Source organism: Megascapheus bottae, chromosome 13 (genome assembly GCF_031878675.1).
Source record: "Megascapheus bottae isolate mThoBot1 chromosome 13, mThoBot2.hap1, whole genome shotgun sequence".
In the NCBI taxonomy this organism is placed as follows: Eukaryota; Metazoa; Chordata; class Mammalia; order Rodentia; family Geomyidae; genus Megascapheus; species Megascapheus bottae.
This window is the reverse complement of record NC_143521.1, coordinates 18247583-18388422: the sequence shown is the minus strand read 5'-3', so window position 1 is coordinate 18388422 and position 140840 is coordinate 18247583. Positions and strand designations below refer to the sequence as shown.

At 37.7% G+C, this 140840-nt stretch overlaps 2 protein-coding genes across 6 annotated transcripts; both read left to right on the top strand.

The window, feature by feature from the left end:
- Positions 1-19476: 19476 nt before the first annotated feature.
- Positions 19477-106088, top strand: Mthfd2l (methylenetetrahydrofolate dehydrogenase (NADP+ dependent) 2 like). Its single transcript, XM_090344030.1, has 7 exons — positions 19477-19661; positions 20461-20583; positions 26315-26467; positions 27509-27616; positions 50471-50563; positions 82388-82513; positions 104856-106088. Exons 1-7 carry the CDS (start codon positions 19508-19510, stop codon positions 104966-104968), a joined length of 870 nt encoding a protein of 289 aa, XP_090200156.1. The 5' UTR covers positions 19477-19507; the 3' UTR covers positions 104969-106088.
- Positions 106089-111808: 5720 nt separating this feature from the next.
- Epgn (epithelial mitogen) lies at positions 111809-118438 on the top strand. 5 transcript variants are annotated; one of them, XM_090344029.1, is made up of 5 exons: positions 111809-111872; positions 112259-112348; positions 115527-115647; positions 116544-116696; positions 118106-118438. In XM_090344029.1, exons 1-5 carry the CDS (start codon positions 111830-111832, stop codon positions 118158-118160), a joined length of 462 nt encoding a protein of 153 aa, XP_090200155.1. In that variant the 5' UTR covers positions 111809-111829; the 3' UTR covers positions 118161-118438. The 5 variants fall into 5 exon arrangements, with proteins under 5 accessions (XP_090200155.1, XP_090200152.1, XP_090200151.1 ...); XM_090344026.1 differs by having other exon boundaries at positions 111830-111872; positions 112259-112321; positions 116544-116570; XM_090344025.1 differs by having other exon boundaries at positions 111830-111872; positions 116544-116570.
- Positions 118439-140840: the final 22402 nt, after the last annotated feature.

The window sequence follows — 140840 nt, the reverse complement described above, 5'->3', positions numbered from 1 at the left end:
TCCTTTATTTCCTCGTCAGGAACTCACCCTGGTTATACCCAGCCCCTGCGGAATGCTAACACATAAAATCACCAGAAAAAATTAAGGCCTCTGTATAGGCCTGGGTGTGGTGCATTTCTTCTCCCTAACTAATTAGCCCACTTAAACATCCTGACTGCTGTTCCCTGCCAGCTCTGTCAGCCTCTGTCACAGGAAAATCCAGTGCTGTGATCTTAATCTGGGCTGATGTCTGTTTGTTGAGCCTTCTTTTTGTTGCCAATGTTGGCATTTAAACACTATAATTTAGTTGACTCTCCCTAGAGTTCACCTGAAAAACTCTTCCTTCCTTCCTTCCTTCCTTCCTTCCTTCCTTCCTTCCTTCCTCCCTCCCTCCCTCCCTCCCTCCCTTCCTTCCTTCCTTCCTTCCTTTTGTTCCTCCCTCCCTTCCTTCCTTCCTTCCTTCCCTTCCTTCCTTCCCTCCCTCCCTCCCTCGCTTCTTCTTCTTCCTCTTTCTTTCTTTGCTTTTTGTTGTCAATACCAGGGCTTCAACTCTGGTCCTGGCTGCTGTTCTGAGCTCTTTTGCTCAAGGCTACCACTCTACAACTCAAGCCACAGCTTCACTTCCAGTTTCTTGGGATTTTCAGACTTTTCTTTGCTGGTCTGGGTTTAAGCCACAATCCTCAGACCTCAGCCTCCTGAGTAGTTAGGATAACCTTCCTTCCTTCTTCCTTAGGCAATTGCTTTGATTCTGGTTTTCAGTTGAACCACTGAGGCAACTTTATATTGAATCTCTCCACTCTCTTCTCTCTCTTCCAGTCAGTCCTCTTTACTGCAAAGTAACTGCTCTGAAACACAGATCCTACGGGTCACAAGAATGACCTGTGCAAGAGTTCTCAAGGACTCCTTAATATGGGTAGCCAATATACCATTGAGCTTTCGTGGAGTGTGAGTTAGCTTGGGGTATCATAACAAAATAACACTGAATGAATGAGCAAAGAAGAGAAATCGGTTTTCACACTAGTATAGGACTTGCAAAATCAAGGTGTTGGCTGCACTGGCATCTTCTAGAGCCTGTCGTCTCCTTTATTTGCAGATGAACATGTCATTTCCCTGTGTCTCCATATTTTCTCTCTGCTTTCAACATTTTTAGACGGCTCCTCCTATTGTTACACCACAGTGCTCTATTATAAATGGAGATTTTACTAGCATCATTTCTAATATTTTGGGAATATTTGTTGGCAGAACACTGCTTTCACCACTGTATTTGTTCTTTAATTAATTTGAGCTTTATCTTTTATTTATTCTTTAGCTAAGTTTTCACAGAATGATCAGAAGCCATCTGCCCTTTTAGAGATGGGATCCAGAGCAGAATTTCCCTACCTTCCTCAGAAAGAAGGAATTAGGCATGGGCTCCCATCCAGTGACTCCCTTCTTCAGAAGCCCCACTAGCTCAGCCTTTATGAAAGTGGGCTATCAGCTGGTGAAGTTGATTTGACTCATCTTCTCATGCTTTCTTATCACCCTTCAATTCTGCCTTTGACTTCATATGGGACTAATTTGACCTTTTCTTGTTTCAGTTTTGCTTTCTATTTTCCGTGTGGAGAGGGATTTCCTTTTTTTTGTAAAACATATTTTATTTAAAGTTCAAAAAAATCTAAAATGGATGTTTCATGTGCTTTCAGCAAAGCCTCTAGCTGATGTTATCCATTTGCCAGTGTATAAATTTAAGTCTGTAGCAAGTGCTGAGTAAATAGCTATGAAACTTAATTTAAGAAGGAGCCAAGATGTCAGAGGAGAAGCAAGCAACACGTTCCAGTCTCTGAAGTTTGAAGGATACCCTGAGTCCAATATTGGACAGGCAGAGACCCAGAGACTATAGTTACTGGAACAAAGGATGCAAAAGTACAGATTAACACTCAGTCGAAGGGCCTGTGTGGTGCAGCACAGGAAGGGTGCAGGGTAACAGAAAAGGAGAAAACTGACACAGAAGCACATGCTGAACAGAAAGATAGTATGAACTTAGCAAATGGACAGTGCCTTGAGAAGTGCTCTGTGCTTTGGTATTGTAATGGCGGCTTTCTGAGAAGGTGGTGCCTATACTTTCTTCTTTGGTAAACATCATCTCCTAGATTGTGTTCTTCCCCCTACAGCTTTCAGCAAATATTGCTAGGCTATCCCAGCCAGCATTTACTTTCTAGGCCAGTATAGTCCTAGGAGAATGCCACATAAGCAAGTGCATTAAAAACAGGCATGGCAGGATTCTGTTCAGAGACACAGAATAAAGTAGGCTCTTTCAAAGTTATACCTACTGAATAGAGGACATCCCCCCTTAATGGGACAGATTTGTAGGAGGAAGTGAATACCCATTCTTCCCTGAAGGACAGCCTACTAAAGATAAACATTCCCTTCCTTTTCTTTCTCTTCTCATGAGCATGAATCCTGTGGCTCTTGCTCCTCCCCTGCTTGTTTGGTTACACTGATGCTCTACCATCTGAGCCATGTATCCAGCCTGATCTTTTTTCTGGTTAACTAGAGATGGAGTAAGTTAAAATTTCTCTGTGCAGCTGACCAGGATCCCCAGATATCAGCCTTCTGCAAAGCCAGGACCATCGACATGTACCCCTGGCACCCAATCCTTTTTCCTCTTTATCTTCTTGTTCTGAATTTGCTTCTTTTTAATCATTTAGTTATTGTTTTTTTAAAACATTCAATTACACAAGCATTTAGAACTCCAGAAAATCTTCTGTCGCATTATAGTTAAAGTGCCAGAACAGAGAATGAATATTGAAAGCCTTAAGAGAGTAGTGACAACTCACTAATTAAGGCCAACTCATTTTTAAAACTACAGATTTTTCAGCATAAATTGTTAAGTGCCAGAAGGTAATAGAACAAAAAAAATATACTTCAATTTCTGAAATAAAATAACTGTCAGCTAGGATAACTATAGTTAGCAGTTATCCTTAAAAACTGAAAGATAAGCTGGGCGCGGTGGCTCACACCAGTAATCCTAGCTATTTAGAAGGCTGAGATCTGAAGATCTTGGTTCCAAACTAGACCTGGCACTGCAGTCCAATTAACCACCAGAAAACTGGAAGTGGCGCTTTGGCTAAAGGAATAGGGCAGTAGCTTTGAGCTGAAGAGCTCAGGGAGAGCACCCAGGCCCAGAGTTCAAGCCCCACAACCAACAAAAACAAAATTGAAAGTTAAAGAAAATTTCCAAAATATGCTAAATGAATGTATGACCACAAATTCACCATTGCAGAAAATGCTACAAGGAAACTTACCACAGAAGACAAAGATGTACAACACAGAAAAGACAAAAAGGTACAGCAGAGAAATGAGTAAAACACACTCCAAGATTAGCTAAGCAACTAAGAGTTAAGAAAGAGTCAACCATTAGGAAAATAACAGGAATTAATTCATACCTTTCCATTAAAACCTTGATTATAAGTGGTTTCATTTTTCCAAATGAAAGTCTGGCTGATTGGGATTTGCTGTTTGCAAGAAACAATACTGTCCCCCTTTCCTGGCAAAGACATACACAGACTGAAAATAAAAAGGCAGAAAATGATAAAGGAATTCAGAAGCAGATATGAATAGTTACATACACAATTAAAAGCTGACTGAAATACAGAATTATTTAGAACAGTCAAACTATGTCACTACATATTATTAAACAATACCTCAAGAACATATAACAAGTATAACTATATGTATACTAAGTGCTGATGTGCCCAACTTCATAGAACAAACATTATTGGAGATAAAGGGTCAGATAAGTCCTATACAATAATAGTGGGTGACTGAAATAACCAGCTTTCACCAATAGATAGGTCATCTTGACAAAAAAATCAGCAAAGAAACTTCAGATTTAAACTGCATTATATATTAAATAGGGTAGGCAGATATCTATACAATATTTCATCCAACAACCTCAGGAAACACATGCCCTTTTAGTAGTTCAGAGATCTTTCTCCAAAAGAGATACTCCATATTTTAGAAAACAAAGCAAGTCATCAATTAGAAAAGTAATATTTTGCATCTTATCTCATAATGAAATGAAATTATAAATCAACAAGAGAAACTAAAGAAATTATACAAACACATGTGAATTAATCTGTATACTTTTGGATGATCAGTGGGTCATTGAGAGATGGGGAGAGATTAAAAATGTCTACATTCAAATGAAAATGGAAACAAAATATATCTTCATTTGTGGAACATAGAAAAAGATTTTAAAAGAAAAATTTGTAGTGAGCATTGTCATTAAAAAAAAATCAGAGCTCTCAAATAACCTGTCAATGTCTCAGGAAAACTTGAGGCCAAATCCAAAACTAGTAGGAGATAACTCAGAGCTGGAAGTAATAAAATAAAATCTAAAACAACAATATCAATAAAATAGTGTTTTGGAAGGATTTATAAGACTGACAAGCTCTTAAATTAGTTAAAAGAAACATAGAGAAGAGCCAGTTCAAGACTTAGAGATAGAAAAGGAGAAATTGCCCCTAATTTTACAGAAATTCAGAAGAGATTAGATTTAGATATTATTTGGAATGAATGGATGAATTTCTAGACACATGATTTGGAATAAATAGATACATTTCTAGACATATATGATCTATTAAAATTGAACCAAGATGCTTGGTACCTGTGGCTCAAGCCTATAATCTTAGCTACTCAGGAGGCCAAGATCTGAGTATTGCATTTCAAAGCCAGCCTGGGCACAAAAGTCTGTGAGACTCTTATCTTCAATTAACTACCAGAAAACCAGGAATGGAGCTGTGGCTCAAAGTGGTAGAGCTGAACTGCTCAGAGACAGTGACAGGCCCAGAGTTCAAGCCCCATGATGAAAAAATATGGATCAAGAAAATATATTTATATGCAATGAAAGCTATAATAAAGAATCCACTATATATTAGCAAGTGAGATCTGGTTATTAGGTCTGCTTACTACTACTACTGAATTATTGGATTTGTTTCTTTTAGACTTTTTTTAGCTGACAGAGCTAAGAAAAATGTATGCATACTAGCTCCTGAATATTTACCCATCTCTCTCTATATATGTGTATACTTCTCTATTAACTTCTTTATGTCTCTATTATAATAACCATTCAAAACTATTGAACTGGGTCCGGGAGTTTGGCCTAGTGGTTGAGTGCTTGCCTAGCATGCACGAAGACCCGGGTTCGATTCCTCGGTACCACATATATAGAAAAAAGCCAGAAGTGGTGCTGAGGCTCAAGTGGTAGAGCTCTAGCCTTGAGAAAGTCCAAGGACAGTGCTCAGGCCCTGAGCTCAAGCCCAGGAATGGCAAAAAAACAAACAAACAACAAAAAAAAAACTATTGAACTTCATCCATATGAATACCGATCTCTCCTCTTCTCTGCAGATTTCTTGCAGATAGTTTTTATCATTCACCATACATTTAACTATTTTATTCCAGTACATATACACTATCAGAACTGTTCACTTGGACCCAACTTTATTATTAAAGATAGGAATTCAATATCGAGGTAGAGTTTCTTAGTTTTAAAGATTCCACTCAGTTTTAAGGTTTCTTAGGTCATTTCTTTGGTCCTATCCCTTTCAGTGTGGTTTGTTCACCCTGGAAAAACAGATACTCTTGTCATAGACAGTCTATATTCTTTTCTGAAAACCAGAATCCTTCTACATGAATTTAAAAAATATATACATTAAGTTTTATTCTTACTGCTCTAAGTTCTAAAGCTTTTTGCATATGTGTCAAATCAGATATTAATGATTATACTATTATACAGAATGATTTCACTCCTAAAAATCTGCTAACCTTCCTTTACCTAGGAAACCTTGGGAACCTTTTTCCTAAGACTTTGCCAACCATTTATCTTAAAAAAAATTTCTGTCTTATTTCTTTATAGAATTTGAAATAATTGGAATAATACTTTATGCTTTTATCAGGTGTGTGTGTGTGTGTGTGTGTGTGTGTGTGTGTGTGTGTGTGTGTGTGTGTATAGGTTCTGGGGACTGAATTCCAAACATGCGTATTGTCCCTGAGCTTTTTTTCTCTACTACTTCAGCCACAACTCTGCTTCCAGCCCCACCCTACCGCTTTTTTTGTTGGGGGGGATTGTTAATCAGGAATAAGAGTTCCACAGACTTTCCTGCTTGGCTGGTTTTGAACCATAACCTTCAGAACCTCTTGAGTAGCTAGGATTATTGGCATGAGCCACTGGCTTATGGCTAAGCTGCTTTTACTTATTAATATTACAGGTTTTCTTTTCTGTTGCTGTTGTTGTTTTTCAGTTCATTTAGATAGGTTACCCTGTAGTCCAAGGTAGCCAGTCTCAAAATCAACACTTTCGTGCCGATTTCTGAGTGTAGAGACTGTAAATTTGAACTTATCACACTTGGCTTAACAATCATTTAAAGCTCGTGCATACTTTTTATGGCTTGTTCCTATTGCTAATAAATGCTATCTCACTCCATTTATGTGGTTATAAAACAATCTGTTTACCCACTACTTACTTTTAAGAAAAAGGACCTAACTGAAGGAATGAGGTCATTGGGGATGTGCCCTTAAAGGAGACATTGAGACACAAGCCCCTTTCTATCTCACTTTTTACTTCCTATCTACCAGACTCAACAGTATTCCATAATGTGGTCCTTGTGGACTGTGCGACCAAAGGCCCAGAGCAACAGTGCCACCTAATAAGGGACTGGACTCGCTGAAACCTGAGCAAAAACAAACGTTTCCTCCTTTAAGTTGATTATCTCAGGTATTCTTTTTCTGATGATGGAAAACTGAATAACTCAGGGACAAATTCATTGTTTAATTCCCACCAACAATGATTAGAGTACCGGCTGCTCCATGTTGTCTACATTTGTTATTATCAGTTTGGGGGAGGCGTTAGAAGTTCTAATAGCCATGTCTGCTGTTTCATGGTTGTCTTAATTTGCATTTCATAAATGGCAACTTTTTAAAAATGCTTTGGCATTTGTATAGCTCTATTGCAAGTATCCATTAAGATAGATGTCTAATTTTGGCTTGTGTTTTTATTGGTGGTGTTTAAGGATTTGCTCATATGTTTTTGAAGCAAATTCTTGAGTAACATTTTTACACACATTTTCTCCTAGTGTTGTCTCTGGCTTGCCTTTTTTTTTTTTGCCAGTTCTGGGCTTGACTCAGGGCCTGAGCACTGTCCTTGGGCTTTCCTAAAGGCTAGTGTTCTACTCTGAGCCATCACACCACTTCTGGCTTTCTCTATGTATGTGGTACCGAGGAATCGAACCCGGGTCTTTGTGCATGCTAGGTAGGCAATCTACCTCTAGGCCAAACTCCCGGTCCCTGGCTTACTTTTTCATTCTGTTAAAACTGTCATTTTGCACAACAGCAGTTAAAACTTCCTTTTTTAAAAAAACAGATTATAATGTAGATATGTTTTTTTCTAAAACACCTGACTGATGAGATTCTCTCCCTTTGTCTCTCATGACGCTTCTGTGCATCTGTTTTCCTTATTAACAGCTAGACACAAACTGTGGTATTCCATTTCTAACAGTCTGGGTATGTTAGAAAACAAGTTTTCTCAGTCAAGAGCATCTGTGAAAGAGATTATGACTAACCTTGGAAAACATATGATTTCTTGTTAACTTGGCAGTTGATTTTGCTGGTGACTGTAGTCTCTCTTAGTTTGCACAATGAATTAACATTTTGATTTTTTTTTCAGGTTTTTTTTTTCCCCCTCACCCAGAGAACAATATTTTCCTTCCTCAATACAAGTTCATGGCACAAAGAAGAGTTCCCAGGCTAAGTCAACTTGATTAAAGACACCCCCACCTCCCCAGGGAGGTGGGGGGGGGGAGAAGCCAGCCATCTTCCAAAAAAGTGGAAGCGAACTGTGAAGTTATGGAAATCCTAGGGTCCAATCTCGTTCAGTGGCCTTCCCCTCCTCCACCCGGTGACCTCTTTGTTTCTCCCAGAGTTTCCTTCTCAAGGGCACACAAAGGGAAGGGGAAGCCGAGGCCTCTGTTGCACAGCTCTGCAACTCCAGGTGGCGCTTCCCGTAACCATGGAGATGGCCGGAGCGGGGGGTGTGGCTGCGGGAAAGTGAGGCTCCGCCGGCCTAGACCTCGTTAGGGGACCAGCACAGGGGAGGTGGCGCCGCAGGGGAGGTGCGGAGGGGCGGGGCCGGCCTCTAGCTCCGCCCTCCAGCGCGGCCCCGCCCCGCGTGGCTCTCCTGGACCGGCCGGTGGGCGGCGCCCTGAGCTCTGCCAAGCCGGCTGGGACGGAGCCGGCCTCCCGCCGATCAGCGGCGGCGGCTGCGGCTGCGGTAGAGGTCAGGCCTGCCGGCGGCGTCCGCAACCATGGCGGTGCGGGCTCACGGCCTCCTGCTGTTCCATGGTCGCCTGGGCCGCGGACTTGCTCTGAGCGGGAGCGCGGCACCGCCCGGGAGGTTCCCGGGGGCGGCAGGACGCGCGCTCCGGGGCTTTCGTCGCAGCCGAGTGAGGTACGTGCGCTGAGAGGATTGGCCCTGGGGTGCGGGCGGCTGCTGGCTGGCACGGGCGCGCGTGGGAACGGAGAGGGCGCACGGGAAGCAGGGCGCGCGGGGACGCGGAGGCCAGGTGGGAGTGAGCCAGCGATGGCCGTGAACTTGGCCTGCCCGACCCGGGAACATGGCTGTGCCAGGCTCCGGGCTGGCAGCAGGTGCGCGCGAGTGCGCCGGGAGGCCTCAGGGGCCCCTTCGAGGCCCTCGGGAAAGTCGTGGCGTCCGCGTGTTCGGACCCTGAGTTGAGTTGGTTTGGGCTCCTGTGGTGTGTGCGTTTCTGGTTCTCCCGAGGTCTTTCACACCTCTGGGCTTGGGTGCTGGCTGGTTCCGTGCGAATGCACAGTGATGCCCGGGAATGCTTCACCCTTCCTGCCCCATCTATTCTGCCTCATCTCCTCTACCAGTCGTTGTTGGGAGTCCCTTAGCCCAGAGTCCACAAGAACTTCTGTTTTTAAAACTTCCAAGGCTTCCACAGGTGAGATTTCACGGCTGCATTTTAGGTGGCTGGCGATTTTGTCTTTTAGTGTCTTTTATTCCCCAGTGCCCATTTGGAAGAAAGCAACCCAGAATGTGTCAACGTAGACACTGTTCATCTACATTCACTCCTCCTTGTACACATTTACCTGTTAGCCTTGAGACACTAAAATTATATTCATCTCTGCAAGATTTTCTTGGGACATGATTTAGAGTGACGAGGGCTCCACAAAGGGTATGTGAGAAATTTACAGGAATTCAAAATTCTGATGGTGTAAACTGTAGTAGTGTAGTGCAGATATATTTGCAGAGTGGCCATGGGGTTTGATATTAACAGCTAGCTCTATTCCCTAGTCAGAGCACATTCTGACATTCTGTAGGATTTTATTTGTCTTATAGAGATGAAGGAATTATCTATTATTGCCACTCTACGTTATGTAGATTATTGTTAGGTCAGTTTCACTTGTTTTAGCACTTCTATTCAGGGTGAAGATGATCTTTTTCAAGTTGTACAAGTTGATTCATTTCCCTTCCTCTGCTTGATGTAAACAGTTGCCAGTCTCACTGTGACCCTTGTCCACTGCATGGAAGTTACAAGCAGCAATTGCAGCTCAGACATTTGGTTACAACCACATGCTTCATACACAGCCGCTCATTGCAAAGTCATATAAGTTAGGGCTGGCGTGGTTTCTGGAGTTTAAATATAGGATGGCCTCTTTATAAGTCAAAATGTTTGACTTCAGTGATTTTGGAAATACATTTTTCAAAAAGATGATAAAAGTTACTACTTTGCATCTGGTTAATTTTCCTCCCGCTGGATACAGATTATAACTATATAAGAGAAACTGTTTCTGAGAACTTATTATTATTAATTTTTTTTGCTAGTCCTGGGCTTGAATTCAGGGCCTGAGCACTATCCTTGAGCACTTTTGCTCAAGGCTAGCCTTCTCCCACTTGAGCCACAGCACCACTTCCAGCTTTTGCTGTGTATGTGGTACTGAGGAATTGAACCCAAGGCTTCATGCATGCTAGGCAAGCGCTCTACCACTTGGTCAAACTCCTAACCCTAATAGCTTACTTTTTTTTTTTTTAAGATAGCTCTAATTAGGATAAGGTGGCATCAAATACCATATCTGCAGGTGAGGCTGGCTTCAAGGTGTGGGCCACCTAGTGGGACTGGGAGGAAACCGGACAGTGTGTTGATGCTTATTGGTGTCTCTTTTCTCTTCTAGGACCAGCAGAGAGAAGAGATTCCATCTTCCAGAGGTCGCCACTGTCTGACTCCCCTCTTGTCCCCATCCTCAGCCACCTTTTTAAAAATATACGATGACATATTAGTTGTAGTCTAGTTCCTAACTGTGAATGCTATTTAAATTAAGCATCATCTCTATTGGCAGGAAATTCAGGCCTTAGTATTATTATTTTTAATTGAAAAGTGTCCTCAAGTTTGAACAGATTTATGTCACCAATTTCTGAGCCATTAAAAATATTTTTAGTGTCTTTTTCATTTTCTGATGAATTAGACACCTGTAGAGCATATTAAATACTTTTTAAATGGCAAGTTTTTTTTAAAAAAAAGATAAGTACAGTTTCAAGAAATTTTATTTAATGGAGATCAGGAATTACAAAATTTTAAGATTTACCTTCTAATGATTATCCTTTTAAAATGTGCAGTAAATCTCCTGGTTTATCCATGGAAGTAAATACTGTAAATTGAGGAAATTAAAGTCAAGACATGAAGTCCTTCTTCAGTTTATTTCTTGAACTACTAAGCTGAAAGGCCGAGAAAATTCTTAGTGGTTAAATTTTTCCCACTTCATTGGGCTGTGTGAAGAGTTCACAAATGAGAATGGCCTTGGGTGATAAACATTCTGCAAGTCTGGCCAGTGGTTTTTAGTGTATATTCTCTTTGGGTCGAGGTGTTGCAAAACTTGTATATCAATGCTAGCCTCAGAGCAGATATCCTGCAACACGGATACTTTCCCCAACCTGCTTTAGCTCATTCTACCTGAAAAGCTCATCTTTAAAACTACATGGAATCCCATGTGTTTCCATTTTTATTCTGCAGCTCAACAATTTCTTGTCATTTGTTGGATTCTCTTTTTTTCTACATCTACAAATGCTTTATTCCTTTTAGCATCTGTACAATTTTGAGTGCTTGCCTTTGATAGACTCTCACCTTTCCTTTTTTTTTTATATATGTCATAGGGATTGAACTCTGGGCCTAGGCACTGTCTCTGAGCTCTTCAGCTCAAAGCTACTGCCCTACCCCTTGAGCCATAGCCCCTCTTAGACTCACCTTTCTTTATGTCTCATTGCCAATTGCTATATAATTTTTGCAGCTAGACTAGCTTTAAAGAAATACAAATTTGGAGCTACTAACCTATAATATTTTATTTAAATGTTCATGTCTTATAAAATGGGTAGTCTAAAATTAAAAAAAATTATCAATAATACTGCTAAATCTAAGATTCTCCCTACTAGTACTTATTCAATACCTCTCTCTCTATAGTCAAGTTATTGTTTTCATCCTCATATGAAGCTTGAAGGACCCAAGCTCCAAATGGGAACCACGTAAAACTTCATTTTTCTATAAACTGATTTTGTTCAAGTTAGAATTAGTCCTAAAGACTAGTAAAGACAGCTTTTCAAAATCATATTATTTTGTTTGGAAAAAATAGTTCTTTAAATCTAAAAATAGAAACTGTACTATTCAGCTTCTAAAAGAAGTGATATTTAATACCTAGCTGGCTAAGTAGTTATACCATTTTAAATTTAGAAACTAAAGGTGTCGCGTTTGGCATCTCATGTTTTAGTTTTATCATCTCACCCCATGAATCAATTATTCAGCTATGTTATACTTGAAACCTTTTCTGACTGACATGGATCAGAGGATACTTTTTGATTTTTCAGATTATTTGAAGTTGTTTTATTCTTTTGTGTCAATATCTTAATGGGAAGATAGAGAAAAAACAACCCACCACCAAAACAATGAACCTAGAGCCAGTGTGGTGGTACATGTAAAATCCCAACATTTATGAGGCTGTATTCAGGAGTACTTTGAGAATCAGAACATCCTGGGTGGGACCATATCTGAGAAGATCAAAACCAAGTAACCAGTCAAATTACAAGCAACAAAAACACCAAAACACCAGAGGTAATCTTTAATGGCCATGTGGTTTTACAAGAAGTCACAGGGAACTCAATGGAGGTCTTTAAAATAGTTTTAGAACTATGTTGTTGGCAAGTTTAGAACTATGTTGTTGGCAGGTATTCATAAAGATAAGAGCTTAGGTGAAATTTAAACCAAGAGGAATAAATTGAGCAACTAATGAGATTTTTCTTTATGTAGAGGAAAACTCTAGTTAGTGTGGACATATGCAAATCATTACGGAAGTGTCAAGACATGTAATTGCTCCACTCACCTTTACATTCCCTTTCTTGCATTTTCCCTTAATTTGTACATAATATTAAATCAATTGCCATGACTTACCTAACTCAGTGGCTGTTTTCTTTTATATCTTGTTATTTTGCAAACTGTAAATTAATTTTCTCTCAGACTTAGGTCCTTCTCTGATCAACATCCTAGCAATCCCTCTTGTTTACTTAATAATCAGAACTGTAAGTCAGTTTCTCTGACCATTCTTAGTAAACTGTGCCCTCACTTGAATCTCTGGGTGGCCTTGAATAAAAACACCATCCAGAGATTCAGGAGAGGTCATAGCTTAAAATAGATATTCTGTTTCCTCCCCCACTTTTTCTATTTTTAATTTTGCAGTGAATATTATTTTGCTTTTAAGTAATTCAGTTTTTATTGAAAAATAAATTCTTGGGGCTGGGAATGTGGCTTAGTGGTAAATGCTTGCCTAGAATTCATGAAGCTCTGAGTTCAATTCCTTGGTACCACATCCACAGAAAAAGCCAGAAGTGGTGATGTGGCTCAAGTGTTAGAGAACCAGCCTTGAGCAAAAGTGGACAAAGACAGTGCCCAGGCCCTGAGTTAAAGCCTCAGGACTGGCAAAACAAAAAACAAAACAAAACAAAAGGAAAAGAAAGAAAGCAAGCAAACAATAAACAAAGAAGAATTCTTAGGGTCACCTAGGAGCTCTTTCTCATTGTTAAGCACTTTGATAAGACTTTTCAAATACAGTAGGTGTTTGTTCAAATAACTTCAACAGCAATTGAAAGAAGTAGCTTTCACTGCCCTATTCATAACTAAAGGACTGGGGAATTGGGGCTTAGATAAAAGAAAAACTTTCCCCAGGTTAACACAACCAATAATAATAAAGGCAGCTCTGCATGACTCTGCTGTACAAGTAATTTATGATTGTTGACTTATCTTGCTGCTGCTTTTTTCTGACTAGGAAAATAATCCTGTAGGATATATGTGAGTAAAGAAAAATAATTTTGCTTATAACTCTTAGAAACAAAACCTTGTTATAGTCCCTGTATGTGGAGTATACTTAACCTAGGTTTCATACGTGGGCAAGAATCCATTAATGTCCTTGCATGGGAGGTCAAAGTCATTAACATCTAATCAGCACTTTTTCCCACTGTAAATGTTGGCCACAGATCATAAAAGTACCATCAGTACTTATAAAATAATCTATGAAAAGCACATACTAATTGTCAGTTAGTGCTGATTATACAAAATGGCATTTTTTCTCACAAATACTTTGATAGTATGATAGTTTCAGTTAGGTATTTGATATTAAGTAGTCATCACTAGATTCTATTCTTTGATGTTTTCAAAAATGTATTTGATTGTACCCTATTATTAGAACTGGCTTCCCTTTGAATACTGTATTTGATAATGCATATCTGTGATTTACATATTAGAATCCTTTGTCAGTCAACACAATGAATAACAATAAAATAAGGAGAAGACCTTGTTTAATTATTACTGACATGCAAATATATTTTTCTTTTGAGAAAATTACTTTAAAATATTATTCAGGTGTATAATGTAGGGTTTTTTTTTTAAGAATTTGAGTTTAATGAGCATTCAGTGGTATAGCTTAACCTATTCTCTAGCATTAGTGACAGGTTTTATTCCATGTATAACTTTTCTTGAAAATTGTTAATTCAGAACTTAAATGCTCAGAATGTGCCAGGTGACATAGAGCAGTTAAAGTACGCAGAGTAATGTTGTTGTTCTAACAATTATGTTTGGAGTTTTCTTTCTACATCCTAACTTCTGCTTGTCATCACTTGGTGAGTCCCCTGTGTTTTCACTTAGTACTATTCTTTGTGTGGCTTAGCTCTGCCTTATTCTAAAATGACTGTGGCCCTACGCTCCAGTAGTTAGATTCCCAACCTAGTCCAGTTGGATGCAGTGTTTTATCTTAATTCCATACGAAAAAAAGCCTGTTGTCAAATAAGATCCTATTTACAAGTCTGTGTTTAGGAACTGAACATATCTTCTTTTTGGGGGGCGGGGGGACACATATGAACAAGAACTCTTAAAATTCACATAGAATCATCAAAAGTTTGAGTAGCCACAGCAGTCTGGGAAATGAACAAAGATGATGGCTTTGTACCGCCTAATCTCCAAGAATAAAACTAAGCTATGGTACTCAAAGCTGTGGTACTGGTATTAATACAGACATATGGGTACGTGGAGCAAAGACTCCTGAAATGAGCCAGTTTGGTTTAGTTATACTTATATAGGTGACGAGTATGGAGAAAGGATACAATAAAGACAATCTTCAATAAGTAGCTCTGGGAAAACTAGATAGTGCACATGGGAAATGAAGGCAGGACTGAATTTGAGGCCAGCCTGTAATGGCTGGTGATAACTTGTTTCACCTACAATAACTACAAAACTCCAAAGGAAACAATAACAAAACAGGTCTAAAATGCTGCATGATCTCCATGGAGCTATCACATGCTATTGCATGGAACTTCCAGGAATGGGAGAGTAGGAACAGGAAATGGGAAATGCTGGCGGAAGGGTAAAAGGCTTGTTAGACTGCATGGAGAAAATCTGGAGCAGTGGAGCAGAGCAGTGACTAGAGTTACTCATAATGTATTGCATCCTGGAACAATTTTGTGGTTAGTAGATTAAATTTTTTTTATAGTGCTGGCAACAACAAAAAGGTTAGGGTATGACATGGTACACGTTTACTTAGCTGGAGTTATCCATTTACTTTAGAATACGTATATATGTAAAGATCATCCTGTTTGAGGCCAAAGATGTGCATAGTTTGGTCACTCAAGCTTGGAGAAAAAATTAAAAAACTGAATTACACAATAAAATTACTACTGAAATACTATTATTTACTCAATATGTCTACTACTACTAATCCAATAGGGGAAAAAATCCTAAAAGGAAGGAAGTAAACTATTAAGTATTAAGTAAACTATTAAGGATATGGCCAATAAGCACATGAAAATGTGATGAATGCCAACATTCACTAAGGGAAAACTATTATGATACCCTTATCTACATACAATAGGATGTCTGAGGCTTGAAGACTGATATTGCAAGTATATGATAGATGATAGAGTGACTAGTTTTTTTTCCTGTCAATCATCTGTTTGAACTCAGGGCCTGGGCACTGTCCCTGTGCTCTTTTTCTCAAGGCTTGTGCTCTATATCTTTGAGCATTGTCCTTGGACTTTCTCAAGGCTAGCACACTACCACTTGAGCCTCAGCACCACTTCTGGCTTTTTGCTATGTATGTGGGGTACCGAGGAATCGAACCCAGGTCTTCATGCATGCTAGGCAAGCACTCTACCACTAGTCCAAACTCCTGCCCCTAGAGATAAGAGTCTTGGGATATTTATGCCCAAGCTGGCTTCAAACCGCAATCCTCATATCTTCAAACTGCAAGCCTCCTGAGTAACAAGGAATCCAGATGTAATCCTGGGCCCCAGCCTACTATATTTATTTTATATACTGATTGTAAGAATGTAAAAAGGATATAAATACTTTGAACAGCAATTTGATAGCTTTTCACAAACATAAATATGAACAACTGGTATGTGCAACATGAGTGAATCTTATTTATGTTGAGAGAAAAATTGCTGGACAAAAGAGTATATAACATGATTCCATTTTAATAAAATGAAAATGAAAAACAAGGCATTAAAATGAAAATGGATGAGGGATATGTTACATTTTCTTGATTGTGGAGGAAGTCTCCCAGGAATACACATACATTAAAATATGAATTTTGTTATATACATATATGCTTACTAAATCTAGTGGAAAAATAGAAGGGTAGAGTAGGATCAATACATTGAAACGTCCATAACTTCCCCTGTCAAATCTCTTAATTTTAATAAGAAGTGTAGGGAAAATGAGAACCAAGTTAGTATTGACAGGTCTAGTTGCAATTATATTGTCTACACATTTATTTGCTCAGGTAATGATTATAAATTATAATTGTTTGACACACTGTTGTTTTACACCAGAGAAGTGTTTTACAAGCATTCGCAATGCCCAAGAATCTCCTGTGGAAATGGTTGGACAAGCAGATGCCTGGGTTTTATCAACTTGTGTTTCTGAATTACAGTTGTGGTTGTAGCATCTGGGAATCTGTAAGTTTAGCCAATTCCCCAGGCAATGTTCACACATATATGCACAGACGAACACTTGGGGATCCCTTCCTGACAAGACATTATATGAGCCCTGGCTAAATGCCATGGACTATGCCAGGTTGAAATGGGACACTTGATTTACATCCAACTAATACACACAATCCTTTCAGAGTGGGCAGTTAGCTGCTTTGGAAGGTAAAGCAAATGTGCATTTTGTGTGTTGGCTGATGACTATAAAGTTAGAAGTATGCAGATAGTAGAGAGACTTCATTTCTTAAGGGCCTCTTTGCCTCCTTTTCCCCCTTTCTCCACTTCCTTCTTCACAATCTTTACTGGCTTATTTTTGGTGTTTTGTGGACTTGAGTTTTATATGATAGGATTTTCAATAGTTGCAGGTAGCAGGGAAGGAGCAATATTACTTTATCAAGTACCTTTAAATAAACTCACAGCAAGAACATAAACCACCGTTTAAATCAGACATCATGGAGAAGAAAGTCATCTTACAACACTTTGTTCCTTATTTTTCTAGAGATAATTTCTGTCATCTGTCAAAATGTAACACTCCTTACCTTAAGGACTTACAAATTGCTAAGGAATAATGTTCTATAAAGCGTTTTTATATTAGACATAATTCTCTGGTACAGAACAACCAACCATCTGCTTTCTGACGAGGTACCTTGCATAATAACAAACCTGTCAAGACTCACAGTTTTGGTCAGGGAGTTGTTCTGGGGTTGTGGAACAAAATGATTCCTGAGTAAAGTTAAGAGTTTTATGAAGCTCAGGATTTCAGGATCTTTTGTGGGATATGCTAACCATGTGGGAACTGATTTAGCTTCACAAGATTGTAGGGCTAGAAATACACAATATGGAATGCATCTTGAAGCGAAATATTAGGTTGAACTATGCTGATCTTCCACTTCAGAAGAAATATCAGCATTTGCAATATATCCAGAGTTCTAGTGAAGATCTTGAAGATGGGGTTTGATTCAATATGCACACACATATATGAATGAAAACTGTTAGGGAGCTATGCTGCCTGGTGTTTTAGTCCATTTGGACTGGGTAACGGTATACTGCAGACTGATGGCCAATAGACAGCAAAATGTAGGTAACACAGCTCTGGAGGCTGAATTCCAAAATCAAGATGATGGGTCATTTAGTACGTGGTAAATGGTCACTTCTTGATCCATGGATGGTCATCTTCTTTGTCTTCAAATGGATGGCGTTCTCATGAGTGAGTTATGAGGGCCCTGTTCTCATTCCTGGGGATTCCCCAAAGCCCTACTTTAAAATCGTATTGAATTGGGCAAGGGGACAGGGGTGGAGGACATTAGTTTTTAGAAACTCAATTATAAGGCAGAACAAAATGGAGTAGGAATCCTTACAAATTTGTAGCTGTATTTGTGAATCTGAAGAATGCATGTCAAGAAAAATGGGGGGGGGGATTACGTGTTCTTTGTTTATTAGCATCCATCCATTGTATGTGGGATTTCCACTTCAACATTTGAAAATGCACATACATTGTACCGGATCAGACTCCCCTTCCATTACCCTCACACCCCCTTCTTCCCACACCTATCTACACAGTTTCATTGTTCCAGCGTGTTCATAAAATATTTGACCATCTTCACACTTCCTTACCCTGTCTGTCTGCCCTCCTTGCTCCCGTTAGTACTCTCATCCCAGGTACATGCAGATTAACTGTTGTTGGGAAGGCTTTCCCTATAGGATTTTGCACATGTTTTATAGAATGATCTCGTGTGGGGTTTTTTTTGTGAGTCTGTTGGTTCCTGGACTTTTCTTTGTTGGTAGATTATTACTGCTTTAATCTCATTTCCTATTTTTATTTCTATTTAAGTACTTAAGAACTCTTGATTCAATTTTGGTTATCTATAAATATATTCATTTCTCTTAGATGTTCTATGTTGAGTATAGATTTCCGAAGTCTGCTGTCATGCTGTCTGAATTTTAATTGTATTTGTTGTGAAAAGCCCATTTTCATTTCCAAGCTTATTTATTCAAGACATTTCACTCATCCTTTTAGTCAAATTGTGTTTTTTTATCTTTTTGTTTCCTTGATTCTTTTTAATGAATTTACTGTTATTATAAAGGTGATGTACAGAAGGATTACAATTACATGAGTCAGGTAATAAGTATAATTTCTTTCATACAGTGTCTTCTGTTACCTAATTATCTCTTAGATTGATATCCCTGGCTGTTACCCTCATCTTTGTTATTTCTTTCCATCTGCTGATTTTGAGTTTGGCTAGTTCTTTTTTTTCTAGGAGCTTGAGGTATATTACTAGGGAATTTATTTGAGATTTCTGTTTATATTTTAATGTAGGCATGTATAGCTGTACACTTCCTTCTTAGCACTGCCTTTTCTGCATCCTAAATGTTCTAGTAAGTTGTGTTTTTATTTGTTTTGAATTCTAGGAACTTTTGCATTTCCCCCCTTATTTAATTAATCACCCACTTATCATTGAACAGTGATGAGTCTCTATGGACCTGAATGTTTTCTGTAGTTTATTTTCTAGTTTAATTCCACAATGGTATGATAGAATTCAGTGGATGTTTTGTATTGTGGTGGTGCTTTTGTATAGAAATATTCCATGGTGACCAAGAAGGGTTTGTATTGTGCAGATGCTGGATGAAATACTCTACAGATATCTAACCATTGGTCCATGACACTGTTAAAGTTTGGATTTTCTTTGTTAATTTTTTGTACAGATTACTTATCTGTTGGTGAAAGTGGGGTATTGTAGTATCCTACTATCATTGTGTAGGTGATTATGTGTGTTTTTAGGTCCAGTAGTACAATTCTTGTACAAGTTGGATGCAACGTTAAATAAACTTTGTTAATGTTCATAAGGAATTCACAAAATCATTTTATTTAGTATTCAGTATTCCTTATTGTGTTTTTAGCATTGCACTGATGGTTCTGTTGTCCACAGACATGAAGCCATTATCATCTCAGGCACTGAAATGGCCAAAGGAATCCAGAAAGAAATACAACGAGAGGTGGAGTCATGGGTTGCCCTTGGGAACAGACGGCCGCACCTCAGTATTATTTTGGTGGGAGACAACCCAGCAAGTCACACATATGTGAGAAATAAGATAAGAGCTGCTACTGATATAGGTGGGTATGTGTTTCAGTTGCCATTGTTATTAAGTATGTCCAAGTAAAATAAATACAAATCATAATTACTAATTAAATTTTCTTTTAATAATGTGTCATTAGATTATTCAGTTACTAAAGTTTATGTTAATTTATTTCTGTATTTTTATGGATCTCTTATAAAATTAGTTCATGTAACTTTGTATCTTAGGGGAAATGTAAGGTAACTATTTTGTATTTAAAGGGCCTGTATTCATTATATTTGCTTTTATCAAATAATAGACTGTGATAGTTTACTCTGTCTCAGTTGGCCTCACAGTGTTGTGGTAATAGTATTTCTACTCTCCTCAGATCTAGAAAGAGTAGGTTATCATAAGTTAGTGCAAGTTGTCACTCGCCAAAGAACACATGTGAATCACAAACAATGATCTGTATCAGCTGATGGCTCACACCTGTAATCCTGGCTACTCTAGAGGCTGAGATCTGAGGATTGTTGTTCAGCAGCCTGGGAAGAGAAACAGGAGGTGGAGCTGTAGCTCAAGTAGTAGTGTGCTTCTTCTTGAGCAAAAAAGCTCAGGTACAGCACCTAGGCCCTGAGTTCTAGAACATGTGTGTGTGTGCGCACACACACACACACTCACACACACACACACAAATTATTTATATGGTTTGAGGAATCCCCCCTTGAAGTGTATGGAACATCTCATTTGCAGAGGGCCTTTGCTTCCAGTGGAGCAAGGACTGCGGAGATTAATCATGTACTCTGTAGGACACCTCTAATGAAAAGCTACAGTGAAAAAACTGTTCATTTTTCTCCCAGGAATCTGTAGCGAACTCATTCTAAAGCCAAAGGATGTGTCACAGGAAGAACTTTTGGATGTAACTGATCAGTTGAACATGGACCCAAGAGTCAGTGGAATATTAGTTCAGTTACCACTTCCAGGTATGTAATATTCTTCTATAGATCTGGGTAGAAAAGGGGCACTTGCAACATAGCTATTATACTAACAGTACATGACAATTAGTGACTATAAGGACAATTTCTGAATGATCGCTGCTTCTATTGATGGAAAACTATGAGGAAACACGCTTCTGAGCCAGCCCATGCAGGAAAGCCCATGAGACTCTTATATCCAATTTACTACCAAAAGAGCCAGAAGTAGAGCTGTGGCTCAAATGGTAGAATGCTCACCTTAAGCAAAAGAACCTCAGTGACAGTGCCCAAGCCAAGAGTTCAAACCCCAGGACTGGCAACAAAAATTAAGATACTAGCTCTAAAGATTGGATATAACAAAGGTAAAAATCATGAAATGCATGTGGGCAGCAGCTTTGAATACTGTGATACCACAAATAGCTGGTGCAAGCAGCGCAATGGCTCAAGCTCCAAGACCAACAAAAAATTAATATTATCTTTCCAAATGATCATATTTACCAATATTTGTGGCTACATTAGGTTTAACTGTTCTGGGAAAATCTAATTTTTATCTATAGAATTTTACCCCTCAAAGTGCAGACTTATTTGTGTGACTGTGCTATCAACTAAACACTAGATGGCAGTGATGGTCCACTTCTACTAGGTATTAAAGCTTGGTGCCTGTGATATTTACTAAATAAGCATGGAGGCAAAGCACCCATGCTAAATGTCTAGATGCTCAGAGAAAGGGCAGCTGCTGTGTAACTTAAAGGACTGCTTTCTATGTCTGCAAATGATAATGATTTACATTTATTATACTAAGCACTAACTGTATCAGGCACTTTATTAATTCTTTGAATGCTTCCAAAAATTCTGGAATTGGAGCTATTATTATATACATTTCTCTGAGAAGTCTTTGAGGTCCAGAGAAGTTAAGCAACTTTCTCAAGGTCACAGAGTTTCTGAGTAATTGAGCTGGGATTTGAATCCATTAAACCCCACTGCCAACATTCTTAATCCTAGTTCATCATGCTCACCAGCACATCAACATTAGTAACTAATGTGAATGAAGCGCATATGCTCATGTTAAGCCTTATTCTGCTCTGAGAAGCAGTGTAATATGATGAAGTTTAATAGGCAGACTGTGGAGTGGGAAGGTCAGGGTTTGGAATCAGCTCTGCTATTTTCTATCAGGTAATGTGGTCAATTCACTTAACCTCTTTGTATCTCAGTCTTCCTGTTTACAAAATAGAGACGGTAATTCCTACCAAGTACAAAGATTTGAGAATTAAATAAAACACCTAGTAAGCTGGGAGCTGGTGGCTCACTCCTATAATAGTACCTACTCAGGATTGAGGTTCAAAGCCAGCCTGAGCAGAAAAGACCATGAAATGTTGATCTCCAATTAACCAGCAGAAAAGATAGAAATGGAACTGTGCCAAGTGGTAGAGCACTAGCTTGAGCAAGAAAATTCAGGAATAATGTCCAGGCCTTCAGTTCAAACTCCAGGAGACACACACACACACACACACACACACACACACACACACACACACAATATATATATATATATAGTTATAGTTAAGAAATATGGAATCCAAATTACTATGTGATTAGAAATCTGAGCTTATTTTTCATAGTTTGGGCAATGTCTTGAGTAAAAAGAAATCCCAAACTTGAATTAAATTTTAGTATCTGAAGAGAGTTTACATAAAAATGAAACAATGTATTAACAATGGCTTGCACTTGATGTGAATGAGCATTGTAGCCCCTTTGATGGTTCTGGGTGTATTACTGGCAAGGCTCCTGCTCATGTGTGAAGCTATGTAACTTTGGTCAGAGTTGGAATTAGCCAGGAACTAGCCCATTCACTCGGGTTGCCCTGCACTGGTCCTAACACTTGGGAAGAATAAAAAGACCATAGGTAGCTATTTCTGATTCCTGGCTTCACTGAGCATAGATTCTATATCACTAAGCTATCATTTTGTTAAGATGAGAGAGCTCTTTGTTCATGAATGTATCTCACCAGGACACATCTTATTTGTTGTTTTTATTTAGCTATCTCCTTTAAACTGATGCAACATTCAAAGTTGATTCATTTGTGTAATATATATCTGTAATTAGAGTAAAAAATGGAAATCCAATCTTTTCAAATTGGGATCCAATGGCATCCCTTTCAAACTATGGTATTGAAAAGGAAAGTATAATTATCTCCAAGCCCAAAGAACATTGGGATTTTGCTGTACACATTTGTTGTATTTTGGGAGTTAGTGGAGGTAAATTGTGTTCAAAGCCTTTATGTATAATTGAATGCTCCACACTTACCAACAGTGTGTGTGTGTGTGTGTGTGTGTGTGTGTGTGCGTGCGTGCGTGTGTGTGTGTGTGTGTGTGCTTATTTATTTGTGGTTTACAGTTAAGGAATCTACTGAAGGCTGGACCAATCATTTCATTCTCTCCCCAGAAGAGCCAATCAGAGAATTCTTACACTCATACTTCTGGTGCCTGCTCTTCTTCATTCAAATTTTTCTAAGAAGTCTTATTCATTTGGAAACATAATTAAGTAGAATGGGAAGATTTACCTCTACCTTTTTGTAAACTGTTTTGAAATAGTTCCCTTTTGCTATCTAGTTTCAAACATTCAAGGATCAGTTCTTTCTGGTTTATGTAAGGGAATGGGAAGAGAATGAGAAGAAGCATAGAATTCAAATAATATATCTTAAGGGGGCCAGGTCAGAGAGTTTGAGTTCACCAAACAGATTCAACAAAATTAAAACATGCTTATAGTAGTGGGCAGAAAAACATGGATATTGATTTAATCTCTAAGTGTAGAGATAGGCATATAAAATAGTCTAGAATTCAGTTCTTTATTTGGAGGTAAAATCTTGCTTATAACTGTTTTTCAGTTATCATATTTATGTATATGGGACACTAGCCACACTTCATTCACTTGTTAGTCATGGGGCTTGAACTTGTGGCTCTGTCCTTTAGCAGTTTTGTTTTTGTTTTTGTTTGCTCAAGACTAGTGCTCTAGCTCTTTGAGCTACAGCTCCACTGCTGGTGGTAAATTGGAAATAAGAGTCTCATAGACTTTCCTGCTGAGGATGGCTTTGAACCCTGATCCTCACATCTCAGTTTCTTCCCTAGTTAGGATGACAGGTGTGAGCCACTATGTGAATGCTAAGCAAGCACTCTAACACTAGTCCTGTTTCAGTTTTTGATGTGACTTGATTATCTCTGATTATCTAATAGAAACAAAGTGACCCTTAAAATTTTCTCTATCCGGCTTTACAACTTAAAAACATTAAAAACAAATTATTGTAAGATATTTTTGAGGGGTAGGTTGTGGCGGGAACAGGCTTTTTGAACAAAGGAAACCGGGAAGGTAATTCTTCAAAAAGTGCCATGTAATATATCACCACAACCACATGATGGCAGCATTTAACAAGCAATCTTTTTTTAAATTAAATTTATTATTATTATTATTATTTTTTTTTTTTATGTAGGTCCTCGGACTTGAATTCAGGGCCTGGCCATTGTCCTTGAGGTGTTTTTGTTGTTGTTTGTTCTTTAACTCAAGACTAGCATTCTATCATCTGAGCCACAGCTCCACTTCTGGTTTTTTTGCTGGTTAATTGGAGATAAGAGTCTCACGGACATCCCTGTCTAGGCAGGCTTCTAACCTTGATCCTTGATCCTTGTATCTGTCTCCTGAGTAGCTAGGATTACAGACAGAGCAACTGGTACCAGGCTAAAAGTGTGTGTGTGTGTGTGTGTGTGTGTGTGTGTGTGTGTGTGTGTGTGTGTGTCTTGTGTATGCTTGTGCTGGGATTTGAACTCAGAGCCTGGGCACTATTCCTGTGCTCTTTTGCCCAACACTATCCCTCTACCACATGAGCCACAACTCCATTTCTGGCATTTAAAATTGGAGATAATTCTCTCATGGGCTTTCCTGCCAAGACTAGCTTTGAACTGGGATCCTCAGACCTCAGCCTCTTGAGTAACTGGGATTAAAGATGTGAGACATTAGTGCCTGACAGCATTTTTTAAAAATAAAGATTAACAACTGTTTATATAGTTAGCAGAGGAAATCACTGAGACACAATTTACCTATTAGTGGGATTGGTTGATCTCTGTAACCACTTGTCTCTTATTCTTCAGGTTCTGGTGGAAATCATCCTAATATTTTTTTAAAGAAATTGGTTTGTTTTTGTTTTTGCTATTGTTGTTGGCTGTACTAGAGTTTGCATTCAGGGTCTTACACTTGCCAGGTAGACACTTTGCCTCTTGAGCAAAGTCTCCTAACCCTTTTTTGCCTTTCAGATAAGATATTGCTGAAGTTAGCCTCAGACAATATTCTCCTCCTCATGCCTTCTCCAGAGCTGGGTTATACACCTTGCTTGTTGGTGGGGCTGGTGGTCACTGTCCTTGAGCAAGAGTCACTTCATCACTTTTCTGTCTCCTTACCCACCATGGTGAAGCAGCTGGTTCAGGATACTGGACATGTGGCAGACACCTGATGCAAAGTTTCTCTCTTGAAACTTTGATGTACAACACAGAGTATTACTGCTTTAAGAAGAGTGAACAGCTGGGCACTGGTGGCTCACCCCTGTAATCCTACCTACTCAGTAAGCTGAGATCTGACCATCATGGTTGAAAGCCAGCCTGGGCCGAAAAGTCCCCATGAAACTCTTATCTCCAATTAACCACTTAAAAAAAAAAAACAGAAGTGGCTAAGTGGTAGAAGGCTATCCTTGAGTAAAAGAGCCCAGGGACAGTGCCCAGGCCCTGAGTTCAGGCCCCAAGATACCTCCCCCCCACCAAAAAAGAAAGAGAGAAAGAAAAGAAAGAAAGGAAGAAAGAAAGAGAGAAAGAGTGAACAAAGCTTCCACAGTCTATCTTCCAAAAATACTATGACTAGACTATTTTCATATTTTAGTATAATTTTACATCACATTTTTGAGTACGACTCCTAGAAATTAATCAACCCATTGAGAAGGAAAAGTGTAGTAGTGGGATTAGATTCTAGTGGAAAACATTTTGTCTGTTGGCTCATGTAGCCTCCTGCTAGACAAAGAGGATCCTCCATGGGTATTTGCAAAGGGACTTGAAGAGTTAAGTTTCAAGGACCGGAAAATACATATGTTAATGAAGCAGACTTTAATTTATTTTAAAAAATGACTTTATGGGTTTTTTTTTTTAAATTTTTGAACTCCCCCTGCACCAAAATGAATCTTTCACTTATAATTTATATTGGAGGATATGACATGGTGACATGTAGATGCAGAGGTATCAGCAAATGAAGATTTGAATGAAACTATTTTATTTGCAGTCATTTTTTGTTTTGTTTTGTTTTAAGTATTCCTGGGCAATCCAGCACACAGCAAACTTGCTTTCTTCAAAGTGTTTACTACAAACCTATTAGTGGAATTGTTTTCTCTTGGAGAAAAGTGGATTTAAAGCCCTTCAACAGACAAGGTTCTTGAGGCAAAGACAACATGTGGTTGCTCTCAGATCTCAACTATTCTATCCACACATTCATCCCTTTTACTAGTCCATCTATTTCTAATTCTCCCACAGCATGTGCTCTAGCTACAGCTACATATAGCTGTCAGTCAAAAGCAATGTGGCTTCCTGTTTTGATGGTGAAAAGAGAATAATGATATTACATCTTCTTGGAGCACAATCAGAAGCGATCTTCTCCAGGTTTCTAAAAGAGCAGTCATTTTAAGATGACACCAATTTCATTTACTACTCTTCAGGCCACATGGATGAACGAACAATATGCAATGGAATTGCCCCAGAGAAAGATGTAGATGGATTTCATGTCATTAATATTGGAAGACTGTGCCTTGACCAGCATGCACTCCTACCCGCCACTGCCAGTGCTGTGTGGGAAATAATACAAAGAACAGGTGAGTTCTGAGATGAGAGCGTTTGTGCATTGCCCTGCTGAACTAGCTATTGAGGGACAGATAAGGGTAAGCCATAAAACTTCAGGCGTCTGTGGAAAGGCATGAAACTATACTAGAAATCTATGGCTGATCTAGAATAAAAGAAAAAAAGAGTACCAAGAGTCAAGGCTGAGATTAAAAGTAGTGCTTGTCTCTGCAAATTTCTCCACAGATCATGTATTTTGTTGAAAATTGTTCCAAAACATTCAATATTTTTCTTTCTAAAATAATGTGTGGATCGTATAGGACCTATTTACTGACCCAGGCTTTTTCCCAAAAGTTAATGCCATCTTCGCACATACCATAAATGTTTAATCCAAGGAACCTGAGTTTGGGTGATTTTTTTTTTCCTGCCTGACCACTGTCATGGCCATTAGTAGAAGCATCTTCTAATCAGCTGTCTCCAAGTAGAACATTTCTGAGAGAAAGCAGATAGTAAAAGTAACCATCTTGGAATGTTAGTGCCTCCATAAACTATTTAGTTCTCTTTTTTTTTCCTTTTGGGAGAAACTGAGTCCCAGGGAAGCAAAGAATCTACAGGCTTTGTCTTTCCCATGTTCCTAAGTCTCCAAGTTGTCCTGTTTCTTTCCTGTGCAGTAAAGTGCACGAGCTTTGTGAAAAATTCCCCCCTCACCATTTCATTTTATCCCAAGTTTTATCTTGCTCCAAGTTTCATTGCCAATTAAGCTTGACATTATTGCTGCACTTGGCATCTTTAATAATTTCAAGGCTCTACACTTCCAGCAATTCATGGGAATGTTAATATTTAAAAGTAATTGACTGGTAACCTAATGATATTTGTGGTTTGGGAATGAGAACATAATCAGGGAGGAGATGACAAACCCAAGAAGCATAAAAAAGAAATAATTAAAACTGGGGCGTATTAGCAGCAAGCCACAAAATCCAAATTTTCTTAGTACTTTTCAGCTGACCGTGCACATATTTCATTTGGTTGCTTAGGTTGTATATTTCAGTGGAATTCTGTGTTTTATTTTTTTGAAGGAATTGAAACTTTTGGCAAAAATGTGGTTGTGGCTGGAAGATCCAAGAATGTAGGCATGCCCATTGCCATGCTTCTGCACACGGATGGAGAGCACGAGCGGCCTGGAGGTAGGACACCTGGGGCTTTTCTTTTCCATGACTTGGTTGGTTGTGGGGCTTGAACTCTGGGCCTGGGCACTGTCCCTGAGCTCTTTAGCTCAGGTCTAGAGTTTTATCCCTGGAGTCACAGAGCCACTTCTAGTTTCCTGGTGGTTAATTCGAGATAAGAGTCTCATGGACTTTCCTTCCTGGGCTGGCTTTGAACAGTCATCCTCAGATCTCAACTTCCTGAGTAGCTAGGATTACAAGTGTGAGCCGCCAGTGCCTGGTTTCACCTGGGGCTTTCCATGGAGATGCTGCAGTCCCTTCACCCATCATGGGAAAGCTTTTGGTTATAGGACTTTGTATACTTGTGGGTTAATGCCATTAAAGGTATCTGTTATTCCTTATCTAATGGTGTGATGAACTTGAAAGTGAGTACAGAAGTTAAGGAACAATGTGACACTGTTAATTCTATTTTTGTAGATATATAGCCTTCTTTCCTTCTATTCTTTTTTCCTCTCTCCCCTCTCTCTCTCTGATTCTGTCTCTCTGTCTCTGTCTCCCTCTCTACCTCCCTCCCTCCTTCCCTGTCTTTCTTTTCTTCTTCTTTTCTTTTCTTTCTTCCTTCCTTCCTTCCTTCCTTCCTTCCTTCCTTCCTTCCTTTCTTCCTTTCTTCCTTTCTTCCTTTCTGTGCTGGCACTAGAAATAGAACTCAGGGCTTCATGCTCTTGCTTAGCTTTTTTTTCCTCAAGGCTGGCACTTTATCATGGCAGAGCAACAGTTCTACTTCTGGCTTTTATTATTGATTAATTGGAGATAACAGTCTCATAGACTTTCCTGTCGAGGCTGGTTTTGAACTTTAAGCCTCAGATCTCAGCCTCCTAAGTAGCTAGGATGTATTGCTGGGCTATACATGCTTTCTTTAAATAATTAACTATGTAAGCAGTAAGAAGGCAAAAGAAAAAAAAACCCACAAATCCATGAGATGCATGAAAATCATATGCTCAAGGAAATTCTGGAGACTGGTCAGTTAGATGTAGAACTCCAAAAACTAACAAGGTCATAGTACAAAGTAATAAGTCAGCTAGTTAGCTCACTTCACAGACAGAATGGGCTGTTAGCTTACTATAAAGAATTGGTGATGGGCTACTGAAGTACAAGGAGTCTTGAGGGATGCCCTAAGTCAGTAAGAAACCCCAGCAGCTGCAGAAGTGTTTGAGAACCCAAGCCAGGAGCCTGCCATCTCCTGGCCAGGTCCTGGGCTGGCATCGTCATCTGTCCAGTGGCTGGATCCTGAGCAGCAGCCAGTGGGCAGGGAGTAGGAATGGCAGTATTACATTGGTTTCTTTAAGTCCCAAATAAGTGAACAGAAATCTATATGAGTTTATTTTTGTTGGTTTTGGAATTTGAACTCTGGGGCTGAGTGCTGTCCCTGAGCTATTTCAGCTCAAGGCTACTGCCCTACCCTTTGAGCCACAGTCCCACTTCCAGTTTTCTGGTGATTAATTGAAGAGTCTCATGGACATTTTAGTGTCTGGCTGGCTTTGAACTATGATCCTCAGATCTTAGCCTCTTGAGTAGCTAGGATTATAGGCATGAGCCACTGCACCTAGCTGTAGGATTTTTTTTTAATATTCCTTCATTTCAGGCCTTACTTACATAATGAATGCATCTGAAGTGAATTTTGGAAAAAAATCCCTATGGAAAAATAAGCCTTCTGTGAATTTGTCTAATGATGAGTACAAAGGCTTTTAAATATTATTTTCCTGCTTATGTCTAAGGTTTTATACGTAGCCAGGAATGAACATATGTATGTGAATTGTAGCAAATGGGGCCTGTAGTAGGACATAGGTAACTTCACAAAGGTTTAGGTGTGAGGGCTTGGGAAGGCCACACTGCTGGCAGGACTGTTTATTTGTTTGTTGGTCATGGGGCTTAAACTCTGGACCTGGACACTGTCCCTGAGCTCTTCAGTTCAAGGCTAGCACTTTACCACTTTGATCCACAGTGCCATTTCTGGTTTTCTGGTGTCTAATTGGAGATAAGAGTCTCATGGACTTCGCTGCGCTGGTTGGCTTTGAACTGTGATCCTCAGATCTCAGCCTCCTAAGGTGCTAGGATAACAGGCATGAGCCACCAGCATCTGGCCAACAGGACTATTTTGGGGACATTCATCTCCACAGTAGCACTCCTGGTTTCACTGCTGTTTTTAGTTCATGGTGTGGCTATGGGTCTGTCTTTCAGGGTATCATAAAGACAGTGATTCCTATTTGCCTTTATGTGATGGGCATCTCACTCTCTCCTGACTTTTCCTTTCACAACTGGTGCCTGCTAACTTGATCCACATCTCCAGTTCTGTCTTTTTTCTTATCAGTTGTAGATAAGAATGCCTTAGCTTTATCTGTTTGGGGTGGCTTTGAACTGTGATTCTCAGTTCTCAGCCTCCTGAGTTACAATTAGAGACATGTGACACCCATGTAATAGGTTTTATGTTAAGCTGAAAAATTAAGCAGGAATTTTTACCTAGGTAGACCATGTTTTATTCATAGAAATTTCGTCCAAGAGTCACTTAGGTATTTTTTTCTTTTATGTTTGACATATTGTGATCACAGCTAAGTAAATCTTCTAAACAACATTCTGCAGTCCATACTGTGCTCAGAGCTTTCACCGAAGCTGTCCTACTTGCGCTTGATCATTCTTGTATATATTAATATTATCCTTTGCAGCGACAGGAGATGAGCATTAGAACATGGGAGAACTTGTCCAAGGCCTCATGAAGAAGTGAGGGCTCCATGTCTGGGAGCTCAAGATAACTGTGGAGTTAGTAGCCTAGACCTGAATTTAGGGGCTGGCACTACCAAGCCATGTGACCTTGCTGAGGTCATTCAACCTTCGTAGGCCTCCACTGACCTATCTGTAAAATGTAACTAAAATCCATGTCCCTCATTGGTTATTGTGAGAATTAAATAAGATGGAGGTGTGAAGCAATAATTAAAGTGTGTGGAAAGTACTGCCGTGGCTGGTATACATACTTAACATAAGTAAGAGTAAGCTGGACATTTACCTATGACTGTTGCTATTTTTTTTTGCCAGTCTTGGGGCTTGAACTCAGGGCCTATGCACTGTCCTTGGACATTCTTAAGGCTAGCGCTCTACTACTTCAACCACAGCACCACTTCCAACTTTTTCTGTATATTTGTTTCACATGAATTAAACCCAGGGCTTGGAGCATGCTAGGCAAGCATTCTACCACTAGGCTATGCTCCTGGCCTGACTATTGTTATTATTTCTATTATGAAAACTTTTCTTTGGTCAGTCCTGGTTTTTAACTAAGTGCTTTATGCTTGAAGTCTGCCTCCAGTGTGTTTTGCTTTAGTTATTTTTTGATATAGGCTCTCACTCTTTGCTGGCCTGGACTGTGCTGACAGATCTGAACCACACACCTGTTGAGATGGGGGTCTCTCAAGCATTTTGGCTGGGCCAGCCTGGAAGCCACGATCCTCATAATCCAGGAGGATTACAGATGTGAGATATCAGCAATCAGTTATTGTTTTAAATATTAAGATAGAGGTAATAACCTATCACCATGCTATCCATAAAGGATACAGGATATAATTAACTGAAGTTAATTATAATTATACACACAAATGCACACACTATAAATAGAAGGATAGATAGATACTTATAGATATACGGATAGATACTACGTTTTACCTTAATTAAAAATTATTTTTGGATTTAAAAATGTGCTTATTTTCTTCATTTTTATTTTTTTGAGAGTTTACAAGAAACTCAGGGTTTATGAAAGCTCACAGAAGCCTTCATAAGCAAAATCACATAGGACCAGGAAGGCGGCCTAATAGAAGGGTGCCTGCCTAGCATGCATGAAGCCCTGGCATACAAGTCAGAAGTGGTGCTGTGGCTCAAGTGGTATAGTGCTAGCCTTGAGAAAGCTCAGAGATAGTGCCCAGACCGAGAGTTCAAGCCCAAAGACTGGCAAAATAGTAGCATCTCATAGAAGTGTGACACTGTAAATAATACTTTATAATGTACATTTTCTTTTAATCAGCATACCATACTCTAATTTTTTGTTCTTCAAATGCAATTTTATATTAGAGAAGGCGATGTTATAAACATCCATTTCTGTAATTCATCACATATAGTTTCTTTATATATCATATGCCCTCACAGAGGCATCTTTAGTCATGAAGAAGAAAACTATGGATGCATGGGATCAGCGACTGCTGAGTAGAAAATTTTAGGGTGAAATATATTACTTGAGAAATATTTCATACTTCATATAATGAAATATTTTCACTTGAATGGATCAAACTTGCTTACATCTCTAATCCTATCAACTCAGAAGGCTGAGATGTAAGGCTCATAGTTCAAAGCCAGCCCTGACAGAAACGTCTTGAGACTCCATCTCCAATTGACCAGCAAAAAGCAAGGATGGAGGCTTGTCTCAAGTGGTGAGTTCAAATATTGCTACTGTGGGTTTAATTAATGAGATTGATTACAAGCCAACAGTCAAATTGACCTTTGTTTTGTGCTACCAAAATGCCTTTATACATACATAATCTGAAAGGTAAGAGCCTAGGCTAAAATAATACCAGAGCGTTAGTGCTGTGGGTGATGTTTCATTTGTTGCGTATTTAACAGATATATGATGACACTGTTGACAAGTGCATTGTGGAGCGCTGTGGACTGAAGGTCTGGAACACGTGGGGAAGCAAGTATGCCACACGTGGAACATGGCATGCCTGATGGCCAGTAATTGCATTCCACGCTCGCCATGCATTGTTAGCTAATGGACATAATGAAGTGGATTAAATGCACATTTGTTTCTCTTGTGCTTGTTCTAATGGCATTCACCACATTGAGTATTCAGAACCCTAGTGATTCATTTTTGTCTTAAAGCCAAAGACAATTATACACTAAGAGAAAAACCACCATCCTGCAATTTAGCCTCATTATTATGTGTTTACCCCAGCTAACTTTTAATTTGGACATAAAGGAAAAGGATTCCAGCTGTTTTGTAAGAAAAACAAATCTTTTAATTCACTGTGGGCTTTAAATCTCTCCAGAGGAGGGAGATGGTGCTGAAAAATTGAACAGTAAGGTTCTGTTCTTCTGTGACACAAGGATGGAAGTTGGGCTGCGGACAGGTCAGGCAGGCTGTGTGGAGGACTTAATATTCAGCCTCTGAGTGCTTTATGGAGAGTGGCATGGATGGTTATCTCCTGCTACAGCTGTAATCCTGGTGGTTGTGATAGTTACATTATCAACATTGAGTGGGGAAATAAAACTATTCATGAGCAAGCATTTTATTTGCTTAGGGAAGCCCATGTCTGATTTAAATAAGAAAAGAGATTGATACTGATAGTATAAAGACTCTCTCTCTCTCTCTCTCTCTCTCTCTCTCTCTCTCTCTCTCTCTCTCTCTCTCTCTCTCTCTCTCTCTCCCTCCCTCCCTCCCTCCCTCCCTCCCTCCCTCTTCTCTGTCAGTTGTGGAGCTTGAACTCAGAGACAGCCCTGTCCCTGAGCCTCTTCGTGCGGAAGACTAGCACTCTACCACTTGAGCCATGGCCCCACTTCCTGTTTTTGAGTGGTTAATTGGAGAAAAGGGACTTTTCTGCCCAGGCTGGCTTTGAACCACAGTCCTCAGATCTTGGCCTCTTGAGTAGCTAAGATGACAGGCATGAGTCTTCTTATGAGTCCTGCTAATTTTTTTTTTACATGGTTTGAGGATTATTGTCACCAGTATATTTATTTATTTATTGACAGTACTTGGATTTTGAACTCAGGCTTTGTAAACTCAGGGCCCTAAGTATACTCCACTTGAGCCACATTGGCTTTCCATTTGTTTTTCAGATTAAGATCTTGCGTTTGCATGGTTTTTTGCTCAGAGCTGGCCTCTGACAATGATCTTCCTCTCTCTAGCTCTTACCTAGCTAGGATTACAGATATGTTTTACCACACCTGGTTAGTTTCTTGAAATAAGGTCTCACTAGCTTTTACTTGATTAGGCCTCAAATCATGATTCTCCCATCTCCACCCCCTGAATAACCTTCTGTACAGCTGGGATTACAGGCATGTGTCCGTGTGCCCAACTCTTTCTAAATGTTTCTCTATGTAACCTAATTTACCTTCTTTCACAGTGAAAACTGAGTACCACTGTTTTTAGTACAGTGTTTTGGTTTTTAGCTTTACTGTGAGGGAGAACCTCTCCTGTCTCTTTAAAACTCGGTTGTTTCATTGTTTTGGTGGTGTTTATCTTTAGTGACACTGAGGTTTGGATTCAGGGCCTTGCACTTACTAAGAAACTGTCTACCGCTTATCTCCACCTCCAGCCCTTCTGCTTGATTTACATTTTAGGTCAGATCTTGTATTTTGAACTTTTTGCCTGGGTCAGCCTTGGATCTTTACCTTCTTATCTCTATGCCTCTTGTATAGTAGCTGAAATTGCAGCTGGGAATCACCATGCCTGGCTTCTGTGAGACAGAGTCTCTCTAACATTTTTGGCTATGTTTGCCACTGTGATCCTTCAGTTTTGTCTCCCAAGAAATTGTGATTACAGGTGTGAGCCACTGCACCCAATTTAAAAACCAAAGTGGATTGATGGCCAAGATATTATGGCTATTTGTTGCCAGCAGAGGAATTAAAAATGCAATTTTATTTAAAATTCTTTGAGTAGGTTCCAAAGTGGGGTGTGTGTGTGTGTGTGTGTGTGTGTGTGTGTGTACACACACGAGCGTGTGTGCACCTGCTATCACATACACATGTGTGCATTCTGGTACTGGTACCAGAACTAAGAGTCTGGATACTGTCCCTCCACTTTTTTTTTCCTTCCAGGCTGGTACTCTACCACTTGTGCCACAGCTTCATTTTCATCTTTTTGTTAGTTAATTTGAGGTAAAAATCGTACAGACTTTCCTACATAGGTTGGCTTGGAACTGTGATTCTCAGCTACTTGAGTACCTAGGATTTCAGGCACGAGCCACTGGCGCCCGGCTCCCCAGTACATATTTTCATTGTTCTGCAGGGAAACTTCTCTAACTAGGTCCCTTAGAGTGGCCGTGGCATCACAGAAGTGGTGTGACTGCTGGTGTGTTTCCGAAGGGCCAGTAGTCCTCTGATTTTGCTTCTCAGCGTGGTGGTGTTCTTGATTGCATTCACCTGGCATTCTTCCAGTCTTTCCTGTGTGTGGAAAATGAAAGACTTACTCCCCTTTTCCCATGCTGACAGTGCATGTGTTCAGGTTGCAGCTTTGGAATGTGTGGCTTCTCCAAGCTGTGACCCTGCCTGTGATTTACATTTGCATGTAGTTTTCTTCATCACAGGTATTTGATCTTCAAGAGATACCCACCCTCAGTGGAAAACCAGAGAAATGAGGACAATGGAATGCTTTTCCTTGTGAGAATTGACTCTGGATGTGTGTATGTGTGTGTATGTCTGTGTCTGTGTTTGTGTCTATGCTAGGAGCATTATCTTCCACCTACAGGAGGCAGTAGCACAGCAGTGGATGCTCGAAGCTTCTTAGCGTGATGTGATTTGAGTAGTGTGTGTGATTCGCTCTGCCCAGTGGAAGGTTGAGCCAAACTCCTTGGGGTTTCAGAGAAGTCAAATAGCAACAACATTTAGGGATGCAGGAATCATGCACTGGATCAGAGTTCCAAGGACGAAATACCTATTCTTATGGACACGGAACAGAGGGAGAGATTGATTGTCAAAGCAGAGCAGGAAGATGGCAGGTCTACAGTCTGCTGGTCCTCCAGTCCCCACCCCCCCATTAGAAGTACCCATAATAAGATGGAGAATAGTATATGTTATAGTGCTCCATGCTGAATAGTTTATCAAATTAAAGCTTACACTTTGCGACGCTGATTTTGTAGCAAAGAATATGTTTGTACTCTTATTTTATAAACTGATCAGTAAATGCATACTTTTCCTTCTCAACACTCAAGTTAGCCCCTTAGTATCAGGGAAACATTTGGAAACATAGATATTCTCATCAGACAATTAGCATTATGATACTGTTGAAAGTAACATTAAACCTTAATTTAAAATATCCAACAAGGGGGCTGGGAATGTAGCTTAGTGGTAGACTGTTTGCCTAGCATGCATGAAGCCCTGGGTTTGATTGTCAGTAACACATAAATAGAAAAATCCAAAAGTGGCACTGTGGCTCAAGTGGTAGAGAGCTGACCTTGAGCAAAAGTTGTTCAGGGACAGTGCTCAGGCCCTACGTTCAAGCCCCAGACCTGATATAAATGAATAAATGAATAAATAAATAAATTCAGCAAGTCCCAGTTTTTCTTTTCTGTGTCCATGTCCTTAGAATCCTAGCTCTTTGTTTACTTAGCAGCATGAAGCATCCTGTATCTAATGTGTAGAAGCCTCATCATTTAAGGCAGTGCTATAAGCAGGATATAACAGTCTGCTTCAGCCTGCCTCCTTAGACATTTTGCTGATTACTCTCTTTAGCTTCATCTCCCTATTAACTGTGTCTAACTCAGATATCCTGCCCTCCATGTCTCCTTGCACGCATGTGTCCTGTGCCTTTGCATGGAATCTCATCTCCCTTTCACTATGCAGCCCAACTCTGCATACTAAATAGGCAGCTGTCATAATAATTACCCATAGCAATTGGTTTCTAATTATAATTATATATGACATTTACATTCCTTGTGGGATCTACCTCTGTTGCTCATATAATGATATACTTTTATTCTCTGACTCCTGAAACTGTACTTAAAATGAAGAATCCGATATGCATAGGCAACATGCAGTGTGGAAAACACACTGCAAATGGAGTTAGTGAAGAAAGTGGGGAAAGAAGGCAAGGGACTAACACAAAGCCAAAGCTGAGTCATAAATCACTAAGTCTTCACTGTCAAGAGCACTGCTAGAGTTGAATTGGTAGCTATTGAATTTATTTAATTGAGACAAAAGTATAGTTGGTATACTGGGTCAATAATTTCATCCTGAAAGATTATAACCAAGAAAAGAAGATTAGTTACATAAGTAAGTGCCTTTACTATAAAAAATGAACACATGCTCAGAAAAGAAAGCATCTTTTGGATTTTGGAACTTAACAGTAACTCTTCCTGAGGATTCTTATGGAAAGTAAGCAGTATGATGGATTGGATAAAATTCAGATTCACAACATGCTTTTGGGGGTGGAAGGGTGGTTATTGGTCTTAGAACTTGAGTTCATGTCCTGGGTGCTGTCCTTGAGTTTTTTTGCTCAAGGTATCTCTCTACCACTTGAGGTATAGCTCCACTTCTGGCTTTTGAAATTTGGGGCTGGGGGGGGGATAATTGGAAATAAAAGTCTCAAGGACTTTCCTGCCTGCAGCCTGGGAATGAACTGCAATCCTCAGACCTCAGTGTCCTGAGTAGCTAGGATTATAGGTGTGCTTTTTAAGTTGACAAGATGGCTCCATTATATAGTACTATTTTTTTATTATTTAAGTACAGATTAATGCTACCACTATTTGAATCTGAGACATAGATATTTCTGTTCATTCTCTGCTTCTTGGTCAGTATCCTTTTTTCAGCTTCTAAAATGGTGGTTTCCACATCTACCTACTCTCTACAACTATCAGGAGACCTAAAAACAAAAATAGTTGCCTAAGTGCAGCACAAACAAAATCAAATCAAGCTCTAGAAGTTGCAACTGAGCAGTACTTTTAGAACAGGTCCTATTGTAATTCTAATACAACCAAGGGTAAGTCCTTAGGGGGACGGCCTAAAACATTTGTATGAGACCAGTACTTAACTGCAGTACTTGGAGCCCCATCACTATTAAGTACAATTTGTCTCCTACACTCTAGACCTTACATCCATCCAATAACTCCATTTGCCTGACTAATAAGAATTTCAAATTTATTACATACACAGTAACTCCTAACTTTACTCTGAAGACTTCATCTGCTACTGTTTGTGCCTGCAACGGGGCCTAAGCAGCAAAGACTTGCTTTCCTGGGAGGCTCTGCTGGAAGGTAGTACTTGAGGAAGTGAGGCCTACTGGGAGGTCTAGGTTGCTCAGAAATGCTCTAGAAGGGGAAGGTGTCATTTCAGTCTCTTCCTCTTTCTCTTTCACCTCCAGTCCATAAAGTGAGTGCTTTTGTTCAGTCCCCCAAGATTGCCATGATGCAAAAACCAAGCAAGACTGAAATCTCCAGAACTGCGAGCAATAGAAGTCTTTTATATTTGTAAGTTATCTCAAGTATGGAAAACTGAGGAGCCACTCTCTTAATACGTGACTCCATCAGGTCACTCCATTCATTCTTGCATTCCAGAGCAGTGGCTGCTATGACTTGTCAGTTCTGGTTACCCCAGAGAGAAGCTGAGGCGATAGAAAGAATGAGATGCAGCAAGCCAGAGGATTACAGGAAATTACTGGGGGATCAGACCTCAGAGAAGGAATGTCAAGAATGTTTACACTGCCAAGCCGGATGTGTTGTTACAAAGAAAGCTAGATGTTAGGAGCAAGCACAGAGGTGTTAACTTGCAATGGTCAGAGGTAGAGGCCACTGAGTTATCATTTAAGCATATTTGTTTATGGCATTTTGATTCACCATCCTTTGCCAGTCTACTGAATGGCAGGCCAAAAGCATGGCCAGGGTTATTTGATGGTATAGTTATATAATGATCATTGATCATTGTGTGACTCTGATAGATCAAGTCTAAATCGAACTGTAGTGGTCATCACTAATTTAGGCAGACTAATTCATGAACCTCGAGGTGTTGATTTAAGTATCCTTAGCTTTATTTTACAAATTCAATATTTTTGCTGGACAAGTTTGGGGACACCAACATTTCAAAGATTAGAGAAAGGATCTATATTGTTGAACAATACATTTAAGAGTGACAGATTTTTCCTTCTTTTTTCTAGAAGAAAATCTTGGCAACAGAATGCTAATTGTGGGTCTAGGGTAGGCTGTCCATTTCTGACATTTTTGTACCTTCCTGTGTGAGCCAACTACTTTCTAACCTCAGCTGTTCTTCCAGTTTAAGAACTAGCAAATATCAGCTTCTAAATCCCAAGCAAGAAATGTTAGTTGGATCAACTTTTACATACAGACTTAGCTTAAGGAGGTGAGTAATCTCAATGCACCATTTCACAGCTATGTTGTAAAGATTGTGGTTCATTCTAGCCCAGGAAGACTATTCCAAGATGTCTAAGGCCAAAAGGGCTGGGGACTGATTGAAATATTACAGCACCCGCCTGATAAGTACAGGGTCCTGGGTTTAATCCTCAATACTGGCAAAAATAAATGTCTGACCTATTTTCAGGGTTTGACATACTACATTCAAGCATATATATATATATAGATATATACACACACAAGTATGTATAAATACATAATATTTTTACATTAAAAATTCTTCATAGGTCATGAGTTGAAAACTGAATTAATTCAGCACATATATTTATAGTTGAAACTTGAATTTTTGTTTTATAAATGATATTTATTTTATTAATTACATAGTTCTTATTTTATTTTAATTTCAATCACCACTACTACCCATCTTTTTAAATTTTTTGCGACTAGAGTCTCACAATATAGACCGGTCTAGATTTCAAGTGGTGATGCTCCTGCCCCTACTTCCCCATTGCTGGCATGTGCTACTAGCACCCAGCTTACCCCTTTGCTTTTTAATGTACACCTCTTTGTCTTATTAAGGTTGAACTTATCTTTTCTGTCATTTTCCTGCTGGGTGGTTGCCCACATTCCATTTTAAACATTTCCAGACATTTCTGAATCTCAATAACTTTCTATAGATGTGTCATAAATATCAAATATAATCATCAGAGTAGATAATAAATATTATAGATATTTAATTTTTGAGGGAATTTGAAAAAATGTTCTTTAAAATAAATGACTGTGTTTTTTTCTTTTTTTCCATATGTTTTATTTTAATTAATAGAAGGGTTACATTATATTTGCCAGATAGAAGGTGCATGAATTCACATACATTGATACCCTTTCTCATGTCTTGGTCCCCATTTCCCTCCCCCAACCCTGACCCCTCATCTTGTTTTCCCCCCTTCCCTATCCAATTTCAAATAATCAAATACAAATATATCAGATAACAAAGTGATATACTATAACAATATGAGATTACCAAGGGATAGCAAAAGAGATGAGAGATAACATAGTACATTAAGGACAACAGTCACTCATTATATGGCTTTTCTTTCTATATCCTAGAGGTCCTTTCATTTAGCATCATGCTATATGGCCTTATGTATCAAGGTTTTGCTCTATTGCAAATCTCTGCTATGAGAGCCCAAGGTTTCTACTGATTATGACAAATGAGGGAAACCATTGAGCCTAAGTTCCTTTGAGTCTGGCTTACTTCACTTAATATGATTTTTTCTAAGCCTTTCCATTTCCTAACAAATGGGGCAATGTCATTCTTTCTGTCAGCAGCATAGAATTCCATTGTGTACAAATACCACATCTTGTTGATCTACTCATCAACTGAGGGACATCTGGGTTGGTTCCATATCTTTGCTATGGTAAATAGTGCTGCAATGAACATCGTTGTGCTAGTGGATTTAGTATGTCCTTGTTTCTGGACAATTGGGTAAATACCTATTAGTAGAATTGCTGGGTCATAGGGGAGCTCTTTTGAGGATCTGCCATACTGCTTTCCATAGTGGTTGAATGAGTTTGCACTCCCACCACCAGTGTAGTAGTGATCCCTCCTGGCCACATCCCCTCCAGCATCTGTTGTTATTAGATTTCTTGATCCTGGCTATTCTAACTGGAGTGAGGTGGAATCTTAGAGTTGTTTTGATTTGCATTTCTTTTATGACCAGAGATGTTGAGCATTTCTTCATGTGTCTATAGGCCATTTTTGTTTCTTCTTCAGAGAAGACTCTCTTTAAGTCTTTGGCCCATCTTTTAATGGGATGGTTGTTACTGTGGAGATTAGTTTTGGAGTGATTCAATTTTTTGAGTTGTTGATATATTTTAGATATGAGGCCTTTGTCTGTTGTTTGGTTGGTGAAGATCTTCTCCCACTCTGTAGGCTTCCTAATTAATTTACTAGCTATGTCCTTTGCCATACAAAAGCTCTGCAGTTTAATGCAGTCCCACTTATCCAGCCTTTCTCTGATTTGTTGTGATTTTTGGTCCTTATTAAGAAAGTTTCGACCTGTGTCAAGGAGGCCTAGTGTATCTCCTATTCCTTCTTGTAAACTTTTCAGTGTGTCGGCTTTTACCTGGAGGTATTTGAACCATTTGGAGTGAATTCTAGTGCAGGGTGACAGAGAAGGACCCAATTTTACTTTTCTGTAGGTGCTTAACCAGTTCTGCCAGCACCACTTGTTGAAGAGGCTGTCTTTCTTCCATTCTATTTTTTATCTCCCTTATCAAAATTAGGTGGCCATGTGTCTGTGGTTTAATATCTGGGTCCTCAGTTCTATTCCATTTGTCTTCAGGCCTGTTCTTGTGCCAGTACCAAGCTGTTTTGATAATTATAGCTCTGTAATAGAGTCTAAAGTTTGGTATTGAAATTCCTCCTACACTGTTCTTTCTGCTAAGAAGAGTTTTTGCTATATGGGGTCTTTTATTATTCCATATGAAATTTTGGATAACCTCTTCTATTTCTTTAAAGAATGACATTGGGATATTGATATTGATATTGAATCTGTAGATAGCCCTTGGCAAGATTGTCATTTTCACGATGTTGATTCTTCCCATCTAGGAGCATGGGAGGTTTTTCCATTTCCTTAGTACTGCTTTAATTTCCTTTTTCAGGGTTTTAAAGTTTTCATCAAAAAGGTCCTTTACATTCTTAGTGAAAATAATTCCTAGGGTCTTTATTTCTTTGAGGCTATTGCAAAAGGAGTTGCTTTCCTGATTGTTGCCACATTCCTCTCACTGTTGGCATAGAGGAAGGCAGTTGATTTTTGAGGATTAATTTTATACCCTGCTACTCTTCCAAAGTTTTGAATCAGCTCAAGCTGCTTGGGAGTGGAGTCTATAGGATTCTTTAAATACAGAATCATGTCATCTTCAAAGAGGGAAAGTTTTACTTCCTCTTTCCTATTTGGGTCCTCTTTATGCTTGCTTCTTGCCTTATTGCACTGGCTAGAAATTCTAATACTATGTTAAAGAGGAGTGGAGAGAGTGGGCATCCTTGTCTTGTTCCTGATTTTAGAGGGAATGGCTTTAGCTTTTTGCCATTAAGTATAATACTAGCTGTGGGTTTGTGATACACAGCCTTTATTATACTGAGGAATGTTCCATGGATTCCTAGTTTCTCCAGAGCTTTTAACAAAAAGGGTGTTGGATCTTGTCAAATACCTTTTCTGCATGTATTGAGACTATCATGTGATTTTTGTCCTTGCTCCTGTTGATGTGTTGAATTATATTAATTGATTTGCGTATGTTGTACCAGCTTTGCCTCCCTGTGATGAGTCCAGTTTGATCATACTGTATAATTTTTTTGATGGGTTGTTGTAGACGGTTGGCCAGTATTTTGTTGAGAAGTTTTGCATCGATGTTCATCAAAGAAATAGGTCTATAGTTCTCTTTCTTTGATGAGTCTCTGTCTGGTTTGGGGATGAGGGTGATACTGGCTTCATAGAATGAGTTTGGTAAAAAGCCTTCGTTTTCAATTTCATTGAAGAGCTTGAGGAGTATTGGTGTGAGCACTGCTTTGAAGACCTTATAGAATTCAGCTGTGAATCCATCTGGCCCTGGGCTTTTCTTGGATGGAAGGTCTCTTATTGCCATTTCTATTTCAGTGCTTGAAATAGGCCTGTGTAGTTGGGTTAGTTGTTCTTCATTCAGTGTGGGTATGTTAATATTGGCAAGGAATTCATCCATTTCTTCTAGATTCTCAAATTTTTTGGCATAAAGGTTTGAGAAGTATTCCCTCATGATATTCTGGATCTTGGTAATTTCTGTTGTGATATTACCATTTTCGTCTGTGATTTTGTTTATTTCGATATGCTCTCTTCTTTTTTTTGGTAAGATTTGCTAAGGGTCTATCAATTTTGTTAATTTTTTCAAAGAACCAACTCCTTGTTTTGTTGATTCTTTCTATAGTTTTTTTGGACTCCAATTCATTTAATTCTGCTTTGATATTAATAATTTGCTTCCTTCTACTGGGATTAGGGTTGGTTTGTTGCTCTTTTTCCAGGAGCATAAGGTGAAACATTAAAATATTGGTTTGCCATATTTCCAATTTGTTATTGTAGGCACTCAGAGCCATAAATTTTCCTCTGAATAGTGCCTTTGCCATGTGCCAAAGGAGCTGGTATTTTGTGTGCTCCTTTTTGTTAAATTTCATAAACTGTTGGATTTCTGTTGTCATCTCTTCGATGACCCATTGGCGATTCAACAATGTGTTGTTCAATATCTATGAGTTACAGGGTTTTCGTTGGTGGAGATGGGTGTTCAGTTCCAATTTGATGCCCTTGTGATCTGAAAGAGTGCAAGGAATAATTTCAGTGTTTCTGAATCTGTCCAGGTTTTTTTGATGCCCTAAAATGTGATCTATTTTGGAAAATGTTCTATGTGCTCCTGAACAAAAATGTATATTGTGTTGTTGCTGGGTGGAATAATCTGCAGATGTCTGTTAGATCTAGGTGGTCTATACAGTTGTTCAATTCTAAGGTTTCTCTGTTGAGTTTTTGCCTTGTTGATCTGTCCATAGGTGAGAGTGGTGTGTTAAAGTCACCAACAATTACTGTGTTTCGATGTATGTATGGTTTCAGTGAAAGTAAAGTTTGCTTGATGAATTTCGAAGCTCCGGGATTAGGTGTGTAGATATTTAGGATGGTTATGTCCTCCTGGAGGAAAGATCCCTTTAGTAGTATGTAGTAACCTTCTTTGTCTTTCCTCACTAATTTTAGTTTGAAGGTCTATTTTATCTGATATGAGGATGCCAACTCCAGCCTGTTTATGGGGGCTGTTAGCTTGATAAAGTTTATTCCAACCTCTCACTTTCAAAAAATGTTTTTTGGAGTAAGATGTGTCTCTTAAAGACAGCAGAATGATGGATCTTGCTTTGTGATCCAACTAGATAGTCTGTGTCATTTATTTGAAGAGTTAAGTCCATTGATATTGAGAGTCAGGATTGAGAAATATTTATTAGTTCCTACCATTTTTACATGCTTTAATTAGGGTCTGTGTCTTAATAGTTCTTGTGGTACTTAGATGGTATGAGTTTTAGGTACCATTTCTTTCTCTGTATTACATTTGTGTTGGTTTTCTATGTGTAGAACATCTTTGAGAATTTTCTGTAATGTGGATTTGGTTGCTATATACTGTTGAAGTTTTTCCCTGGAATGGAATGTTTTTATTGTTTCCTCAGTTATGAATGAGAGCTTAGCTGGGTACAGTATTCTTGGTTGGTAGTTATTTGACTTCAGGGTATGACATATATCCTTCCAATCTCTTCTTGCTTGCGTGGTCTCTGCTGAGAAATCTGGGGTTATTCTGATTGGTTTGCCTTTATAAGTGATTGTTCTTTTCTCCCTGGCTGCTTTTAGGATCCTTTCTTTGGTCTTTATTGATCCAGTTCGGATTATAATGTGGCGGTAGGATGTCCTTTTCTGGTCAGGTCTGTTTGGGGTTCTAAAAGCTTCTTGTATGTGGATGGGCCTGCCCTTTTGGCTATTTGGGAAGTTCTCTGAGATGATTCCCTGAAGTATATTTCCAATACCATTGACCTCTTTCTCCAGACCCTGCTCAATACCAATTAGCCTTAAATTAGGCTTCCTAATTGTATCTTGGACCTCCTGTAGCGTTTTCTCATATTTCCTAGATTTGAATTGACTCATTTTCTGTTCTTTCTCTATAACAACTAAATTATCTTCAACCCCAGAAATTCTTCTGCATTGTCTAACCTGCTATCAAAGCTTTCTACTTTATTCTTCATCTCTCTTGCTTCTAATTGCTTATTTTTGGTGCCTTGATTCCCTTGATTTCCATTTGAGTAGTTAGCTCAGCAGCTTTATTCTCTTTGGACATTTGTTGGAGTTTGGTCACTTTTTGTTTGTGGATTCTATGAATTCGTCCATTTTTCTTTGAAAAACCTTTATTATGGCCTCCTTTATGGCTTCCCCTTTTTCACATATCACCTTGTTTATGGTTTCCTCTTGTTTAACTATGGCTTCCTCCTTTATCTCTTTCTTTATGTTTCCACACTTTTTGTTAATGGCGTTTATCAATTGCATTTATATAGCATTTGGAAGACTCTCCTCTAGATTTGCCACTGACTGCTCCATTCCCTGTTTATGTTGGGTGGGAGATGCTATTCCTTGATTTGACATTTTTCTTGAGTTTCTTGTTCTGCCCATTTGAAAATGGGAGCAAGGTTAATACTAAACAAGATTATAATTTTTCAGATATAACCAACCATCTATTGGCTGACAATAGATGTTTGCTTTTTTAGATTGGTAATATCACTCTCTCTTTCTTTTTGTGCACTTAAATACAAATCTAATACAACCACAGATCACCGATTTATGCCCAAAACAATAAGCCCCTCAATCCAATCTGTATTGTATTTAAGTCCTTCTGGACCTAGAGTATAATTGAACACCTAGATACACAGCATTGCTCAATAACCATCAAATGTAGATCCATGCATTATAAGAGTTGAAGGATGAACAGAGGACCAGAGATAGAGAAATAGTATGAAAGATGATAAAGGAGGTAGGAAAAGAATAATGCAGGAGTGTAAGATTATTATAGTAATGAAGAAAAGGTATCGTGTAAGGATAACTGACCTAAGGTAACAGACAGGTGGATTATTTGAGTAGAAAGTTTAGATGAACTTAGATAAAACTTATGAACATAAGAAGAGTAATAAGAAGAATATATAGAGAAAAGTGTGAGGTAGATATAGAAAAAAGAAACAAAGCAACAAAAAAATAAAACTGAATACACACACACATACACACACACAAACACAAAAGAAAAGGTGGGGGAGATTCCTCACTATTGTGAGTTCTTACTCAAGAGATACTAGGGTTGAGAAACAGCATTGTAAAAAGCAGGTGGCTGTATCAATATGGATATCATTTTTATTCAGACTGTACCCAGAGCTGTCACTGTGTTTCTAGGAATGACCACAGTGACAGAAGGAATGCGGGAAAAAAGAGGGAAAAAAAAAAGGAATGAATCATAACATTAGAAAAAAAGGTGTAGGTAAAATGGCAAAGAGAAAAATAAGAACACCTAAAAATGTAAATGAAAATGGGTAGAAGAACAAAAAAAAGTTTTTTTGGGGGGAGGGGAGGATAGGAAACTTGTGTCTCCATTAAATTCGGGATCTAAACACTTCACAAAGTCTTTTTCTCTTGTGATTTGGCTTTGCGGTTTTTCGGATCAGATTGCTTGAATGATAAAACAAAGCTGAAAGATCAGCGGGTGGCTTTGTTTACCAGGCCTGTCTCCAGCGGAGGGGATGGACTTCAGCAGAGCTGGGGCCAGATTTCTGTCTAAGGGATCTCTGGGAAATCCTTTGCCAGTTAGAACGATGGTGCTATTAGCAACACCTCTCAGGCTCCAATTGCTTTGGCCGGGTCTTTGCCAGCAGTCAAGATGGCGCTGTGCTCAGCTTGTGGGGGAGGGGCTCCCTCCCACGTCTGTTCCACGAGCAGAAGTGGAGACTTCTCCTCGGAGGTACTCACAAATTGTTGGATTCTCAGGTTCCATGAAGCTGGCAGGTCCGTGTACAGCCTGGTGTCGGCTCTGGGCGGGCCTCCACACTGTCTTCTCGCTTTTTTCCTCTCTGACTGAGATCTCTGTGGTGCTAAAGCTTCCTTAGGATGAATTTTTTATAAAGAACTGACCTCTATGCTGCCAGAATTTGAATCTTGGCTCAGTACGGCTCACACTGAACCGCTGCCATCTTCCATCGATCTCCTCTGTATTTGTGTGTTTTTCTTTCAATCATATACATGGTCAGTTACATTCTGTTTTGTTCCTTTAATATTTAGATATATTTTTTTCAATAATTGTGACATCATGTAATATTCTAAACTCTCTATTTCTTTTTATGGTGCAAATATTTTTTGTATGGTTCTAAATTCTCCATTCCTTTGATACCAGACTTGAATAAAACCATTGATAACATGATTTGATTTCTTCCAGACCACATTAATTTTTTTTAGTTAATATTTGTCCATAAATGATCTTTTAGAGTGATTTTTTTAGGTCAAACAAAGCTTTATTCCATGCCTAACATTGAGAATTATACTGGCCAGCCAGGGCTGTCTCTAGAATGTGTGAGAGAGAGAGAGCCACCCACCTAATCTCACAGGCTAGTTTTATAGGTCACCGGCCATGTGATTGGGTTTGGCCATATTCAGGTGGCCAATAGAATCTCAACATACTTGAGTGATCACCAATATGACCACTGATACTTTAGTTACTTCATGGTTGCTGTTTGAACTGACCTTTATGCCTTTAAATTATTATTATTAATTAATTAATTAATTAATTTATTTGTTTACCATGGGGCCTGAACTTGGCCTGGGCACTATCCTTGAGCTCTTCAGCAGAAGGCTACCCCTGGCCCAGGGCGTTTTCTCTGAGCCTTTCGCCTCCAGGCTACCTCCCTACCCTTGAGCCAAGACCCACTTCCCGTTTTCTAGAGGTTAATTGGGGGTAAGAGTCCCAGGTCCTTTTGTACCTGAGCTGGCTTTGAACCTTGATCCTCAGATCTCAGCCTCCTAACTAGATGGGATTATAAGCATGAGCCACTGCGCCTGGCTCCTTTAAATTATTATTATTATTATTATTATTATTGTTATTATTGTTATTTTTTGCCAGTCTTGGGCTTGAGCTCAGGGCCTGAGCACTGTCCTTGGACTTTCTCAAGGCTAGAGCTCCAACAGTTGAGCCACAGCACCACTTCTGGCTTTTTTCTATGTATGCGTACCAAGGAATCGAACCCAGGTCTTTGTGCATGCTAGGCAAGCACTCTACCATTAGGCCAAACTCCCCAACCTCCTTTAAATTATTTCAATATTCATACTACTGTTTATTCAGCTTTGAAATTATATTTTTATTTCCATTATTATATATTGGTAAATTTTCTCTTCCCTTTCCATTTTAATTTTCTAGATGTATTGTTTCTATGTAGGCAATGCAAAATAGCATTTGCATTTATTAATCTGTTTCCAGATGGACTTTCCTAGGATTGGCCTTATATGGAACCTTTCATTTATGCTTCCTAAAATTATTTTTTTTCAACTACTGTCATTGTTTTTATTGGATCTGCTATTTGTAGGATAGTTCTATGATTAGGAAGGAGGTGCAGGCAGCCTTCTCAACCACTTGGCCTCTCTCTCCCTGTTTATTGGACTGACTCTGTCATTCTGCATTGCCTCATATGTGCCTAAGAGTGCATCTCTGTCATTGTACCCATACTTCTGCTACAGTGAAGAAGTTACGCTTGTCACATTTTGGATGTAATTTCTTCACCCTCAACAATTACCACTCTCACCTGTCATTTTAACAAGTCTACAGTTGCTGACCATCGTGTTATTTTTGGATGCTTTTTGCTTCTTTCAGCTCTGTGTGATATCTGCTAATGGCCATTTTTGGCAACCCTTGTTTGAAGTCTTCGGAGAAAATATGTTCTAATTGTACTAACGATGAGATTGTGCAGATCTTGTTGCTGTTATTCTTCATCTTTCCCACCCTCTCCCTTTGTTAGTCTTGGGGCTTAGACTCAGGGTCTTGGGCACTGTCCTCAAGCTTTTTCAAGGAGCCACAGCACTACTTCTGGCTTTTTCTGTGTATGTGGTACTGAGGAATCAAACCCAGGGAATCATGAATGTTAAGCAAGCACTCTACCAGTAGGCCACGCTCCTAGCCCTTTGTTGTTATTAAATGGGCAGCACCTGAATATTCTCCCTGAGAACAGTGTCTCATCCAGACCCGCTGTCACTGGAAGCCCTTCCTCTTTACTCTTCCTTCTTTCCTTGACTCATGTTTTAACCATTGGGATACCCCACACTGCTTATATGTCTATTTATCCCAAACTAAGCTCCATAGCTGAACTTTTCTTTATTTAATTAATAATGTTTTTTATTGTAAAGGTGGTATACAGAGGGGTTACAGTTACATAAGTCAGTAATTGAGTACATTGTATTGTACAATACATTAAGTACATTTATTTTGAACAATGTCACTTCTCTCATTTTCTCCCAGTTTTCCCTCCTGACTCACTCCAAACAGTTCATTTTCAGTATAGTGTCTAGTGAATATCATGGCTGCATTTATTTTCCCTTTGTCCCACCATTTCTGTGCTCTTCCTTACTTTACCCAAATCAGATAACCTTACATGCAAGACAAATGGTGCAGGAAAAAAAAAAAACAGTGACAAAGTGTCACACTAAAGTAAAATAAAACACAAAAAGTAAAATAAAAGAAAAACCACTTTTCCATTTGTTGGAGTTCATTTCAGTAAGCATCATTTTATATGATTATATGCACATAGTTATTGAACTATTGTTGATTCTGTCCTAAGAATATACTCCTTTGGTGTCACTTTCTAATTTATCATGTCCAAGTGTTAATTATTGTCTTTTACTATCCATTGTATTCTATTGTAGATTTATAGGAAACTCATCTGACCTGTTTTTGTGTCCGGCTTACTTTGCTTAATATGATTTTTTTCCATGTCTTTCCAATTCCTTGTAAATAGACCAATGTCGTTCTTTCTGATGGAAGCATAGCATTCCATTGTGTATATAATACCACATTTTCTTGATCCATTCATCCATCAAGGGGCATTTGGGTTAATTCCATATCTTGACTCTAATAATTAATACTGCAATGAACATGATTGTGCTGGTTACTTTAGTGTGGGCTGGTTGGTGGTCAATTGGATAAATGCCTAGGAGTTTAGCTAGTCATAAGGAAGCTTTATATTTAGTCTTTTGAGGAACCTCCATACTGCTTTCCAGTTTAAACTCCCACCAACAGTATTGTAGCACATAAATGAACTTTTCATACAAAAAATTCCTCTTACATGGTGGTCCTTTTCACTATTTCCCAAATTGTTTATTTTAAAGTTGTTTTCCCATCGTCCTTTTCTTTTAGCTTTCCATGTCCCTTCCTTCCTTTCCTGGTTAATATATTCATGCTCATGCTGGAAGTCCTAAACAATATTTTACATTCTCTATAAGCCTTTCTTTATCACCTCACTGTGATGAAACTAATAGCTTATCTGTGCACCCATAATTTCTGCCCAATACTTATTTTGTTACAGTATTTGTCTTTAGCAAGTCAACATATTATTCTCAGACAGATGTATTAATCAATTAATACATTTTCAAATATTAAATTTTAAAAGATTTATACTCCTCCTTTAACTATCAGAATGTATACTCATTGGACCGCCTTTGCTTTTTCCATGCATCTAATTGAAATGCAAAATATTTTGTTTCATCTAGATTTAGTGACTTGGTGACATTAAGGAAATTTTTCTTTTTTGTTGTTTTCTTTCCTTTCCTTTCCTTTCCTTTTCTTTTCTTTTCTTTTTTGCTGGTCCTGGGTCTTAGGCTCAGGGCTTGGATGCTGTCTCTGAATGTCTACATGCTCAAGGCTAGCACTCTACCCCTTTACCCACACCATCACTTCTGACTTTTTTTCTGAGTAGTTTATTGATGATAAGAATCTTAAGAACTTTCTTCCCCAGGCTGGCTTTGAACCATTATCTTCAGATCTCAACCTCCTGAGTAGCTGGGGTTACAAGAGCGAGCCACCAGTCCCTGGCAACACTTTTCCTATTCTTAAGCAGTAACCCAAATTTCTCTGACTTTAGAACATTCATAAAAATTGGAAACAGACAGTAGACACTGATGGGAATTATTCTTTGTTACAGGTGATGCAACTGTGACAATTGCCCACAGATACACACCCAGAGAACAGCTAAAAGTCCATACCAAGCTAGCAGATATTATCGTAGTAGCAGCAGGTAAGTCCTTATGACTGTTATTTGATGGAATGTCACCAGAAGAGCGACTCCCACCCTAATTGCTAACACAACAGAAAGGACCATGTAGGGGATAGAAATATAGGTATGTGTATGACTAACTTCTGTGGAATGGAGTCTGTCTTCTTGCAGCCATCAATCACATTTGTCCACAATGCTTATGTTAGAATTGGCCACTTCCTTGTAGAAAACACAGTCTGTGGGATGATAGGTGAAACACGAGAGCAAGTGTGCACTTTACCAGTGGCTTTGACAAATATGATCAAGTAAAATTCATAGGAAAAGTCATAAGGGATTATGGATATGGGCAATAAAGAAAGAAATATGTACTTCCAAGGTGTTTGTGAAGATAGAAAGTCTATGGGAGAAGGGATGGGAAAACATTCTGCTATACTGGCCACACATTACAGCACAAGATAACTTGTGTTTTGGAGCCAGACTTTAAGGAGAAAGTAGATGGACTAGGCCATGTCCAAAGTAGGGCATCTTGGAAAATACTTTCATATTAGGTGATATATAAAGTATGATCTTGTAAACTAAAGGTATTTGGTATGGAAGGAAGAATGGATGACATATTTGGGTAATGGGGTAGTGCTATGTTTCTTTTTTTTTTTTTTGAGGAACCACCATACTACTTCCTAAAGTGATTGAAAAGCCTACAGTCCCACCCACAGTGCAATAGATTCCCTTTTGACCTTATCCTCAACAGAATTTGTTATTGGTAGTTTTCTGGAGAGTGGCCATTCTAACTAGGGTGAGTTAGAATCTTGTTTTGATTTCCATTTCCTTTATGGCCATGTGTCTGTTGCATGTGTCTATTGGCCATTTTTGTTTCTTCTTCTGAGGAGTCTCTAAGTCTTTAACCCATTTATTAATTGAGTTGTTGTTTCTTTAATGGTTTATTTTTTGTACCTTATAGAATTTTTCTTTATTTGGAAACCAAAGCATAATATTAGATGCTAATTTTCCATTGCTTACACCATAACCCTCAGCACTGTCTTTTTTCCTTATAGATTCTCCCTTCTGTATTGTGCTTCAGAGCTTCTTTTCATTTTTTTACATGGATAGATTTTTTTAAAAATAATTTCTTATTGTGATTAATAGAAGGGTTACATTATAATCACCTGATAGAAGGTGCATAACTTCACAAACATTGATACCCTTTCTCATGACATGGTATTGTAGGGATGATGTATCAAGGGGTTACAGTTACATTCACCAAGTAGTGGTTACATTACTTCTTGAACATTGCTACCCATTCCCATGTTTTTCTCTAACTTTCCCTCTCACTCCTCCTAATCATCTTGTTTTCCCCTTCCCTTCCAATTTCAAATAAAGAAAAAAAATGTATATACTATATACCAAGTACCAAAGTGAGATACAATAACAACATGAGTTAATCCAAAAGGGGGAAAAAGAAAGGAAATAACTCCACATAGTACAATTAAAAAAATAATCACATAGATAAAATTCTTGTTTCCATATTCTGGAGTTCATTTCACTTAGCCTCATCCTATATGGCCATATGTACATAGCTTTTGAGCTATTGTGATCCTCTACTAGGAGAGTACTAGATGTGCTCTAATTATTACAAATGAGGGAGACCATTGAGCCTGTGTTTCTTTGGGTCTGGCTTACTTCACTTAATATGATTTTTTTCAAGTCTTTTCACTTCATTACAAATGGGTGACATCATTCATTCTAATAGCAGCATAGAATTCCCTTGTGTATAAATGTCACATATTCTTGATTCATTCATCTACTGACGGGCATCTGAATTAGTTCCATATCTTATCTATGGTAAATAATGCTGCAATAAACATCGTTGAGCTAGTGGATTTAGTATGTCCTTGTTTCTGGACATTTGGGTAAATGCCCAGGAGTGGGATTGCTGGGTCATCGGGAGCTCTAAGTTTAGTCTTTTGAGGAATGACCATACTGCTTTCCAGAGTGGTTGAACAAGTTTATACTCCCACCAATAGCATTGCAGCATTCTCTTCTGGCCACATCCCTCCAAGAATCTGTTGTTATTAGATTTCTTGATAATAGCCATTCTAGCTGGAGTGAGGTAGAATCTCAAAGTTGTTTTGATTTGCATTTCTTTTATGGCCAGAGATGTCAAGCATTTCTTCATGTGTCTATTGATTATTCTTTCCTCTTCAGAGAGGTCTCTGTTTAAGTCTTTAGCCCACCTTTTAATGGGATGGTTTCTTGAGGATTTGCTTTTGAGATTCAATTTTTGAGCTGTAGGTATATTTTAGATATGAGGCCCTTGTCTGTTGTATGGCTAGTAAAGATCTTTTCCCACTCCACTGGCTATTTAACTTGTTAGCTATGTCCTTTGCCCTACAGAAGCTCAACAGTTTAATGCAGTCCCATTGGTCTAAACTTTCTTTAATTTGTTGTGTTTCTGGGCCTTTATCAGGAAAGTTTCTGCCTATGCCAGGAAGCTCTAGTATATCTCCTATTCCTTCCTGTAAAGTTTTGAGGGTATCTGCTTTTACCTCAAGGTCTTTGATCCATTTAGAATTAATTCTGGTGCAGGGTGACACATAAGGATCTAACTTTAGTTTTCTACAGATGTTTAACCAATTCTGCCAGCAACATTTGTTGAATAGGCTGTCTTTCTTCTATCCTACTTTTTGGCTCCCTTATTGAAGAGTAGGTAGCCATATGTCTGGGGGCTAATTTCTGGGTATTCAGTTCTATTCCATTGGTCCTCAGGCCTGTTCTTATGTTACTACCACACTGTTTTTATTACTATAGCACTGTAATAGTGTTTGGTATTGATATTTCTCCAGCACTGTTCTTTCTGCTAAGGATTTTTTTTTGCTATATGGGTTCTTTTATTATTCTATATGGATTTTTGGACTGATTCCTCTATTTCATTATAGTATGACATTGGGATATTGATGGCTATTGCATTGAATTTGGACATAGCCTTTGGCAGGATTGCCATTTTCACAGTATTAATCCTCCCAATCCAGGAGCATGAGAGGTTTTTACACTTCCTTATTTCTGATAAAATTTTCTTTTTCAGAGTTTTTAAAGTTTTCATCATAAAGGTCCTTTTCTTCCTTGGTTAATTCCTAAGTATTTTAATTTTTTGAGGCTATTGCAAAAGGATTTGCTTACTTGGTTTCAGCTTCACTCCTTCATTTCTGGCATATAGGAAAGCCATTGATTTTTGAGGGTTAATTTTATACCCTACTACTTTGCCAAAGTTTCTGATCAGCTCAAGTAACTAGAAGTGCAGTCTTACTTTGAGTTCTTTAAAAACAGAATCATGTCCTCTGCAAAGAGGTTTAATTCCTTTTTCTCTATTTGGATCCTTTTCAAGGTTGCTTCTTGCCTTATTGTTCTAGATAGGAGTTCCAATACTATATTAAAGAGGAGGGGAGAGAGCAGACATCCTTGTTTTGTTTCTGATTTTAGAGGAAATGGCTGTAGTTTTTTGCCATTAAGTATAATGCTAGCTGTAGGTTTGTTATACACAGCCTTTATTATACTGAGGAATGTTTCATGGATTCCTAATTTCTCTAGACATTTTAGCATAAAGGGGTGTTAGGTGTTATATCTTATGCGTTCTCTGCAGCTAATGAAATAATCATGTGGTTCTTGTCCTTGCTTCTGTTAATGTGTTGAATTTATATTGACTTGTATTTATATGGAACCAGCTTTCCATCCCTGTGATGAATCCTGTTTAATCATAGTGTATAATTTTTGATGAGTTGTTGAAGTTGATTGGCTTATTGAGAAGTTTTGCACCGATGTTCATCAAACAATGAGTCTATAGTTCTCTTTTATTGATGGGTCACTGTCTGGTTTTGAGATGAAGATTATGCTGGCTTCATAGGATAAGTTTGATAAAGAAATTCCGTTTTCAATTTCATTGAAGAGTTTGAGGAGTATTGATCTGAGTTCTGTTTTGAAGCATTTATAGAATTCAGCTGTGAATCTATTAGATTCTGGGCTTTTCTTGGATGGGAGACTTCTTATTGCCATTTCAATTTCATTACGTGAAATGGGTCTGTTCTATTGGTTTAGATCTTCTTGGTTTAGTTTGGATATATCAATATTTGCTAGAAATTCGATCATTTTTTCCAGATTCTCAAATTTGTTGGCATAAAAGTTTGAAAAGTATTCCCTTACAATATTCTGAGTATTGGTAATTTGTGTCATCATATTTTGATTCTTGCTCCTGATTTTGTTTATTTGGGTAAGATTTGCTAAGGGTCTGTTAATTTTGTTAAGTTTTTCAAAGAACCAACTCCTTATTTTGTTGATTCTTTCTATTTTTTGAACTCTAAATTATTTAATTCTAATAATTCTTTGTTTCCTTCTACTGGATTTAGGATTAGGTTTTTTTTCTCTTTTTCCAGGAGCTTAAGGTACATCATTAAATTGTTGGTTTGAGAATTCTCCAATTTGTTAATGTAGGCTCTCAGAGCTATACATTTTCCTCTGAGTACTGCCTTTGCTGTATCCCAAAGGATCTGCTATTTTGTGTGCTCCTTTTTGTTAAATACCATAAACTGTTGAATTTCTGTTCCGATCTCTTCAGTGACCCGCTGGTGATTAAACAATGCATTGTTTAATCTACATGACTTACAGGGTTTTCTTGGTGGAGATTGGTGTGGAGTTCTCATTTTATGTCATTGTGGTCTGAGAGAATGCAGTGAATAATTTCAGTATTTCTGAATTTGCACAGATTTACTTTGTGTCCTAAAATGTGATCTGTTTTGGAAAATGTCCCATGTGCCACTGAAAAGGACATATATTCCAGTGTTGGTTGGTGGAATAATCTGCAAATGTCTGTTAGGCCTAATTGGTCTATGCAATTGTTCAGTTCTGTGGTTTATCTGTTGAGCTTTGGCCTTGTTGATCTATCCAGAGGTGACAATGGTGTGTTACAGTCACCAACAATCACTGTGTTTCGATCTATGTATGGTTTAATGAAACTAAAGTTTGCTTGATAAAGTTCGGTGCTCCAGGATTAGGAGTGTAGATATTCAGGATGGTTATATTCTCCTGAAGGACAGATCCCTGTATTAGTATGTAATAACCTTCTTTGTCTCTTCTCACTAATTTTAATTTGAAGTCTATTTTTATCTGACATAAGGATGGCAACTCTGGCCTGTTTATGGGGGCCCTTTGCTTAATATACTTTATTAGAGCCTCTCACTTTTAGAGTGTTTGTTTTGGGGGGCAAGATGTGTCTCTTGAAGAGAGCAGAAAGATGAACTTTGCTTTCTTATCCAACTAAGTAAGTCTGTGTTCTTTAATTGAAGAGTGAAGTCCATTGATATTGAAAATTAGGATTGAAAGGTGTTTGTTAGTTCCTGCCATTTCATCTATTTCTTTCTTTATTTCTTTTTTGCCAGTCCTGGGGCTTAAACTCAGGACCTGAGCACTGTCTTTGGGCTTTCTCAAGGCTAGTTCTCTACCACTTGAGCCACAGCCCCACTTTGGGGTTTTTCTATGTATGTAGTACCAAATAGAATGCGGGTCTTTGTGCTAGGTGAGCACTCTTACCACTAGGCCAAACTCCTGGCCCCATTTCATCTACTTTAAGGACTGTGTCTTGTCAATTCACACTATAATTACCTGGTATTCTGTTTAGGTGCTGTTTCTTTGTCAATATCATGTCTGTGGTGATTTTTGATGTGTAAAATATCCCTGAGAATTTTCAGTAATGTTGATTTGGTCAATATATACTGTTTTAATTTTTCCTTATTGTGGAAGGTTTTTATTTTTCCCTCAGCTGTAAATCAAAGCTTAGCTAGGTACAGTATTCTTGGTTGGTAGTTATTTGTCTTCAGGGCATGACATACATCATTCCAGGGTCTTCTTGCTTGCTTGGTCTCTGGTGAGAAATCTGTGCTTATTCTGATTGATTTTCCTTTGTAGGTGAGTGTTCTCTTCTCCGTGGCTGCTTTAAGGATCCTTTCCTTGGTCTCTGTTGATCCTGTAATAGACTATAATGTGGTGGTAGAATGTCCTGTTCTTGTCTGGTATGCTTGGGGTTCCAAGAGCTTCTTGTTTCTGGATGGGCCTGTCCCTCTGGATATCAGACTCCAGTGCCTTTGCCTTGGTGATGCTGCTCTGGGGATTGGCAACTGCTGATGCAGTCACCACCACTGCCACCTCTGCCACCGCTGGTGTGGGCTCAAAACTGTCTTCTTAAGCAGGCTGCCTGACTTTTTCCTCTCTGGCTGAAATCTCTGTACTGTTAGAACTCACTTGGTGCAACTCCTTAGCCTTGAACTTTCTGCTACAATGCTAAAACTGATATCTTGACTAGAGCTCAGATAGGCTCAACCTGAACTTCTGCCATCTCAATGGTTTATTTTTTGAGGGCTTAATTTTTTGAGCTTAAAGTATATTTTGGATACTAGGCTCTTGTCTGATATATAGCTGGTAAAAATCTCCCATTCTGTAGGCTTTCTAATTAGTTTGTTACCTCTGTCCTTTACCATTCATACCATTCATCAGAAACTTTTAAGTTTAATGCAATCACATTTATAAAATCTTTCTGTGATTTGTTGTGGTTCTGGATTATTACCTAGAAAGTTTTTTTTAACCTATATCTCAGAGCCCAAGTGTTTCCCTTAATCCTTCCTGTAATTTCATTGTTTCAGGCCTTACACTGACGTCTTTTATCCATTTTGAGTTGATGCTGGTGCAAGGCGATGACCCAACAATTCCATTTTTAAGCATTTATCTAATAGAACACAAACAAGGTTATAGTAAAACTACCAACACAACCATGTTCACTGCAGCACTATTTACCATAGCCAAGACAGGAAATCAGCATAGAAGACCCCTTCAATGAGAAAATAGATCAAGAAAATGTGGTATATATGCACAATGGAATTCTATTCATCCATCAGAAAGAATGACACTGTACTGTCTGGAAGGAAATGGAAATAAATGGGAAAAATTACATTAAGTTATATAAGCCAAAATTAGAAAAACAACAGGTTGTGCGATTTTCCTCATTTGTGTATGTTTGTATGTATGTATATATGTATGAATGTATTGTGAATGGACCTATAAGTCTATAAGTAAACACACTAGGTGGTATGCAACTGGTTATAAATGAATGAATTAAAATATAATAGACTGGAGAGCCCAAATGGTATAATTGTTTTGAAAAACTAAGTCAAAGTCCCACAACATAAGTTCTAGGAAATGGGTACTTGCAAGAAGGAAGGATGGGGCAAAGGGGAGGAAGTAGAAGAATGAGGAGGGGGAAAGAGGAGAGAATCCAGGCAAGAATTCATTGTATGTGTCACAAAATTTAAGAATATAAAGGAAGGAGTGAAGAGTGGAGGAGATTGAAGATATCGAAGGGATGACACAGATCAAGATGCATTGTATACACACACTGCTTTGTTAATAGCAAAAAAAATCCAACACAGCATAAAAATTTAAGAGACATAAGAGAGGGGGTGGGTTGGGAGGAGGTTAGTAAGAATATTGCAAGGGATGACACTGATCAAGATACACTGTTTTTTGTTTTTTTTAAATAAAACCTGTTTTTCTGATTGGACATTCCTTTGAACAACTACTTAAAGATAAGAATAGTCAAAAAGAGCTGGGCAACAGGGACTCATGCCTGTAATCCTAGCTACCCAGGAAGCTGAGGTCTTAGGATGAGAATTTGAAGCCAGCCTGGGTAGCCTGAGTCTCTTATTTACAATTAATAACAGAAAAAGCCAGAAGTGACAATGTGACTCAAGTGGTACAGTGTTAGTCTTGAGCAAAAGGAGCTCAAGAGCAGTGCCCAGGCCCAGAGTTTAAACCCCAGGACCAGCAAAAGCAATTTTAAAACAGAAAAGGAATTAATGAGAGCCTTTACTAAGTTTTGTTTGTAAATGAAAGGTCATTGGTAATTGTACATCTTAAATTTAAATTGGTGAATGTTTGTAATCTACAAATGGAGAGGTATGGAAAATTGTTTCATGAGAGAATGATAGTTTAGTTTGAATCAAATTAAGTTCAGTTTCTTACTCTTGCATAGATCTTTTTCTGAAGCATAGAATGTACCTGAAAACACAGGAACAGTGGTTTCCTTCTCATGGAGAAAAATAGAAAAATAGAAATGCCAGAAGCCATCAGTAAGCTAATATACCAAAATTAGAGAGGAGAAGCTACATTCAGGTGATAATCAGATGCAAACTTTTGAACTAGATTGACAGCAGTAAGACGTATTTAGAAAGATAATATACTTTTGTTTGGTGCCAGTCCTGCAGCTTGAACTCAGGACTTGGGCCTTTTCCACGAGCTCTCTTTGCCCAAGGCTAGTTATCTACCACTTGATCCACAGCTCTGCTTTGACCTTTTGGTGATTAAGTGGAGATATATGTCACAGACTTTCTTGCCTGGCTTGGCCTTGAACTTCGATCCTCAGATCCTGAGTAGCTAGGATTATAGGTATGAAACACCATTACCTGGCTGATAATATGCCTCAGACCACAGATCTATATGAAGTAAAATGCTGCTGCAGCAGTATTCCTGGGGAGATAGATGTTCTACTGATGGCTCAAAAATACTTGTACTCACAAACAAGACTCAATTAGTTGAGTAGAGAGTTAAGTGGTTATCTTTGTCTATCTCTAATTTTAAATAGAGTGAAACAACTTAGATCATATTTTAAAAGTATTTAATCCTGAGATTAACAGTTTGTAAAGCACATGTTCTTTATCAATTCATTCAAAATTTGTCAGACTTCACTCATACTCATGTTTTGTCTTCATCATGACAAATCACCAACGTATGCTCACAATTCTCTTGCAAGGTCCACTGATATTCTCTAGTGACACACTCAACCTTAATGTCATAAGTTTTGATGCTTGCAATGTATAGTTTTCCTATATATTCTTTTTAAGAGGCATAAATTGGTATTTGTATAAAGTGTGTGTGTGGTGTGTGTGTGTGTGTGTGTGTGTGTGTGTGTGTGTGTGTGTGTATCTCATTAAAAACAGGGAAGGACAAGGAAAATAAAAGGAAGGAAGGAAACAGAAGAATCAAGTTCATTATTAACAAAATAGGAGCCAGAAGGTATACGAGCCTTTGTGTATGAGAGTTGAGCCTGCTTTTCACCTTTATCCCATTAGGAGTTCAAACACATGTTTTAGATAAAGCAAATTGGCCATCACAATCCTAATCCTGGCCAGAAAATATTTTGAGGAAAAAGAAATCCTGTTCCTTGCCTTGTGTTCTACTTGTGATGCCTCTTATTAGATACAATGGTATGGTGAATGCTGACTATCACTCTGTGATCATCCTGATGAAGGAAATATTTGATTAATATAAAATTTCAGGGAAAAATTAAGACTCTATGAGAAATAATTGAAATATTACTGCATTTTAGTTTCATTATTGATCACCTGGAGAATGTAAGGATAAATCATATAGGTCTTTGTTTACTCTAGTGAAATAGCAGAGGAAAATATGTGTTAATATAAAACCCATATATCAAAACAATAGGAATAAATTATTACCCAAATGACCACATCACCAAGTATGTGTGGGAAATGAACAAGTGCAATTAGCAGTGGATACTAGAGAGGTAGATAGTGATCTAATGGCACAGATAGGTGGAACTGGGAGGGATGGATTACTGCAATAACTAGAAAGTCAGCATATATGGAAGCAGTCCCATCTGGGAGAAGTCAAGAAGTGTAAAAGGAGGAGGAGATTCATAATCTTTGAGAGATGATAGTGGAGATTGTGGTGATGAAATCTGGAAAAGTAAAAGAAGAAATAGTTATGTGAAGTTCCTAAGGCATGAGTAACATTAATTTACACAAATAAGAATCTTCCCTCCTGTTTATTACTCCTCTTATACTTTTAACTATCACTTTTTAGAAATCTATCCTTCTAAGAGAAATTTAGACTCCATTTATAGCTCAGATCTGAAAACTAGGTCCTTTAAGACTATATATTTTGAGCTAAAATTGTGAAGTCTACAGAAAGCCTCCATGTGGAGTTCACAGAGAGAAGTAATTGGTTTCAAGGGCATCAATGAACTGTACTTACAGCACTTAATTCTTATTGTCTTCTTCCCAAGACTGCAACAGGGAGAAGCAGTACTAATGATTTTCTTTTCCTTTTTTTTTTTTTTAGCGTGGAAGGTGAGTACTTAGCATGGAGGGAGCCACACAGAGAGGCAGCAAATTCCTATGTGCTACATTGACTTTGAGATTATAAGATCTTAATTTGTAAAAGAACTTTTTCAAATTGATAAATATTTATCTAATAGAATTGTACTGGTGGTACTTTTATTTATATCACATACCATTCTTTTTAATAACTACTAAACAGTCCTAGTTTGTCATTGTAATGAAGTTAATAAACCTGTAAGTGTGAAACATTGGTTCATAAAAGAGTAGTTTTCAGCCTCAAGTGTGTACATGGGTTGATTGAGTACAGATGTTAAGATTATGGAGTTATGAGAAGGTACAGAAAGAATGAAGAGATGATTGTTGGCATTTAAAGCACACAGCTGAATGAAAAGAAGTTGTCAAATCAGCTTTGCAGAAGGTGAATGACAGCAAGGGTCGGCTAGGTTTAACAGGACCTCCAGATTACATCAGTAGAGCCTTGGACTCTGCTTCATCTCTGCTTCAGGGCTATCTTAAGTTTTTAAAAATTCTTAGAATCTTAATTATCCAGGCAGATCAGACCTTGTCAACCAGACCTTCCACACACATGGATAAACTTGGGAACTAAGTTCATTCTGGAAAGTCTATATCAGTACTCTCTTCATAGCCTCTGAAAATGGGTAATCAGTCACTTTTGTTTACTAAGCAATCCCCTCCAGCATGAGGTATGAACCTCACAGTAGCAACTAGCATGTCTTTTACAACGCTTTTAATGACAGACACAGTAATATAAAAGAGGATAAATGGTCACAGTCCTATGGAGTAGGCTGCAATATTCACATACTCATTATAAAATAGAGTGACCAACTAACTTCATTTCTCCACTTGTCCCATCATGCTGTCAAGATTTAGACACACTCCCATCCGATGTCATTCCATTTCCCTCTGATGAATTTCCCACTTCTTGGAGCAGGATTAGTAATTTCCAAAATACCAGGACAGTGAGAAATCTCAAGGGGCGGGGCTTGGAAATAGCCTGTTCCACCATTACAGCTCATGCAAATGGGGAGTAGAACTTGTTCACGACCAGCCCAGGGTGCTTCCTGTATAGATGCCAACACATCTCATGGCTTTTCAAATCCTACTGTCCAGCCCATATCCTGTTTCACATCCTCTCTTTAGAGCTCCTTCCACCCTTATTAAGGTTATCTGCTATTTTCAGTGCTATAGGGTAGTATAAATACTCAGGCTGTGTTAAGGTAAGAATTCTAATGTTTAAACTTGAACTACTCCTTATTAGTTGGATTGAAGTAAGGTAATGTCTGGTGCCATTTAGGCCACATGGTTGATGGTAGAGTCTGGCATCTTATCTTCATTGTGGGGGAAGGTGACACTCTGGCCTCCCAGGTGATGGGCTTGCCTGAATCCCTGAATCCAGAGATGGCCATTTAGCTGATAGGTTACTAAACCTGTCAGCCAAGTGCCTGGACTGGGAGACTCCTGTGACCCTGCCCCCCTGACCTGACTCTATTTAGGGCTGGACTAGCCCAGCTGCCATTATGCCATGCTATGCCATGTTCAAGTCCCATCTCCTGTCTCCTGGCTCTTCTCTGGTCATCATCTGGCTGCTGGTCTTTGAGATAGGAGTCCCCATGCAATTGCCAGACCTTCAATAAAGACTCCAAGATTTGGCCTCTCAACATATGGCTTCTCTGTTTTCTCATGTTGAAACAGGATGACCTGTTCAGTCATCCCACCCCTCAGAATCTCAGTCTCTTCACTGATAGACTGTGGAACCATCACCTTCCATAGTGTGTCCAAGCTGCCTGGTCTATGTAAGCAGCAAAGTTCAGTGCCTACTCTCTGATACACAGTAGTTGTCATGTACCTTTGATGTGGTCTGCCAATCCCTCATTGACCATTGCCTGTGAATATTTAAACAATAATTTAGAAATAGCAACTCCACTGATTATTTATTATAAATCAACATAGCTGATGAGTATACCTTTTTGATTACTTTTACAATTAATGAAGTGCTAGCATTGATTCATAAACAAGTTAATCTAGAGCTGGGAGTGTGGCCTAATGGTAGAGTGCTTGTGTAGCATGCAGAAGTCCTGGATTCCCTTCCTTGGCACCACATACACAGAAAAAGGCAGAAGTGGTGCTATAGGTCAAGTGGTAGAGCTCTTGCCTTGAGAAATCTCAAAGACAATGTCAAGGCCCTGAGTTCAAGCCCCAGAAGTGGCAAAGAAAAAAAATAAGTTAATCTAAGAAGAGATTTGTACATCAGAGACAGACTTCATAAAAGTTTTGCTTTTATTTGAGACATGTGTTTTCTTAGGACAGTATCAATCTGTGTTCATAGCTGTGTCTTCTATTTGTTACCTGAACAAATCCCTTGTTGCTTCTCTCTTGCAGAATAACCTGAATTTGTCAAGGGATTGGTTAGATTGAGTCACTTTATTGAAGGAGACATTTCTTTCATTTATATCTTGACTCCTTTTCCCAGTTTTCCTTCCCAGTTTATTCTCTTTCTACCCACTCTTCCCTCTCCACACCATTCTAGTTTCATGATACATACTTGGAGTCTAAATGACCAGCTAGACAAAGAATTTCTGATCTCCAACAAGTTTTGCAAATAGAATAGAGGCTAGATTCTTGAATTTCTCTCCTCTCTGTACAGAAACAAAAAAAAACAAACAGAAAGGGCAAAGAAAAGCCAGAAATTCTTTCCCTGCCTAAAAACCAATGCTAAGGATATTTTTTTTTTTTACCAGTCGTGGGCTTGAGCTCAGGGCCTAAGCACTGTCCTTGGACTTTCTCAAGGCTAGAGCTCTACCACTTGAGCCTCAAAACCACTTCCGGCTTTTCTATGTATGTGGTACTGAGGAATCGAACCTGGGTCATTGTGCATGCTAGGCAAGCACTCTACCACTAGGCCAAACTCCCGGCCCCCAATGCTAAGGATTTTATGTTTAGTTTTCCCTATCTTATTTTCTATGTTCATCAATCTGTTTAAACCATTCTTTTATCCATAACTACTATTTGTATTCTAAAGCTCTTCAGCGTGTATTGATTAAGAAGTCAGATAGCATATGCTGTCAGAAAGAACGTCACCCCAGTTGTAAGGAAATGGAAAGATCGAGAAAAAAATCATATTAAGTGACGTAAGCCAGACTCAAAGGAACATAGGCTCAATGGTTTCCCTCATTTGTCATAACCAGTAGAAACCTTGGGCTCTCCTAGCAGAGATTTGCAATAGAGCAAAGCCTAAATACATAAGGCCATATAGTATGACACTAAATGAAAGACCTCCAGGATATAGAAACAAAAGCCATAAATTGAGTGATTGTTGTCCTCAATATACTATGTTATCTCTCATCTCTTTTGCTATCCCTTGGTTATCTCACATGTTTACAGTATTTTACCTTGTTATCTGATATAATATTGTGTATATGTTTATTTTGTTATTTGAAATAAGGATAGGGAAGGGGGAAAACAAGATGAGGGGCGGGGTTGGGAGTAGGGAAATAGGGGCCAAGACATGAGAAAGGATATCCATGTTTGTAAAGTAATACACTGTCTAGTGAATATAATGTAACGCTTCTAGTAATTACAATAAAAATATATGAAAAAATAAAAATTAAAAAAGAAGTCAGATAGTATAGTTATTTGGAGATTTTATACTGAGGGTCCTGGCATCCTTTAAATATTGGTGGTACAACATCATGATCAACTTGCATTTTATAAAGACCTCTAGCAGAGATGATTGTGATTCTAAACTAATAAGAGCTGATGAAACTAAGAAGGGGAAACAGGAAGACTAGGAGGGTAATGGCTTTCAGGCCTGGATAAGTGGTGCTACCATTAACAAGTAAAGGCAAAAGAATGGAAGAGATACAGATGAGTGGGTGGGAAATGAATTTCATTTGTATTTGTTGAGTTTGAGATACTTTTGGTATAGTTAAGGTATTCTGGTGGAAAAGTCTACAAGATTCTTGAATTTTTGTGACTTTGGGATTTAGAAGAGAGCTCTAGTCTTAAGTGACAGGTTTGGACGTCATTAGGAGTGATAATGGGTATAAAATTTTACATGTACTTTGAATAGTTCTGTTCTAGCAAATCACACACTGTTGCGAGGTATGGCAGCTTCTATCACATTTTCTTATTCCTCTGCATAACCAGTGCCAATAAAAGATGACTCCATGTCTGTTTCATTTGTGCAAGGAGAATGCATGGTATTTTCTGAAACAGAGTATCTACTTTAAGGTCTCTGTGCTTTGCTTTCATAAGGGACCCCAATAAAAGCTGCCTGCATGATAATGAAGATGAGACATAAGGCATTTTTTTCTACCATACTTTCAATAGACTCACTATCTTTCTAGGTTTATCAGTTTTTTCATAGATATTACTATGTATGAAGCTATTATCAATTTGTGGTTTATAGTTATAAGAAAGATGTTTAATGGCACCTATGTCATAAAATATGTCAAAATACTGTGCAAAATGTGAAATTATGCCAACACAGGATAATTCCTCACTTTAGGATCATATTGTTAATTTATAACTTGTACCAGTCCTGGGGCTTGAAGTCAGGACCTGAGCACATACCTCTGATATTTTTTTTCTGAGATGTAGCACTCTACTACTTGAGCCACAGTTCCAGTTCAAGTCTTTTTGGTAGTTTTTGTCCAGGCTATCTTTGAACCACCATTCTCAGATCTCAGCCTCCTGAGTAGCTTGGATTATAGTCATGAGCCTCTTATGCTTGGTTGTCTTTGTATTTCTTTACCTTGTAAAGAACTTCGCCCATTGGAATAGACAACGTACTGAGGGATGCATCAACATCCTTCTTTAGAAGTCTTTAGAAGATAAGATTCTTCATAGTGGCTAATGATCTCTTTAGAACACTTCCAGTCTTAGATTCTCATGAATGCCTTATTTGGAGCTACTCCACTTCATGAAGGTAAAATATGGCATTACATCAGCACTACTGAGTCAGAGATTGCACCTGCAGAGCTCAAAGTAAAGGGAGGGAGGAGAAAGAGCAACAACCAAGAAATGATGCCTGTCTGCCTGTAGTGAAAGGACTAGAATATGCTGTTGCTTTACTTTCTGATGTGGATAGAAGTAGGAGCCATTCTGAGGGTGAACTCATTGTTTCTATGGTGCATGTGTGGTATTGCTGAATGCTTCTTCTACACTTGTGTTGACTGGCAGAAAGTGAAATCATTTCATGAGATCTGTAGTCCATCATTCTTAATCATGGCATTGTCTGAGCATCACCACAGATGTAGCAAAAGCTAGGAAAATAGAAAAAAATTGCTTGCATCGCAGTTTATACAGAGGCGGTGTTTGAAATGTGCCGTGGAGAGTCTGTAAATCTGGTTACCTGCTCTAGGTGTGGCTTTGGTGCCGAAGGCAAGCAATGCACAGGAAGAAATCATTGTGTTGGCATTTATAGTCCCTCCGCAGGTATCTTCCTGTGAAGGTTCTTTCTTTGTACTCATTTCTAGTCAGGAAGAGGTTCTTGGCCTTAGCTCTTCATCTTTAACTGTATTTCTACCAGATGTATTTTAAAAAGGTTTAAGTTTGTTACAAAACCTAAGGATTAACACTTACCATACAGGAGTGTGGGAAGTCTTTACAAATGAGGTTGGAAGGAATTCAAATAAGTCGGTTCTTCTCTGAGCATGCAGATTGCAGGCAATTTACTCTTAGTAGTTTAGGAATACATGCCTTATGAATTAAGATAATAATCAATAGCAAAGATCAGACATTGTATTGTTTGAAAAACCAGATGCATTGCAATAATGTTTCTGTTGAGTTTCTATGGTGTCTGTGTGTTTCATCATTTGTACTTATATGTTTTGACAGTACTCAGATTTGAACTTGGAGCTTTTCACTTGCTAAGCAGTGTTCTACTGTGTGAGCCATGGCTCCAACCCTTTATTTTCTGGTTATCTTTGAGATGTGGTTATGCTTCTTACCTGGATGGCTGGTATTGCAAATCTCCTATCTATTCTTCCTGCTATGATAGTTGCTTGCTACTCTTTCCAGCTTTTTCTGTTGAGATGGAAGTCTCAACAGTTTTGTTGGTTTGTTTTTCTTTTTTGTCTCAGCTGTTCTGGATTTGCAATCCTACAGATCTCAGTCTCCCACATAGGTGAAATGACACTGGTCTGTCATGTCCCATATTCCCAAAATTGTTGATTTGGGGTATTACTAATAAGTTCTTACCTGGGCTGTCTTGGATCCATGCTTTACCTGGTCTGTGCCACCCATGTAGGAAACACACACAGATACATAGGCACACACACATCCTCAATGGATATGTTATAATATTATATGTCTGCTCATAAAAGCAGGTCAGGATCTTTCTAAAGGTAATGTGACTAACCCTGTCAGAATGAGAAATGATTCCTCCATGTATGCTAAGATTAGCCTTCATTTCGAGAAAAATCCATTAAGGTGTCACCCCTTAATGTACTTATTTTGAATAAAAAGTCATTTAAGTGGCTTTATCCTCCTCTTCTTAATGATATGTTTTATGACTGTGAGCTAGGCATCTGGTATGTTTTTCTTATCCCCACATAGCACATAGTTCCTCAAAGACACTGCTCTGTCACTTTTAGACTCTTTTCAACACTGTATGTCTTGTACACCTACAAGGAAGATATCATAGGAAAGACTGGTAGTAAGTATCAAATGCAGGAGTATAGGAGCTCAGGGATAGCCCCTAGGGCCCAGAGTTCAAGACCCAGAACTTGGAAGGGGTAAAATATATTCACAGAAATGATTTCAATTCCATATTAAAATTAACCTTTTACTTTTCAAGAAATTTGGAAGTTTGATGCAGAATGAAACAAAAGAACCTCCAATGTAGTATAAAGTATCATTAAATTGCTATTTTTTAGTATTCAGTTATCACATGATATCCTAATTTCTTCAAATGGTTTTTCCCCTACAGCATGCAAGATATTGTGTGCTTTAAAATAATATACCATTCTTCTCACCTCAAATGGATACCACTGTAGCCAGAAATCTTTGATCTTCATATTTTTCCTAGATATGCTAGAGCATAGTGGGTTTATATAGAATTCTTTTTCAAAATAAGGCATAAGTGTTTCTTCCCCATATTTTTCCCTTTGAAGGGAAAGATACTTTATAATTTTTATTTCCTGTGACTTAGATTCGACAAGAGTGTGGAAGTAGATTACAATATAAATAACACTTAGATCTATTTGGTCTCCTTTTTTAAATTTAATTTTATTTATTTATTTATTTTTATTTATTTTTTTGCTAGTCTTGGGCTTGAGCTTAGGCCTGAGTACTGTCCTTGGACTTTCTCAAGGCTAGAGCTCTACCACTTGAGCCTCAGCACCACTTCCAGCTTTTTTCTATGTATGTGGTACTGAGGAATCGAACCCGGGTCTTCATGCATGCTAGGCAAGCACTTTAACCACTAGGCCAAACTTCTGGCCCCTAAAATTTAATTTTATTGTCAGGGTGATACACACAGGGCTTAGTAGTGAGTACATTTCTTATGGAACATTTTTCTTTACTATCATCAAAGATTAAACCCATCATGTGGAGTTTCATCATGGCTGTTTCTCCAGATTATTGAGTAAAACTAGTGATGGTTTATTCAAGAATTCAGTATGGCAGAAAACTACTGTTTCTGACATTTTTTATCAGTATAAAACATTATGCATTGTAGTGTGATCACTTAGCTCTGAACTAGCCTTTCTCCAGTCATCATCTCGAACTTTTCCCTCAACATATATCCCTGTATTCCATAGTTCATAGGTCTTTTTAGTTTCATTACATCTTTCAATTCCTTTGGAAATCCATGCTTTTAGATAAACTCACAGTGGCATTTAATTTTAGAATTGTGATGTTATTTTGGCTGGATGACTAGTCTGTTGGTGAGAATGGGGTGTTAAAGTAACCCACTTTTATTGTGTTGGATCTCTTTTTGTTTTCATGGCCAGTAAGGTTTTCTTTATGAAATTGGATGAGTTGATGTTGAGTGTATATATGTCTGTAATTGTTATCTCCTCCCACTGGGTTGTGCACTTTATCAATATGAAGTGACCTTCTTTGTGCCTTTAGACTAATTTTTGTTTGATATCTATTTTGTCAGATATGAGTATACCTAGTCCTTCCATTTGTTTGGAAGATTCTTTCATCTTCCTTAACATTTAAATCTGTTTGTTTTTCACTTAAGTGTTTTTTTTTTCTGGTAGGCAACAAATATCATCTTGTTTGTTAATCTGGTCTGCCAATGTGTGTGCCCTTGATTGAAAAATTGTTGTTATTGGAAGGTATGTAGTATAAAACTAGTTTGATTAGTTTTATGGTGCTAGATTATTATTTATTTGATTTTCTTGTCAAGTGCGATTTATTCTTTCCTATTTCCATACTTACTTGTATCTTTCCTGTTTGTGTATAGGATTTCTTTAAAAATCTTCTGCAGTGATGATTTAGTGGTTGTGAGTTGCTCTAGTCATTGTTTATCACAGAGTAGTTTTCTTTCTCTTTTTGTTATTTGATGTACTGAGCCTTTAATTTCCAGTGTTTCAATTTGATTTTTTTCAGAATTTCTACTTATTTATTTAACTTCTCCATGTCTTCCATTGTATTCTTACATTCATTCATCTGTTTGAACTTTTTGTGTAATTTCCTCAGGTATTGAATTATGCTTTCTTTTCTTTGATCATGAAGACATTAGAAAATAAAATTAAAAGCCAACATCCAGGCTGGGAGTTTGGCCTAGTGGTAGAGTGTCTGTCAGTCATGGAGCTTGAACTCTGGGCCTGGGCACTGTCCCTGAGCTCCTAGCTCAAGGCTACCACTCTACCCCTTGAGTCACAGTCCCACTTCTGGTTCTGTCTTTAATTACTTTTATTTTTAATTATCTTTAGATAGTTGTATAAAGGAATTGTATTTTAATAAAGCAACATTCTAATTTTGAACTAGATAATTTTTTTATTATACCTAAAACATATGGTTTTTTTAATACCTAAAACAAAAGCAAACATAGGTACAATCTTAAAAGCTTTTAAACAGCAAAGAAGCAACTGCAAAAAGAAAAGGCAAGCTGTGGAATAGGCAAAACAATTTGTAAACCACATGGGTTATAGAAGTGTTCATATGTAAAACACTTACAGGAACTCTACAAACTTAATAGCAAAAACAACAGCACAAGATTAGTTTATTATTTATAAATAGCAAAAACACATGTACAGCCAGATTTTAAAAGTCATCATAGCACCTAATCAGACATTTTTACTCAAAAGATACCCAATGGCCACAACAACTATCTGAAAAGCTCAGCAACACTAATCATTAGGGAAATGGAAATCAAACCCACAGTGAGCCATCACATCAAACTTTTGATTATTATGGCTATTATGAAAATAAAAATTGAAGCACTCCACAAACACAACAAACAGTATCGGTGATAGTTTAAGAAGAAAGTCTTGTTCTGTTAGTTGGAATGTAAACTGGTACAGTGCAGTTACTATGGAAATTGGTGAGGAGAGTAAATTAAAAATAGAAGTACTGAATGATCCAGCAGACTAACTTGTGGATGAATAGCCAAAGGAGTTGAAATCAGCATCTGCCCCTGTTTATTGGAGCATCATTCATAACAGTCAAGACATGGAAGTAACTTGAATATTCATGGACTGGTGACTAGATCAACAAAAATGTGTTGGGTTTATACAATATAGCTGTGCATTCAGGTACAACACAGTACAATTCATCTTTAAAAAGAAGAAAATTTACCATTTGTGACCATACAGACAAGCTTGAATGAAAATGCACCAAGTGAAATTGAACAAACATAGAGGCCCAAATCATACATGATCCCACTTCAATGAAGAAATGAAAGCAGTCAAACCTACAGAAACAGGGGGATGGCAGTTTTCAGGGCTGGTATAAGAGAAGCTGTTTGAATGATGTAAAGTTCCACTTACATATATTGAATAATAATTTCTAGAGAACCACTACAATGGTGCAGTGCCATCATTAATGTTAAGGGGAGCAGAGACTGGCACCATCCTGAATGGCTAAGAGTTCCCTGCCCCATTGTGGAAGGTCAACAATGGTAAAGCAGCCCAGCCACCTTTGCCCTTCTAGGGAGGGGCAACCTTATCCCCACCCCCCCATGAGAAGGGGTATCCGCTTGGGGGGGGGGCGCTTGCTTTGTGTGGAGACCTGCCCAATTTGGGCGCCAATACCAAGTAAGGTGATAGGTAAATTCAAACACTAGGCTGTAACCCTATTGGCTGCCTGCATGTGGCTGGAGCTGACTGTGGTCCCTCTGTGTATGTAACGATTCCATTGGCCACAAGTGTGTGGCCAGGTTCCTCTGCATGGGTTTTGCCCTTAAAAATCCAGTGTGAGAGCCGCTGGAGCCGCTTGGGGCCACAGTGTCAGCTCCCAAGTCTGCACTGTGTCCCTGGCCAGTCAGTTCACCATCTATATCCCCAATAAATTCGCCTTTTTATGAGACTATCTCTGTGTGGTAGACTCTGGTGGGACATGGAATCCCCACCTGGAGGGGTATGGAATCCCCTCCTCCTGACCCCATAGCAATTAACAATAAAACATTGCTAAGAGGTTACATATTATGTGTTCTTAATCATACTAAATTAAATAAACTGAAATGAAAATTTAAAGATGGTAGGATGAATTTTCGTAGGATATGTGATTTTGGTGATGGTTTCATCCATGTATACTATTTTCCGTTCTGTCTCACTCCTTGACACATTAACCATGCTTGTATAATAGGCTATTTCTTAGAAAAAAATGACTTGTTGCCAGTGGATTGTTTCATGACTTAGTCTACTTATTTTGGTTGTTGCTGTTGTAAATAGACAACCAAGGCTAGGTACTCCATAAAGGTTTATTTAGATCACGGATTTTTCACATTGAAAGTCCATATTCAGGCAGCCCATCTCTTTGTACTCCGGTAGAATCTTATGTCAGAACACATGTCAAAGTATGTCTGTCCATGCATGTCACTACATGTCTTATGTCAGAGTGAGGTTGTATGTACAAAGTACCACATGGTAACATAAGAAAACAGATCCAAGGGATAGGTTTTCTTTTTTTCTAAGGACTTAATTCCTCAGGGCAGTTAATTTTCAAGTGCAGTTGCCCCAGTGGGCCTGTCTTCCACTAGACCAGAACCCTTCAAGGTTATCATCCTGGAGATCCAACTTCCTATACAGGAACCTTTAGGAGACACATTCAAACCACAGTACACAATCTTATTGACTTTTTCATTAATTTTTGAAATTTACATTGTATTGGAATGAAAGCTTAATTTACTTCAACTTTTATTTTCTCCGAGGTTGTATCTAAATATGGAGACAAGGTGGGGGACATTTAGGTTTCAGTAATGTGTTTCTAAATAAACACTTGTAAGGTAATGGTCATCGCATCTAGTCCTTGTCTAGTGGCATTTGCTCTGCATCTGCAGACTATGTAGAAGTATTCTTTTATTGCAATTTCTATGGCCAATTGGTTGAATCAACTGGGTATACAGGAAATGCTGAAAATGGCTAAGTCATAATTTTCTTCCCACCTATTTAATTACTTGTACTATTTTTTATAATCCTCTATGCAGGTTGTAAGGAAAATGTCGTTTTTTTGTTTTTGGATAGCCTCAACCAAATACTAGAATTTTGCCAACTCTTAAGGCACAACCTAGGTCTATTGGGTCATATTCCCTTCTCTAGAAACTCCTGAAGTTGAAGATTTTATCTTTTTTTCTACAACTCCCCTGACTCCCTATTTATACTTTTCCATTTTTCTACTTTAGGCCCTTCTGTGCTGACTCTTGAAAGTTTACAGATAAGGGGTACATTCTTTCTTGTCTTTTCTTACATCACTGTCAGGAGTCAATGAGCACAGAATATGTTGAAGAAAATAGAGGGGTAAGGAAAGGCCTAAGACTCATACAAAGGGAATAACTGAGATCATAGAAGACACGTTGTGTTTCTAGAATATCAGGCTATTTACTCCGTAATGTCCAAATTCCATATATATCTAAATATAAATCTCTAAATATTTGTGTTGTTTGGTATAAGGAGTAAGATTTGGCTACTTGGAATTAGAAGAGAGACAAATGCAGTTGAATCTCTCATACTCATTGGCTTCAAGGCTTAAACTTACAAAGTACTCCTACGCAGTGTTAACTGCAAAGAAGTTCTGTTCCCACTTGATCAAATATGGCACCGATCAGAAACTTGCTGGCCCTGACTCTGCAAGACACATAGCACCTGGCAGATACTGGACCAGAAGTTTGGAAGCATTCAGATATCGTTATTGGCGCAAGCATTATGCTCTTGGCAGGTGCCTTGTCTATAAAGTTGCTGTAAAGGAATCAAAGAAACTTACAAAGAAAACAAAACAGAAAAAAATTAAAAGGAAAAGATGTTCTGTGGGGTCACTGCCCCCCAGATTCATTAGTTTGTAAATGGTTTCAGTGAAGTTTTAGATTTTTTCAGATCCTATTTGAGAACTGTAAAATGCTTGCTTGCTTGCTTTCTTCTTTTCTTTTTTTCCTTCTCTCTTCCCTCCTTCCTTCCTTCCTTCCTTCCTTCCTTCCTTCCTTCCTTCCTTTCGTTCTTTTGTCAGTCAGGGTGCGTGAACTCTGGGCCTCGGTGTTGTCCCTGAGCTCTTCAATGCAAGGCTACCACCCTACCCCTTGAGCCACAGCGCCACTTGTTTTCTGGTGGCTTTGAACTGTGATCCTCAGATCTCAGCTTCCTGAGTAGCTAGGATTACACATGTGAGCCACCAAGCCCGGCAAAACACATGATTTCTTTCTTTCTTTCTTTTTTTTTTTTTTTTTTTTTTACCAGTCCTGGGCTTGGGCTCAGGGCCTGAGCACTGTCCTTGGACTTTCTCAAGGCTTAGCACTCTACCACTTGAGCCTCAGCACCACTTCCAGTTTTTTTTCAATGTATGCGGTACGAAGGAATCGAACCCGGGTCTTTGTGCATGCTAAGCAAGCACTCTACCACTAGGCCAAACTCCTGGCCCACATGATTTCTTCATCTAAGTAGCAGAAGACTTCCAGAAAAAGATACTCTTACTGTGGGCTCTGAGTAGCTAAGATGCATCTAACCATTATCACTATCCCCAAATCAAATAATGAAAAAAGAAGTTTCTCTAATTGAGATAGAAACGTACACATCCCCACAAATTTTATCATAGCTTCCTCTTTTTCTGTATGCAGCAGAGTAATATCCAGCTGAAGGAGTGGCCCACCTGAGAAAGCATTTCCATGGAAGGTATTGCTCTTGCATCTGAACCAGAGCTCTGCTCTTGTTCCCAGCCTCACCTCTGACTCACCATTGTGAAACTAAGAAATCATTTAGCTTCTCAGCACCTCAAAATCTCTCTTCTGTGAATGAGGATAATGGGTAAACCTTCTCTTGCTTCACTGAATTGTGAAGCTTAATTAGGGAATGTTTGTACAGCCCTTTGAACTCTACTAATTAAAGTGTTGTGTAAATACAGGGCTTCCTTTTATCAGGCTGCCTTTACTGAGCCATTTCATAAAGACTTAAAGATGACTAGGAGAGAAGCCTTCATAGAAAAGAGGCTAGTTTAAAAAAATATGTGACTATAATTCTAAAATGATATTAATATTATTTTGGTGCTCTAATTTGTAAGACTAAGTACACAGCCTCTCACTTATTCAAGAGGTAATAGTTACGTCTTTATATTAAGGAAAACTTAGTTTATAAAATATGGAGGAACTCTCTAGGCTTTAGATGTAGCTATCATTTTTAAATGTGACATTGCTCAGTACTAAGACAACAGTGCTAAATTGCTTTATGTGTTCCAAATGAGGAATAGCATACTGTATTTGCATTGCCTGATTAAAAAGCAGTAACCTGTGAGAGTGTGATTCTGTGTAACTCATTTATGTATTACTTATCAAAGAGATTTAACTCAGAGTAATCTTAAATACCGATTTTTTTTTACTGTTTTCAACTGAGCACAATTCACTTTAAAATTATTATCTAAAATATCAGTAAAATTCATCATGAAACAATTTTTCTTTTTCTTTTTGTTTGTTTATACGTTATGGAACGTGTAAAGAGAGGCACAAAATAAAATGGCAAAGAGTGAAAAACTGAGGCAGTGATACTCACTAGACACTGTTGAAAATGAACTATCCAACTGTGGGTTGGGGTGGAAGGGAAATATTGGGAGAGAGGGAAGGAATGGGTGACAATGTTAAAAAAAGAAATGTGCTATTTACCTTTCTTATGTAACTGCAACCCTTCTTCATATCACCTTTATAACAATGATTAAAATATTTAAAACATTCATCATGAATAATAGGTCTTTTTTTTCTTCCAGAAATAAATTCATAGAAAAATTAACTGGTTTGGGGGAACACACACATTTATTTTCATAAACTTTGAACTTTCATACATAACTATACTTGTAAGGTAATAAATTTTAATGATATTGTAAGTTGTATAGCAATTTGATTTCATGTTGGTAATTGATTGAGAATTTAGAGTAATGTTACTTTGTTGAAAAATGTGGACAACTGATTAAGAGTTCTAAACATTTCTAAATAACAACATGTGAATTTGCAGCAGCAGATACTTACAAAAACTTTAATAGTTTGCTTATTACATTTAATGTTACTCATAACCTATGTACTTCAGTAATATATCTGCAAAGAGACAACAAAATTCATTTGAATAGTTAAAACCTAAAAATTCAAGCTGGGTTGATGGCTCATGCCTATAATCCTAATTACTCTGAAAACTGTGATCTGAGATTTGTGGTTTGAAGGTAGCCCAGGCAGGAAAGTTTGTAAGACTCTATTATCTTCAATTAACCAGAAAAAGAAGCCAAAAGTGGAGCTGTGACTCAAGGTACCAGCCTTGAGATGAAGAGCTAAGGGACAGGCACTGAATTCAAACCCCAGTATCTACACAAAAATACATTTTTTTTCTGAAATGTATGTTTTACTTTAGGCCTTTATCAACATGATAAGAGAAGTAATTGAAACTTTAGTTTTCTCTGGTCCTTGGCAAACTCTTTCAATACGAGGGTGCCTTGGTAACACTTAGGTCCTAACAGTTAATGGAATATAGTTGATATTTACAGAAGATAGTTGAGAACTTATCATTTTTATCTAAGGAGACACTAAAGGATTACAGTAGCAAAACTCTATTGTAAAATAGAATTCAAGTGTGCCATTAGAAGGAAGCAGGAAGTGAATATTGTATTTGTACTTTTAAGAATAAAATTATATCTTCAACTCCTGGAGATATTTGACTGGGAGAAGAAATGTTTTAAGAATCATTTGATTCTTTAATAGTTCAAGGCTATAGCTTGTGTTTAAAGGTACATCATATAAATTTAAAATGATGATTACATGTATTAATCTAAACCTGGAAAGGTTTAGTCCCAATTTTTCTGTCAATGTCATCAAAATAGTACTTGAAAAGAAAACCCTCTGACATTTCTTTGTGAGCTTCAATTTGAGCTTTGTTTGAATGAAAAAGTGCAAGTAAGTGTAATACAATGCCTATAAAAATATAGAAGGATATAAATAAAAAGGATTTTAAGAGACCATTAAGATGCTATCCTGATGATTTCACTTTTAGAGTGTAAAATTTGAAGGTGGAGTATGACAGAACGGGAGAGATGGCACTCCTCGTCTGGGTCCAGATATGAGGGATATCTGTGGTTTTAGCCACTCACATCCTTTGTGCTGTGTTTACTCTCTGATATTGAATAGGAATAGGCTAACCCTTCCTAAGTCAATCAGATGGTTATCTCTTAACATTGTGTGAAATTGCTACTTGCAAATATAAGATGAAAAGAGAAAAAAGGAACACTCGTTTTATTTTCTTTAAAGCAGCTTCATTCTCACCCTCCCAAGAGCTTTTCTGTTCAGAATATCTGCCAATTTATGTATAAATGGACTCCATTTAGTGCTGAATGATGGACCATATCTAACTGTTTTATCTGTAAGGCTGTGTACTTATTTGTGAATTTTATTCTCTGTCTCTGTCTCTTTGTCTCTCTGTCTCTGTATCTCTGTCTCTCTCTGTCTCTATATCTCTGTATCTCTCTCTGTCTCTCTCTGTGTCTCTGTCTCTGTCTCTGTCTCTGTCTCTCTCTCTGTCTCTCTGTCTCTCTCTCTCGCTCTCTCTCTCTCTCTCTCTCTCTCTCTCTCTCTCTCTCTCTCTCTTTCTCTCTCTCTGTGCATTCTGTGGTCCTTTCAATATGTCTATCTCTTTGGGGCCTTTCCTCATTCTATTTTTCTTGTGTATTAACATATTTCTGGCTTAAGACCATTCAGAAACAGTAAATGAAAAATTGGGGATTCATTGCATCACAATTGACTTGTGAATGCCATCAAAAGCAAAACAGATGGCCTCTTTTGGAATAGTCCAATGAACTGATCCTTTCTTTGCTTGTACATCTCATTCTTATTTTGTGTTTGAAACGTGATTTTGGAGACAGTTTCTCAAAGACTTCAATTACCTGCAGCTTTGTAAATTCTTCTAATTCCTTATATAAGTTGGAGTCTTTGAATTCTGTCTTCTCATCAAATTCTTTGGCAGCTCAGTATATGGACTAATAGACATGTGGGAATTACTATGGTTTAGACATGGTTTAAATGTCCCCCAGAGGACCATACATTGAAAGCTTGGTCTCTACAAAGTATCGTAGTATTGGGAAGTGATGGAACTTTTAAGAAGTGGAGGCAGGGAGAGCTCAATGGACTTAGGCCATCTAAAGAGGTAATAGTATGTTTCATGTGACATCTTGATATATTGGAGAGTCACTATAAAAGAAGCAAGCCTAATCCCCATCACTCTCTCTGGCTTCTTGTTTGAGATGTGCTCCTAAGTATACACAAACATCGTCTCAGGCAATCAGAGCCTTCTGCCTAGTCGTCCTGCATTCCTCACCACAGCCTCGAACAGTCCCGTGTTAAGGCCTCTGGACATCAACTCCCCGTGGCTTGGGCAGTTGTGCATAGGATCCTCGAGGCTCTGTGGCCCATTGCAGGGAAACAGCAGACACATTGGACCCCAGAGGTGTGTGCTGGAATGAACATCCAGTCATAGGGGCCATGTTGTGTCCCCTTACTTCTCCTCTTAGCAGGAATTCTTATGCTTTTTTCTTAAATCCATCTTTGCCATTTTACTTCTCTCTGTGTGTCAGTGGACTCTTTCTTCAAGACCATAGAGACACAATACCCAAGCAAGTGGTGGAAATTTTCAGTATTACTTTTCCATCTGTACCTACCCTCCTTGCTGTTAGTTCCTCACTAGAAGCCATGCCTCCTGCTCAGTCTTAGACTTTAAACTTCTCATATTGTGACTTAAACAATCTTCTTTTAAGTTGTAAGTACCCTGCCTCTGATACATCACTGTAAGGATGAAATGTTAACATAAGAAAACTGACTATGATTCTATTGAAAATTCTATTTTTTACTACATTTGGAATTTTTTCAGGTCCTAGGACTTGAACTCAGGGCCTGGACACTGTCCCTAGGTTTCTTTTGCTCAAGGCTAGCATTCTCCCACTTGAGCCACAGCTCCACATGTGGCCTTTTCCTGTACATATGATACTGAAAAATGGAACCCAGGGCTTCATGCATGCTAGGCAATCATTCTATCACTAAGTCACCTTCCCAGCCCCATACATTTGGGAATTTTTAATGCTAGATTGTAGTTTATAATGAGACTAATTCTTAGAATCATCAGTAAGGAGTTTTCTGCTCCTTTATGAAGTTATTGTCCTTGAGGGATTTATGTAAATAAGTCAGAAAGAAATAAAGAAAGTCTGGGAGGTGATGAGTGGGAGGATAACAGCCATCATGTCCTGGTGAAGACATGGAAGAATGTAAAAACATTTATTTTTTTTTTAAGAATTACTATCTAGAAATAGTTGTTCAAGGAGTTTTCAATTGAACATGTTTGTACTGCTTTTATTTTTGTCCTGGCCTAGAATCTTTTTGTTGTTGTTGGTGGTAGTTGAGGGGCTTAAACTCTGGCCCTGGGCCCTGTCCCTGAGCTCTTCAGCTCAAGGCTAGCCCTCTCCCACTTTGAGCCACAGCACCACTTTCAGTTTCAAGAGTGTCATGGAGTTTTGTGCCAAGTCTGGCTTTGAACTGTGATCCTCACATTTCAGCCTTCCAACTACCTAGAGTTACAGGTATGATCCACCGGCACCCAGTTGCCTAGAATCTTTTATGGGTACAGTTTTAGAGTCAGAAGACCTTTAGCTATTTCTTTAAACTTATTAAAATACAGATTATTTGATGTTTAGAATCCACATTTGAGAGATATATTCATCCTTTGTCTCTACTTCACTTCACATAACATAAATGAAGACATGGGCAGTGAAACCAGTAGATACCAAGTTGGAAATGAAGTATACAACTTTGTGGGAAGGGAAGTCAGGGGGTAAAAACTGGGAGAGAATGAGGGAAAGGATGCACACTCATTACTTGATTCATCTACCTGCAACCCTTTGGTCTATCACCTTTACAATGAAAAATTAAAGGAAACTTCATAGGAATAGCTAACAACCAAAAAGAATAATAAATGATGAAATGGGAAGATAATAACAATTTAATTTTTTCTTATTTATTTATTTTATTTTTATAAGGTAGTTATGGTGGATTTTATTTTCTTATTCTTTCCTTATTTCATGATTTAATTTTAATTAAATTAAGGTATAGTGAGACAAAATATAAATGGAATTCAGGCATCATATTTTATATCTAATATTAGAAATATTTTAAGTCTTGATGAGATTAATACTTATTAACACATTTTATCTGTGTATCTGGAGAATCTGAAACTTTCAGACATTATCTAAAGCCTTTACATTGGACACATAAATGATAGTATCAGAAAAATAGTATGTTTAAAATTTTCCCATTTGGTAATTTTTTTAAAATTTTAATATATAGAGGGGTTACAGTTATATTCACCAGATAAAAGGTACATTACTTCTCACACATTGATACCCCTTCTCATGTTTTCCCCCTCCTATTTCAAATAAACAAGTAAACATATTTAATATAACAGGTAACAAAGTGGGATACTGTAACAATATTTTCTTTGGAATTAAACTATTGCTCACATTTCCTTCTACGTTTATTTTAAGGTTGTAGAATTTTTATTGTGGTCTGATAGTATGTGGGACATTATAGTAATTAAAAGAACTTTGCCATTATTGCAGTAGTTTGAATTAAATAACTATTACATAAATATTTTTGTAGATTTCCTTGCAGCTAAGTGTGGTGGCTTACATTTGTACTCCTAGCCCTCTTGAACCTGAGGCAGGAGGATTATAAGTTTGAAACCCTATCTTAAAAAATAAAAAATACAGATGGGGTGGGGGGAAGGAAATGGGGACCAAGACATGAGAAATGGTATCAGTGTATGTGAAGTAATGTACCCTCTATCTGGTAAATATAATGTAACCCTTCTATCAATTACAATAAAAATATATGGAAAAAAGAATATCAGGAAAATAGAACTGAAAAAAATAAAAAAACACCTGAAACTATAGTCACTATATATTTTCCTTTCTTGATTTTCTTTTTTGAAAGTTCTAGGGTTGTACTCGGTGTCTCATACACGCCAAAAAACTCAACAATAACCACATCCTCAGACCTATATTTTCTTTCTCTCTTAGATGCCTAAAAGACTAAGCAGAGCTTTAAACACTCTTTAGTTCAACAGTATTAACACTAAAGTTGATTTTAAAAAATGAAGATCTTTATCAGAGGATTGCAAAGCAAGGAAAAATTTCATCTCTAATATTGTTGCCAAGAAGGAACTTATCAGTAGCTATATCTGTATTAGCATTGACCATTTGTTACTACCACTAAAATGCATGTGACACAAAGGGACATTTATATCATGTTTTGGAGTGCTAGAATGCAACATCTGACAACACAATAGGTAAGCTTTTCCTGAACATATAACAGTGTGTACAAGTGAGTAAATCACCTTCAGACACAAGAGGAAATACTGTGATAAAGATAACCACAAATCCGTGATTCACCAACCAGTGACAAGTGGGCTCTATTTTCTCTTGAATCTGAGTAGATTATGTAACTGCTTGACCAATGAAATATGACAGAAGAGACATGCTAGCCTTAAAAGACTGGTAAGTTCTAAATACTGTCATTAAACACTCACTCTTGGAAGCCAGCTGCTAGGCTGCAAGAATTGCAAGCTATAGAAAGAATGCATATATGTATTGCTCTAGTGGAATGTTCTAGCTTGGTTTCCAGTCAACAAAAATCATCTGCAGCCATGTGACTGAACCATTTTGGACCCAAATTGGTCATGTCTTTAGAGGGCTTTAGGCTCTGATACTATTTGACTCTAGTTATTTTATTTACTTGTTTATTTGTTTATTATAAACATTAAGTAATTGTGCAAAGCAGTTATCATTTAACAGAGCAGTTTATGAATATAATATATCTTGATCACTGTCACCTTTCAATCTTCTCACCCATCTCTCCCCTACCTAGTCCTCCCTCGTTCTTAATGTTGGAGATTGTACATTGAATTCTTGTCTGCATTTCCCTTTTGTATTTATATAAAAGATCCCAAGCCAGTTCTATCTCAAACAGCTCAGGCCCCACACAACCATGGAATATAATAATAAATTGTTATCTTAATCTGCTAAATTTGAGGATGGCTTAATAAACACTCATTTAAAGCTGAATGAGCTACTAACTGTTGCAATTGAAACAAATTTGAAAACATTTATAGGGATTAGATGATACCATAAAATCTCTATAGATCTACTTTTGCAACTATAATGGAGCAATAGAGAGAATTTATGATACCTTGCATATTTCTGAGTCATATGAGTGCAAGGAATCAATATGATATGAAAAAGCAAAGTGAACACTTTATTCTTAGAATTGATGAGATGATGCAATGTAGATGACACTTTACTGTTAACCATAGCTATAGAGAATATGAATTTATTTTATTTGTTTATAATAAACTCAAGCTTGAGCAAGGTCCCAGAACTTTTGTTATGCTCAAGAATTAGCTCACATCCACTTGAGCCATACCACTTCTTCCAACCTTTTCTAAGTAGTTAGACAACAAGAGTCTCATGGACTTTCCTCCCTGAGCAAGCTTTGAATTTCAGTCATCAGATCTCATCCTTCTGGGTAGTTAGGATTACAGGCATGAGCCACAGGCTCCCAGGAAGAATATAAATTATCCCAATTTTAGTTCCTTTCTTTTTTCTGCCTCCACTTTTCATGTTGCTTTCAGTCTATTCCACTTGACATCAGCAGAAGACCAATGTGAGTCTAAAACTTCTCATGCATTGCAGAAAGATGCTGCCCAAGGAGGTATTCAAATAGATACAAGAAGGTCAGGTAAACCATCTTTAAGTAGAGAGTAGCTCCAGGCAGGATTTCTTCCATCCACCAAAGCCTGCATCCCACTTCAGTCATCATTGATCTGCTTTGATGAGAAATGGGAAGAGTGAAATAGTCTCTTCTTTACAACACAGTACCTTTATCTGTTTTTTAAATCTACAGTCACGAAGCAGTAGATGTATAAACTCTTGTGAACTCACAGATCAGGAAGTAAGATTCAGGGTGTTTTCTGATTTTTATTTTCAGGCATTCCAAAGTTGATTACAGCTGACATGGTTAAAGAAGATGCTGCTGTGATTGATGTGGGCATCAACTGTGTTCAAGATCCTGTGACAGGGAAGACAAAATTAGTGGGAGATGTGGACTTTGAAGGTAAGAAATCAAATCTCTTTTGGTAATTGAAGAGAAAAGAATGAGTCAAACTTATATGCTTTGATAATAGAAATTTTCTATCTAGTGAGGATATTATTAAGGTATTAATCAACATTTTCTTCTGTAGGAAATGTTTAATCATGCTTATATCAACCAACCCCATTTCTTTTTTTCATGTACTTTTATTGTAATTAATAGAAGGGTTACATTATATTCACCAGATGGAAGGTGCATTACTTCACAAACATTGATAACCTTTCTCATGTCTTGGTCCCCATTTCCCTCCCACCACCCCTGCCCCTCATCTTATTTTCCCCCCTTCCCTATACATACATACATACGCATACATACAATATATCAGATAACAAGGTGAAATACTGTAACTATATGGGATAGGCAAGGGACAGCAAAAGACATGAGAGATAACGTAGTACATTAAGGACAACAATCACTCATTATATGGCTTTTGTTTCCCTATCCTGGAGGTCCTTACATTTAGTGTCATACTATTTGGCCTACTGCCTCTAGATTTTGTTCTATTGTAAATCTCTGCTAGGAGAGCCCAGTGGAAACCATTGAGCCTATGTTCATTTGAGTCTGGCTTACTTCACTTAATATGATTTCTTTCCATTTCCTTACAAATGGGGCAATGTCGTTCTTTCTGACAGCAGCATAAAATTCCATTGTGTATAAATACCACATCTTGTTGATCCACTCATCAGCTCAGGGGCATCTGGTTTGGTTCCATATCTTTGCTATTGTAAATAGTGCTGCAATGAACATCTTTGTGCTAGTGGATTAGTATGTCCTTGTTTCTGGATAATTGGGTAAATGCCAAGTAGTGGAATTGCTGGGTCATAGGGGAGTTCTATGTTTAGGCTTATGAGGAACTGCCATACTGCTTTCCATAGTGGTTGAACAAGTTTGCACTCCCACCAACAGTGTAGTAGTGTTCCCTCCTGGCCACATCCCCTCCAGCATCTGTTGTTATTAGATTTCTTGATCCTGGCCATTCTAACTGGAGTGAGGTGGAATCTTAGAGTTGTTTTGATTTGCATTTCTTTTATGACCAGAGATGTTGAGCATTTCTTCATGTGTCCATAGGCCATTCTTATTTCTTCTACAGAGAAGACTCTCTTTAAGTCTTTGGCCCATTTTTTAATGGGATGATTGTTTCTTCCGAGGTAAGTTTTGGAGAGGTTCAATTTTTTGAGCTGTATATATTTTAGATATGAGGCCTTTGTCCTTGTCCGTTGTATGGTTAGTGAAGATCTTCTCCCACTCTGTAGGCTTTCTAATTAGTTTGCTAGCTATGTCCTTTGCCATACAGAAGCTCTGCAGTTTAATGCAGTCCCACTTATCCAGACTTTCTCTGATTTGTTGTGTTTCTGGGTCCTTATTAAGAAAGTTTCGACCTGTGCCAAGGAGACCTAATGTATCTCCTATTCCTTCTTGTAAAGTTTTCAGAGTGTCGGCTTTTACCTCCAGGTCTTTGATCCATTTGGAGTTAATCCTGGTGCAGGGTGACAAAGAAGGATCCAACTTATTTTTCTGCAGGTGCTTAACCAGTTCTGCCAGCACCACTTGTTGAAGAGGCTGTCTTTCTTCCATTCTATTTTTTATCTCCCTTATCAAAATTAGGTGGCCATAGGTCTGTGGGTTAATATCTAGGTCCTCATTTCTATTCCATTGGTCTTCAGGCCTATTCTTGTGCCAGTACCAAGCTGTTTTGGTCACTATAGCTCTGTAATAGAGTCTAAAGTTTGGTATTGAAATTCCTCCTGCACTGTTCTTTCTGCTGAGAATAGTTTTTTATTGTTCCATATGAAATTTTGGATTGCCTCTTCTATTTCTTTAAAGAATGACATTGGGATATTGATGGATCTTGTGTTGAATTTGTAGATAACCCTTGGCAAGATTGCCATTTTCACTATGTTAATTCTTCCAATCCAGGAGCATGGGAGGTTTTTGCATTTCCTCAGTTCTGCTTTAATTTCCTTTTTCAGGGTTTTAAAGTTTTTATTGAAAAGGTCCATTACATTCTTAGTTAAGTTAATTCCTAGGTACTTTATTTTCTTTGAGTGTATTGCATAAAGTAGTTGCTTTCCTGATTGTTGCCTCATTCCTTTCATTGTTGGCATAGAGGAAGGCAGTTGATTTTTGAGGGTTAATTTTATACCCTGCTACCTTGCAAAAGTTTTGAATCAGCTCAAGCAGTTTGGGAGTGGAGTCTATAGAGTTCTTTAAATACAGAATCATGTCATCTTCACAGTGGGAAAGTTTCACTTCCTCTTTCCCTATTTGGGTCCCCTTTATGCTTGCTTCTTGCCTTATTGCTCTGGGTAAGAATTCTAATACTATGTTAAAGAGGAGAGAGTGGGCATCCTTGTCTCATTCCTGATTTTAGAGGGAATGGCTTTAGCTTTTCTCCATTAAGTATAATTCTAGCTGTGGGTTTGTCATGCACAGCCTTTATTATACTGAGGAATGTTCCATGGATTCCTAGTTTCTCCAGAGCTTTTAGCATAAAGGGGTGTTGGATCTTGTCAAATGCCTTTTCTGCATCTGTTGAGACAATCATGTGATTTTTGTCCTTGCTCCTGTTGATGTGTTGAATTATATTGATTTGCTTATGTTGAACCAGCTTTGCACCCTGTGGTGAATCCTGTTTGATCACAATGTATATTTTTTTGATGAGTTGCTGAAGATGATCGGCCAGTATTTTGTTGAGAAGTTTTGCATCAATATTCATCAAAGAAATGGGTCTATAGTTCTCTTTCTTTGATGAATCTCTGTCTGATTTTGGGATGAGGATTATAGTGGCTTCGTAGAATGAGTTTGGCAAAGAGCCTTCGTTTTCAATTTCTTTGAAGAGCTTGAGGAGTATTGGTGTGAGCTCTGCTTTGAAGACCTTATAGAATTCAGCTGTGAATCCATCTGGCCCTGGGCTTTTCTTGGATGGAAGGTCTCTTATTGCCATTTCTATTTCAGTGGTTGAAATAGGTCTGTTTAGTTTGCTTAGGTCTTCTTATCCAAACCCATTTTTTCCTTCCTTTTTCCCCTTCTTCCCTCTTTTCCTTCAATTATCTCTCTGTTCCTTCTAGCCTCTTTTCTCCTTTTCTCCCTCTCTCTGTCTTCCCTCTCTTTCTCTCTCTCCATTGCTTTTTATCCTCCCTTTCTGCCAAATGTGCCATTAATCTTAGGTTTTAAGGTCAAACATCTTAGAACAATTCTCTGTCTCTCTGTCTCTGTCTCTGTTTCTCTGTCTCTGTCTCTGTTTCTCTCTCTGTATACATGCTAAATTCTTATGCAATAACCCATTTTTGTATTTAAGCAGTAAGTGATTTGAATGTCTCAACTCAAATGCGTAAAGCTGTATTTCAATTTCTAGTCTGGGTCATTTTTTTTTTGTTTTGCACTTGCATTTTATTTCTCGATAAGATTATTGCAAAATCACCACACACTTATAATACCTTGGTGCAGGAGATGCTGGTGGCATGAGAGATACCCAGCTGAAGGCAAAAAACCCCAGGAGACTTTGCAGTAATAACCTTGACAGTGTTTGTGGGGCAGGCTTATTCAGCAATCCACCACAGTTTTTAAGACTTCTCTCATGGATATTTCAGTGGTCTCAGATCCTGTCCTTGCCTTCCTATTTTTAATCAATGATGGTTTTTTTGCTCATAAAAACACCTGAAAACATTTATTCAAACTGAGTAATTTTGGAGTGGGCATATATGATTATTAGTTTACATGCTAGTATATGCTAATATGTTAGCATATATTATGCTAATATATTCATCTTTACAGCTCAACTTGGTGAATATCCAAAATTGTAGTTCTTTGTTAAGTAAGTATACAAGAAAGAGGAATGTGACAATAGGAGAAAAGTATAAGATAAATGAGCAGAATTTACTGGCCAGAAAAACTGACCAGGTTACTTCAGAGAGAGAACTATTGGTGTCTTCCTATGCCTAACTGATACATTAAGCTTTACATAGATAAACATGCATGGGAACAAAATGTTATCTACAAATAGTCAGCACTGTGTATAATTTCAGGCATCTCCGGGCATGTTGGAATGTATGCATAGAGATAAATGAGAAAAGATTATTTTCTGTTAGTGGTCCTTTTCCAAATATTGTTGGGTCTATCTTGTATGTTCAACAGAGTGTTACCAAATGATCATGTAAAAGGCATAGATACTTCTGGAAGGAAATCCCAAGATTCAAGTTTGTTGATCCTCTAATGACTCTAGATAGCAGTTTAATAGTCTGATTATCAGGTTTCTTGGCTGTGCTGCTGGTGAATGGAGCCAAAGCTCGAAGGAAGATCACACTCTATAAATAAGGCCTTTCCGGTGATGCCATGACTCAGTCATCCATAGAAGCTGGCAAGTGATAAGTTTTGACAAGTTGCTCTTCAGGCTGTTCCTCAGTACTTAACCTGGGGTGAGGGATGGTCCCCCAGCCCAAAGGGAGGGACTTGAACTTGGATTATGCTACAAAACTCCTGGGTAGCACTGGGCTGCAAATTGCCACAGGGAAAGTGTGGCTGCTTAGTGAGTATCGGTGAAAGTTTCACTATAACTGCTGCCAAGATAAACAAAACGGATGTTGGTAGAATCAAATGCTGAAGTTAATTGTCCTACAGAGAAGTCTGGCTCATTAATAAAGGAAACTGGGCCACCCACTTAAAGCAGATGGCATTGATGAGAATGATTTGTTGCTATACATAAATGAACAAAGTCCATGTGACAAAAAGAATGATGGTGTCCTAAAGGAAGTGATGCTTTGGTGAGCTCCACACGAAACCAATTTTTGTAGATAACTCATGATTCTGAAAGGGCAAGACAAAAGTTTAGAAGCCAGTGCAAATGGAGAAATTAACAAATGATGGAAGAGACACTTTTTCATGAGGCTCAGTCAAGCACTAGTCAAGCTGTTCTTAATCAGGCTTTTACAAAGAAACAAGACACTAGTTCTCAATGCTCTTAACATCTTAAAATATGCTATGCTTAATAAATATATAGGTTTGGGAGGCACTAGAGATTGATCTCAGAGCCTGCAGGCAATTCTACCTCCTGAGCCACACTTCCAGTCCTTTCAAAATTAATTTTAAGAGGTCTCACATATTACCTGGGCTGGCCAAGACTGTGATCCTCCTCTTCATGCTTTTCTGCATTCCACGGATGACTGGCATGAACCACTACCCCTACACAGTTAAGATGGAACTGTGTGAGGATGGCCTCAAACAGTGATTCCCCTGAGCTCTGTCTCCCAAGCAGCTAGGATTGCAGGCTTGGACCAATCGCACCCAATAATTTCATCATTATTTTCGATTCCTTGTGGATTTACAAGTCAGGGTAAAAGAGAGTTATCTTTTTGATTTTTTAAAGATCATTAAATAATCATCTTTAAAAAGATAAGCCGAATGGTGGCTCACACTTATGATCCTAGCTACTTAGGAGGCCAAGAGCTGAGGATCGAGGTTCAAATCCAGCCAGGGCAGGAAAGTAAACTAGCCAGAAAAGGCCAGAAGTGGTTCTGTGCTGTGACTCAAGGGACAGAGTGCTAGCCTCGAGCAAAAGAATCTCAGGGACCCTGCCCAGCCCCTGAGTTCAAGCTGCAGGAACAAGGGGAGAAAGCAGGGGAGAGGAATATATATATATATATATATATAGTAAATATTACTATTAGGCATATATGTATATGTATATATATGTATATATAGAGTGTGTGTGTATGTGTTTGTGTGTGTTTTCTAGTTCTGGGATTTGAACCTAGTACCTAGGCTTTGTCTCTGAGATGTTTTTGTGTGCAATAGCATTCTACCATTTGAACTACGGTTCCATTTCTGTCCTTTCAGTGGTAAATTTGAATAAGAGACTTACAGATTTTCCTACCCAGGCTGGCTTAGAGCAGTGATCCTCAGATCCTGGCTTCCTGTGTAGCTAGGATTACAGGTGTGAGCCTCCAACACTCTGCTTGGTAGTAATTTTTTATGATCTTATAATAATGTGGAGTCTAAACACCATTACAGTTATCTTTATGTTTGATAAAATGTCGTGAAATTAGTGTCCATGTCGTTGATGTTCATATCTCATGTCATAATCACAGCTTCAGTGTGAGTATTCAATTTATTCAATGAAGCTTGCTTACTGTGACTATCACAACACTGTCTGTGATATACTTTTTCCTCAGTACTCATTAGAGACTCTCATAGTAGTGCTATTTTTCCAAATTGGCCCTTTCCTGCAATGCCGTGCCTTTCTGGGTAATATGAAAAATAAATAGGACTATTTATAATTACCACTAAGGTGAAATGGTGTTTTTATTTTGTATTATCCTCAGTTATGAAACCTAAGTGGCTTCATTGATTCCTCTCCTTCTAACAAATCATGACCATTACCTGACCAGCTCTCTCTTAACCTCTCCTGGTTAAGACAACAGTGTTTAAAAGCATCTGTGATAGAACTACTCTTTTTTTCTTCTTTGCCAGTCCTGGGGGTTGAATTTAGGGGCTGAGCACTGTCCTTGGAATTTCTCAAGGCAAGAGCTCTACTACTTGAGCTATAGAACCACTTCCATTTTTTTTCCCTATGTATCTGGTACCCAGGAATCGAACCCAAGTCTTTGTGCATGCTAGGCAAGCACTTTTACCACTAAACTAAACTCCCAGCCCCAACAAAACTGCTCTTATATCCAAGAACTGCTTTTTCATTATTACAGATAATCATGCAACACAGTCTTTTTGAAAAATTTAGACTTACTCTACTGCTGATTAATTCTTAACATTGAGACCTACTGATTTTAACCTCAATTTCTTTCTTTTTTTTTTTTGCCAGTCCTGGGCTTGAGCTCAGGGATTGAGCACTGTCCTTGGGTTTTCTCAAGGCTAGAGCTCTACCACTTGAGCCTCAGCACCACTTCCGGCTTTTTTCTATGTATGTGATACCGAGGAATTGAACCCGGGTCTTCATGCATGCTAGGCAAGCACTCTACCACTAGGCCAAACCCAGCCCTAACCTCAATTTCTTTTACACATCTGTCATAGATTTGGAAGAAATGTCAGGCCTTTTGGGCAAAGAACCTTGTAGTATCAAAAGATCAAAACAAAAGATTATTGGTATGGACCAATAGCTCTTTCAGAATAACAAGCTGGAAAGCAATCCTAGTCTCAGACTCAGATGCTTATAACTCACTGTGTCTATAACAGCAATTCAACAAGTGTATGTGGTCAGCTGAACAGTCTAATGACTTCCCATGCTGTTAAATCAGTTAGCCTTGCTCATGTTAGTGAACTCTTGGGCCTCATTCATATCTCATTGCTAAGTTGCTATAATCTTCTGAGGCTTTAATAGCTTTGCTTCAGTTTTATGATGCATTCTACAGGGATTAAGGCGAAATGAGAAGAACTGGAATGTCTGCTACTTACTGCCTTCCAATCTTCCTCCTCCTTGTCTAGCAGTCTTAACCACACCTTTCCACTATTATGTACCAAACGGAGGGAAAATAATACAGGGAACGAAGAAGAAAGGAAAAAAAAGACATATCAGGAAATGCCCAGAATGTGTGAGTGTTTTTTGAAAAATCAAAATTAGTGGAACTGTTGTCTGAACACTGACTAGAGATAAAATATGAAATACTGTGGATAAGTTAATTTAAATTATAAAAGCAAATAAGCCTTGTTTTATAATAAAGATTATCCTTCAAATACAACTAATATTAGAGTAGATTTTTATTACAGCTATTTCCAAATTTTTGGTGTGTGTGTATTCAGTTTAAGGGGAAGAGATGGCATGCACTTTCACTCATGGTCTGGGCTAAGCCTGTAAAGTATAGTTATTTTCAATGGATATATCAAGATTTTCTTCTATCTTGTTACATGCTTGTCCTTTTTTGCAGGTTTTTCTCTAAGGATTATTGTTGAGAGTAAGTTAAGCTACTAGAGCTAAGGAACATCCATTCAGGACAGTTTAGCCCTTTCCTACTCAAGGTGGGAGTTCAGCAGAATGTAGAAGGATTTGAGACATTTCTGCTTGGATAGAGATGCTATTTTCATCCATCTTAATGATTGTAGTAGTTTTCTAGAGCTGTCATAACAACATTGACAGTGACTTAAACAACAGACATTTCTGCCTCCCCATGCTGGAGGGTAGAAGTTTAAGTTCTAATGCTTGCTAGGCTTATTTCATCCGTGCTCTCTCTCCATATCATGTACATGGCTATCCTCTCTTCTTGTCTTCTTTCTATACCTGCCCATGTCCAAGTTTCTTCTACTTTCATTGGCTTCATTCCTATCAGCTTAGACCTGTGATGATGTCATTTGGACATATTTACACCTTTAAAGACCTGATCTCCAAGGGTAGTCACATTTTGTGATCCCCAGGATTAGAACTATAGTATATGAATGGGGTGGGGGTGGGGAGGGAGGTTTGCACAATTTAGCACCTAACTCTGTTGCGTGTGAGTATTGTGCTCATCCTCATACTTGAGATTCAGATATCTGTGTCCTTTCCTATGGCAAGGCAAAAGAGAGGGTGCGGGACTAGTAGCTCCACCTTTAGGAAAAATAAACCAAAAGTTACATGTACCAACTCCCACTAGACCCAACAGGGATGAACAAACTCATCTGTGGGAGTGGGCATGAAATTAATATATTTTACATAGGGGTCATACTTGGGCAAATAGTAATAATCCTATATTTAAGAAAATGAAGATAATTCTCTTAGTTGGGAAAAATGGAAGAGATATCCTCATCCTTTATGCATATGCCATGCATATAAATACACTGAATTTACTTAGCTGTAAAAATGGTAGCAGACAATCTCATCATTAGCTACTTGCTTTCGGATTGGTTTTGATGTATGCAGTACTTAAAGATCTCTGCGGCAGGCGTCTAGTGTCAATGAGTTCATGACTTAGCTTGGAAGTAACAACATTAACCTTGGACTTTCTGTAGGCCAAAGATACATTGATTTGCAACAAAATGTGTGTAGATAATACATCTTTATTCAAAGTGTACAGTTCTAACTGTGCATGGTTTATTACTAATTGACAGAAATTAAGTGCATTTGTTTACTTTATGCGACCTTTAAAAAAACTGGTACTAAGTCCTTTTGTGGATTTCGTTTTTCATGTTTCTGTTTTCATTGCCCTGTTTACATATATTCATTATTGCTGAAATTCATAATGTATTCCTTCCAACTCATCATATATATATGCATACATATATTTTTTTTCTTTAAATTCTTACATACTGTTGGTCTGGCACATTAGTTACAATGGCAACCTGAATAGACTAAGTTTACTCACATTCTGAGTAGAAGAGGCAGATAATAAACAAAGCATATGCATATCTGCATAATACAGAATAACATAAGGGAACTTTTGTGTTACAAAATGAAACTATCCTGAAGAAAATGGAGAAGAGGATCATTTTGATATAGAAGGGAGAAATGTTCTAGAAAAATGCAGCAGCAAATGCAAAGAAATTAAAGAGGAGTATGGGGAGTGGATTTTCTTTTCTTTTTCTTCCCCTTACATTTTTTTGTTTATTTATTTATTTATTTTTTAAAATATTTTTATTGTATTTAATAACAGGGTTACATGATGTTTGCCAGATAGAAGGTGCATTAATTCACATACATTGATACCCTTCCACATGTCTTGGTCCCCATTATTTACATTGTCTTTAACAAGTTGTACAAAGGGTTTCAATTCAGCATGTCAGTTTATGAGTACAATGCATCTTCCCACCTCACTTCCTTCCCATTCTTTTCTTTGTTTTGAGACGTAATCTTTCTGTATTACCTTGGCTAGACTTGAACTTGTTGTGGTGTCAAGGCTGGTCTCCAACTCAAACACTTCCCCGCCTTGGCCTCCTAAAGGCTGAGATAACTGCTGTGCTCTACCATATCAAGCTATCCTTGGTAGTATGGCTGATCTACAAGGGGAACACTGTCCAAAGACAGTGCAGGAAATAGGAGAATGGGAGGGGAAAGGCCATCCAGGTGGTGGCATATCCTAGGCACCTTGTAGATGATGGAAAGGAGTATTTTAATTTTACCCTACTGACAATGAAGCTACTGGAGGAACTAAGGCAAAGAAACAGTGTTAGATTTTTTTCTTGCACTGGATGTTGCCTAGGCTTTGGAGAGGTGAGGGGATAAATAGGGATGAGGGGCATCTGTTCTCTTGTAATTATCCAAGTAAGAAATGATGGGGCCTTGACCAGAGTGGTAATGAGATTTGGTGTTAAGAGATAGATGGCAGGTATAATTTAAAAGGAGAGTTGGGAATGAATGATTGATTAAATGTTTAGGAAGTCAAGTATGACTGTAATAGGGGGTACCAACTCTACAATTGACTTGAAAGAAATCTTAAAGGGTCAGTGAATTTCACTCAAGGACATGTATTTAGGATCCACAGAACAGGAAAGGAATGTGTTCTTTCCAGGTGTAGAGAACAGATGACAAAGGCAAAGAAGACTAAACTGTACTTGTGTATTCAAAGGTAGGCCCAACTCAGTTTGCTGAAGCAGGGAGTGTGGTGCTTTGAACAGCTGCAAATGTGCCTCTGATAGCTGGAAGCTCACCTCGTGCATTTTAAACCTGCATGGGGCAGGAAATTTGTGCCACTGAGGCACCATAAAAGTTTAGACTCCAGGGGCCAGGAGTTTGGCCTAGTGGTAGAGTGCTTGCCTAGCATGCACGAAGACCCGGGTTCGATTCCTTGGTACCACATACTTAGAAAAAGGTGGATGTGGTGCTGAGGCTCAAGTGGTAGAGCTCTAGCCTTGAGAAAAATCCAAGGACAGTGCTCAGCCCCTGAGCTTAAGCCCAGGACTGGCAAAAAAAAAAAGTTGAGACTCCAGCTGATCAAACATATTCCACATTTGCAATAGAAAGACCACGGAGGTTTGGAATTTTACAGAAGCCTGGTATCATGCTTTGAAGGAACCATGGTCCATGGAACAAAACTTTTTATGAAATTTTTCATGTGTGGTTACTCCTGTTTTGGGGCTATACGTTTGAAACCTCAGTACTGCCTTTTACTCTTGCTCATTTTATACTATGTGTATAAGACCATGTTAGTCTTGCTGAAAACAATTATGATATTAGGTAAATCACTTCACCTCTTCTGAGACTTGATTTTATCATTGAAAAACTGAGATAATAATGCCTATCTTAGAAAGTTGTTGTGAAGATTAAATGAAATAATCACCTTACATGAGTTAATTAATGCAAATGAATTACTGAGTCTAATGCTGGCAGAAAATAATGTATGTGTCTGTATCCATCAGTCATTTTCTTTGTACTCCCACTGTACTGCTAAATCTGTAATGTTCAACACTCTTGTTTGTTGCTGTATAAAAATCAGCCTTTAATATTCATGTTTACTCCTATCTTCTCCAAACTCTCATGATCTGGTTTAATTTGCCTTTATGATTTTGCTCTTAATACCATACTGCCTTGCACTTTTACTTGGTTGTTTCCAGCTAGATTGTGTGATTCTATAATGTGAGCTTCTCATCTACATTTCTTTTTGTATTTTTATTCTACCTTGCGGTAAAATAGACCTCTTAGTTGTGATATTAGCTATTTTTCTAAAAATTCTCTGCCCTTATAAGTCTGTAGGGTCATTCACATTATGGAAGTATTCCAATAGAGAAATACTTCTATAATATTATATAATATATAATATTATACTGAATTGAAACAAAATCTCCCATTCTAAGGAGTAGCAAACACAGTATTAATTTACAACAACCTGAGCAAGGCCTTGAGTTTGAGTTTAGTTCCCAGTACCAAAAAAAGAGAAAAAGAAGCCAGGAAACAAGGAAGAGAAAGAAGGAGAAAGGGAAGGAGAGGATGAGGAAGGGAAAGAAAAAAGGAAGACAGGCAGGCAGGGAGATATGGAGAGAGAAAGGGAAGGAGGAAGATATTCATATATATATATATATATCCATTGTAGAAACTGACACACACGTGGTACTAAACACCAGAAGCATTTTCAAAAGAAGTTAACATTACATGATTTGAAAAATATAAATGGCAGAGGCCTTTTCCAAATTGTACACATGGTTATATAGCCACTGGCTGGATCGATCCCTATCATGCGTCAGCATTCACGAGCACATACCCCCAGCCAGGGCACACATGTAGATCAACTTCGCAGAATATCTGATGGTTGCTGTGAGATCCTTGCCATCAGTGAGCCACTTGTCTCCACTGTTTCCTACTATAGGGACGAGATGGTTATTGTGAAGTCCAGGTCTGTGAATCAGCACAGTCACTGAAGACATTCTATTTAGTAAAGTATACTTGAAGTGAGAGAAACGTTAGCTTGCAGCACAGTTGCATCAACAGAAACCGCGAGTTTTTGGTCTTCTCTTCCCTTCCCCTTCCCCCTCTTTTTCCCTTTTTCCCTTTCTCTTTCCCTCTCGTTTTACTTTTTGAAACCCTATAGTTTAAATGCAGAACATTGTGTTACCCCTTGAGCTATCTTTCAGCCCTTTTGCTATTTGTTTTTTAGATAGTCTCATGCTTTTTACCCAAGCTACAGAGTAGCATGCCACAGTATCTAACCTCATTTTTTCTTCCTTCTACCATGAAGAAATGCTATTATATTTGCTTTTTTGTGTTATGTTTTCAATAAAATTATAAGATAGAAAATTTTCCTCTTCCATCTTTGGGTTGATCTTATCAGATTAGTGAGATTTAGGGTCCACTAAGAGATTCTGACAACCTTATAAACAATCTCTCTAGAAAATCTATAGACTTGCCACTCCACTTGGAAAGTAATGCTTAATGGTTTAAGAGAAAAAGAATTACAAATAGAAGAAAAAGAATTCAGAAAATAATACAGTTAAAAGATACTTTGCATCATTTCCCAAGCTACCCATAAAGTACCACAATTGTCATAACAGTGTTTGAATTCCTTCCCAACCGGAATAGAAACTGGATACAAGAACTGACACCATCCATAATTTTTAAGATAAATAACAGCATAAATAACAGGTAAATGACAACAATCACCAAAAGCAGTTTCAAACTTTTACCAGGTAAATGATTTCCTGTTTGACTACATTGACTTTCCTAACTAAGATGAAAGGTACTCTTTTAAATATTCACATTCTGACATAGCTAGCCAAATATAAAGAAATTTGGATTAATACATAAACAAAAAGAAAGAAGAAAGGAAGCAAGGGAGAATGAGAGGTGGGGACGGAAGGAGGAAGGAAGGCAGGGAGGGATGAAAGGAGGGTAGAAAGAACAAAAAGAAGGAAGGAAAGAAGAAAGGAAAGGAGGCAGAGGAAGGAGGAAGAGGGAGGGAGGAAAGAATGAAAGGAGGAAGAATCTCAGCACCATGCCAATACAGATTGAACAGTCAATAGGTGAAGGAAGCCCTTGTAAGTATAGCTTACTAAGTTAATGAAGTCACACAATTCATTTTTAATGTACATCAGTCTTTCATACCCTCTTATGCCATTAGGACAGTTTTAATTCTCTGTGTCCCAAGTTGCCACTACAATAAATATCTTAATATAGTATATGTTAAAATAGCCAGATAAATGCAAGAAGAAGCACCTAGTAAATTGCCTCTGGGACTCCAGATTCCCTGTTGTCATGCAAGAGTTCAGTGGTGAGACATTCAGCTGTTAAGGAGCCCCTTGCGCTCTCTCGTTTAACATGCTCGTAAGCACCATTTTTGTATCAGCCCATGAGAAAGTGGAGTGTTTTCTGTATTACCTCCTGAGTCATATTATTTCTCTAGGCCCATGTCATTCAGGTTTTTCTGGTTGTTATTCCTGTACTTCATTTTCCTGGAGCCTGTCTCCCCTTCATTATACTGGATATGTTTCAGAGGCCATGTCTAAGTGGCTTGTATTATTTAGAACCATGGGAAAATCCTCTAAGCATTTAATTTAGACAATTACATATGTGCACGAGGAGGCTGAAATTCATATGAGGGAAGCCTGGAAGTTTGTTCTGTTGCCTTGTCTGTCACACCGATAAGGAATTATCCCTGTTCTTTTCTGGAGGAAAAATTGCTTTTTTATCATTGTCAGAATTCTAAAGTAGACGATAGAGTACTTCATTAGAAATGACAGAGAATCAGACAAAACGGAGAATGGAAACAGCCTTACATGAACCTGTGACAACCCTGCTTCTGCACTCAAAAATAGATTAACAGAACTCAACTTAATTCAACTTATTTTTTATTTAATCAAAATATAATTTCTAAGACATGCTAGAAAAAATTAATTTTGTTTAGATACATCTAAAATCTCTGCTATTTGGGATTTGGGGGATAGTACATAATGTATTGATATAGAAATTCACTATCTGTCCAGGCATTAGAGTATTCCATGGAGATTGTATTTCATGAGACATTGGATTAAGTACCAGGCAAATGGAGTGAAGGAATATAAAGTTCCCAGAGGAAATAAGAGCACAGAAAACACAGGCTGGAGACACCTTGTCATATGGTGGCTGGTACCCAAAGGTTTATGATTGCATACTTTTTGTTCTTATTTAGGTTGTTAAAGGGCATTTTAATATTCCTTATGTTGCTATTAGTATCCTTCATGAGTAATCTTTCCACACCCTGTGACCACATGTCAGCCTTGATTCTTCCCACCCCCACCGTGTGGCACAAGCAGAAATTGAACCCCTAGTTTTTTCATTATCCCAGTTATTGCCTCAGATAAACGCCAGCAATTCTCTCTATTTTTTATTACTGTAAGAATAATAGAAATAATTATATTCTTCCCTTCATAAATATCTTTTATTCCTCCATTTAGAAACCTTAAATCCTGCACAGATTAAAGGGTAGCTATCCCTACAGTGGAGAAGAGGAAACACAGCGAAGACATCCTTAAAACATACCTTGCAATGATTGAATGACATGCGAGAACTTGGAGTTTTGTGATAATTCATGGTGAATTTTATTTTAATTTTATTTTATTTTCTTATGAACATTGCTCATTAGCATAGATATTTCCCCCAAATTTTTCATTTTACAAAGTTGGTCATTAATGCCTAAATATATAAATAAATAAGCTAATTCATGAAAGACATTTTTAAAGGCATATCTATCTTGAGCACAGGAACTACAGCAACTATCACTCAATCTAAATTTCCTGACTTCTCACTGACTGTTCCCAGATAAGGAACAAGGCTTCCCAGGCTTGTGTCTTCTCATTGTGTTCCTCCTTTGTTTCTGTAGTATTGGTCATCTTTAACCTTCTTCCCTTGGTTGTACTAGCATCATTTGATTTTACCTCTCCTGTATTCACATAGCCATCTCTTTCCCTTTCATGTATGCATTAGGTTTTGAAGGTTTTTCTGCAGCTTTCCCTGCTCACATACTTGACTCTCATTCCCTATTTAAGGTGCTCTCCTAAGCACCTGAATTTACTTTTGTCTCCAACGAATCACTTAATGTTATAGTGTGTGTGCGCGCGTGCCTGCGTGCATGTGTGTGTGTGTGTGTGTGTGTGTGTGTGTGTGTGTGTGTGTGTGTATCAGCTTTCTCTTTATCTCAGATCTAAACTGACTTACTGGAGAAATGTACAAACAAAGAATAAGCACTTTCCCAGTTTGAATTTATCCCACCTTAAAACACATCTTCAAATGTTAAAAATACACTAACCATTGGTTTTTGACACTGTGTCTTGGGTTCTACAAATCTTGAATGGTGCTCACCTCTTCACACCATCTCCTGTAACCCTTTCCTCTTATTGTGACATGTTACCCCTACCAGTCTTCTTGTGGTATTATTGCCCAGATTCAAGCTGCTTTGCCCCAGAGAGAAGTTTCTTCTCACTTTCATCACAAATATTTCCTCTCACTATCTTCCCTTCTTCACCTCTCTATTTTACATGGACAGTCTGGGATTGATATGTGTGTGTGTATATATATATATGTGTGTGTGTGTGTGTGTGTGTGTGTGTGTGTGTGTGTCTGTATATACCTAAACACACACACACACACACACACACACATACACACATACAGGTCAGGCTCAGAAAGGTCCTCAGACCATCCACAATGTGGTAAATATTGCGTCTATGCACATATTATAGTGATGTACACATTTATATTTAGATCATTGTATTTTTGATATGTAACTCTATAACTAGTCTATAAGCTCCAAAGGGTAATACTGTGTCTTTCATATGAAGGAATAATGGAGCACATGTAGAAACAATGATCAAGTACAACGTTAGAAAGTGATATAGGACAAAAGTATTGGATCTTTGACTGCCATGGCAATCAATATCTATTTTAAATTTTGAATAAATATAAATTCTCAGGTTTTCATTTTTTCACAATGTGTTTATAATCTATAATGAGAATCTGTATTTTGAAGGAAAACATCTTTCAGTCTATAGTACATTTCTCAGTCTGTAATGAGAATTTGTATGTTGAAGGAAAACATCTTTTGGTACTATGGTATAGTAGGTTGGGAGACACCAGACTACTATTGCAGATTCAAAAAACTGGCCTCATGCTTTTTTCTGTCTCCACAAATGCAACTCCTTTGCAATGTGACTGCTATTTCTCTTACTCCAAGCCTTTGGATTTGAACTTGACCATGAGACTTGCTTTGTCCTGTGAAATATTAGCAACTGTGATGCGAGCAGAAGTGTGAACAATATTTGCCCTCCAGGACTTGACTGAATACTAAGACTGCCATGTTCAGTTACCTCTGTAAAGCAGTGAATCTGAGCTGGTGTTTACATTTCCTCCCTCCGAATCATATGCTACACCTCTCTCTCACCATTAGAAACGTTTCTCACTTCAGAGGAGACATGTGTAGTTTGACTTCATTTCAAAGGAGATTCAACTCTACTCTGATCTTAAATTGAAAGTCATTCTGTAGGGGACATATTTACAAATACTCACCAGAAGGAAAAGAGAGAGTAAAGTATGTTAGGCAAAGAGAATAACACCTATGTGTAACATAGATGCTCTCCTATTCTAATCTATGCTAGTAAAGCCATAGCATTTTTAAGGAAATCTGTAGAAGCTATTTTTGCAGAATCTGAAGTTTGAAGTGAGGTTATTCCATTATACTGTCATCATAATGATTGCCTTTCCTCAAAATGTTTTTATTTTCAGTACGCTGTTTTCAACAATACTACATCATTTCCATCTCTCAACTTTCAAAGCAAGTTCCACAGAAACAAAAAAGATTTGATTCTTGTTTTATTTGCCTTAATAGTCAAAAACTCTAAGTTCCTGGTGACTTGGTGAAATTGAATCTAATTCAGATTTTTTTCTTTATGCGTATTAACCTTTCATGAAGTTATTGATATCTAGTACCTGACTCCAATATATGTAGACTTTTAGTATTTTTCTGACCATATTCCCTTACCCCTAAACCCACAGTAAAAGTCTCTGAAAGACATTATTGCCTTATAATGCTCCTGTTTTTTTTAATGAAGCACATAGAAACCTCCCCCCCGTATACATACACACAAACAATATATAGAGATAGATAGATAGATAGATAGATAGATAGATAGATAGATAGATCTTTTAAAGCATCATTTTTTTAATCAATTATAAACCGTGACTGTCCTTTAGGGATGATGAACCCGTGATGTAATTCCTGTTAACTTGCTTTCTCAGCAGGACTGAAGAAGATGTTGGATTTCTCTCTTTTTCCCATGACTAATTTTATCTCAGGGGTCACCTATATAAACACAATGTTTAGGAAAGCCTTGAAATAACTATGCAAAATGATTAGACTAGAGAATTCCTCATTTTCTTTTTAATTGTTTGTGAAACAGGGTCTTAATTACGTTGTCTTGACTGCCTATATTTAGGACATCCTCCTGCCTCAGTCTCTTGAGTAGCTGGGACACTGTGGTGTTACCATCACACCTGACTGAGAAGACAATGCTTTTTAAACATTAACATCCATACTTCACATACAATTACTAAGAATTACCTTACCTATCTTGAAAATTCACTTCCAGATCCTGGTCTTCATGGAAGTAAAGATATACTAACACTGTCTAGCAGCACATAGACCAATTTATTTTTCTTAAGAATAAATACTCAGGGAAATCAAAGGAAAAATATAAACAGCTCAAATATTTTTGTGAATTAGATTCATCACTTTCTGAAAGGCTTGACTATGGACAATGTATGTCTATACCTCTTAGCTTTATTTCAAACACAAAAGACATCAGAACTATGCATTCATTTGAATAGTCAGGTGTGTTCACAGTAATGTCATAATCTTAGGCCTCCTGAGTAATTTAAAGGGCTCCACTGATGCTCCTAAATGCTTGTTATTACGTGAAGACCTAAATCAAGACAGGTGCAGATGCACCACCCATCACATGTTCTATGAAGAGCACCAGGCAGGATGGTGTGAATGCATGGTAGTTAATTCCTGTTACGTGTCCTGAGGCAGACGAAGATTCTTCATACAACAGCTCAGACTCTTATTCTCAGTCTCCTTTCTTCCTCAAGAAACTGACTTCATGAGCATAAATGTAATAGCAGGCAGTTAATAAGAATTCGAAACAGTTTGGAGGAGGAAAGTCTGATATGACACTCAAGGAATAAAGATACCCGGGCTCCTAAGCCAGCTGTGTATTTGAAGTAGAGGGTGTAAAGTAGATGTGATAAACTATGATCACTCGGAGTTAAAAATCTAGGAAATTCAGTATCTTAAACTATTTCCATTTTGTTTCTATTTTTAGAATATCTTCCTAACATTTCAAGAGAACAAGTTTAGGGCCTTGAATCATTCTTAGGACTTCTCCATTTGTTTAGGCTCTAATAATACAAGAGTATTGCCATGGGGATGGACTTAGGGAAATCACAGTTTTTTATCAGACCTCACTGTGAATTATGCCTATCAACAGGGGAATGATAAAGCATTATAACGTCATTAAGCTATACTTAATAAAATAAAATATGTGAAGCCAGGCATGATAGTGTTATAGTTGTGACTACAGGCCCAGCTACTAAGAGACTGAGGCTGAAGGGTCACTTGTGTTTGCAAATTCAAGATCAGTGTAAGCAACATAGATCCCCCTTCAAAAGCAGCAACAAAAATTATATGTGATTCTCTACAAGTCATAGAGATCTAACTGGCAGTACCTGTGGTTATTTGGGGAAAAAAGCTATATTAAATTTCAAAACTAAGATACAAACTGTACAAAACCAATATGAGCAACATATATCTGTGTGTAGCTAACTCTATTACCATTTTTATTTGGAAAGAAATGTTTTCCATTAAAAAGTTTAGTGTGGCCGGGCATTGGTGACTCATGCCTATAATCCTAGCTACTCAGGAGTCTTAGATCTGAGGATTGTGGTCCAGAGCCAGCCTGAGTATGAACGTCTGTGAGACTCTTATCTTCAATTAAACCACCAAAAAATCAGAAGTGGTGTTGTGACTCAAGTGGTAGAGCAATAGCATTGAGCTGAAGAGTTCAGGGAAAGCGCTCAGGCCCAGAGTTCAAGCTCCATGACCAAAAAAAACCCCAATCTAGTGTGTACTTAATAACTTATATGCCATATTCTTCAATAGTATTTTATTTTTAAATATTAGCTCTTCAAAGTGCTTTACAATGATAAGCGTTTTTTTTTTTAATATAGCGTTGGTGTCAACAGTAGTAGATTTCTTCTAAAAGCCTGCTGATGTTGAAAAGCATTGCTTCTCCACTGCAAAGGCTCTGAAAAGTATTGCTCATGCCATCAAATCAGCATACTTAAAAGCAAAAAAATCCAGTTTATCACCTCAAGCAACATGAGTGGCTTGAGTTTTCCAGTAAATTAGCTTGAACTCCATTGATATTGCTTCTGTCTGGCCAAATGTACTGGCCATTTCTGAAATTTGAAATTAGGTTTTATGGAGTGTTTAGCTGATCAAAACTTACTGAATGTCTAATCTGTACATAGACAAAGTCTGAAATAAGAACAATAAACACAAGGAGTGGCTCCTGTTGTTTAGGTATTTGTATATAGGTAAAGGAGCAGACAATGTAACAAGGCCCACAATGGATGTAAAGTGGAAACAGACCATTTAAGTCTTAATTTTATATTAGTGGGAGAAGTTTTTGAAAAAAAATTATAGTCAGGTGAAATTTTACTTGTTTTTAATAAATAATAGAGCATTTCATGTTGGATAAAGTGAGAGGAAGGTATAGGTCACACATAGAAAGAAAACTTTATAGCTGTTTGTGGAATGTCTCTTTCCCCAGTCTTACATTTCTACAGTGGAGTTCAGTGGATCTGTGGAGACATAAATAGGGTTTTTGGAAAATTGAAATAATACCTCCAAAATCACAATATTCTTGTCATGCCTTTATAACATACTATAGTAGTCTGGTTTCCACTGCTACAACAAAATATCAGAGGCTGGACACTTCAAAATAAAAGAGGTTCCGTTATTTTTTTATTCTGGAGATTTACAAGGATCGTGTAAGATTCTGCTGCACTCTGCTGAGGTCTTCATGGAGGAGGAAACTGCAATAATAGAGCACATGTGAAGTAACAGTATAGTAATCAGAGAAACAGACACAGAGAGGTAAATCTCCATCTTTTATAACAATAACTCTATCTCACAAGAATGAAGTAGGTTCTCCTAAGAACTACATTAATCCTTTCCAAGGCAGTTTCTCCAAGTCTTAATTATCTCCCACGGGGATTCACTTTTTAAAGATTCCACCACCTGTTAAAACTGCCCCATTGGCTGACATACTTTAAACACGTGAAACTTTGCGGACATCACTAAACCATATCCAAACATGAGTGCATGCTATCAAAAGATTCCTGATACATGTTATTTTGTTTGCACATGCACACATATCTGTGTGTGTGTGTGTGTGTGTGTGTGTGTGTGTGAGAGGGAGAGAAAGACAGAGATGGAGAAAGAGAGAGAGAGAGTTGGACAGAGACACAAAAAGAAAATATTAAGCTTATTTGGACAATTTTAGTAAAACAATAATATTCATGTGCTTTTCCTTTGTTTAAATCATCTCCATGTATTACCCCTCTTTAAATAAGATAAAAGTAAGTTTTACAAAATCTTGCAAGCTTCATAAATGTATGAGGAAGGCCATGTAACTTGTATAGAAATACTAAAAGACCTGAAAAAATATCTGAGCTTTGAGTCATAGAGAAGCATATATGAACAAATCTGTAAAAGATAACACACTTGAGTGCTGTAGTTAACAATGTAAAATTATATATTTAAAATATTGCGCCTGTGTTAGACTACTAAGAGTTATCTGGGAAAACATTACTTCTCTTATTCACACAACAAAGCACTGAAGCATCAAGTCAATGAATAATATTGTGGGTGTGGGCACATTCTTCAGCCTTGCTGGGAGGACTATGACATTTCTTCTGAGAATATTCAGAGAATAAAAAGTCTTTCTATCTTTCCCCAGCACAATGTGGGCATGCTCAATAATTCAAGTATGTTGATGGTTTTTACTGGACTTGTACTAGGATGTCTTATCTATACACCCAATAATATTGTTGTAAGAGGATTACTTAATTTTATGAAATGAATACTCTGAACTGTCTGTATTGCTTTTGAGACTATTGTGTCTTTAAAAAGTAAAGTGACTAGATCAAGTAATTGTTTCAAGCATGGGTTATAGATTTTTTTTTATCCAGTAAAGTTAGCAAGGACAAGGAGATCAAACTGAAAATCTTGATCCTACTACATTTAGTCTGCTTTGGATATCATATACAGGTACGTTTGTTCGAGTAAATGTTTATATATGTTTACTTCGTTATTTTTTTTGCCAGTCCTGGGGTTTGAACTCAGGACCCGAGTGCTGTCCTTAGGTTTTCGGAAGGCTAGAGCTCCACCATTTGAGCCACAGCACCATTTCCAGCATTTTCTATGTATGTGTTAGTGAGAAATCAAATCCAGATCTTCATGCATGCTAGGCTAGCACTCTACCACTAGGCCAAGCTCCCGTACCTGTGTTCACTTCATTCTAAAAAGAGGAATCGGAAGAATGGGCAAATACAGTCATAATATTCTATGTATATGTGTGAAAATAAGATCTGAGTCATTTGAGGAGATTGGTAACTCCAGAATAGATGGGTTTGGGGTGATAGAAGAGGTGAAATTGTTTAAGATGCATAAATTGACATGTCAAATCAAACCCCCTTTGTACAACTAAAGATATTCAAATATATCATAAAACAAAAGAAGAAAAACGATAGAAAATTGTTCTAGTTATGTGTACAATGTGCAAAAAAGTCTCTATGAATACCATTCTTTTAATGGGAAGGTTTTCAATGCATTTAGAAATGAGGACTGTTTTCTATTTCCTCTCTTAGCCGTGAAGAAGAAAGCTGGCCATATCACTCCTGTCCCAGGAGGCGTTGGACCCATGACAGTGGCTATGCTTTTGAAGAACACCCTTCTGGCAGCGAAAAGCATCTCTTATTAGATCCCAGGAGAGAGTTAAATAAACTGAAGTCGCAATGTGTATTTGCAACAAAAACCTTTATATTTTAATACAAAGCTATTTATTTCTACATCATATTTATTTTTTCATGGATGCCGTCATTGTGGGTCAAATGATTCTGACTTTTAAGCATTTCCTGCTAACAAATTTAGAGTTTTAGGGAACAGAAAAACAGTTCTCATAAAAATTTGGTAATAATCGCTCATTTTATGGGTATGTGTTCATAATGGTACGAAATAAAGGGCTCATAATAAAGAAATAAATTTTTTACAATCATGTACCAACATAGTGTTTCAACAAATGTTTTGTCACTCAAGTAAGTACCAATGTCAAATTCTATAGACATGCTGAATTTTTAATCTATTTCACGTCTTATGTATTTGTTGAAAAAGATCTTAAGTTTAAAAGAAAGATCCAATATTGAAACTAAATTTAGGATAACAGATATCTGCCAAATGCAACCTATAATGCCATCCTAATAAGAAATGATATTGTACTAAAGGAAAAAATAAGAAAGACATGAGATACTTTCAATGACTTGAAAAAATAGTTATTACATAAAAAATACATGAAGAACATGTTAGGTTTGGATATCACTTCTTTCTTCTTTTATTCAACTGTTGGGCAATACTTTCAGTGAAGAATAATTGAAAGATCTAAAAAGTAAATATATGCGTAAACTAAAACTTACATTATGTTTTCCCACAAGTATAAAATGTGATAGAATGTAAGTGAAGCTATCATTAAAGGAGTAGCTGATAGGTGCGTTTACAATTTTAGAAATCCAATAGGAAATGACAATGCTTTTACTTTACTCAAACTAAAATTTAGAATGCCACTAAGTACCAAGTGCTTTGTGCCTGACAGTTCTTCCCTCTTCCATTATAACATTTGATTCTTGAAAGAGATACTACATTTCTAACTTGGTTTAAATTAGGAGATACATGTGATTTTTAGCTGAAGGTTATTTGGAGATTACTACCACTCTCTTATCTGTATCATGTATTTATGCCCAAGCCCCATCAGTTATTTTATATCAATAGTGACTCTTAATCTGTGCATGTCTTTATCAATGTATACTCTTGATTGTGCAAACATAGACTAGAAGTTTATAATTAATAACATTCAACGAATAAATATAATTTGATGAAAAAGAATAGCTGTATTTTTTAAGATAGCTGTTTTTCCCCATATGTTTGCTACTGGTTTCTCTATCTCACTCATGATAGGGAAATGTAGTAAGCATCACAAGGATGGAAGAAAAGACACTATAATATGTTCTAAAATTGGCCCAGACCATTTTTGTTCAATAGTTTTGACAAAAATATAACCAATCACAATTTTTAAAGGGCCTCTGTGTAAAAGTTCCTGATTACCCAAACTAATAAAGTAATGAGAATACATAGATGTGAAAAAATAGGACTATAATTTGAGCTCCCTACCTCTATAGCGGGAGACATCATTTTGGAATAATATACATACCAAAGTCAGCCTTCCAGGAAATGAATGGAAATACACATACATACATACACACACACACACACACACACACACACGCACACACACACACACCTGAAATTTGTTTAAATTGATAAGAGAGACTTTATTCAAGACTATTACAATAGAGTCAACGCTGCAGAGAGACAGGCAGAACTCGATAGCAAATACAGCTGGCAAGTTAAGAGTATATGAGCAGAAATGGGAGCATGAACGGGGAAATGATTAAGAAGACGATTGCATACGGAGCACTGGGAAATTCTTCTTAACCTAGCTTATCAGTGTTCTTGATGAAGGCAGACCAAAGACTTGGGTATCAAAGGTAAGAGATAGAAAACTTCAAAAAATGATTTAGTGGAATTCTTTACTAAAATTAAGTTTTATCAACATTAGGGCCAGGGGCCAGGGGCTCACGCTTGTAATCCTAGCTATTCAGGAGGCAGAATTTGAGAATCTCGGTTCAAAGCCAGCCTCGGCATGAAAATACGTGAGAATCTTGTCTCCAGTTAACCACCAGAAAACTGGAAGTGGTGCTGTGGCTCAAGGGGTAGGGTGGTTGCCTTGAGCGGAAGAACTCAGGGACACACCCAGGCCGAGAGTTCAAGTCCCATGATGGACAGAAACAAAAAAAGAATAGGCCTCAAAGGAAACTACGTAAAGTTTGATAATGACAGGAATCTTTGTCAATGCACAAAAGATATAAGATCAATTCATTGGTATCATGACTTTATTTGCAGGTATTATGTATGCTTAAATTATAGGCATAGGATTTTTTTTTGTGGGAGAGAGTCATGTGCTTTCTTTTCCTATATTATTTTTGTCTGCAAAAAGACTCCTAAATAATTAACTTCAAGGAGAGGGGTGACAGATGAATGGAGAGAGGTAAGTAGGTAAATACAGTCATTATATTCAACAAACAAAAGAAATTAATGGTTGTGGAATAGAATAGACACAAGAATTATGTATATTGTCTATACAAATATAAAAATGTTATATCTACATTAGGATGAAAATGACAAATGTAGGTTGCAGAGTACTGGAAGTACTACAGGATTAATAAGGAAAACAGATTCATCTGTAAAAACATGATAAATCAATATGTATGCCACATTTATGAAGCAGTAGTTCTTATAGTTAAAGGCCAAAAGCTATTGTTGATTAGAATAAGAGGAGTTGATTTGGGAGGATAGATAATATGTTTAAATTTGAGTTTGAGGGGATGACATACTGTAGAAGTAGTGCAAATTTTGGAAGAATATTACTCATAGCTAGCAGAGAGCACCAGGCCTCCTGTGTCTTCCCACAATACTCCTTATGGACCTTTTCCTGAGTCCTTCACTAAGTGAGCACCTATCTTGTGCCAAATGATGCCTTGTTATGTTCATGTTTTTGGATGTGGCTCCTTATTAAAAAATTCTTTACTTGACAGATGAAGAAATTGATCCTTCCTGACCTCCTAAAGTTTCAGCCACCAGCCAATGTATAGAGCTAGAGTTGATGTAAACAAGATCAGTTGAGCTTCTGCTGGTCAGAATTCCCACTATTCTCCTCTAATCTATTCTCAGTGCCCCCACCTCCTACCACTCTAAATCCTACAGACTCACTCCAAGTGAAACTTCATGCCATCCAAGTGTGACGGCACTCTATCTCTCAACTGTTCCAGCCCATATTGTTAACATAAGCCCATACAGTCCTGAACACATTGGTAATTGCTATAGCTCTTTGCATACTAATGTAGTTGGGTACATACTTTGCCTGACTCCTTTTTGAGGTAGAATACATGCATCATCCATCCATTTATTTTATATGCCTCACTATGTTCATCCTACTGCCAAGGATATGGAAGGCATTTAATATTTTATGAATGGCATGACTATCAATTGGATTCATGAGAATTATAAGCTTAGAGAAAGAAACAATAGACGAATGAGCATTTCTTACTGACAACCAGCTACAGATTGCGGTTGAATCAGGGAAAGACAAAGAAAAGCAAAAAGAACTAAAGGAAAGGTAAGGGCCTTTTCCAGGAACGCTAATGACTAAAGGAGAGAGTGACTACAATAACAGATGGATAGTCAATTGTGGCACAAGGGAAAATTGATAGTGAGCTCTTGGCTTCTCACCGGTTTTTTTTTCCCCTGACTTGCCTGAAGTGTATTAGGAATAAATAAAGATGCCACTGAAGTCATCTCCTTCCTTCTTTAGGACTGGCAAGAGAATTTGAGCAAGTTTTCAGCTTTACTTCAGAAAATGCGAGTGGAAATCACCACAAGGGAAAAGCATTCAGAATGACTTGGAGCTATTTTCTGGTATAAACTGATTTCAAAATGGTAGACAAGTTAGCTGGACGCATCCAAATAGGCAGATACCCATCTTTTTCAGTATAGACATGTGCCAAAAGCATAAACCCACTGATGATTTAATATTTAGTTTCCTATGATAATGAAAACCTTGATTTTGATAGATAATTTTAGGACTTCCTCTGAGAACAGTATGCCAACTCTTACCAGGTGAGAAATGCAAAGTTATCTGATTGGACATCTGAAAATATGATTGAATCCTGACTCTGGAGCTTATCATTTGGCAAATCACTTGTCACCCACCTGTAGTGAGGGGGAGCTGCCACTTCCTACATCCTTACTCATACCTTTTGAACCTTCATGTCTCAGCTATTATCTGAGAATAAAGTCAAGTCAGCTATTTAGTTCTTTACCAACTCCTGGCAGATGTGTTAAGTGTTTTACTCTTTGTCTACCACTGGATTTATTGGGCTAGTATTACTGAAGAAAGAATTGAGATGTATATGAAACACAAAATATGATGTATTGGGTTAGCTATAATTAATGATTTTTACAAAGATGGTCATCTGACTTTCATATCTTAGTGTTTCAAACAAAGTTGTTCCAAGTGAAGGTGTAGTTCAGTTGTATGTTGAGCAGTTGTTAAGTGTATGTGAAGCCATGGGTAGATAAATAGATGATTAGTAGATGATCAATAGATAGATGATTTATTGTGCATTCTTTCATCTCTTTCTAGAACTGGAAATGGAGTTGTGATGATCATTTAATCCTTTATAAACGATTTCTTATCAAATTTTCACCAGTGGTGCTAAGAGGATTCTATTTATAATTCAAACACTATTTGCTTGAAAAAGTAGTTTCTAGAAACTGACTTAATAAAGTTTTAAACATAATCCATAAAAGTAAAGATACAAAACAGTAGGCACATTTGAAAGGAGGGGTGGCCAGGTGACAGTGCCTCATTCCTGTAATAATAGCTACTCAGAAGGCTGAGATCTGAGGATCAAGATTCAAAGCCAGCCTGTGAAGGAAAATCTGTGAGACTCTTATCTCCCATTATCCACCAGAAAACCGAAAGTGGCTCCTTGAGCTCAAGCACTCAGATACAGTGGCTAGGCCCCGAGTTCAAGCCCTTCGACCAACAAAAAAAAAAAAAAAAAGAAAGTAGGCACGTTGCTCAAATGGTAGAAAACCAGTCTTGAGCTAAGTTAGAACTAAAGACCCGAGTTCAAGCCCCAGTATTGGCCCAAAAAAGAGAATGAAGGCACATTTAAAGTGACCTAAGTATTATATAATATTTTAACTTTAAAAAGATGACTCTATGTTAGGTGATTGCTCAAGAAATAATGAGTACAACAAGATCACTCTTGTGTGATTTCTAAAGCCAAGTCCATATCTGACTGTCAAAGGAATGATTTCTGATAAATCTAATTGGCTAACATAATGCAGATGATATCCTATCTTGACTTCAACAAGATTTCAAAGTTTAGAAAATAGGAGTAGTCATATTCCAATTAGAAAGACATGGCACTTCTGCAAAATGTGTTCACAAATATCTATATTAATTTAGAGCACGTGATATTTGTGGGAAGTCACTAAGTCAGAAAATGTAATGGCAGCAATTACATGCTTTAGTTTTTATAATACTCATAATAGATTAAATTGAGAACATATTAAATATATTAAATCTAGGAATTTAAAATTATTTTGTTTCATTCATTCATTTAAACTAAATGTCGTCTTGATTTTGTCTCACAGGAGAATATTACAACTACACTACTATTATTATGGTTATTTTGGTTCTTTGAGGCATTAATTTAAGCATTGCTGTTCCTGGAACTTGGTAGCACATCCCATTTTCTCAGGAAAACACTAAATGATAAAAATGACACAAAGTTATAGAGTACTTACACATCTTCTTATAGGTAATGTAACAAGAATTGAAATTGAATATTAAATTTGCTTTTACACAAACTTAATGATTCTCCCTGTAGATGATCAGCAAAAATATTTTTATTTGCATTGGAAATCAGAGTCTGTGACAAAGGACTTAAGACTTAATTACTTGTTAGCCAGGTGTGGTCGCTCATGCCTGTAATCCTAGCTACTCAGGAGGGTGAGATTTGAGATTTGCAATTCAAAACCAGCCTGGGCACTGAAGTCTGTGAGACTCTTATCTCCAGTTAATCACTAGAAAATCAGAAGTGGCACTGTGGTTCAAGGCGTAGGATTGTAGAATTGAGCTGAAGAGCTCAGGGACAATGCCCAGGCCCAGAGTTCATGCCCCACAACCGACAAAAACAAAAACAACCCACCCCCCAAAAACAACATTAATTACTTGTTCAATTTTCAGTATGTGTGTGTGTGCGTGTGTGTGTTTGGTGTTTCTTGGTTCTGGGGCTTGGACTTAGGTCCTGGGCACTCTTCCTGCTTTTTTGCTGAAGTCTTCAGCTCTGCCACTTAAGCTATAGCTTCGCTTCCAGCTTTTTGGTGGCTAACTAGAGATAAGAGTCTTTCGAGTCTTTCCGGCCCAAGTTTCCTTCAAACTGAGATCCTCAGATCTCAGTCTTCTGCGTAGCTAAAATTACAGACACGCGCCACCAGCATTTGGTCCTAGGATTTATTTTATTTTGTTTAACAGGCTGTGATGTTTCCTAACTTACAAATACCTCTGTTGAAATCCTATACAGTTTTCATGCAGAGCAAGAATAGCTCCGTTGACAACTATGGAGTCGATTCAAAATTCCCACTCCATTTTGTTGTTTTAAGTACTTTTACACACATGGCTATGCCTACAGGTAACAGGAAATCAGTGTTTCAAAAGGAAACTCGATCACATCTGTAGATAACACAGGTATCCTAAACAAGTGCCTGTGTGCCCTGAGGCTTCAGGCTGTTGCCAGAAGTACATATTTTTTTGATTGGTAAGAACTGCGAGATGACGCTTCATGAAACTTAAATGGCAGAAAGACTCAGAGAGAGCACAATAAAAACCTCCACCTGTCAGTCTGGAAGGACAGGAGAGAAAGTTTACCAAGGGTAGGAGATGGCTTTGCGAGTTCCAATATCACTCTGCCTTTTCTTCAAAGGTAGGTAAATTCTCTTTTGTTTTGTTAAATCTGTCTTGCTCTAAAGTGCAGGGATTTGTTTCTCTTAACCAGATGTTCATTTCATATAATTGCTCACAATGAAGATCAGAACAAGGAGCCTGGATTAATTTAGTTGTCTTAAAAAAAAAGAATTAATGTTCTTTCTGAGTTTGGGTTTCCTTCCTTCCTTCTTTCATTTCTTTTTTGGAGAGCTTAAAAGACTTGCTAAACACAATTGAAAAGTAGCAGATGATCAGGTTCTGGATTTCAAATATGATGAATTAAAAATGAAGTGGAAAATAGGAATAGAGAAAGAAGTAATCTTGGATTTGTGGTTTGTACATGAAGGAGGTTCACCTCTGAAAGTTGCTTTTCCCTTAACACAGCCATGACAGCCCTGACAGAAGAGGCATCAATGACTATGACACCTGACAATGTAACCCAGCAGAGTAACTGGACAGCTAACAAAACTGAAGGTATTTTGCTTCCATCCTTTTATTTCAAGTGACTTCTTTAAAGCCTTTGAGGGAAATTTGCATAGCAAATTTGGAAAGCAGCATTGGAAAAGTTTTCATTTTATGTTTTATTGGATAATCAATTCATTTAACAAGATGCTGTTAGGTTGAAGTGGTAAATATGTCAGCCAAGAACTGCTTTCTTCAAAAGGAGGAAATGAAAAGAAAAGGAACTTTTTTAAAAAGCTGTCTTCACTCCTGTTCTGTATGTAAAATATGCCACACTTTCTTCCCTCACTCCCAGTAACCCAAGCATATCCTGTGAAGTTTCATGCAATTTTGACATTTTGCTGTGTTTTGTTTTGTTTTGGGCCAGTCCTAAGGAGTGAACTCAACGTGAGTGCTGTCACTGCACTTCTTTTTTCTTTATTTTGCTTTAGTTTAGTACTCTATCACTTGAGTCATAGCTCCACTTTCAGTTCCAGCTTTCTGATAATTTACTGTAGATAAAAGATTCACAGACTTTTTCCTGCCTGGGCTGGATTCAAACCGTGATCCTCAGATCTCAGTCAGCCATTGGCACCTGACATTTTGGAATTCTTAATGAAGAAATTTTGTTTCAGCCTGTGATTGGTAGCTATGGCTCTAAGATGAAATACTTTCCCTTATCTGTCTTTGGAAGTAAGTATCCTTTTCTCCTTACTGGATCCGCAAGGGCTTTTGTTGCTGTTTTAACTTGCACTAAATTTCCTAACCACTTAGAGCCAATTTCTGTTGTTGATGGTGATGCCATGTTTTCTTTTCGATCTCATTACTGTTATTACCAGTGGCTTCTGGCTGTGGTGGCACATCAGCAGTATGTTTGAACTAGAGCTGACCTTGGGAAGCCTCTTAGAACCTGAAGGTTTGGACCCACATGGTTTAAGATCTCATGCAAATCACAGAATGCTCCCAGACAGGAATCCTAGAGAGATCTTCTCTTTTGGAGCACAGTAAATAAAAGATGACCAAGTCAAACATTTCATTTTAAAATGTGCATGATAGTAATATTTAAGTGCTCTTCATGTGATCGATAATTTTAAACAATTACCTTCAAAGACTTTACTCATTTAGCTTTTCAGATACTAATTTGTAAAAATGAAAACAGTGTGAGCTTCAGAATAACTTTTAGTCAATGTAATGTCATCTGGGCCATTGAGTCCTTTTATTAGAATATGATGAATAATATCCTGAGAAAAGGAAAGTCATGTGACTTCTTTATGGTGATTCATGTCATTACTACATTTCTGGACCTACCTTTTTTCCCCTTTTTTAATTCCTGAATGGTAAACTACTAGCAGCAAACTTTATAGAATGAGAAAAGTATTGAATATCTCATCTCTATATTTCCCTTTGCATTTATGATAAAGAACTTTAATTTTTTCCTTTTGCTTTTTTATTTCATGAATGTAGTATTTTATTTTATGAATGTAATATCTCAGAAAATTTTTTCCTCAGAAAATTTTTATCAGATGTAACTAACATTCTTAGGACAAGGACAAATCTGTTTGTTATATTCTTTCTCTGAAAACACTTTTTTCAATTTTCCTGTTTTCTATTAAATATAATTTTAGGCTTGATAAAATAAACCTGCTTTGTCTTGAATTTAAAAGAGAATATAGCTCAGTGAGAAATTACAAGGCTCAAGGCCTTGTGTTTAATCCCCAGAATCTCAAAAGAAAAAAATTATGGTGGGAAATTCATTGTGCCTCAGAATAAACTACAAAATAATAAATTGTATTCACAATTCCTTAATGTGACCCTGAATTTTTAGACAGTAGTAGGTATTTTCTTTTCTTTTCTTTTTTTTTTTGCCAGACTTGGGCTTGAGCTCAGGGCCTGAGCACTGTCCTTAGACTTTCTCAAGGCTAGAGTTCTACCACTTGAGCCTCAGCACCACTTCCAGCTTTTTCCTATGTATATGGTACCGAGGAATCAAACCCCGGTCTTCGTGCATGCTAGGCAAGCACTCTACCACTAGGCCAAACTCCCAGCCCAATAGTAGGTATTTTCAAGTGAAGTAAAACAATGTAGTATCTTATTGCTACCAAAATACTAAAAGATTTAGTATTTTTCATATAAAAAGAAGAGTGATTTTTAGATCTTTTGTTGTTGTTGTTTTTCTAAAACATCAACAAGCAGGAGAGTCTCTTAATTTCACTGAGGCAAATATACAAGAGTATACCATGTTAAATTGTAATGAGGTGATAGATTCATGGCAAAGACAAAAGAAAAGTCCACTGGTTCTGCTTGAAAAAAAATGTTGGAAATTGCTATAGTATGCAAAAAGGAATCAGTTCTGTACTTGGGGAATGATATAAGCTGGTCCCAGACCAAGGGTGGTATGAATATGTCTTTAGCATATCAGAGTTAGAGAAGACAGCCCGAGACATGGATATTTTGTCCAAACGTACTTTCATGGAAAGAGTCCATCATAAGGAGGTTTCTAGACACCTAACTACAAACATTTGTGATCACTTTACTTAGTGTTAGAGCTAGAAATAAAAGCTTAGATTTCCTTAATTCCAAATCCTTTGCCTTTTATACTACTTAATGAAAGAAAATTGATACTGTTTGACATTATTACCATTAACTACATTCTTTTGAGCCATACATTACTTGGGACTTCCTGTACAGATCATCACAATACTTCTTCTCAAGTCAGTTTGCGATGAGGTCTCTTTTTCAATTAGCATCCTTTACGTGCAGAGGAATTCTTGTCATCTTTCTCTCTTAGAAAACAAAAAATCTAATTACCACACGTATAAATCTAATATTCCTATGTTCTGCTTTCTCACTGTAAAGGTAGAAAATGTGAAGACTGCATGGAATGTGTATTTTTAAAGTTCAGGTATACCACTGGAAAGCACTGCTCAGAATAACCTGTGAAGCCTCGAACCAGTGCTGCCACCTTTTGGCAAGCTTGTTGTCTCTATACCTTGTGCTTCTAAAGAACAGAACAATTCCCAATCACCCCCAGTATCTAATGAACTAATGGTATATCTAGATGACATTAATTCAACCCTTGTGAGCAGAACAAACAACAAAGGAAACAATAGTTGAAAGGATGGAGTATCCCTAAAATATGATTTCAATAGCAGGTCTTTTATGCATGCATTGAAAATTTGTCATCTGTTAACACTGAATCTTCTTTTCCTAGCTGACTATGGGGAAGGACTTCTAGACTTGAAGTTCTCACACCCTTGCCTAGAAGACCATAATAGTTACTGCATCAATGGAGTGTGTGCATTCCACCATGAGCTAGAGAAAGCCATCTGCAGGTAACGGCAAAGAACTCTCCAAGACTTCAAGACAGGAAAGAGGAAGTGGTGTGATACAGTCCATTCCTATCCTCCTCACCCAGTAAACATGGTGCTTGATCTCAACATGGTTTGCCAAACTTCTTTGTCCTTGACTATCTAAGGAGTAATTTCTAAACTGAAGTCACACTGCTTAAAAAATATGGCTTCCCAATTAGCAACATGTGTGAGACCTACTATTTATTGGAAATGAAGAATTTGATGCTCTATCCCAGAACTACTAAATCAAAATCTGTACGTGTTTTTGTTAATTTTAAGGTACTTTTAAGTAGTTATATGAAGGGTTTTCATTTCAAATGTCAGTTTTGAAAACAATGCATCATCTTGTTCAGTGATACCCTTTTCCCAGTTCTTTCCCCATCCATCCCCTCAATTTTCCTAACTCCATTTTCACACACACACACACACACACACACACACACACACACACACACACACACACATATCGAGTATTATGGCTGTCTTCACCCACCCTGAAATTTACATTCTTAACATACAAAGGAGATTCTGAATTTTCCCAGAATTCTTTGTGGGATGAATGGAAACTACTAAACAAAACATAATTTTCAAGAATATACAAGTGTAGAGCAACTAAAACATTATTCTTCTAGCCATTGATTTGTTCAAGCATACTGCCTTACCTGTCTACCAATGAGGGGCAAATGTGAGGCCTTAAGGAAATGACTGATGTAAAGTTCATGGCTTCATATCTACTTCTTATCTTTAACTGCTTGGTTTTCATTTGGTGTTTATTTCTTTCATTAAAAATACTTACTTTTATTCTTTGAAATATGTCATGTCTTTATATTTCTGTCCCCATAAGCTGTAAAATTATATATTATTTTCTTTTTTTCAAGATGTTTTACTGGTTATACTGGAGAAAGGTGTGAACACTTGACCTTAACCTCATATGCTGTGGATTCTTATGAAAAATACATTCCAATTGGGATTGGCGTTGGATTACTAATAAGTAGTTTTCTTGCTATGTTTTACTGCTACATAAGAAAGAGGTATGGAAAAGACAAATCATGAAGTCACTTCATTTGCCATTTATTAAGCCCTGATCATATGCTAGTCATTGCCATGTATAATTTTTAATGCAAAACGAGTGTAAATCTGGGAAGTATTTTCATAATATTTTATGCTTTTAGTCGTAAACTAAAGGACTGTGGTCCCAAGGATATAGGGACTAAGTAGATCTTGTTCACAATCTGTACATTAAGTGTCCATTCTCTGTCTAGCATACAATAGACACTAAATAATATTTGTGAAGTAAAACTGTTAACAAGCATTAGGTTAGTGAAGACATGATAAAGATGGAACTTCAAAGCGAGAATTACAAGATAATTTCTACCTTTTACAACCTAAAATGATAAACTTGATTTACCAATAAATATTAATTGCATCTGTACATAGCCATACTTCTATCTTTGCCACATTGGTGATATTTTTCTTCCATTTATATGACTAGAAAAAGGTAAGAATGTGCAATGCATCTACTTTAAAACTTTACATGCATTTCCCTTGCTGTATTTAGGGGTGTGTGTGTGTGTGTGTGTGTGTGTGTGTGTGTGTGTGTGTGTGTATCCTGGGGCTTGAATTTGGGACCTCAGTACCATCCTTTCACTTTTTTGCTCAATGTTGGTGTTCTACCATGTGAACCATAGCCCCATTTCTGGCTATATGGTAGTTAATTGAAGCTAAGAGTCTCTAGACTTTTCTGCCTGGGCTGACTTGGAAGTACAGGCCTCAGTTCTCAATGTACTGAGTAGTTAGGATTACTGCAATTCCCAAACTGAAACTCTATGTCCCAAATTGACAGTTTATGTTACTTAATGACTATGTCTTTGGATAAGTCCAGTCTTTAGGATATCCGTTTCATATTTGTCTAAGACATCAAGAATAACGATGGAGAAAAGGAAGAGGAGGAAGGACCTGGTGATATTTAGGCTTCTTAAACATGGGGATGGGAGTACACATGGTAAGGCGGGAGAGGAGTCTACGGTGATTTCTATAGTGAAGGGAAGGAGCTAGAGCAACAGAAGCGGTATAGGGAACTGGTAGCTGCAGCGCTGGTCCACGGGATGCTCTGGCGTGTGAATGGCATTGTAAACCTGTCCAAGGAGGAATAAGACGTTACTCTGGTGTCCATATTAGTTAATCTTGAGCCACAATTACTCTTTGTGGGGTAGGAGGTGAAGGCTTGCAATCTTCCAGCCATCTCCTGGCAGCCATGGGTGAGTCTCTGAAACAGGATTGTGGTGTGTGCCGGCTCAGGGCTCAGGACTGCAGGGCTGGGTCCTCTCGTGGTGAAGGGAGATGCAAAGGCACCTAAAGCAAACCCTTCCCCAGCAGCGTTCTGTACTCCACAACCATCAGTACTAACAGCAACCCCATGGAAACCAATCCTCTCTTTTAGGTGCTTAAAACTGAAATCACCTTACAACATCTGTTCTGGAGGGAGACCATTGTGAAGCCTCGCAAAGCATTTTCATCAAGTCATTTCTGAGTCATTTGTAAAAAAAAAAAAAAGCAGAAAAAGAAAAAGAAACAAACAATCAGTGGGGTCCAAATTGAAATCTTCAAGTGAAACAACATAAAGTGCCCAGCTGAGTTGGCTTGAGGACAATTGAAGCTAGGATCTCAACAGAAGATAAAAATCCAACATTGATCTTTAGACTTTGCCATCTGTGGGTGCCATGAAGCCAGATGAACAACCTAGTCCAGTTCATGGGTTTGTTTGTATGCTAGAAGGAACTGCATCAAGATTGTGTTTCATGCTTCTGACCATGTCAGAACAGTTTGCTAGTTTGCAGTAAGTCTTGAGTGATACCCAACTTGGATTCTGCATGGCCTTGCAACCTAGCCTTTTTAACCACCTAACAAAAAAAGACCTCTGCCTCTTCACTCAATGGACTTCATGGCAAGCATCCTCTTTTTCCATGGTTGCTAAAAGAATTTATCATCCATTTTTAGGGTGAGGTAAGTTGGCAGAACCTCAGGTGAGCCAAACAAGTGTCTTCGAGTCTAAGTCAAAAATGGCAATGTCCAAGGCAAACACAAATTATACCCAGATTGTGACAGCACCGTGGGGCCTTTCCCTGTAACATATGCAATGAGCTAAATCGCTTCTGAAGATGCCATATGGATCTCCAGTCCAGAGTAGCCAGAGCACTTCTGCTTCTATGTGGATTGTGAAACTGGATCGGACTCCCTTTTCCTCTATGTTTTTGTGTGTCACATCCTCTGATTATCAAAGGAATTATCTGGTGACACATCCATTTGGATTGAAACCCTAGAATTCTCTCCATGACTGAAAGTCTACAGCTGGTCTTAAAACCAAAACTGAAGAACTAGTTAGAGAAACAACATGTGCAAGCATCACTGCTTTTGAAAACTTGTTTTGGTGATGAAGCACAGTGGAGGAGGGGTAGAAATAATTCTTGAAGAATCATGGTTCTTCCAGTTGAATTCTGTTTCTGCCATGCAATCTGAACAGTGTGTATAGGTCCTTTAATTTCTCTAAGCCTTGGCTGCCCTTTCTCTATAAGGCTTTCATAGCTCTAAATTTTAGCTGAAGGAAGAAACAACTTTCCCACTTCTGCACTGCAAGTGAAACAATCCTTCGACACTTCCATTGTGCCTCTCCACCATGAGACACACCTCTGGATATTATCTTAAGTGTATATTTTAGCACTCTGTTTGTAAGATAATAATTTATTTTTAAAGGAAATGTAAAATAAAATGGAAGAATAACAACAGCTACCATTTCACTTTGTAGATTCAATCTAAAATTATGGACATTTTCTTTCTTGTGATGTAGATAAGCAAAATTATTTTGAGGATGAGGTGCATTAAGAGAGTCAGATTTGAATATTCTTTAGTAGCCATGTTGGAATAAGATTCTTAGAAACTAAGTTACAACTATCCACTTAATAAAAAAAAAACAACTTTATATTCAGCTTTCCTTTGAGGAGAAGACACTTCCCTGGCTTGGTTTGGATTCAAGAGGAACGTTGGGCAGATGACGTGTGTCAGCACTTTCTGCCATAGTTACATCATCCCCAAGGCTGGGCAAGCATGACTCCTCCCAACAGCTCCAGCAGCCGCACCTAGAAAGCTATGCCCTTCCTGAGCAGTCCAAAACCATACAAAAATGCTGGGAGAAACAAGCAATAAAGACCTGCCTTTAATTAACTAAGAACTGCCTCCTGATGAAAGGAAAGAGGAATCAGCCGTACAGGACTGACAGGAGGAGGTGTGATGTAAACGATGAGAAGCGTTTGCTGGCTGCAAAAGTTTGTTAGTTTTGAACACGAGGGAGTAAAATCAAAACACCAGACAGAATTCCAAAGCTGCGAAAGCAAATTGTTAACCAAATCAAATACTAATACAGATTCATTTTGTAACCTGTAGAATACCGGAAGTGGCACTGTGGCTCAAGGGGGAGCCTTGAGTTGAAGAGCTCAGGGACAGACAGGGCACAGGCCCAGAGTTCAAACCCCATAACCCACCAAAAAAAAAAGAGAGAGAGAGAGAAAGAAAGAGAGAGAGACTAACTAGTACTCCACCATTTGAACCACAGCTTCACCTCTGACTTTTTGGTGGTTAATTGGACATAAGAGTCTCCAGGACTTCCCTACCTGGGCTAGCTTCAAAATGTGATCCTCAGATCTCCACCTCCTGAGTAGCTAGGATTATAGATATGAGCTACCAGTCCCCAACTTCATCCCCTTATTATTTCCAACTTGTGTTTGCCCTTCAGTTTTTTGAGAGCACATTCTTAGGTCATCCATATTAATGAGTACATCATTACTTAGCATTTTGGAATATAAGGTGTGGTAGCGAGTACAAACATTATCCATCTCAACTAAATCTGCACCAGAAAATTTACAAAAAAAGGGGTTATAGCAGTTGACATTGTATCCTTTTTGCTCTCGAACTAGTTGTGTGTGTAATCATGTTTGCATAGAGAGAATAAAATTATAATGGAGTTCATCTTTTCCCTGGCACAATGTATATCTAATCCTTTAAATTTGACATATCTACTTTGATGACATCAATAAAATTTCCATTCATTATATTTAATTGAAAAAATGTCTTAAGAAAACAACAAGACAAGCATCAGCAATTTAAACTTTTGATGAAGGACAGTTCACGGATGACATGACTATGATGAGCAAGTCATCTAACTTCTCTGCATTACAGAATGTAACGTGCCCTCCGTGTGTGATATAAATATTGATATCCTGCAACCCGCACTCCGGGGGAGGGTTAGCAGAATCCCTCTGTTGCAAGATATCACTCTTTCTGGCTTACATCATGGCTGCATGACATCATATAGGAACAGCTGCCAAGATGAACTGGAAGTGTTGAAATGTAATTTGTCAGAGTCTGGCACTGCAAATCTGGGTGAGTCCACATTCCTGTTCAAACCTTTGGCCCAGATCTATTCACTAGCATATTCAGGACTGTGTTTTCCCAATTCTATATGAAATTTCTTCGCATTGTTCAATCAATCAATGACCAGTTCAGCATACAAATTCCAGCACAGTTAATTTCCTAACAATTCCAAGGATAAGCCCTTAGAATATCCTTGCATAAACACTTGAGTCTGTGATTGAATTCACTAAACTAAATCTGATGGATGCTTCAGACTGTGGGTAGTACCTGCAGCTTCCAAACATAGCAAGAAGATGAGGAATGTGATTATACAGTGACAGAGAAGATATATTGTTGAGTCAGACCTTACCTTAAACACCTAATAGTTTATGTCATTTTATGTCTCAGAATTAGATGGTAATCACCTAAATTGAAATCTGGTTAACTGAAAGCTTTTAGAATTTGAATTTAACTCAGTATCTCACTTGTTTGGCATATTCGCTCAACTGGTCCTCTACTATTTGAGCCACACCTTCAGCCTAGTGTTTTGCTGGTTATTTTGCAGATGGAGTCTCTGAGTCTTTTCTTCTGGCTTTGAAACTTGATCCCCGGGATCTCAGCCTCTTCAGTAGGTAGGCTTGCAGATACATCTGACTCTAGCAGAGTTTATCATCTTTAAGACAATGTTAAATTAAGCCTCACATCTTTCTGGAAAGAACAACATCTCTAGAGCTTTAAAATTGCACCAAAAATACTGATGAAATATTCAATCTTTTGACAAATCAAGTTGAAGCAATAGCTTCATGTATGAGCACCACAATGCATGAAGGCATTATTTGCATTCTTGTAATGAATCCCCATCTGCATGGAATTGCACTTAAAAAACTCACTTGTGGAAGGGCACAGAGCTTTTAAGCACCACTGGTGATCCAGGTAGATGCAAGGCCAGGCCTCTCTACGTGATAATGCCTGTCCATATTGTATGGCAACTTCTTGTTCGTTTCTTGGTGAACTTAGAGATATCCCTAAGTGATTTGTAGATCAAGGAAGTTTCTTTCCTCTAAAACATAGAAAATAACATCTGCTGTGAATCAACCACAAAAATTCCCTGCACCAGCTTACAGAATACGACATGCTGTTCTCAGGGTGGGGCCAACACAGTGTCAGGTGTCTGTGAACAGGTAGGGTCACAAACTGAGAAGAGATTACAGGATGAAAATTAACCCTAGCTTATCCTCAAGATCAGTGATAAGAAGGACAAGGTTCTTTCAAACTGTGCTTTCTTAACAGGAACACACCTGACTCAGGGGGGCGGGAAATAATGAGCTATCCAAGTGGATTTTACTTGTATGGTAGAAACTCAACGAAGCCCTCTTCCTGGCCTCATCTTCACTATTCCAAGTCCTGTTCCCAAACCAATAGGCACTTCAAAGAAAATCAGTAAAAGATGATGGGTCACCTTAGGGGAAAAAATTAGAAACCTTAAAAGAAAAACCTGTGTAATAATTTAACACTTCAATGTCATGAGTTCTGGTGGAACTATACATTGGTTAAATTTTGTGGGACTGCTCAGATATGACATTCTTTTCTGTTAAGTGAAGTTGAGCCCTAAAGATATGGTAGGATGAGGTATGTTAACAATGTGAAATCTGTAAGACAAGTCCAGCCCACAGACATAATGGCCTTTGGAATTTGTTGTGTTTGTTTTTAAACCAAGCCCAAATTCAGAAACCAAGATGTTTTATTTAACAATCTAGCATCCTTTGAACACATTAGATACAGTCCTCACTTTGTCCACTCAAGGGGCTATGGTTAGGAATGAGACCCTTCAGCCACCATCTCAAGACTGGCTGCCCACTTGGTTCTTTGAGTTAGAGATCTTTCACCCCCAGTTCCTCCGAGCCTGTAGAGGGCACTGTTGCTCTACAAACCTTACAGCTCCCAATTTAATCTCAGATCAAAGAGTTGCCCAGGAATGCACACTGAAGGAGAAGCCACACTCACCTGGGAGCTGAGCTGTGGCACAGGATGACTCAAACGCTCTGCCCTGCCCACACCCTCAACCACTCTCCGCCTCAGTCCTTGCCAGGTTTATCTTCTCAGCACACAAGCCTGCTTAGCTTACCACCCGGCTGTGACACCAGCCTGCGCCCTGTTTAATAAGATCACATGATTCAACAGGGCGAAGCCCTCCCTAGGGAGAGTTGGATGGTCTATCTCATTTCAGTCCCTTCTTTCCAGTGAATATCGCCTTTCTGACTTCAAGTAGACACCATGATGCTGTGTGTGTGCTATGTAGATTGTGTGTGTGTGTGTGTGTGTGTGTGTGTGTGTGTGTGTGTTCTGTGTATTTTACAATGCTCTGCCCAATACTTTTCCACATGTATCTAGTGTTCCTCTCAGATGAAATAATACCTAAGCAAATACAAAATTCCCAGTTATATGCAAAATTGTTCCTTTCTTTAAAATGGAATAAACTTCTGTTGTCAAAACAGAATCAAGTGGATCTTGAAATGAACAAAATCCTTGTCTCCTGACCTACACCTTAGCTGATTATCAGGTCCTTGGGTGTGGGGAAAGGTCAGGAAAACCCTCATTTGCCTATCTCACTATTTTGAGTACTGAAGACAGAATTCCAAGGCCACTTACGACTATGAATTCAAATTCTTCTTATTCTGTCGTCTGTTCTTTCCTTTGTCATGTTTTAAATGAAGACTATTTCACAACTCTAAATTTCAATTCTTTCTATTTTCACTCATTTCCTTCCTCTTCTTTATCTTCTGATAAAGGCGCTTCTACTTTTAATGCAAATTGTTGAAATGGTGAAGCAGTTTGTATTAGGCATTTCACAAATGGGCCGGGGGCTGTAGCTGACATGAAGAGCACGTGCTTAGCATCTACGAGACCCTGGTTCAACCTCATAGATCAGAGAGGAAAAATTAGCCCAATCTGCAGAGATTCCGGCAGCAACGATTTGCTTAAAAGTTACCTGAACATTGAACAGAAAGAAGAGACCATTGCACAAAAGAAAATATCTAAGAAAGGAGCATGATACTCTCTTTATCTAGCTTGAGTGTAGGACTTGCAACTGTCAGGAATCAGGCCTTAAGTATCATGGCTCTTCCTATGTGTCATGTATATAAAGTACTTCACAGGCTAGTTGTTGCTCAAGTGATAAAAATAATGTGATTAAGGTCATGATAATCAGAATATGAGGAAATACAAGTCTTTTGTTAGGATATGGGTAGAATGTCCTGGTGGGGTCAAGAGCGTGGCCTAGTGGTAGAGTGGTAAGAAACACAGGGAAAACTTTAGTACATTCAATGTGAAGACAGAACAAGTAATGCAGCTGGAGGTGGAGATCAAGCTACTCATACATTTTATGAATCCCATGCTGAGGCATTCAGTGAGAGACAAAATATTCAGAACCAATCAAGCAGAACGAAATGTGGAATGATAGAATGTGTTATAGACAAGTTTCTATAACAAGTGGTGTTCTGAATAAAACTTCTAACTTAGAAAGATCCCATGAAATAAACACATGAAGAATTTTACAATAGAGAAAGTGGATCCAGGAACAGTGAAATTTATTCCTAAGTGTCTAGAGAAAGTCTAATCTAAAAAGTCTTTTCAAAAGTATAATGTAGTAAAGTAGGAGGAGGAGGAGGAGGAGGAGGAGGAGGAGGAGGAGAAGGAGGAAGAGTCAAAAACAAATGAATATTCTATATTTAAAATGTATAGTTTTCAGCTTAAGAAATCCTGTAAGGGCCAGTTGCTCAAATTTTAGTTCTGGCTATTAGGGACACTGAGACTGAGAGGCTAACCTAAGCAAAAGATTTGTGATGTCACATATCAATTCCTGTTATCCCAGCTAGCAGAAAGCTGAAATCAGGAGGATCACAGTTCCAGGTAAGGATGGTGTGTGAGATAGAACAATCTGTATGAGTGTTGTGCACTTGGTATTCTAGCTATGGCAGGAAGCAGAAGTAGGAGGATTGTGGTCCAGGCTACTTTGGTCAAAAAGTGAGACCCTTTTGTGCACATCCTTCACATAGGTTAAACATTAGATCTGGCACTTCTGAGGACAGACTTATAGGCTTGAAGAAAGATCTGAAGAAACCACATAGAATGCATTGCAGAGAATTAGACACAAGAGATAACAAGGTATATGAATTCCTAAAGTATAAAATATATGAAGCAGTCAAAATGACAGCTAAAAGTATTCCGAAAGAAAAACAGAACTCACATCCCGAAACATGTACCCCTAGTCTTTAGAAAGATGAATTAAAGCAACCAAAACAAATCACAATATATTCAAGGGAGATCTCAAATCATGTAATTCTTTAGAAAGCCAAAATCAAAGTGCAGCAAAATAAAACACCAGGGAGCAGTTCTTGAAACGGATGAGATGGGATCAAGAGGAAAGGAGTAGATGAATGCAGATAAAGGGAAAATGAAGACAAGAACCCAATGTATAGCCTACAGAATAAGAAGAGTGAAGGAAGGGGTGGGGAGGGGAGGGGTAGATGAAAGTGTTGGAAGAGGTGACATTGATTAAGATATATTGCATTCGCAAACTTCTTTGTTAAATGACAACTACTTAAAGATGATAAACTTTAAAAAAAGTTAAATTCAATAAGCAAAAGAACATACCCCCCACCCAAAGGCAAATTAGAATGGGAACAAATATCCAAATGGCAGCAAAAAATAGGCATACTACGAAGGGTTGCATTGTATTTGCCAGATAGAAGGTGCATTACATCATAAACATTGATACCCTTTCTCATGTCTTGATCCTATTTCCCTCCCCCCATGCCTGCTCCTCATATTGTTTCCCCCCTTCCCTATCCTGTTCAAATAACCACATAAACATATATACAATATATTAGATAACAAGGTAAAATACTGTAATCATATGATATAATCAAGGGACAGCAAAAGAGATGAGAGATAACATAGTACATTAAGGACAACAATCACTCGTTATATGGCTTTTGTTTGGTCCTTTCATTTAGCATCATACTATATGACCTTATGTATCTAGGTTTTGTTCTATTGTAAATTTCTGCTAGGCGAGCCCAAGGTTTCTATTGGTTATGACAAATGAGGGAAAGCATTGAACCTATGTAGAACAAAGATTTTTAACCACAAAGCATCTTTCTACTTTCTCATTTTTGTTTTCTTACTTGTTTTTAGTTTTTGTGTGAGTGTATGTCAGTACCAGAGATTAAACTTGATCTCATGTTCTTGGTTGGCTTTTTTGCTTACAGTTGTCCAGTATAATGAAGTGTATACAACTGTAAACAGTTTCTGGAACAAATACATAGAGCTTTCCCCAAATAAACATTTTGAGATTTCAAAATTATGAGTTGATCATAGTCATTAATCTTGTTTTCTTCATAAACTGACATCAATAGAGAGATTTAGCTTTAGGATGACCCACTAAAAATGGAAAGCAACATTGATTTTGTAATAACTCACTAGTTAATGTGCTGACCTCAACTCCAAAACTTTGCATAGACTTGTGATAACAGACTTCTAGTTGCTTTTCAGTGTTTCCTATGCTGGTCATAACACAATTAGGATTTATGAGATATATATGTCTGTCCTGTCCAGAAAGATCCAAATTAAAGACCTGAGAGGAGACTAAGAGTTTAGAATCCACAATCAGTGGAAGAACTGCCAATGAATATATTAATAAATTATTATTATTACAAATAATATAAAGATGTCAGAAGGAAAGAAATAATACCTGCAAGTAGAAATGATGAGGAAAGAAATCTGATACATGTTGGCAAATAAAAATAAGTATGGTTAGTAACCAGAGCACGCTACCAGTGTGGACTTAAATACAAGAGGATGCCAAAGAATACTGGAGGGAGAATTAAAAAATCTCCATTGTGCTCTGTTTCTTTGTTCAAGTAAAACTAGAGATTTAAAAAAATAAGAAATGAATTATAAAATTATAAAATTTGAAAGTAAATATAAAATTTATAGTTAACCTTAAATTATATTATGTGTGATTACACCAGGAGGAATATTATATCCTAATTCTAAAACAGAACAGACTACAGAGAAAAAACCCTTTTTTAATCAATACAGTAGAAATAGAAAAAATGAATAAAAGATGGAAAGAAATATTATGTTAAATAGAAAACAGGATAAAAAATGAATAGTAGAGATATACCATGAATTATAGGAATTGAGAATTGGTGAGATTCAATCTGGACTATAAGAAAATTCAAGCATTGAGATATTTATGAGTGAGACACATAATTATAAAATTTGGGTCTCTAGATATAAACAGTCATAGGACTGTAAAGTATGCTAAATATTAATCAGAATAGAGTTTAAGTCAAAAAGCATTGTGATTAAGAGAAAACTTACTTAAAAACAGAAATAATAATGCACCATAAATTCCAGTAGTCCTGAACTTTTATATATCCAATGATCCAAACTTCACAAAAGTTCACTCAGTTACTAGAGGAAGTTGACAAATATGGAAGCATCTCATAAAGAATGATGATAAAAGAAATAAAATCTTAGGGTGAATAATATTTAAATTAATAGATATAATTAATAGATATAATCTGAAAGATATTCCTCCAGTAACATAGAAAGGTGCGTTCTTTTAAAACACATATGGAGCATTTCTACTCAATCCCAAAAAGAACTTTTATCAGAATGTTAAAAGAATTGTATCTGTGTCCTGTGATTCAATGTCAAGGGATGAGAAAATTATCTGGAAAAGTGAAGAGCAAATGGGTTAAAAACTAAATAAATTCATTTTGGCCAGTTATGAACTAAATAAGAGATCAAAGTTTCAAACAGAGAGCTTCTGTTTCCTGGTATTAGCTTGAACAGAAGAAGAAACTAGCCTAGCACCTGCGAGAAAGTGAAGAATAGCTAACCTGAGAGTGAGGAACTACAGAAGAAGCTATGACCGAGAAAGGAAGCCTGTTAATGGGGTGTGTGCTCTGTCTTGCTCTGTGTGTGTGTGTGTGTGTGTGTGTGTGTGTGTGTGTGTGTGTGACCCTCCTTCCCTTCCTTTTTTTTTTTTTTGCCAGTCCTGGGCTTGAGCTCAGGGCCTGGGCACTGTCCTTGGACTTTCTCAAGGTTAGAGCTCTTCTTGAGCCTCAGCACCATTTCCGGCTTTTTTTTTCTCTGTATGTGGTACCAAGGAATCGAACTCAGGTCTTCGTCCACTATGCCACTATGCCAAACTATCACTCTACCACTCTACCACTATGCCAAACGCCCTGCCTCTTCATTCTTCTTTTTTTTTTTCTGTTGAGGCTATTCACAAATTTGGGAAGATCCTCAGGGATTATTTCGCAAAAATTTTCTAATAAATCACAAACATGTTTACAAAATGCAGCGTCGTTCACACAATTAGAAACCAAATGGGCTGGGTGTGCTGGATCATGCTGGTAATCCTAGTTACTCAGGAGGCTGAGATCTGAGGATCAAGGTTCAAAGCTAGCCAGGGCACAAAAGGACCCAAGACTCTTATCTCCAATAAACCTCTAGAAAACGGGAAGTGGGGCTTGGCTCAAGGGTAGGGTAGAAGCCTTGAGCTGAAGAGCTCAGGGACAGCACCCAGGCCCAGAGTTCAAGCCCCACATGACCAACAAAAGAAAAAAAGAAAGAAAGAGAGAGAGAGGGAGGGAGGGAGGGAGGGAGAAAGGGAGGAAGAAGGAAAGAAAGAAAATAGTGTACGTAGAAACATGGTATACAAATAAAATTTTGACATAACAAGTAACAGATCAGTCCAAGTTTCAGATGATGGAACTGTAGAACACAGTTACAGGGATAGTAGGTATTAATTCAAAGAAATTGATTGCTATTGAAAATGTGGGTAAGCAACAACAACAAAAAAATCATATAGAGAGTGAAAGAGATGGGAATTTTTTTTTTTTTTGCCAGTCCTGTGCTTGAGCTCAGGGCCTGAGCACTGTCCTTGGACTTTCTCAAGGCTAGAGCTCTACCACTTGAGCCTCAGCGCCACTTCTGGCTTTTTTCTATATGTGGTACCAAGGAATCAAACCTGGGTCTTCATGCATGCTAGGCAAGCACTTTAACCACTAGGCCAACCTCCAGGCCCACTGAGATGGGAATTTTTTAAGGGTTTAAACACACACACGCACACACACACACACTTCCAGAAACACACATTGCTCATGCACACATGCAAAGGCTATAAGAAGGATGCTTCTGAATTGGAGGGGAAGGAAAAAAACAGGAGTGGATCCAGGCATATGGGCTATGGACAGGGACTCCATTGCTAGAGAGCCTGATGTCCTACCTCTGTCACTTCCAATAACCTAGGGCAAGTTACTCATCTCTCTACACTTTGGTTGCTTCATCTGTGAAATTGAGATAGTAATAGAACTAACTCATAGAATTATTAGGAGTACTACTTAATAGATAAGCTATTATATTAATTAACAAGGAATTATAAGTGTATGGGTTTGTGGAAAGTATATAGGGCACAGTCTAGTACAGTAAAAATTATTATTTAAGTCCAGCTGTTTATTCCATTATAAAAGTAGAAGAAAATAAATATTTCCAATTTCAAATATGTAGAGCGATAAAGAGGAGATAATATAAATCTTTGAAATGTCTGAAAATGATCAGAGGAAAAAGGAAGGAAGAAAAAAGAGGAAGAGAACTAGGGAAAGAAAATATCATGTGAAAAGAAATGTGATCATTACTTGACTTATAAAATGGTACATCTTTTTTATATAATAACATTTTTTATAATAACATTTTTTAAAGAAAGTATCTAGTGGCTAAGAAGACAAGCACAAAACTCTGGAAACAACCTGTTACTATACTCTGAAGGTTGTTGAGGCACAGGAAAATACCGATGACACTTGAATTAAGCAGAAACATATCAACAAAACCAGGTCATGATTGTAATGTGAATATTGTACAATAGGAATATCTAATTATAGCTGCCTGTCTCTAAATCCTATTTTACCATGAAATTGAAGCAACTGTGAAAATAGTGTCTTCTCATTTATGTTGCAAGGATACATATTAAATAAAGAAGAGTAAACTCACCATCTCAAATTAATTTCTTTTGTGAAAAGGAAGATTGAATATTTTATATGGTCATCTTCATAGCCTATTTTTCTCTTAGGTGGCAATCCAAAGTTTATTTATGTATAGGAAATGTAAAAATTCTTCAAACACTAACTTCATTATTTGCATCTCAAACAATCTGCTCCAACATGTTTTCAATTTTGTCATATTATTTCTTTTTGAAATGTAAAATTTAAGATGATATATTCATATCAAAAGATCATTATCACAAGTAATCTTTTTTCTCTAGGCATGAATGTATTTCTTTTTATTCAAGGATTTTTTTTCTGAAAATTTTATTCTTTTAAATTTACCATCAATTTATATATGTCATTGAAAATGTATTCATATATTAAAGACATTTAATTCATATTCCTATTATTTCTGAGCTCCATTTCTATCTCATTCTTCCCTTTGCCTTCTTGCCCTAGTCTAACATATATTTTGAAACAATTATAGTTATGCAACATGCCTGAAGGTCATCATTTTTAAACATGTTTTGTTTTTTTTTCAAAATTGTATTGGCTATTCTTGCTCATGTCATAGACAGCATGAAAAGCAAGGGAGCTTGAAGGTTAAAGGCCAGGCTCTTGAATCTGAGCAAACTCTTGCTGCCTGGTTCACACAGAAGTCAATGCTGAGACACTGAGATTGTGTAAAAAGGAAAAGTTTGATTGTAGAGTCACAGAGTCTATAGAGGGGTGGGAGAATTTACAGGAAGGGCCATGACAGCAACAGGTGCTTGTTGATTGGAGAAGGTGGAATTTGGGGATTCTTACGCTCATCGCATTGCTTAAAGGCTTCTTTGGGGGAGCAGGGAGTATGTTCTGTTGCAGAAAATGTTGAGTTTGTAACATCGAAAAGCCATTGATGCTTTTTTGGGTTTCTGGGTAATACTACAGCAGTGGGCAAGAGCAAGCACCTTACAAGAGGTGACAAAAAGGGAGCCAAGAAGAAAGCGGTTAATCCATTTTCTAAGAAAGATTGGTATGGCATGAAAGCACCAGCCATGTTCAATAGAAGAAACCTGGGGAAAACACCAGGACTCAAGGAACCTTGGTGGTGCCTGATGACCTCCAAGCTTGGGTATTTGGAATGAAGCTCACTGATCTGCAGAATGATAAAGTTGCACCTAGAAAACACAGGCTAATTGCTGAAGGTGTTCAGAAAAAGCACTGCCTGACCAATCCCCTCGCATGGAGCTGGCCCAAGACAAAATGTCTCTCATAGTCAGAAAGTAGAAGATTATGATTGACATTCATGTAGATGTCAAGACAACCAGGGCAATTTTCTTCATCTATACTGTGTTGCTTTTCCCAGAAGATACAACAACCAGATATGCAGGACATCTTAGGCTCAACATCAGCAGGTCCATCAAATCTGGAAGATGATGGAAATCACTACCTGAGAAGCACAGACACGGGACTTGAAAGAAGTAGTTACTACATTTATTTCAGACAGCACTGCGAAAGACATTGAGAAGCCTTGCCAGTCTATGTGTTCATTTTATGACGTCTTGGCTAGAAGTGAAAATGCTGAAGAATCCCAAGTTTGAGGTGTAAAAATTCATGGAGCTTCATGAAGCTTCATGGTAGTTCTGGAAAAGCTACTGGAGATGAGCCCTATGCTAGAGCTGAATGAACTGATGGATAGAAATCACCAACTGAAGAATCTATTCATACAACCCATGGATAGGGATAGAAAGGGAATACTAGGAGAGAGTAAGAGAAAAGCTGACAGTATTCAAAAAGAAATTTACTCTTTATCTGATTTACATAACTGTAACCCTTCTGTATAGTACCATTATTATAACAGAAGAAAATGCATGAAAAAAGTAAAAATAAAAATCTGAAGCAAATAAAAATCAAATTTTTAATAGTGACATATGTAAGGCCTATTCGTTATAGAAATGAGCAACCACTTAAAGATAATTCTAAAAAGTGCTTTCATTCACTAATTCACACTGCAAAACATAAAAGTCAGTGACTTTTTTTTCTAGCTAAAGGACTACATAAGAGGAGCTGGGATGGGAAAAGGGAAAAAATGGAAACAGAGGGTGAAGAATTTTGAAAAGGGATGAATAAGTTTAAAACTGTGAAGACAGAAAAATAAAATTCATTATAGCTCTTATGGTAAGGGAACTACCAGAAGGGAGAGTGATAAGAGGGGGAGAGATTGATTGGAAGATATTGTAAACATGTATGGAAACAGTGAAATCACCCTGCCCAGCCCCATAGAATTAATGCAAGCTAATAAAAACGCTATAAAAAGCACTTTAACAGGGGTTAAAAGATCAAAGGTCATTGGCAAAGAGCTGGCTTTTCTGCACCCATGTCCATTCTAGAAAAGCTGGTTTCAGGACTGGGCATATAGATGAGCGATACAAATGCTTGGCTAGCATGCATAAAAATTTAGGTTCATATCATAACAAAGAAAAAAAGCACAAGGAAATGAAAGCAAAGCCAGTTTTAAACTACCCTTGAGTGAATGCTAAAGACAACTTAAACAGCCTTGTAATTTAAGCAACTTATGTTCAGGTATTTCAGGCCTTAGCCAATTTCTCCCTTGGTTTCAAATTCTAGTTTCTTGTGCTTTCATTTTAGCAGTTAAAAAATAATATACAAACTAAAATGGAATATTATTCATATCTCTTCCTGAAAAATGTGCAAGGATCTAGCCTGCATTTTGCTAGTGCTGCTATGGCAACAGACCATGTATTGAGTGATTTAACCAATAGAAGTTTACTTTCTCAGAGTTTTGGAGGCCAGATGTGGAAAATTAATGTGATTGGTTTCTTCTGGGACCCCTGTGCTTGGCTTGCAAAGAGTCATTTTCAATCTGTGTTCTTTGTTTTGTGCTTGCTGTCACTTCTACCATCTCCCCATAGGTCCAAATTTCTTCTTCTTATGACACCCATCAGTCTGAACGTGAAGCCATTCAAACAGCCTCATTTTGTTTTATTCTCCTTAAAGACATTTCAATATGCTTAAATTCTGAGATACTGAGGGTTGGGCCTTCAATATGTGATTGCTGGAATGGGAAGTATAATGCAGCTCAGAACACAGGTCACTGTCCATCCTGTTTCAAATGATGCTGTTTTTATCTAAGATTGAAAAAGTATATTCACTCTAATAAGTGGAATCAATACAATTAGTCTTAACCAGTAAGGAGGACAAAAGATTGAAAAACAACTGCATGCTAGATCACAGCTCCTCCCTTAAACCTGGGAGCTACATTCTAAGACCACCATTATATATATGAGACCAGGAAATGCACCAATGCTTTACAAATTATGTTTTTCCTTTACATGTTTACCTATGATAAATGTAATAATATTCATCCAAAAGAGTAGAACCAAAGTAATTGAAAAATTTGAATATAACATGAAATAACAACTCTGGACATCTATAGAAGGAACAGTAGAGGACTGTATTGTGATGTAGTCACAGGTGATGTCGTCAGCACCTGCTGGATACAATACCACTTCAGAAGAGAGTAATACGTCTAGGTAGGCATTTTCTTAAACCAGTTCCTTAAACCATCACTCAGTGATGAATAAGATGAAGATGGATGATGAAGTCACTGTTTTTTGATTTTGGTATCGCACACACACACACACACACACACACACACACGTTTTCTGATTTGGGGATGGGAAGGCAAATCACAAAATGGTGAGACAAAGAACAAAGGATGAATCAATGCAACAGTGATACAAGACAATGTGTTGGGAATGAATTTTACAACTTGGGGGAGGGTGGGGAGTCGGGGGAGAGAAAGTGGGAGAAAATGAAGAAGTGGGTAACAATGTTTGACAAAAAAATGTACTAATTGGCTTACTTATGGAACTATAACCCTTTCTGTATAAAACACCCTTCCAATAAAATACAATAAACTAAATACTTTTTAGAAGAAAGCAAGAGGTACTGGACCTGATAAAAGCCAGACTTTGATGTTGTCATTTAGGTCAATGTGATGCTTTCTTTTAAAAATATTCCGAATTTTCAGGCCTTTGTCTAAGCTGAAGCAATCCACTTTTACCGAGCCATATCCACTTTTAGAGGAAGACCAGTTGCTCAGAAAAGGGGATTGCTTCCTCGTAGTCTTGAGATGTCTTTAACGATTAAATTACCAATGGGAGAGATTCCATTGATGAGGATACATTGAGCCCCTCATGTGACGTGTTGAATTGGAACTACTTTGTACAACTACTTAAAGATAATACAAAAAAGTGCACTCAGTCATTCACAATGCAAAACAATAGATTTATATAAGAAAAATAGGAAGAGATGAATGAAAACAACTACCAATTAAATGGGACAATCATAGCTGAATCAGTTGATGCATACCTGCTAGCCCAGCAGAATTGTTTAGTTTGAGGTGCCTGCACTTTGTAATGAGTTCCAGGCCAATCTGGATTCATAAACAAGATATTGTCTCAAAAGGTGAAAAGTATAAAAACTGAAAAAGCAAATAGATAAAAATAACCAGAGAGAGAAAGAGAACAAGTAGAACAATGTACTGTAATAGAAGTTATGTGAAAGTGGTCTCTCTGTATCAAAATGGCTTTCCATGCTGTACTTATCCACCTTGGTGTATGATGCTAAGTAATACAGTGATGATGTGATCAGATGGAGCAAGATGAATGAGGGAGATATTGTGACACAGCACAAGACTGCTACATAAAGGTTACCTAAGTAAGAACACTAAGGTACCGGATCTGACAAGGCAGATGGCTAAATGACTAACAAAAGAAGTTTACATTCCATGGATACACTGGACAAAGGGATGATTCACACTCGGGGTGGGGGTCAGGAGGGGAGGCGAGTATATCCTGCTACTCAGAATGGCACACAATCTCAAATGGATGCACTATTTCAAGAAGGTCTATTTCAATAGTTTTGCCCCATAGTTGACCATGAGCAAGTTTCTGTTGATTTTCGATATGGAGGGATGTTTGTGCTACTGTTCATGAAATTTGTGCAAACAATGATTTGCTACACATATTAGGAGATATATAATTTTATAGACATCTACAGGAATCTATGGATAACATAATGTTTCAGATAGTCTAGTCTGTTACTATTGCTCTGTGTTTCCTCGGAGAGTTTTCTTACTGGGGACTTCAGTGTTGTTTCTGTACTTGAACTAAATAAGATTTCAAATTTGCAGCTGTTGCAAAAATGGAATGTTGATGCTTTCTGACCAAAAAAAAAAAATCAACAGTTTTAAGAGTAAATAAAACAAGGTCAGGCTTAAAAAGTTTATCTTACAGTATTTATAATATACTGTTGACGTCAATTCAGAAAAGAAAACAAAGATGGATGTCACACACATGACATCTTCCTCTACTTGCCTGGGTATGTAACACAATACAAAACCTTGAAAGCAGAATTTGTTCCCAGGCTGCTTCTCATGGCAGGTTAGAGTGTTCATTATACTCGTCTGCTTTCTGTATTACTTAGCTTCCCAAAGTTTAGACATAAAAAACAAAAAAGCTACATCCTGTTACTCAACTCTCTTTTGGAAAAGACAAAGAGCCTACCAACTCTAAATGTGGAAGAGCTACTATTTATAATAAAATGTACTACTGATTATGCAACAACTTCCCATACGTGAAAACATCATTTTAAACCGTCACAATATTGCAACACTCTTCACAAAGAAGACATTTGTATCTGGTACATTTATATACTTATTTCATAATGAAGTAAAAAGTCCATTTCTGACATTTGGTCATAGGCTGTTTAATCTGTAAACTTCATCATGAGTAAGAATTTTTATTGGCAAGAAGTGTGTGTTTATGTGTGTGACTGCTTGGGCAGAACTGATGTGTTATCTCTTAAAAAGTTTTTAGCGTGTGTGTGTGTGTGTGTGTGTGTGTGTGTGTGTGTGTGTGTGTGTGTGTGCTGGGGCCTGCCTGAGCCCTGTCCTGAGCTTTTCTGTTCCAGGCTAGTGCTTTACCATTTGAGCCATAGCTTCACTTATGGCTTTTTGATAGTTAATTGGAAATTAGAGTCTTGGGGACTTTTCTGTCTCAGCTGGCTTTGAATTGTGATTCATGGATTCCAGCTGTCTGAGTAGCTTGGATTATAGCTATCACCATGACCACTCTGGAGCATATCTTAATTGTACAGTGTGTGGGGCTTTGTGGTATATTTCCATACATGTATCTATTTCCTGAGCAGCTTTGTGTGCTAGGTGATTTGCACAGCATTTTAAATATGTGAGAGTATTTCAACCTCAGAAGTATCCATGACCTTAGAAGTATGTGTTGTTTTCTTCATTTTACAGAAAAAATATGATTTTCTCTTGTTAAACAGCTCAAAACTAATAAGTATGGGAGCTGAGATATAAGAATATAGTCTAGTCCAGTACTAGATTTAATATCTGAGAATTGCAGTTCAAAGCCAGCCCAGGCTATAAGACTCTTATCATCAATAAACTCCTCCCCGCAAAGAAACAGAAGTAGATCTGAGGCTCAAATGGACGGCAGTGGGGGGGGGGAGTGGAGGGAAATGGGGACCAAGACATGACAAAAGGTATCAATGTATGTGAAGTAATGCACCTTCTATCTGGTGAATATAATGTAACCCTTCTATTAATTACAATAAAAAATATATGAAGAAAAAACACTAGCCTTGATCTAAAAAAGCTCAGGTACAGTGCTTAGGCCCTGATTCAAGCCCCAGCACCAGGACACACAAAAAACAAGAGTCTAAAAATACTGAATCAAAACCCCAAAGAGGCTACCAAGTTTTTGATCAAATAGCAATTCAGCCAGGGAGCAGTTGTGATATTATATCATACATATATTGCTTTTAACCATGGTTCCTGGCTCAGATGTACTAACATTTCGCATTCCCAGTGCTGGTCAGAGAAACTCCTTTTAAATAGATTTTGATGACTTTCATTATGCTATGTTCATACATAAATTTAATATAGTTCTATACTATCCACCTTCTCCTCCTCCTTCTCTCCCCACTGGCTTTTTTGGGGGTGGTTCATTGGAAATAATAGTTTCATGGACTTTTCTGCCTGGGCTGGCTTTGAATTGAGATCCTCAAATCTCTGAGCCCTGAAAAGTTAGGATTACAGGCACAAGTCTGTACACTAAGCAGTGCACAGCAATGTTTTGTATTTTTATTTTCTGTGTATATGCTGATCCTGAGGCTTGAATTCAGTGTCTGGGACTTTCCTTGAGATTATTTTACTCAAGTCTTACATTCTATCACATTGAACCACAGTTCCCCTTGTGCTTTTTAGTAGTTACTTGGAAATGTGAGTCTCAGGAACTTTTCCTATCTGGGCTGGTTTTGAATTAAGGTCCTCACACCTCATCCGCTTGAGTACCAGGATTACAGGCATGAATCTCTGATAAATGGATTTTAAACAAATCTGTCTATCTAAATCTCATTGCCCTGTGTGTTTGGAAAGTCTAGAATTTCTTAGAGATAAAAATGACCACAGGCCTCATCTCTGGGTTCTATAATATATACAGACAGCTTGGCAGAGAGGTAGCTTTAAAGAACACTATTTCCAACCATTTCCTTTTAGAACCCCCACAGCTACCTATGTAAAATAATTTCCAAGTTCAAAGATACATTCTGTCATCTAAGTAGGACAGAGAAAACCTCTAGGAAATTGGCTTCTGTTTCGTATTAATCTCAGGTTTTCTGCTGGTAAGATTTTGGGCTTAATTTAACAGCATTTTCAAATATTCTTAAGTACATATTCTCTAACATATTTTATACATAAGAAAATACACTGTGATGAGCCAGAATGAGTAGAACTAGAAATTATTATCTCTGGTACAAAGGTGAAAGATAAAAGCTATATTTCATATTCAGGATGTCTTGGGAGTTACCTTTAGAGGAAAGGAAATTTATAGCATTCCAGGGAGTTTATTAGGCTTATTGGTTTAGATAATGACCATGATAAAGGGTCCTGAGGCTGGATTTAGAGTCTAGCAGAGACATGGAAATTTACACATAATCTTAAAACTATAAGAATGATGTATCATCATTTCATGTTATCATTTTTTCCTGACTTTATGCTACTTTGAAGTTTGAATCAATTCCCTATTCTCATTTAAAGCCTGGACCTTCTGGACCAAGTCTGTCTCTCTAGAATCCACAATTAGTTCCTCACTGAAGACACAATGAATTATTTACCTATTCATCTGTCTGTCTCTCCATGTATATAGGGTGGGTGGAGAGAAGTGTACACCTCTCTCTCTCTCTCTCTCTCTCTCTCTCTCTCTCTCTCTCTCTCTCTCTCTCTCTCACACACACACACACACACACACACACACACACACACACACACACACTTCCTCTTGATATGAAATAAGGATAGATAGAAAAGGAAGAAGGAATAAACAACCACTTTACATAAGGATTCAGTGAAATAGTAAGCAGAGAATTCTCATCTATTAGACTATAAGGATACCTTTTTAGAAAAGTAAAATGAACATATGTAAGAGCTCTATATCACTTTAAGTTTAATAATAAAAAGTAAGGTGTGCATATTTTGGTAAAACTATCATTAGCAATGTTTCCATTTCATTCATTTGAATATATTAAGAGTGAAGATAAAAGCCTGTGTGGAAAAATAGCCCATTTCTATTACCAGGGCTTTGCATTATGTTTTGGCAACCTTCACAGCACATATCTCATTGTGATGTTCCCAGATGACTGATGACCCTCTTTGCCGATAGATCTATCTGAAATTAGAAGATCTATCTGAGATTAGAAGTAGACTTCTGTCTACTCTATTCTGCTGGACTTTCTCCTGAGAGTCAATCTGTGATCTGTCTCCTCACTCACTGCCACATCCATCCCTCCACTCCTGTCATCTTGACATGACTTTTGCTTGGTATTGGTGTTCCCCTTTGGACAACCTGCCACCTTGGTTTTAGAATTCTCTCCCTTGGATGGTTACTCTCTAAATTTTTTGGATTTTCTTATATCTCCTGAAACTTAAAAGATATGATGCTTATGATTATCACAACTGAATATTACAGTTATGTTCATTGGACTCATTTGAATTCCAGTTATCTGCAGGTTTTGCAAATGAGGTTACAACAGCTTCAATCAGGTGATGAGATGGAAATATTTATGATGGGAAGAAGATTAGGAATTGCTGGCTTCCCAATACTGATGCAGTCTCTTTTTGCCTTCTAACTGACTTTTTCTTATTTTATGGCGATTCTAAATTTCTGTTGTTCATTTCACTCATTGGAAAAGAGGAAAGTTTCATAAATGTGGTTAATAGTCCTCTTAATCTGCAAAACTATCTGGTTATTCTAGTTTTTAAATCACCATATTGTTTTCTTGAGTTCATACCTATTAAAGTTGTAAACAAAGGGAAGAAATTTTTTTAAAGAAAATCAAAAAGAATAAAGATATCCAAGTAAAAACCCTAGAAAGGTTGAAGTCAAGGTTTAGAAAACTGGAGCAGCGTGTTTATAAGATGAAGTACTGAGGCCATGAGCTTTGCTGTCACTCGAGGATATTATTGTCAATGTTTTTGCATGCTTTCTGAATCTTGCTCAATGCTTGAAGCCATGTACAGTTAGCTCCATATCCTGAATGCATGAGTGATCCTACAGCTCAAATCTACCTTTCTAGGATGAAAAGAATCAAGCCTGGAGATGAGATAACAATTAATTTTTATTTTTTTTCCAGATAACAATTAATTTTTAGACCCAAACTAGAGTTTATTTCTAAAATATATAGGTCAACCATTTTTTCTCTCCATGCTTAATTAAAGTAAAAAGCTTAATTAAAAGTAAAAGCTTAATTAAAGTAATATATATATATATGTTCATTTAGGATCACTCTGGCATTCAATTGAACCCCAGTCTCAGAAAGGCATCGCATTAGTACATTTTTCTAAAGCAGACCAAATGATTTTTAAATGCTGACATGTGCAAGAATAATTCAATAAAATATTAATCTTTTATACAAATGCATCCTTATAGAACAATAGGCATTATAAAATACAGCAAATTTTAACTGATACGTAGTTTTATTGGGAAATATTTTCTAAGTCAAATATGCAATGTCAGTAATAAATACTTTAAAAGCTACTCTTTTACTAGCTTCACTAGCAATGTTTTACTTGTCTCTTAGTGATACAGTTAAGTAGGAAACAAAATCTTGGGGCTGGGTATGTAGAATACTAGCCTAATAGCTACGAGGCTGGAATATCTCACAAAAAAAACTTCCTGGAATTGTTTTCTGATTTTCTACTTAATTTTTAGATGTCTTGCCTTCCAAGCACACACAAATGAGAAAATCTTAGGTGCTGCTTATTAATACTTAGATACAGAAATCAATGCCGATAACTTGGAGAAAACCAAAAGACAATTATTTTTCTTTTTTTTGACAATTATTTTTCTTTAAAAATCTATTATATATATTTTGTCCTTTTTTTACACCTGAAACTATTACTATTAAATACTTAGAGGAGCCCATAAGTCTACTGAAATAATTAACCAGAGAAATATAAAGTGCCTAAAAATTAAATGTCTTCAACTACACAGCTGCTATGTTGTTTCCTGAGATATCAAATACTTGGTTGAACAAATAAACCTAAGATGCTGATATCATGGCTGGCTTTATGAAAGCTCACCATTTAACTATAAAAACGTTGCTTAAGGAGCAGCAGCATTACTGCAG

What these genes read in the sequence shown, in the direction of transcription:
- Epgn (XM_090344029.1), top strand. Translation starts at nt 111,830, where the DNA reads ATGGCTTTGCGAGTTCCAATATCACTCTGCCTTTTCTTCAAAG. An exon ending in ACTCTGCCTTTTCTTCAAAG is followed by an intron (nt 111,873 to 112,258) that starts GTAGGTAAATTC and finishes CCCTTAACACAG; the next exon opens with CCATGACAGCCCTGACAGAA. An exon ending in TACTGCTACATAAGAAAGAG is followed by an intron (nt 116,697 to 118,105) that starts GTATGGAAAAGA and finishes CCTCTCTTTTAG; the next exon opens with GTGCTTAAAACTGAAATCAC.
- Mthfd2l (XM_090344030.1), top strand. Translation starts at nt 19,508, where the DNA reads ATGGCCAAAGGAATCCAGAAAGAAATACAACGAGAGGTGGAGTCATGG. An exon ending in AAGAGCTGCTACTGATATAG is followed by an intron (nt 19,662 to 20,460) that starts GTGGGTATGTGT and finishes TTTTTCTCCCAG; the next exon opens with GAATCTGTAGCGAACTCATT. An exon ending in TATTATCGTAGTAGCAGCAG is followed by an intron (nt 50,564 to 82,387) that starts GTAAGTCCTTAT and finishes TTTTATTTTCAG; the next exon opens with GCATTCCAAAGTTGATTACA.